The sequence below is a fragment of the Pogona vitticeps genome, chromosome 3 (assembly GCF_051106095.1).
Source record: "Pogona vitticeps strain Pit_001003342236 chromosome 3, PviZW2.1, whole genome shotgun sequence".
Taxonomy (NCBI): Eukaryota; Metazoa; Chordata; class Lepidosauria; order Squamata; family Agamidae; genus Pogona; species Pogona vitticeps.
Genome location: NC_135785.1, coordinates 104,260,508 through 104,404,686, shown reverse-complemented (window position 1 = coordinate 104,404,686; position 144,179 = coordinate 104,260,508). Strand labels below are relative to the sequence as shown.

General features: G+C 41.5%; 1 protein-coding gene and 2 long non-coding RNA genes across 7 annotated transcripts; 2 read left to right on the top strand and 1 right to left on the bottom strand.

Annotated features, from left to right (window-relative positions):
- Positions 1-27,731: 27,731 nt before the first annotated feature.
- On the bottom strand, positions 27,732-96,818 carry LOC140705877 (uncharacterized). Its single transcript, XR_012085456.2, has 4 exons — positions 96,570-96,818; positions 88,349-88,380; positions 28,859-28,879; positions 27,732-28,695 (listed from the first exon to the last, which is right to left on the bottom strand). It is a non-coding gene; the product is annotated as an uncharacterized LOC140705877 (long non-coding RNA).
- Positions 87,930-116,196, top strand: GHITM (growth hormone inducible transmembrane protein). Of its 5 annotated transcripts, none has more exons than XM_072995069.2 (9): positions 87,930-96,959; positions 99,738-99,898; positions 103,970-104,069; positions 106,044-106,155; positions 109,794-109,935; positions 110,491-110,599; positions 111,622-111,810; positions 112,518-112,695; positions 115,025-116,196. In XM_072995069.2, the coding sequence occupies exons 2-9, from the start codon at positions 99,767-99,769 to the stop codon at positions 115,110-115,112; spliced, it is 1,050 nt and encodes a 349-aa protein (XP_072851170.2). In that variant the 5' UTR covers positions 87,930-96,959; positions 99,738-99,766; the 3' UTR covers positions 115,113-116,196. The 5 variants fall into 5 exon arrangements, with proteins under 5 accessions (XP_072851170.2, XP_072851168.2, XP_072851171.2 ...); XM_072995067.2 differs by having other exon boundaries at positions 99,734-99,898; XM_072995070.2 differs by having other exon boundaries at positions 96,952-97,002; positions 99,734-99,898.
- Positions 116,197-122,711: 6,515 nt separating this feature from the next.
- On the top strand, positions 122,712-130,849 carry LOC110080719 (uncharacterized). The gene is made up of 3 exons (XR_002300838.3): positions 122,712-122,801; positions 127,950-128,006; positions 130,744-130,849. It is a non-coding gene; the product is annotated as an uncharacterized LOC110080719 (long non-coding RNA).
- The last annotated feature ends 13,330 nt before the right edge of the window (positions 130,850-144,179 follow it).

Here is a 144,179-nt window from a genome sequence, read left to right as displayed (position 1 = left end):
AATCTTAAGCCACCTTATAATTGTGTGCCATCAAGTCAATTCCTACTTATGGTGACCCTTTTCAGGGTTTTCTAGGTAGAGCGTACTCAGAAGTGGTTTACCATTCCTTTCTTCTAGGACCTGTGCAGCTTGCCCAAGGCCACACAGGCTGGCTCTTCTCCAGGAGCCACAGTGGAGAATCTAACTCCTAACCAGATATCTAAACTACCAAACTATCTGGCCCAACTTGGCCCAGTCTTGCCTACTCCAATTTGACCTTCTAGCCAAGCCCTGTGTTTGCTTTCTTAAGATCTTCTACAAAAAGCTGTAAGTAAAATTATATAGAGCAGACCCACTGAAGCGGTGAGAAATTTGTAGTAAAGACAGTCATCTGCACGGGACTTGGCTGTAGATACTGGATTTAAACAAAAGTGAGCACTTGGAAAAAAATGTGGACCCATTATAATGGATCACAAGCCTTATTCAACTGTCTTATCTAAAGCTGTGAAAATATTCCTTTCTCTTTGGGAATTAAAATGCCAGCAACAACATTGATCTTCACTTCACCCTAGCCACTGGTATTATTTCAATTCAAAAGTAGTCACCAACAGCAAATCCCCCCACATACACACACACATACACCAATACACAATACAATAATCTCAGGAAACTCTGGGTGATAATTTGAAGAGCTGTTCCTATCATCCTAAAAAGAAACCTCAGCTCGCCACACCTAACGAGGAGGAAAAGATTAACAGCAGACTGCAATGCGTCTGACATGTCTTTAGCTGTGTGTTTCCTCATCTGTTTGTTCCAGATAACACCTTCAGCCTTTAGGTCAATAATCATAGCAGGGAGAGCGCTAAACAGGATAGTAAATGGCCTTATGTTTTCTTTTTTACACTTCAAAATTTATCTCGCTCAACAGCAGGACAAATGCAGAAATTTTGCCAAGTGGCTACACTGCTCCTCCATGTTGTTTTGTACCCCCTCTTGCTTTTGCTTGGTTTCACTGAGAACATTACTAACCGTGGGGGATGGGGAATCTTACTGCTATTTCCAACAGGCCACACCTTCTCTCTCAGGATTCAGAGGGGGGGAGGGGTTTCTTCTATGTGTTGGATGTATACAACCAGCAGTCTGTAATATAATTTGCTTAAGAGTTTTCTAAAATAAAGAGCTGTGTAGAAATTATGTAAAATAAGTGAGTAAATAAATAAATAAATAAATATGTGCTATTATTTACTATCTGTACACTTGAACGAGAAAGGAGGAAGACTGTAGTACTGTATAACATTTGTTTCTGTGTTTAGCAATAGAGTATGAAATGCTAGGATTGGCTACCCAAGTATAAATACCAGGAGCCTCAGGTGTAAAGACAGAAGTCTGGTCTTCCACCCTTACTTGGTCAACACTGCAGTATCAACCACAGCTGCACAACCAGTACTAGCAATTGTCTGCAGGAACTGTGGATTGCTTATGACTAGAGATGGGGGTATTCATATTCATATACAAATACAAACACCCCCTGCACAGGTAGACATAATGAGGGTCTGGCCACCTGTGGCTGGACTGTCCACTCAACTGTCTGCTGCTGCCGCTGGCTCTGAGCTCCCTTCCAGTCACTCCGGAGCTCGCGGTCAACTAGCCACTCCTGGCAGAAGGAGGGAAGACGAGCCTCCCTGCCAGGCTGACGAGTGGTTAGTCGACCACAAGCTCCAGAGCAATTGGAAGGGAAAGTGGAGCCAGTGGCAGCAATGGACGGGTGGATGTTCCGGCCCCAGGAGGCCAGACCCTCATTATGTCCACCTGTGTGGACATAATGTCCACCTATGAATGCAAATACCCCCCCGTCTCTACTCACGACTACACAGCTGGAGGTACAGTGGGGAACTAACTCCCAATGTTTGGCTATTCAACTTGTCCTAATTTCCCATGCAAGCAGACTGATGCTCAAGGTGTTAAAGCAAATGCTTTTACCCTAAATGTAGTGAGAAATGCCTGATGTTCAAGACGAATTCTGAAAAGGAAGAGGCACTCAAGATTATATTGCAAATGCCTGCTGGCTATTAGAGCACACTAAAGAATTTCCAAAGAAGATCAATCTACTTTATTTGTTGTTTGTTCTTGTTTAGTTGATAAGTTGCCTCTCACTCTTCATGACTCCATGGACCAGAGCACGCCAGGCCCTCCTATCTTCCACTGCCTCCAGGAGTTTGGTCAAATTCATGCTGGGAGCTTCGATGACACTGTCCAAACATCTTGTCCTCTGTCGTTCCCTTTTCCTCTTGCCTTCAAACTTTCCCAACATCAAGGTCTTTTCCAGGGAGTCTTCTCTTCCCATGAGAAGGCCAAAGTATTGGAGCCTCAGTTTCAGGATCTGTCCTTCCAGTGAACACTCAGGGTTGATTTCCTTTAGAATGGATAGGTTTGTTCTCTTTGCAGTCCAGGAGATTCTCAAGAGTCTCCTCCAGCACCACAATTCAAACCCATCAATTCTTCGGCAGTCAGCCTTGTTTATGGTCCAGCTCTCACTTCCATACATCGCTACAGGAAAAACCATAGCTTTGACCATGCAGACCTTTGTCAGCAAGGTGATGTCTCTGCTTTTTAAGATGCTGTCTAGGTTTGTCATCACTTTCCTCCCAAGAAGCAGGTGTCTTTTAATTTCATGGCTGCTGTCACCATCTGCAATGATCGTGGTGCCCAAGAAGGTAAAATCTGTCACTGGCTCCATATCTTTCCGTTCTATTTGCCAGGAGGTGATGGGACCAGTGGCCATGATCTTAGTTTTTTTGATGTTGAGCTTCAGACCATTTTTTGCACTCTCCTCTTTCACCCTCATTAAGAGGTTCTTTAATTCCTCCTCACTTTCTGCCATTAAAGTAGTATCATCTGCATATCTGAGGTTGTTGGTATTTCTTCTCACAATCTTAATTCCGGTTTGGGATTCATCAATCTACTTTATAGATTACAGCAACGCCTTTTACTGTGTAGATCATGATAAACTATGGGTTGTTCTGAAAGAAATGGTGTGCCTCAGCACTTTGTCCTAATGAATATGCTGTGTTGTGGATAAGAAGCTCCTGTTAGGATAGGAGAGCCAGAATACTTTCCTTTAGACAAAGATGTCAGACAAAGGTGCATTTTATCCCCTTATCTGTTCAATAATTATACCAGTAGCCAGCAGATATTTGTGAAATAATTTTGAGTGCCTCTTCCTTTTCAGAATCCATCCAGACTAGATCCAAATAAAGGAGGAATGAAAATTGGTAGAAGAAACATCAATAAGTTAAGATATTCAGATGATGCCATCTTATTAGCAGAAAGACTTGAAAAGGCAGCAGTGAAGGAATTAGAAAAGATTATCAAGTATAACGATGTTTCACTGGATACAGAGAACAAGATCATCCACACTCTTATATTTCTGATTACCATGTATGGGTGTTAAAGCTAAACAGTGAAAACAGGAAAAATAATGATTTGTTTGAAATGTGCTGGAGGAGAGTTTTGTAGATACCCTGGACTGCCAGAAAGACAAGCAAGTGCGTCCTAGACCAAACCAAGCCTTCACTATCTCTGGACGCAGAAACACTGAAACTGAAGCTGCCCTACTTTGGGCACATCATGGGGAAGGCAGGATTCTCCAAGAAAGACAATAATGCTGGGAAAGGCTGAAAGCATCAGGAAAAGAGGAAAACGAAATAAAAGATAGATTGATTCCCTAAAGGAAGCCACAGGCTTGAGTTTGCAAGAACTGAGCAGGGCTATTGAGGACAGTACATTTTGGAGATCACTCATTCATAGGGTCTCCATAAGTCAGAGGCGACTTAATGGCACATAACAAGAACAGATTTGCATTCGGGATGCAATCCTGCAGGTAGTGTAGCCGCATGATATTTATTTTATTTTTTTTTATTTTTATTTATTTGATTTATATCCCGCTCATCTGGTAAATCTATACCACTCTGAGCGGCTAACAAGAACATATATACAATTATAATAAAATAAATTAAAAATCAATTAACAGAAAATGACAAAAATCATAGATAATTGCAAATAATAAATAGATAAAGGAGAGAAAAATAAATTAAGTTAGATTAGGTGCTGGCAGGAGGGAAGGCCTTGACATACAGCCATGTTTTCAGTTGAGTTTTGAATGTACCCAGCGTAGGGGCCGCGCGAATCTCAGGAGGGAGATTGTTCCAAAGGCGAGGAGCCACCGCCGAGAAGGCCCGGTTTCGTGTCTTCTCCCTCCGGGCCTCCCTCGGCGTCAGGCTCCTCAGCCTCACCTCCTGGGTCGCGCGGGTGGTCCGGGTAGAGCTTGGTGGGTGAAGGCGTTCCGCCAAGTATCGAGGTCCCAAACCGTTTAGGGCCTTATAAGTGAGCATTAAAACTTTGAAGTCAATACGGAAACGAATGGGCAGCCAATGCAGTCTAGCCAGGGTAGGAGAAATGTGATGGAATTTTCTCCCTCCGGTAAGGAGTCTGGCTGCTGCATTCTGCACCATCTGGAGTTTCCGTATCAGCCTCAAAGGTAGCCCCACGTAGAGCGCGTTGCAGTGATCTAATCTTGAGATTACGAGCGCGTGTACTAAGGTGGTGAGCGCCCCCGAGTCAAGATAGGGCCGCAGCCGGGCAATCCGCCAAAGGTGGAAAAAGGCGGAGCGGACAACCGACGCCACCTGTGTTTCCATGTTGAGCGTCGGGTCCAAATGTATGCCCAAGCTGCGGACCCCACTCACCGGAGCCAGGGTGGCCCCCCCAAACGAGAGAGAGCCAACCAAGCCACCAACCACGGGGGGGCCCACCCTCAGGACTTCCGTCTTGTCCGGGTTCAGCCGCAGGCCATTTTCCTGCATCCATTCCAGTACAGTCCCCAGGCAGCGCTGAAGGGACAGGACGGCATCACCTGCTGTTGGTAAAAAGGAGATGTAGAGCTGGGTGTCATCAGCATACTGATGACACAGCGCTCCACACCCCCTGATGACCCCCGCTAGTGGCCTCATATAGATGTTAAATAGCATTGGGGAGATAATCGACCCCTGTGGAACCCCACAGTTGGAGTTCCACGGGGCCGAGACACTCTCCCCAAGCTGAACTCTCTGGGGACGGTCCTCCAAGAAGGAACGGAGCCAGGCTAACGCCAGGCCACCGATTCCCAACTCGGAGAGCCTCCCCAGGAGGATACCGTGGTCGACGGTATCAAAGGCCGCCGAAATATCGAGGAGGACCAGCAGAGACGTTTTGCCCCTGTCGGCCTCCCTCAGAAGGTCATCATACAGGGCGACCAATGCCGTCTCTGTCCCGTGGCGCGGCCTGAAGCCCGACTGGAATGGATCCAGGGCATCTGTTTCATCCAGGAGTGCCTGAAGCTGGTCTGCCACCACCCTCTCCACCACTTTGCTCATGAAAGAAATATTGGCGACGGGCCTGTAATTGCCAATTTCGTCCGCCGCCAAACTAGATTTCTTTCGTATGGGCCTAATGAGTGTCTCCTTGAGGGCAGATGGGAATCTGCCCTCAAGGAAAGACCCATTTATTATTGCTGTGGCCCATTCAGTTGTTTTCGGCCTGGCTGCTTTGATTAGCCAGGCCGGGCAAGGGTCCAAGGAGGAGGTGGTGGCCCGACAGCGGTCAAGCACCCTGGCCACAGAATCAGGCGTTACTGGCTGGAAAGAGTCGAAAATAACCGGGCAAGACGGAGCGCTGGACATCTCAGCTCGATTCACTGCATTTAAAAAAGGAGAGAGCTCCCGGCGGATGGCCTCCACTTTAGATTTAAAAAATGCCGCAAATTGGTCAGGTGAAAAACTAGGGGGAGGCCCATCACCCGGACCAACTCCGGATAGGTCGCGCACTATACGGAAAAGCTCCGCCTGCTGGTTGGACGCTTCGCTTATCCGGTTAGCGAAGAATGATCTACATGCAGCCTTCACCTTATTCAGGTAAAGGTTAGTTGCGACCTTGACAGCTATCCAGTTGTTGTCCGTCGGGTTCTTCCTCCATCTACGCTCTAGCCTTCTCCTAATTCGCTTCATCGCCCGGAGCTCCAGGTTGAACCAGGGCGCCGGACGAGTTCTGCGCCGGAGAGGGCGTTTGGGCGCGATCGTGTCGACTGCCCGGGTGGCAGCGGTGGACCAGCTGTCCACCAGGACGTCAACAGGAGCGCTAGCCAGGTCAGCCGGAATCCCTCTCATGGCCTCCTGGAAACCGATCGGATCCAGTAGCCTTCGAGGGCGGACCATTTAGATTTCTGTAGCAAAAATATTTGGCTTCATCCAGGTTACAGAGCTGTTAGCACTACTCCTACCTTGGTGTGTTCTGCTCCTTCCCTACCTAGTCTCACTAGTCTTTTTGTATCTCTATCCTGTTCCAATTTTGCATGTTTTAATAACTCTTTTATTTCAAGTTGCCCAAATGCTGTCTCTCTTCTCTTCTTTCCTCCCCATTGTTTTTCTTTCCGTCCCTCCACCCAGTGCTCGTTCAGCCTTTCCATCTCCTAGGACTCTTTCCCATTCTTACCAGACTTTTAAAAGCATGCTACCAGTCATGGTTTACTTCACTTACTAGTTAGAGATGCTTGAAAGTGGTAGCATGTTCATTTCTTGAAAAACAGTGAGCCAGAATAGGGACTGCATATTTTGTGTCCTATGTCAGCTTCTTTTTTTCTGAATGGAAACTGGAAACCTGGGCCACAGTGATGCAAATCATGGCTAGAATCAACATAAAATTCAGCCAAATGAAATTACTATTTTTCACTCTTTTTACAAACATAGCCCCCAAACTTTTTGCCACTTCATGCGAATCAATATGGTACTGTGGGCTGCAGAGTTATTTTAATTAATAAAAAGTATGTACAGTATTCCAATTAAAAAATAAAACTGCCTCAAAGCATTCTCTTGGTATCTGTGCAGTGCTTAGTTTTGCAGAGTTGGAGATATGGTGAAGAGAGAGATACACAACTGTAGGAATATATGTATATGCACACACATAATATAGGTTTATAGCCTAATACTTAGTACATATCTGGGGAACCTGTGGCTCTCTGGGTGATAATGCACTAGTATAGTGGTTCTCAACCTTGGGTCAAACAGTGTTCTTGGACTGCAATTCCAAGAAGCCTTCACCAACAGCTGGGCTGGCCAGGATTTCTGAGAGTTGCAGTTCAAGAACATCTGGGCGACCCAAGGTTGGGAATTACTGAACAAGTTCTTCCACCACCCCTCACCGTCCGACATGCTGCTTAAGGATAGTGGAAGCTGGAGTTCAACATTTGGAAGCCCATAAATTTTCCAGCCCTCTCTTGGTATGTGAGCATGTTTTTTTAGTACAGGTGGCTTGGAAATGCCAACAATAAGTACATAATAAATAGGATGGATGCACACAGAAGGGGCAAAGGCAACAGGCAAAAATGAGAGATGACAAAAGTGCAGGCAGAAAGTCCAGTCATCACAGGTATGGTTGCATGGTTTCAGAAGGACATGAACTGAAGTTGCGTAAGAATGGCTGAATGCATGGCTCCCATTTTAAACGCGATTCTATAACTGTGACGATGAATGAGAAATAAAGACAAAGAGCAGTTATTTAGTTTCTAAATCCTTCGACATGGCTGTACATTCTGGAGGCAGATGCGTACTAAAGCCCATAGAACAGAAAGTGGGAAGGCATCCATTCACAAATTGTTCTCTCTGTGGTCTCCAAATTACTATATGTACTATTGGACACATTGTCACTAGGCCAGCCTGTTTAAAAAGGAAGAGCTCCTGCTGATTTTCCCCTTCAAGCAGATCTGTTTTTCTCATTCCCATGGTCTGCGGTAAGCCAGCAGTTTACTGTTTGTCACACCATCTCCATTTTCTCCCTAGCTGTTTAATGGACATGCTCAGAGCCATAGCCGAAGAGTGGCTCATTATTCTACTCAAGAGAAAAAGAGAGAGGAGGCATAGGAGAGAGAGGGAGAGCCAAGAAAACATCCATTTGAGAGTACATCCATAAATGAGGTTATCCTGCCAACTGGAGTCTACATCCCCTGAATCAATCACCACAGGGGGGAAATGCAGACTGAAAAGCAGGACAGGGTAGAGAGCTAGGAGAATATTTTAAATGCCATTTTGTGGCAGAAATGAATTTAATTGTCCTGCCATGTTGAATGCATTGATAGCTGCAAGATGCAAGCCCCGGGCATTATTCCCTGAGAGATGAGTAGAAAGTCAAAAGGAGTCAAGATAGCTTGTTTTAAAGGCAAGTGCTGCTTACTGTTGCATCAGCCATGACAGTGGGACTCTTAGAGATTAAAAAAACAAAGTGGATTGATTCAAAAAGAGAAGAGCAGGATGCCTGGGAGGTTTAGCAAAGCTGTGATTCAGATAAGGATCAGTCCGTTAGGATGCTGAAGATACCATGCCCTGTTGGTTTGTGCAATCTAGGCTGCAATCCTCTCGCCACTCAGCTGGAAGTAAGCCCCACTGAATTGAATGAAAGTTACCTCTGAGTAGCCATGCATAGGACTGCTTTGTAAGAGAACAAGTGGCCATTGAAAGTAAGGCGGTGTGGACGGTTAAACATCTTGCAACAGAGACTTGGATCACTATAGTTTAATATGTGTACATTGTTGGCAGTTATATAACAAGTGCAATGTTTAGCTGTACAATTTGGAATGTGAAACAACTGTCCTACACCGTCACATTGTTGGTCCATCTGGCTGAACTGCTTTTACACTGATAGGTACTGTCTCTTTGTAATTTCAGACTGATAAGTTTCCCAGTTCTACCTGGAGATGCAAAGGACTGGGATATTTTGCATGCACGTTACATATTATACAAGTGAATTACAGGCTGGGGCATGGTGTGGTGCAGATTGGGATTGGACCAGATTGAACCAAAAAAGGGACGGGCATTCAGAGGGTTAAAAAAAGTATTTTTTTAAGATAAGTGAGGAAAGGGAAACAGACAGAAACAATACCATATTAGGCAGACACTGATCCATTTTTGCTAAGTACAGTATAATCAATAAATAGTCTTGTTAGTAAAGTGGATGTTGTTAGCGGTTTAATCACTGGCGCATGGTAAGTAGTGGAGTCCCCAATTAATGGAGGATTCAAACAAACATTTTAAAGCGATAATCACTTGGATTTTGAGGCACAATTCCTGATAGGGCACCATCTGCTGGACTGTTTGGTGGTTTAAGCTTCTGGCTCTCAGTTTCACCATCCTGGCCAGCGGTACTCACTAGATAACTCAGTGGTTTAAGCTACTGGCTCTGGACCTGAGAGTTGAGGGTTCATTTCTCTAGGGTTTTGGAATCTTTATAGTTAGCACGTATAGTGCTTACCATCTGAGTGGAAGGATAGATATCCTCTTTATTGGGGATACCTGGTTACAATGGCTTCAAGGAAGGGGGATGGCACTAGCAACAGCCCGTTACCTTGATGATTTTCTTTTTTGTGGAAGAGGGAATTCTGGAAGTTGTAGAATAATGTTAGAGGAATTCCACTCATTGGCAAGTGAATTTGCCACTCACAGAGGAGAAAACAGAGGGACTGGCCATGTCCCTAACTTTTCTCGGGATTGAGCTAGATACAATGCAACAAACTTTGAAGCTGCCCCATATTAAATTGGTGGACCTTAGAGCTAGAATGAGTGATTTGCTAAGTAAAAAAAGTGGTTCTTAAGGAATCACAAGAGATAGTGGGACATTTATATTTCACATGTAGAGTAGTGGTGCTGTGCCATGTCTTTTTACGGCGCCTCTGCTCCACTATGAGAGGTCTTAAGCGACCAATGCACAGGACCAAAGTGACAAAAGGTATGAGAGAAGATCTGCTCATTTGGAAACAATTTCTTGAGGAGTTCAATGGGGTCTCCTTTTGGAGATCGGAAATCAGTTTGAGAGCGGATTTTCAAGTGAATTTGGATGTAGCCGGGTTCTTGGGATTCGGAATTTATTTCTGTGGCAGATGATGTGCCTGCACATGGCCAGAGGAATGGCATAATGAGGGCATTACAAGGGATTTAACATTTTTAGATTTTTTTTCCTGATAGTAGGGGCTCTTTGGATCTGGGCCGAAGAATGGTCCAACGCTGTGGTTCGTTTTTGGTGTGACAATCAAGCGGTTGTCTACATCATAAACAACCTATTATCACACTCAGATAGGGGCGTGGAGTTAGTTAGAGCCTTTACTTTACGGGCATTGCAATTTAATGTGTTCGTGCATGCCCAGCACATCCCTGGTCTTGATAACAGGATAGCTGACGCTCTTTCACACCAACAGATCGAACGGTTCAGGGAGCTAGCCCCAGGAGCCAGGGAGCTGCCAGAAGTTCTTCCAGCAGAGGTCTGGTATATTGGCGTGAAGAAACATCGAGAGCAATAGGTCTGGCAATGGCTCCAAGGACAAGAAAGGGTTACTTAGCTGCAAGTTTTGAGTTCCAGGAGTTTAGGAAGACTGTGGGACTGGAACAGGTTTGGCCGGCTCCGGTAGAACAACTACAACAATTTATAATATTCCACATAGGGGTTGGCGCCAGGCACCATACAGGGTAAACTTTTGGCGCTGGCCTTTTATGCAAAGATTGGATATAGCACAGATCAAATTAAGCAGTTAGGGTGATGGTCTTCATCTAGTTATCAAAGGTAAATCAGAACCCTACCTAATGTGTAGGCAGGGGTGTTTATGTCATTTCACATGCTATTGGGCAGAATGTTATGCTGCCATGTACCCGTGGGGGACTGATTTGGGGCTTGGTGCCCAGGCATATATTACCTGGAGGGGCATGTGTGGCATGCAGTGGGTCCAGTTTGGACGGATGACAGCATTTGACCAGTCCCCACCAGATGTTTTGGTAATTCATTTGGGAGGCAATGATTTGCCTAGAGCATCCGGTAAGGCATTGATCCTGGACATTCTGAGAGACTAAGTGGTCGAATTCCAGGTACCCTGCAATGCGGATCGTGTGGTCCACGATCATTTCGCGGTTAGCTTGGCGAGGCACCCGGAGTATTGTTGATGTTAACAAGGCCCGGCGGGGCATTAACAGAGAAGTGTGTAGAGGTGTTTGCGTTGGCGGCCTCGAATTGGTGATTTGTCACCATAGGATCCAATTGAACAATGCTGAATTGTTTCAAAGTGATGGTGTCCACCTGTCTGATCCAGGCTTGGACATATTTTTGGAAGATATCAAAGGGGGCCTGCTTGTCGAGCTCGGAAGGCTCTGTGGCGGGCATGGGACATAGCTAGGCTAGTCCCTATGCTGTGGCAGGTAGTGCAGAAACACAGGCATTTTCAGTGTGTCCCAGTTGTAATATCAGATAAGCCAACAGTGTATCCGACCTCCCAGCTCTGCGAATCATGCAATTACAGGGCTGGTGCAGGGAAGATGCTCTGGGCCACTTCCGGAACAACAGTGATCCAATAAAGATTTCTTGAGATCTGGGGGTGTTTATTAGCAGCTGGCTGGGTTACTGCTATCTTTTAGACTGCTTGAACCTGGGGCCAGGGACTCGCCCATTTACTGATCAAGGGGTATTTGAATACCCCTACCTTTTCACCTGTTTCCGCACTACAGCAGACCCCCTACTTTTCCCAATTGAGGGCAAATACAATTTTGATGTTAATTCAATAAAGTGTGGCCCGCATTTAATCCAATATTACTGTCTCGCGTCTTTATTCCGAGACTGGGTGGCCAAGCAAAATAGGTACATCCCTCAACTGATAGCTTCTTTGTAGAAAGAACACCCCCTGGATGCAAAAGAATTCTAGCAAACCCTGTTCTCTGCCATCCTATCTCTCTCTTTGTAGGGAATGTTTTCAACACAGGCCACCCAGAATACAGTATGTTTTTAAACATGACCACCAACATGCTGTCCTGCGGGCCACCAAAAAAGGAGGACCAAAAAAAGACCTTGATTTCGACAGAATTTAATTTAGGCCTACATTTGCATTATTTGAAATGTCTTACATAATTTGAACAGAGCTACACAAACCATATCACATGAATCTCTGACCTGGTGAACTGTCTACCTGATGTGTCTGCTTCCAGATTCCTAGTATAGATGGACAGCTTCCAGACCACTGGATTCTCTCTTATGGATGTTTAAATCAGATGTGAGCTAGAAGAAGACATCTCAGAAAGGAGGATTGTCCTCTGGCAGCTCTTCAGATGGAGACCATTCTCCCCCAAAGAGGACACATCGCAATTCCAGGCTGAAGAGATGCAGCATATTCTACCACTCTTTCATTTAGCCACATGTGTACATCCCAACCTGACTTGTCATATTATCCTGCATTTCTTTCCTCCTCTCCATTTTAAGTGGGAACCTTGTATTCACAGGGTTCAAGATGACTTTCTACCTGAAACAACCAATTATACATTTGTACAAGAAAAATACCAATGAAGAGGAATATATGTCATTGAGGCGGTAATGTTTTTGTAGTATTTAATCTAAAGTTCCAGAAACGTGCTCATTATAATAGCACATTGGCTGTCACAATCCTGTCATATTTATGTAAACATGTCACTTATAATACGTAAATAAATAAACGAAATCTGTAAATGGGTGATTTTCCTGTCAATTTGAATATGTATGCCAATTTCTAAAAAGAGATATTCTAAATCAGGCATGAATTCTAAACCATCATCAGCCTGGAATGGTATATCTCCTGGATGAGATCCACCTGGAGAGGGCAGAAGCAGTACAAATTATTTTTACAATACCTGTACAGAATGGTAAGTTTCCTACATAGGATTCACTAGACCTGTTCAGAATTCGGCAGTTTCCTGCACTGAACAAGGTGCCAAAATGATTAATTCTCACTAGTGCACAATACATATATTTTTGATCAAAGTATTTTATGATCTCTCCCTCACTTTTAATTAGTTTTCTTCTGGCTGTCCTTGTTAGGGATATAAAAAACGCTTGCTGAATTCCTTATTCTAGTTAATTTTGGCAGTCTTGACTCCATGGAAACCATCGACAAAGAATTTGGTAGGCCAGTGAGATTCCTTGTCTCCAGAAGAGCATGAGACAACGTGTTTCTTCCTTTCATTAAAATTTCTGTAAGAGCATGCGGTAATCACTGAAGGACTGGCTGATTGTTAAGAAAGATACAAGCAATCCATCCAATGCTTAAACTGAGAAATGTCTGCCAGTTTGCTTTGCTTTGTTATTCCATTTTGCTATTTGGCACACACAAAAACACACAGCCTTTCAAAAAACATTCTCACTCAACAGGGGTGGAGGCCTTCGATACAATCTGTCTCCTATTTATCATGCTGCCCTTTCATCCGTCCCTAGAAAGATCAGGACCACACCCACCAGAAAGACCACTGTTAACGACTGTGGACATGATAATGGGTGGAGAAAGACCGCAGAAGTGGGATTTTCACTCTCTCTCACACACACAAACACCCTGTCCTTTGTCCATCTAAAGGGCCTATTCAGACCAGGGGAAAGTGAAACCAATGTAGAGGAAATATCAGTGGTCTTCTACTCTTCTCAGACTGAAGAAGCTACTTAGATGAGTAGCAAAACGTTTCAACCTAATAAGAAAGAAGTCCAGTTGCCATGATTCAACTTCCAGATCCTTTCAAATGCAAGGAACACTTCAAGACTATAATGAAATCTCTATCAGTCTTTAAAAGTGAGGGAAATAATCATGTAATTTTTTGTCCTTGCCTCCTAGGATATAACAAGCAGGATCTACTCAATTGGTACTTGCACAATACATGGATCCTCTGGTGTTGTATTTTGTTTTCATTTTGTAATTTTTGTTTCTAATTTTTTAAAATGTTCTCCTCTTGTCAGGTGCCCTGAATGCAAAAATGCAGAATCATAATATGATACTTATGTATTAGTTTATTTAAAATTATCATGCCTCTAAGTATGTGTATTCAAGCCTTTCAGATTTGTGGCTTTTGTTTTTAGATGACTTAATTCCATCTTAGCAAAACTTGGCTAAGCCTTGTAACTGCTGACAGTGCATCTCTTTTAACCAGGAATATCTTTTCTATACTGAAGTACAGGATTGATTTCCGCCACTTGACTTTCGGGATAGCTATGGAACATTCACCCTGTACTTCTAACATATCAAATCCAGTTCAATCTTACTTGGGTGAAGATATCTGAGGCAGGGCTGGCCGTGGCCATTGTTTACTATCCACTTGAACAATATATTTCTTTTTAATTTCTGTACACATGCAATTGGCTTATCCAACATACTTTTTAAAGAAAAAGGCACTCCTACAGTTGTAAACCGTGGCTTGCTTTGTCCCCAGGAGTAGACAGAAAACAGCCAAAATGGAACGTATCCATGTTATGAGACAAGAATTTTTAAAATCAGATTTTTTGCAGATTGGCAAAACTGATTTCTTCACATTTCTGTAAAACAAACAAAGCTTAATAAAATATCCTACAAAATATTAATGTTGTTGAACATTCTAACATTGCAGTCTTGGGCACTGATGGTAAGATCCCTCTTATATTACTTAGCAAAGAAAATATTTTCTTTTCTTTTGCATTAAGTATATTTGATCTTTTGTGCCATTAGTTTTCCTGTCTTAAAAACAAAAATTACAGATGGGGTATTATTGTGAGTACGCAAAAGAAAAAGATTAATAGCTACTCTTTAGAAAGATAATTAACCTCTAACTGTCACTGCCAGGCAGCTATCATAGCAGGCTTTCTCTATTTTAGTCTTCTTAGCCTCTCCTCTTGTTGATTCTAGAGAAACATTAAATGTTTGCTGGATTGCTTAAAAAAACTAGAAAGAAGCAACATTATAACATACATTGTGATTAAAATTCTGATTGATAGAAAATAAATTGCTTGAGCTGATGTAAGAAGAAATTCTTCTGAGTGGGACTGGCATTTCTTGTGCTTGCTTAGGGCTTGACTGCCAATTTACATCAGTTCCATCCCAACTTTTTTTAACATTGATGTGAATTCACATGGTATATACGGTACACACATTCACTTTGCTTAAATTACTTCCATGTTTTTCTAGTAATTAAAACCAGTTTGGGAAGCTACACTATAATCGACTCATTTTCTCTTCTGTTTGAACAGCACTCTTAGTTAAATTTTCCTTGGCTTTCAGGCATCCTAGGAAATGCCTGCATTTCTCTCTTTTTTAAAAAATCAAGTGGTGTATCACTACAAGTGATGCAGTGCTAAAGTTATATATATATAAATTTATAAAGAATTGATGTAAGAACTGAAGTATTTTTAAATATCCATGCTGGCCAGTTCCAAAAAACTTTAAAAATGCTGACATTACTTACGCATCATATAACTGGGAATTTATGAACTGATTTAAATATAGCCAAGACCTATTCAACTGTGGTTCTTACTGCCAGTACAACTGAGCCCTTAGTTGCATGCTGGCTAAGATGTGTGTGAGGGTTATCCAATCTTCCACTGTACAATCACCTCCCCAGTAATTTGCAGGGGCCCCCCATTCCCCACACTTCGCTTAAAACCCAGAAAAAAAATACCGTGATGTAGCATTTCCTGTGGGACTTCTTCAGATTAAAAGATGTGGGCAATTAGGGAAGCTACATAGGAATGAAGAGAGGCGTAGCTTGGGGGGGGGAGCCTATAAACACAACCTCAGCTAATTCACAATAATGAGGTCACCACCAAGAGAAAATTTAAATGAGAGAGTGGAGAAGGTGGGGGAAATAGTTCAAGGATTTCCTCCATGGGGAATGAAACTACCACAGTACTAGATGATAGATATTAGCATATTACTAATTAGAGGGGAGGAGCGTTTTTAGAAGACATTTGTAATGACCAAAGATCTGGAGATATACATGATTATATCTGCATTTTAAAGATTTGGCTGAAATTCTATTGCTTAGTGTAGTAAATCACATTACAGTAGACCCATTGAATCAATGTGGATTGAGGAAGTCAACTCCTCCATAAATGTCATGAGTTCCAATGGGATTTCTCTAGTTGGGACTTGATTTGGCATAGTAACTCACAAGAGCAGGCCCATGTGAACCAATAGAACTTACAGGAGAGCTGATTCAACAAATCTCCATTGATTCAATGAGTTTACTCTAGTGAAACTTGCTATGCTAAACAGACCTTTGTCATTACTGATGTATGTAGCCACATAGCTCCTTAACAAGTTGTAAAGAAAATTTTTCCACACTTTTCTGTTTGATCAAAATTAATCAAGGGTAGTGTGGGTGACTATATTAAGGAAGGGCCACAGTTCACACCTAGTTCATGTACACATTTTATATGTAAAAAGTTCTAAGTTCAGTCCTTGGCATCTTAATTAGGGTGGTGTGAAATCCTGGAGAACAGTGACCAGTCAGTGTCAACACTGTCTATCTGTAAGAACCAATAGTAGCTTCCTATAATCCTGATGAAAATGACTAACAGTATTATTCTAGTTTGCTTTCATTAGATTTCAGCTGAAGCACTGTTCTCGCTTCTGGCCACCATAGTTTCAGAAGGAAAGTGACATACATACATACATACATACATACATACATACATACATACATACATACATACATACATACATACATACATACATACATACATACATACATACATACATACATACATACATACATACATACATAACAAGTATCCAGAGCAGGTCACCACAAATAACAAAGAGTCTGGAAACTGAATCCAATGAGGATTGATTGAGAGATCTGGATATGCTTCGCATGGTGAAGAGAATACAGTATTTAAATGATTGTCATACAGAAGATTAAGCTGGCTGGATAGCTCAATGGTGTAGATATTTGGCTGCACAGCCTGAAATTTAAAATTCAGTTCCCCACTGTGCCTCCTGTGAATACAGCCAGTGTGGTCTTGGACAAGCTACACAGTCCCAGGAGGAAAAATGAAGCCTAGATGATTATACAGTATAAGTAGAGAAAAATTACTTAAGCAGGGGGAAATGGAAAATATTTTGAAAACAACAGAAACAAAAACTCAGTATAAGAAATAATAATTTGAAAATAAATTAAAGAGATGGAAAAATAAACCACTACATGAACAACACCTGAGAAGTATTGATGGAAAGCATGATAACAATTTAACATGGGCATGGCTAAAACTGGGGGCCATTAAGAAACTGGAGGCTTGATTTTTGCTGCACAAGAATAAGCACTCCAAACCAACATGATTAAAGCTAAGATCCAAGGAATTAGTGCTAACAAGAAATGTTGACTTCGCCAAGAAAAAGATGAAACTGTGTCACACCTCTTCTGCGAATGTACAAAGATTGCACAAACTGATTACAAAATTATACATGATACATTTGGAAAATTAGTGCACTGGTGCAAGAAATATAACTTGCCAGCCTCCAAAAACTCATGGGAACATCAGGTAGAGAAGGTGTGACAAAATGATGAAGTCAAGATCTAGTGGGATTTCCAGATCCAGACTGAAGACACTTTGAAAATAACACACCAGACATCATAGTAGTAGAATGAAAAAATGTCTGAATTATTGATATTGCAGTTCCAGGAGATGCCAGAGTTGGAGATAAAGAATTGGGGGGAAAAATCACCAAACATACCTCTGTGGCCTCCATTTTCATCGGAGCTTTGGGAATAATATTGAGAAATTTCACACAGTATTATAAGGAGTTGCAACTTCCAGAAATAACATAATGAGATCTTTAAAAAAAACCCAGCAATATTAGCAACGGCGTATATACTACATCAGTATTTAACAGATACTGTACTTAGGTTTTGGGTTAAAACTTTTATCTGTTATGTAATTCCAGTCAATGTTTTTAAATTTTTGATTGACTGTACCTGGTAATTTTGAACAACAACAAGAATAAATATTTGTGGGCAATCAAGTCAATTCTGACTTATGGTGATTCTTTTCAGAGTTTTTTAGGTAGTGAATACTCAGAATTAGAGATGGGGATATTTGGATTTGTAAATGAATATGAATATCCCCATCCCAGCTGCAAGTATTGTAGGCTCAGCCATTGGAACCAATCTGTCCACTCATGCACTGCCTCGCCACCAGCACTGTTCCCGCCAATTGCAGCAGTTGCTCTGTCATCTCCCTGCTCAGCTGGCCACTCTAGGCAGGGGGCGAGAGGACAAGTCTCCCTGCATGGCTGCTGAGTGGTTAGCCATGCAGGGAGATGGCAGAGCTACTGCCACAATTGGTGGGAAGGGCAGGATGCTGGTGGCATGGCAGCGCATGAGTGGACAGACTAGTTCTGAGGGCCGGACCAACATTAGTGCAGCTGGGATGGGGCATTTGTATTCCTTTACGAATAGAAACATCCCCATCTCTACTCAGAATTGGTTTACCATTTCCTTCTTCTTGGGGCGCCCTGGGACTGTGCCGCTTGCCCTGGGCCACACAGGCTGGCTCTACTCACAGGAGATAAAGTGGGGAATTGAACTCTCAGCCTCTATCTAGGGGGAACAAAAGTTTTGAGAGACCCCAGAGGATGCTATCTATATCACAGCAGCAGCAAAATGTGTTGCGACAAGCTATAATTAAAGGTAAAGGTTCCCCTTGACATTTTCAGTCCAGTCGTGTCCGACTCTAGGGGGCGGTGCTCATCCCGTTTTTCAAGCCGTAGAGCCAGCGCTTGTCTGAAGACAGTTTCCATTGTCACGTGGCCAGAGTGACTAGGGAACGCTGTTTTACCTTTCCACTGAGGTGGTACCTATTTATCTACTCGCATTTGCATGCTTCCGAACTGCTAGGTTGGCGAGGAGATGGGACAAAGCGACGGGAGCTCACTCCGTCATTTGGATTCGATCTTGCAGCTGCTGGTCTTCTGACCCTGCAGCACAGGCTTCTGCGGTTTATCCCACAGTGCCACCACGTCAAATCTCATGAAAGGAAGGAGTTCTGATTCAAACTCTGTCCGGGCCATTGAGGCACCCGGTCATTAGGCAGCCATCTTCCAGGAAACTAGCATTTTTTTCAAGTTACAGCCAGCCAGGATTATGAACAGTGACAGTAACATTTCTGAAATGAAGTTGAAAGCCACATACCTGCCTTTGTTGGAGGGTGCAGCTTTTGGAGACAAAAAGGACACATACAGTTCTCAGATCTTTGCCTCCAGAGAAATGTGGTTTTTATCTTATGCCACCATACAATAGTTGCTGTCACAGAAGGTGAAGCAATTTACAGATGCTGTGTTGCTTGAACAACTTATCAAAGCTTGCTTAAAAGAAGCAAACAGAAAAGAAGCATTTGCTCTCTAACCCCACGAATAACAGTGGGCTCATTACATTGTTATGATTACTGTTAATTGGGATTTTTTTTAAGGTGTATTGACATTACAGTGTACAGTTGACAGGGATGGCATGCACACACTCTCTCCCTAGATGTCGAGCTGGATAAACGCATTGGCAAAGCAGATACCATATTCTCTAGACTCACAAAGAGAGTATGGCTTAATAAGAAGCTGACGGCATATACCAAGATCTAGGTCTATAGAGCCTGTGTCCTGAGCACACTCCTGTACTGCAGCGAGTCCTGGACCCTTTGTGCACGGCAGGAGAGGAAACTGAACACATTCCATATGCCTTGTCTCCGACACATTTTTGTTATCAGCTGGCAGGACAAAGTTCCAAATAGAGTAGTCCTAGAACAAGCTGGAATTTTTAGCATGTATACATTACTGAAACAGCAACGTCTATGTTGGGTCGGACATGTTGTGATAATGGCTGACGTTCGGATTTGAACAGATCTCCTGTATGGAGAATTAGTGCAGGGAAATCACCCCAGAGGGAGGCCACAGCTGTGATACAAGGACATCTGCAAGCGGGATCTGAAAGCCTTAGGAATGGACAACAGATGGGAAACACTGACATCCAAGCATTTAGCCTGGAGGCAGGCGGTGCAGCATGGCCTCTCCCAATTTGAAGAGACCCTTGTCCAGCAGGCCAAGGCAAAGAGGCAGTCCCAAAACCAGCAAAATCAGGGAGCTGTACAGGGGACAGATTGTATTTGTTTTCAGTGTGGAAGGGATTGTCACTCTCGAATTGGCCTTCTCAGCCACACTAGATGCTGTTCGAAGCGCTTCAGAGCACGTTACCAGAGTCTCTCGAGACTGAAGGATGCCTACATGCACACAGACAGATTTTATACACTGCTGCTTTATGCAGATGTTTTTTTTAAAAAAATTAACACAGCAGATACAAAATTTGTCTAGACCTCATCTCCAGTCCCTGGAAATGAATCCCTGATTGGAATGCCTTCTAGTGCCTGAGGCTAGAGCTGCCACAAAAAAAACCTCATCAGAAATTTGATCAAGGTGGCTTTTCACAGATCTAGCAACTAATGTTCCTCTCTTTGTGATCTTTCCTCAGTGTGTACTTCATGGGGCTATCTTTGAAAATGGAGGTTTGGCAGGCAGCGAAAAGCCCGTTAATTGGCCAGCCTTAGTAGTGCCTGTAAAATCCAGAATGGTTTCCAGTTGGCAGATGTGTCAAACAAGGGTGTTTTATATATACCAACCTTTCATTCAAATCTTTATTACATAATCAACAGATAATCACAAATTTTTAAAAGACTAGAGCAACAGTACTATCATGCCATAGGTATCAGTAAAAATACAATGAATTAAAATAATGCTAATATTAATACTTTAAAATGGGGCTGTGAATCTGATTATTATTTATTTAAACAATGTTAGCTAAAACCTCCTAAAATTCAATGATAAAACTTAAATATAACATTTAAATTATGTTCCATAATTGGCTTGATTACTACCTAGTTTAGCCGGCTGGATCTCTCAGAGAGTTGAACAATTTAAACATATATATGGACTAGAATTTCTAGATCCCAGAAAGTATTTGATAAGAGATGGGGCTTGTCCAGAACAGTCAGTTGGCATCACTTCATCCTTAAAAACAGCTGGAACGAAAAGTCATTGCAACATTGACAAATACTGTGTTACACCTGCCAAAATGTGTGTGTGTGTGTGTGTGTGTGTGTGTGTGTGTGTGTGTGTGTGTGTGTGTGTGTGTGTGTGTGTGTGTGTGTGTGTGTGTGTGTGTGTGTGTGTGATATGTTGGAAATCGGGGGTGGGTGGGGGATGAGGATTTTCAAATATAGTGCCCAAAACAACGCTGACTAAAAAGAATTGAAGGCGTTACAGCATAAGTGCAGCCTCATTAAATGAATTGCTCCGGAAGGTTGATGACAGTATTGTCTATGTATCAGCAGAGAAGAGGGAGGGCTTGTTCTAAATTTATTGACACTTACTAGTGTTCAAAAACAAAATACAGCCAGCAGTCAGGTAGTGCCTCAGTAGTTGTTTTTGTGTGATACGACCATTGTGCCATATCTTTTATATTGCACAAGATTTTACTCAAAGTTATGGGACATTATTCTTATTAATCACAGATGAATTTCTATAAAGAATGATGCATTTATTACCACTTGCAAATAGGAATTGATGGGAAATTAAACCTGCACATTAGCCTATTAACTAAATGAACGTGTTGGCATTGGGCCTAATGACCTGCTTCATCACAAATGTAGGCTTTTTAGTTAATAATGTGTAGTATGAACAATCCTAAAGCATATGGAAATGACTGGTGCAATTTAGAGAGGACCAGGCTGCCCACAGATTGATGCCAACTGTCAATCTGGAATGTGATGGAATTCTTGCTCTGGATGTGAAAATCTCTCAAATTTGTTGTATTTCTCCAAATCACACATGCATTTTCTAGTAGCCTTGTTTCATGTTAGGTTGCAAAAGTTCATTGTTGCACATTCTTCTGACATGCAGATTTATTTGCCCATTTTACCAGCCATCAAAGTCTGTATATGCATTTTACCTAAATAATGCATTTCTCCCATCGACTAAATTGTGTTTATATATACCCCCTCACACACATTATGCACATTTTAGCTGTTTCCATTTTAAAATGGACATTGTTTTGTGTGTACTTTTGTTTCTCCACAGTAACATTTGAAACATCAAATTAAGGGTTTCTTCTTCTCAAAGCAAGGCGTGAAAACGTGGCATCATGAAGACTCTTCAACAGAGATGGGCACAAACTGCTGGTTCAGCAGTTCAGGCCAGTTCATTTACCACTCCAAGAGATCTTCCATGGTTTGGCACCCTGCCCCCTCCAGTGGGCACCCACTCAGAGGCATTGCTCGGAGGAGGCAGGGCAAGGAAACTGGGATGCTGCCTCCAAGTGGGCACTGCCAGAGGGGGTGGAATGCTGAACTGCAGAACAGCTGTTGGAACAGTAAACAAAGATAAACTGATGAATCAGCTGGTTGTTGTGGGTTTTTAGGGCTCTTTGGCCGTGTTCTGTTCTTTCTAATGTTTCGCCAGTCTCTGTGGCCGGCATCTTCAGAGGACAGCACTCTGTGCTCTGGTGCAGTTTGTTTGGGAGTTGAGTATTTATGGCTGTGAAATCAGCTTTTGTCCTTTTCAGGAGATGGGTGATTATGGTGATCAGTGTGTTTTTGTTGTGGGTGCATTGTTGTGATAAGGAGAAGAGACTGGAACCACAAAACGAAGTACCCACACCAGAATCAAAGAACATGAGAGATACTGCAGATAAAACAACCAGAAAAATCAGCAGTAGCTGAACATGCCCTGAAACAAGCTGGGCATAAAATTCTATTTCAAAATACTGAAATAATGGAAAACACCAGCAATCATTCCGTTAGACTGCACAGGGAAGCCACTGAAATCCACAAACATCAGCAGAACTTCAACAAAAAGGAAGAAAGTTTGAAACTCAACAAAACTTGGCTCCCAGAACTGAAAAATACAGCGTGCAAAAGGTCAATGAACTCTACCCAGCCACAAGGACTGGTGATCACTACACATAAAAGACCAGCTAATGACACCCATCAATCAGAGTGACAGATAATCTCTCCTCCTTATCACAACAATACACCAACAACAAAAACACATTGTTCACCATAATCACCCATCTCCTGAAAAGGACACAGGCATAAATACTCAACTCCCAAACAAACTGCACCAGAGCACAGAGTGCTGTCCTCTGAAGATGCCGGCCACGGAGACTGGCGAAACGTTAGGAAGAACAACCTTCAGAACACGGCCAAAGAGCCCGAAAAAACCCACAACAGCCATTAGATCCCAGCTGTGAAAGCCTTCGCGAATACATTGATGAATCAGCTGTTCATGCCCTTCTCTATTCATGAATCTAATAAGAGAGAGAGAGAAAAAGTTCCTAATTGCTACACCTTATTTTTGCCACCATGTGGATTCTTTCCTATCTGCCAAAGTTACATAGTTTCCCTCATTTTGCCAGTTACTAGTTGAGACTGAAGGGTCTAGATGATTTGTTAGGCCCCTAATGGCAGGTCTGTTAGTTTGTTGTGGATTTCAGAATGTGGTTGTACCTTTTCTCACTTTCTGTCTGTCTTTGTGACTTGAGTCCCTTGGCATATTAAACATCACATTTCACAGAATACCTACTAGAAAGAATGCCCCTGAAGGGGGTGTGTGTGTGTGTGTGTGTGTGTGTGTGTGTGTGTGTGTGTGTGTGTGTGTGTGTGTAGTGATCTTGCCATGTGCAAGAGGAAAGGAGACCCCTGCTTATAAATAGCCTTCTTGTCTAAAGGTGAGTATAGTGCGAAAGGGTTTAGTAGCTACCCAGTGTAGCTGGCTGATGTCTAACGGCTTATGCTGTCATGTCATGGTATTCAGGTCTTTGTGATTTGATCCGACTTCATCTGCACTTTTGAATTTAATACAGAACAAGAAAGTACAATTAAGCAGTTGGGAAACAGCTGGGGCTTTCTTTTCATTAGTATTTTATCACTGCCAGAAGGCCAGGACACTTATGTTTATGCAATTCATGACCCATCATGGGTACAAAAGAACATCTAGCAAATGCGATAACACTGTCGAAGTAGCCCACTTCTAGTCAAAAACTGTCTAACGGTCTTAACAATTCAATTTGTTTGTAATTTTGCTTTTATTGCATATGTGTACATAATTTTAAACTGTGCAATGCTCTGATATGAATAAAGAAAGATTGCCAGAATCAATGTATGAAATATTTATTTTGTGGACTACAGTTCCTAGAATCCTCTGCTCCTTGATCCAGATTTACAATAGAAGTACTAATATTAGATTACGCATCCTTCAGTCTCGAGAGACTATGGTAACATGCTCTGAATAGAGGACTTGGAATAGTGTCTACAATTCGAGAGTGACAATCCCTTCCACACTGAAGACAAATACAATCTGTCCCCTGTCCAGCTCCCTGATTTTGCTGGTTTCGGGACTGCCTCTTTGCCTCGGCCTGCTGGACAAGTGTCTCTTCAAAATAGGAGAGACCATGCCTCAAAGCTGAACACTCAGATGTCAAGGTTTCCCATCTGTTGAGGTCCATTCCTAAGGCCTTCAGATCCCACTGTATCACAGCTGTGGTCTCCCTCTGGGGCGATTTCCCTGAACTAATTCTTTTGGAATCCGACTGTCAGCCATTCTCATGACATGCCCGAGCCAACGTAGACGGCGCTGTTTCAATATTGTATACATGCTAAAAATTCCAGCTTGTTCTAGGACTACTCTATTTGGAATGTTGTCCTGCCAGGTGATACCAAAAATGCATCAAAGACAATGCATATGGAACGTGTTCAGCTTCCTCTCCTGCCGGGCACAAAGGGTCCAGGACTCACTGCAGTACAGGAGTGTGCTCAGGACACAGGCTCTATAGACCTGGATCTTGGTATATGCCATCAGCTTCTTATTAAGCCATACTCTCTTTATGAGTCTAGAGAACACAGTAGCTGCTTTTCCAATGTGCTTATCCAGCTCAACATCTAGGGAGAGAGTGTCAGAGATTGTTGAGCCAAGGTACACAAATTCATGAACAACCTCCAATTCTTGTGTGGAGATGGTAATATAGAGAGGTGAGTCCAAACCCTGGCCCATGACTTGTGTTTTCTTCAAGCTGATTGTTAATCCAAAATCTTGGCAGGTCTTGCTAAAACTATTCATGAGGTGTTGGAGCTATTCAATAGAATGGGCAACAACAGCTGCATCATTGACGAAGAGGAAGTCCTGCACGCATTTCAGCTGGATTTTGGTCCTTGCTCTGTATCTAGAGAGATTAAAGAGCTTTTCACCTGATCTAGTCCAGAGATAGAACCTTCTGTTGCAGTTCCAAAAGCGTGCTTCAGCATGACAGCAAAAAAGATCCCAAACGGTCCGTGCGAGAACACAGCCCTGTTTTGCTCTGCTTCGGATGTCAAAGGGATCTGATGTTGAGCCATCAAAAACTGCAGTGCCCTTCATTTTCTCATGAAAGGACCTGATGCAGTTAAGGAGTCGAGGTGGACATCTAATCTTGGTAAGTATTTTTAAAAGGCCCTCCTTTTTAAAAGAAACAGTAGTGCTGCTTGTGACAACCCCAGACCTACTGGGATATGCCACAGTTTCACTAAGCTGCCACCAACCATTCCCTGTAAGGAGTCACACAGACCAGGAATGGATTTTTAACAAACAAAGGAATAAGGTTTATTTAAATAACACACAGGGAAAATAAAATGATCAAGTGAATAAGATACAGTAACGTGGCTTAGTCTCAATCATACATACACCAGTTTGGTTCACACAGAACACATTTAAATAAAGCACAGACCCTGAACCTATCAGTTCTGGCTACCCATAAAGACACCTGAACCTATCAGGTTGGTACTGACTGACACACAGTAGTACCCTGTCTGACACACAGACTCCCACACCAGCTTCTTCTTCCCAGCTTCTCCTTCAGCTCTCCTAACTTCTCCACACAGGCTTCACATATATATACAGTACAGCCCCTCCTCCTGATGTCCCGCCTTCCACTCCCCATAGGATGGAACTTTCCCTCCAAACCCATGACAGACAGGTAACATCAGTGCTGTATGTAACACTGCTTTCCTATAAGAGAAGGATGGGGGTTTCCATAAGAGAAATGGGATTTCTTTTGCAGCAATATGTGTTCAATAGGTTTATGTATCCCCTACTGATGCAATTGACACCTGGAACCTTAAGAATGATACTCCAGTCTTCCAGGTATTAATTTATGGAGAAGAATGATCAATGCAGTGGGTAGTCTGAAGAAACTGCTAGAGGGCAAGTCTACCATGACTACACAGTCTTTCTTCCAGTTGAGATGCTGATCTGGATTCTCTGCAGCCATAATAGCAAAGGCAATCACATATACTGTACTTGTGTGCAACAAAGTCATCACAGCCCTTATCAATGACTGCAGTACAGAAGCTAAATTCCCAGCTACAGCATGCTTTCAGTTTAGATTAATGGAAAATCCAAACTTGTTTTAGATGTAGCAATAAAGGAAAGGCAAGTGATAAAAGGGAAGAGAAGGGGAGCATTTCTGCATGCTGTCCCTTATCATCCTGCTGCAAAATAGCAAAGAGACAGATCCCTCTAATAAACTGAATTTAGATGAAAGCGACACAATCTGATCTTCTCCAAATGCTGGTAAAATTATAAAGAAACTTAAGATTAACAGTAAGAGGACAGATTTTATCTACTAAAAATAGAAGAAGAGGAGGAGGAGGAAGAAGTCATCCTGTTTGAGATTGTCTAATAAAATATAACCATCTATCTCCTGTTTTAAAGGGGATGTATGTGCATTGCACATTCCTCATATAAACTGCCTCATGGATTCTCGTAGCTGATGTTTTTGCCAAGAAGGGAAATGGAGCAGATGTCTTTTGCCCATAGGACTGACTGTCTTTTGTGACATCTGATGATTTTTTGGTTGCTAGAGTGACACACAAGCTATGTATATAATTATTCTGTGAAGAATTCCTGCACAGCTGGGGTATTTAAATAATTTACAATTATGCAGCCATATGAGCTATGGACACAGAGTAGCATGTATCCTTCCCATAAAAGGAGCACAGTGCCAGGAGGGAGCTGGTTGTGGGCGAGAGCTGTTCTCAGACAAAGAGGCGCATGCATTTCCAGGTACACCTTCAGGATACCTCTCTCTTTTTCTGATTTTACGGGAGCTCAGTGGCAGTTCCTGAAAAAGTAAAGACTTGAGCTCAAACAAATTTGCGATCAGGAATTTTCATCAAAATCCCCCTATAAAATCTTTGGTTACAAATATTCTGTACTATAATTTTGTAAAGAGGAAGAGTCAGAAGATAGGACCCTGGTAGGCAGGAAGTCACACCTCTCCCCAGAAACTCACCTCACCCAAAACTGTGGAATGGGAGAAACCATTAATAATGTGGGAGAAGAATTTAAATGGGAGGGAAGAGAGAATGACTGAAGAAGAGGCAGTAGGGCAACCTACTGGAAAGGGAAGTAAAAGCAGCTAAATAAGGAAGAAAAGGTGAGAAGGGAGGAGGAGGGAGAGACTTGGGAGGATGCTGAGGAGGAATTGAAAGTAGAGGAAAAGAAGGTGGAGGTAAAGCTGGTAGAAGAGTGGGAGTACATAGTTAGCAAGACTCCTGGACAGGGGAACCAGTGGACTTTAAGCTCCCCAACCCTCTGAGGCAGAAAGAATACATTCGTCCCAACTATCATGAAAGCCATCATATTGGGAGAAAAGGAACAATATGAGAAAAGATGTCAGGCATTAGACAGAAAAATAGAACTACCAGTTATTCCCTTTCAAAAGACCCAAGAAGGTCAGAATTAAAACTCTTATCCAAAGGACTAAAATTCTGGCCTACACGTAAAGAACATGATATAGTATAAATGAAGATTGACATTAAAGATTTTTGAACAAAAATGTATATTAGCAGAGTGTTTCCACAATGAGTCAAAGGACAAAATGGATATTTACAACACAGATCCTTTGCTATAGTTTCTGTCACCAAAGACTGGGAAACCTTAAAAATAAATCTAGTCTTGGAAAACTTTTTTCTTATCAGTTAACAGAATCATTAACAACCAGATACTATTACCTACATTTAACAACCTTCCAAAGGAAGAAAGAATGGCTTTTAAAACTCTCTAGAGGCAAATAGATATTGTTATAAAATCTGCTGATAAAACAGGTGTTGTTGTAATACTAAACACTGCACATTATATAGCAGAAAGTTGAAGACAACTGAAGGATCAAACATAAAAGAACCTCTTAAAAACCTTACAAGCAGGGAAATTCTAAACAGCAGTACAGCTGATCTCCTTGTAAATCCAGCTCTTACTGCAGAAAGCTGTTCTACGTTGCCAGAAATCCACAAAGTTAACAATCTGAGACATCCTATTTCTGCTAACACTGCTGGTAGAAAGGATCTCTCTAAATATTGACTTAAATTTACAGAGTATGGTTTTTTAAAAAAAAAACACCTCCCATCAGTATCACAGACACCAATGATTTCTCACTCAGAATTGCATCTTTGAATGAAAAGCATCAATTTGATAATGATACCATACTTGTTAAGCTAGATGTCACATCTCTTTATACCAACATATCACATAATGATGGGATTCAAGCTTTGAATGATTTCCTTAACACCGGGAATCCCAAAGATCCTCCCATTCCAGTAATTATCAGCTTGGCAACAGTAGTCCTCACTTGTAATATTTTTACATTTAAAGAAGAACACGATTTACAACTGCATGGTACAGCAGTGGGCAACCGCATGGCTCTTTCACATGTAGATCTGTTTGTGGGGAAATCAAAAGAAAACATTTTGAAAGTGGCCAGTGACAAACCTCTCACATGGTGGTACTGCATTGATGATACCTTTATGGTCTGGATGAAAGGTGAGGAATGCCTAGGGAAACCGAAATCATGTATCAATTCTGTTCATCCAATAATCAAATTTACATCTAGTAGCGCCTTTGAAAATCCATCTATCTCTTTCTTTGATACCCTATTTATTATTAAAATCCACAAAACTGTCACTTTATAACAAGCCCACTGATGCCCAAACATACCTTGACTGGATGTTTTGCCACCTGAAACATGAAAAGAGAAACATTACATACAGCTTGGCTCTTAGAATCAGAATACATTAACTCATGAAACACCTGCCTTACAGAGGATATCCTCCAATTACAGTATCATTGATTCTATCATATAGAAAGCTACTTCATATTCAAGGAAACATCTTTCCCATTAGAATTCTAAATCTAGGATTGAACAACACATTCCTTTTCTGGTAGATTTCCATCTCGCATCTCCCAATTATGGCAAAGCAATTACAGAAAGCTTTCCGCTGTTAGCAAAGTTGAAGCATCTTGCAAAAGCCATCAGCGAGGCCCCCCTGTGATAACTTTGTGCCAGCTACCAAATTTACAGAGATTGCTCACAGGAGTCAGCAATCCTGGATCACACCCTTGTAATTCCAAATGCTGTATAACCTGTGTGTTTCTCAGGGAGAAATTCACTTTTACCAGCATTATAACTAACAATACCTACAATATTTTTTTTGTAGGTCCAGCTGTGTAATTTATCTTATTTGGCACAGACAACCTTTGTATTTTACTTAGAATATAACTGGCAATTGTTTGCCCTCCAGATGTTTTTGGTCTACAAGTTCCCATCAGTCGTAGCCAGCATAGCCAATGATGAGGGTTGTGGGAATTTCAGTCCAAGAACAGCTGGAGGGCCACAGTTTCCCACCCCTGCCTGTGACTTAATATCGTTCACTTCAGTCTTGAGCCACAGCCACCACAAGTTCAAAATGGGCCAATTGTAGGCATCACCATGCTCTCTTTTCTATCTCTGTGGGGTGAAGTTGCCATTAGTGCCACCTTGCTGCTCAGTTCAAACTGAAATTTATGACATTTCCTATGTTCAATGCCTGCTGTGGTGTGACAGCAGGATGGTAGCTATCATGTTTATGAATGTAAAAATACTATGCATTAGGAATAGATTCCACCTTAGCTTCATCATGAGTAAGTGTGCACAATGAATCCCTTCAAAGAAATGAAGTGACTCATTATGTTTCAGATCTTCAAATACAACTTCCCTTTCTCTTCTTCTCCCACACCTGTCCTCTGCTATCTTCCTCGGACTAAACTGCATACATGTGTTTATCCAAATAAAGTGACATCAACTGAGAGGAAAGAAGGAAGGAATATACTCCACTTATGCTATGCCCCCTTTTGACTAAGGTCCTGTTCCTTGTTCCAAACCCTGCCTCCTGATGCATCACCCTCAATGTTTGTCCACCTCTCAAAAGTAGTCCACCAAAATTCTATTGCTACAACAGGGTAATCAGGTACATATCAGATTTTCTTCTTCTACAGAAGTATCTAAACTCATAATCAATGCTAGATTGGGCACACCAAAGAGCCTGTAGGGAAGAAAATGCTTATACAATGAATTGCTCCTGCACGACCAAGGACATATAATATTCTGAGTTCTTTTCCATGAAAGAAAAATGCACAGTCTCCAAAACAACAGAACTGAAAATCCTCTACAGCTCACCGAACATAGAAAGACAAATCATCCTATTCTCCACACACACACACAAAGGTAAAATTGTCCTTTAGAGTCACAACCACCCATGATACATCAGTGCTACACTTTAGATAGGGAAGTTGGTGTGCACCTTGCTTACTGCATGATTTAGCTCAAACACATGTTCCCAAGAGTTTACATCAGAAAGGTAACAGTTGCTGATATGGAGAACCCTCAAGTCAAACTAATTTTTGGCAGCCTTGACACTGGTGCTATAAATCATCCTTCATGCGCTACTGAAGTGTGTGGGATGGAAAAGAAAAAGGAAGTATCCTTGTGTCTCTATACCTGTGTGACACAATGTACTGTTCAGAAATGGGAAGAGTCAACAACATGGGGCTTCCATGTCCTTTTCTATTGGAGGTTTGCCCAGTGTGTGGCCAGCTAAACTATATCCAGTTTGCCAGCCACAGACAATGTATGGTCAGAAGGTCACTCCAGTAAGCATTAAAAGTAACAAGGTAGACCAAAAGCAACATGCCAAATTTCAAAGTACTGCTGATGAACTTTCTAGCAAATTCATTCGATTCCTCCTCTTTGCTTCACCCTATTCCTGCAACAGTCAAACAACATTCCATTTATTGTATTCGCAAAGGCTTTTCACGGCCGGGAAATTTATATTTATTATTGTATTATGTGTTTGTAAGCCGCCTAGAGTGGTCGCAAGACCAGATAGGCAGAATATAAATAGAATAAAATAAATAAATACATACATAAAAATACAATCTAATGGTTGTTGTGGGTCTTTCAGGCTCTTTAGCCGTGTTCTGAAGGTTGTTCTTCCTAACGTTTTGCCAGTCTCTGTGGCCGGGATCTTCAGAGGACAGGAGTAGCCTTCGTGAATACATTGAACTCTTCCCCTCCACTTTTCCTTCCTCTCCATATCTTTTCTCATCCCTTTCAATATTCCCCACTTCCTCTCTGTCACTTACATGATGTCACAAGGTTGCCAGGCAACCCCTGCAGAGGTGGCATGTGTCATTGTTCCCTCTTCCACTCATTGCTTCAGGGAGAGGTCTGGCACCTGGTGCAGCTCCAGTAGGAAGGTTAGTGCTCATCCCACCTGTCTCTAAAAGCCAGGTAAGGCCAGGAGGCAGGGTGGAAGCCCTTAACAGTTCCCTGGTTAAGTACCATTTCAACCTCTGAAGATGCCGGCCACAGAGACTGGCAAAACGTTAGGAAGAACAACCTTCAGAACACGTCCAAAGAGCCCGAAAAACCCACAACAACCATTCCATTTATTGTTCTTTATTTCTTGTTTAAGGAGCCATTCCACACACACTCCTCTCACACACTATATCCTGACAACAGCCTTGTGAAGCAGCTCAGGGTGAAAGTGTGTCTGTGCCATCCAAAGTTATAATGTGAGTGTGCAATCACAAAGGGGAAAGATTGCGTTTTGGAGTGGTCTGGTATGATCTGTTTCTTGGCGATCATATAAATATAATTAGAAGTGGGCTTCAGCCCAGCCCCAACCCATGCTCAATCTAGGTCTTTTCAGTCTAGACTACTACTTTTGAAGCTGGGCTGGAGTGATTCCTCAACAGATGGAAGCGTCACTTTAAGGAAAATATCTCCCTGCAAAGTGACCCTTTCCAGGGCAATTGAGGGCATGTCTTTCCTGTCACCTGATTGCACCTTGCATGGGGATTTGAACCCAGGTATAGAGCCCTAGTTCAACACCATTGCACCACACTGCCTCTCTGGCAACTGAACATGCTGATTTTTCTTTGAGATATTTCCAGGAAGTTCCTTCCACTTAGGTCTTCACCCAACCACTGTAGTTCTCCAAACCTTAAGGTTCTCCCAAAGCTGTGGAAATATTCTTCTTGTGTATGAGTGTAGGGTATTTTCTATTTTTTTAAATTTTTTGCTGCTAAAGGATGGCATCCCTGGCCTGAAAATCAGAAATATTTGAGAGAGTGGGAGGCTTAGGTTCCCCACGGGTACTGAAGGGCTAAGTTTGGGACTGTGGAGGGCTGCATATGACTCATAGGGTGGACTTTGCTCACCTATGGCTTATCATTCATTCACCTCCAACCTTGGAGTGTCTAATGTCTTACACTGAAGAAGGTGGTACCCCTAAAGAGGCAATTATTCAGCAAGATTTCATCATAATGGGGAAAATATTTGTTCCTCCATATACTTTTAGACTACACCACCCATCAGCCCTAGTCAGCATAGCCAATGGGCGTAGGATAATGCATGCTGAAGTATGTACAAGAACACCTGGAGGAACACACATTGACTATCCATGTTCTGAGATACAGTGATAGGCCTACTTGATTAAGAACTAATATATTATCAACCCTTACATGGCTGCACACTGTGGCTAGCTTATAAAATAAACACATTTTCAATCAGCAAAGGTGGCCCTTTTCTTTTCCTCTGTTTTCCAGCATACAAATTCCAGCAGAATGGAAGTAAACTCCGAACGGTCTGTCGGTCCATCAGTCAAACCAAAAAAATACACATACGATAAGCATAACGGTTTGGGGAAAGTGAAAGTCACTAGATAAGGAAGTGTGTGTGTGTGTGTGTGTGTGTGTGTGTGTGTGTTTGTGAGTGTGATTTGAAGGAGACCACAGGAGATCACCTGTCTCACTGGGGCAGATGGGTGGGTGGAAGCTCTGAAGCTGCAGAAATTTTAAAAGGAACCAAAGTAGCAAGTAGCGGGGGTGGGTGGGACTCTTCTAGGCGTGCGCTTCTATGAGAGGGGAACAGATGTGTCAGAATGAGGACGAGCAGTAAAACTGCATTTTGAGAAGAGGATTTAAAATAATTTCAGTGGGGAGTAGTTCTGCAAAGAGAGGAGGAAAGGGCTGTGGTCGAGAACTCAATGCTGCCACCCAGAGCATCTCCTTGGCTAATATATGTGACAGCTTGCTTGCGGGTGGGCGGGAGAGTCAGGCAGGATTAAAGGAGGTGATCTTTCTGCATATAAAGTAGCCCAAGACAGCATGATGGATCACTGCTGAACGCATTTCAGCCCATGCATAATTGCTTTCTGATGTTATGCGCTGGAGCCTGAGCACCAACTCTCCGCCTCAACTATATTACTTAACTCATAAAAGCCACAATGCATGCTTTGCTTGTGTATATCTCATTCATTCCTAGGTTGGAAAAGGGCGACTGGTTTTACAAACAATAGTGCTAACAGCAATAGGTCGGGGGGGGGGGGAGAAAGAGGCATCATGCTCAATAATATATCGGAGCACCCCAAGGTTTAGCAGGGAAGGTGATACTTGGCTGCCTGCAAGATCCAGGAAATGGTTGCTTATTTGCATTAAGGCCATTTTCTACTGAACTCTGTGGCATTTAGTTCATTAGCTTCATGGCTTGTGCTGCACTGACTCATATTTAAAAACAAGAGGCACACTGCAGCATGTCTAACAAAGCTATTCATTTCTTTCAGTTTTCAAGCTGAATGGATAATTCAATACTGAATCCCCTGAATTTGTGTTAACCTGGGGGGGGGGAATCCATTAATTATGGCAAACACCCCCAAGCTGGAGCCCTTTAGATGTATTGCACTACAGCTCCCATCATCCCCAGCCAGCACATGCCTTTTAGCTTAGAAAGAAGATATCCATAGAGAAACACATTAGAACTTTGGATAATAATAATAATAATAATAATAATAATAATAATAATAATAATAATAATAATAATAATAATAATAATAATAATAATAATAATAATAATAATAATAATAATGATAATAATGATAACAACAACAACAACAACAACAACAACAACAACTATTATTATTATCATCATCATCATCATCATCATCATCATCATCATTATTATTATTATTATTATTATTATTATTATTATTATTATTATTATTATTATTATTATTATTATTATTATTATTATTATTATTATTATTATTATTATTTATTGTCATTGTAAGTATATATGCAGTATACCCATACAATGAAATTCACAGACACTCAGACACCAGAAACATGCACACACATAAAATTCCCCAAACACTCCCCACCCACTAAAAAATCCCCCAACACTCCCCACCCACTAAAAGTCCCCACTAAAAATACAAACATCTACACCGCAGGCCAAGTAACACAGTCCAACTAACTATTCACTACTGGTGGTCTTTAAGCTCATTATTAAGTGCAATTATAGCTCTGGGATAAAAACTATTCAGAAAACGTGTGGTCCGAGTCTTAATTGTTCTATATCTTCTGTTGGCAACAGTTCAAAAAAGTTATAATTATGAATGGTACAGATGTACTAGGTTAACAGGAGTTTAGTCTCTGTGTCTCGCAATACTGGAGCTCAGGATCACCCAGTGACTTTGAAGGGTAGATGTTTGAGGACAGATATGAGAAAGTGCTTCTCCACCCAATGGGTAACGAACATAACAAATTTTATAGTTTTTAAAATATTTTAAATACATTGCTCTTCTTCTTTGAAGTAATGCAATGCATGTTCACTGCTCTAATACACACTTTAAAAAAATTAGTTCTAACTTTAATTTGCTAATATCCTAAAGTGGCTGTCTTCATAAGCCACAATATTGGCAAACTGACAACGGGTTTCTGCTGACCAAATAGAGTCACCTGAGGTCCTTGTACCATTTGGATGCAAGGACTGCACCAAATGGCATACCAGACCTTCTACCAATCCTATTTAGCCTAATACAGCCCCGTCCTTTCAAACTTGTAAACAAATCCTCCACCACTGTTAATTGCTCACACATTTGACTATATTTAGTCTCATGGTTATTTCCCCCATCTTGAATAGGAAGGTATTTGTGAATGTTGATGATTTTTTTTTTTGCAAAATATCAAAATGAAGTTCCCAGTGATTTTGATGTCCCAGGCACAGATCCTGTGATGTTATGTGGTTTGTGACCAATTCAATTTTGAAGACTATCAACTGTGATAGTTCAGAGGGACCCCAGCCCTAGGTCAAACCCCAGAACAAAATCGACCAAAGGAATGGGCCAATAACATGAATCATATTGGAGAAAGCCTTGCTTTGTCGAGGTGTTGGAAAAAGACCAAAACCATCAGTGACACACAAGATGCTTTGACAGGGCAAAATTATTTATGTGTCTTATGGAGCAATGTACACATACAGAGAGAGAGAGAGAGAGAGAGAGAGAGAGAGAGTCAAATAGAAATTTAAAGACCGTAGCATGGAAATTTGCAACAGTGATTACCAAAGTCGATTCACTTACCTATTTAAGCTTCTGGGCTAATTTTTTTACAATACAATTTACTGGGGAATGAATGGCTGCTTCCCACTTCTAAGTGCATCACAAAAACCCTGAAAAGGATGAAATTTACCTGTGTCATCTGTGAATGCATTGATATTCCTTCCTATTAAACTGTCCATTTTCTATTCTTTTTGCCATCTATATTATCAGCTCTGTCGCAGAAGACCGCACATAATTGTGTTTTGTATCAAATCGTGTGTGTGTGTGTGTGTGTGTGTGTGTGTGTGTGTGTGTGTGTGTGTGTGTGTGTGTGTGTTTTTCAGGAAGAGATGGTTCAAAGAAGGGGAAAAATATTTCCTTCTCCTAAGAGTGTCGTTGAGACTAATCTTACAATCTTTAAGATTGATCATAAGTAAATGTTCAATCTGGACAATTCAGAGAACCTTGGGATACTTTGATTTTTCAATAATGAGCTTATGCTCCTTGTTTAAATGTGTGTGTGTGTGTGTGTGTGTGTGTGTGTGTGATTTCATGATTTAAAGGATATACATATGTATCAATAGAAAGCCAAACAAATAGATGGACTTTCCTTTCTCCATGCTCCCAAAAGTAATTTACTTTACTAAGCATCTGGGCTAGGAGTGCATTGGCTCTGCTGAATGGAAAATCCATCATAGCTGGTAACATGGGATCATGCCCCCCGCACAAGCATTGACATTGCATAAGAAACAGTTTGCATTGAAAAACCTTGGCTTAAGATTGGTACAATGAGAAGTCGGACACCTCCATAGAGAAGATTTCATCAATGTCAAAACCGCTGTCCTTTGTGTGAATAGTTTGACCAAATAGGATCCCAAGTCTTGTGTTTTATTTTTGACTTTAAAAGTGTCTGCCTGTATATGTGTGCTTGTGCGTGTGTACTGATATTTAACCCTCTAGCTGTTGATCAACAACTACTTTCCCTTGTCGCTCAGAATCAGTGAACCAGCCAGGCCTGATTGGAATTGGAGACCAAGGACATTTATGGAGCTATAGAATCCCCAGCCATGATTTTCAGGGCGCATTTTATCTGAGGCCTCTGTTTCAGTTGTATTTATTATTTATTGTATCTCTCTCTCTCTCTCTCTCTCTCTCTCTCTCTCTGTGTGTGTGTGTGTGTGTGTGTGTGTGTGTGTGTGTGTGTGTGTGTGAGTGAGTGAGTGAGTGAGTGAGTGAGTGAGTGAATGAGTGAGTATGTTTATACAAAGAGAGAGACTGAGATGCAAACAGGATCTGTTCCTATTCATTTGCTTTGACCTTAATCCAACTGGATTGGAAGTTTCACTACTCAGGGATGGTGGCCAATGAAACAGTGATCTCAAAGCATTGGAACATGGAGTGTCAATGCTCTGGTTACCTGAGCAATAGGATGCATTTCCTCTTCCTGCTCCTTTAAGAATCTGGGCAGGAGGGGAACACAATTTTATTTCAATGGTACCCGTTGCATCATTGCCATGCGGTTTGCTCGGTGGTTTTCAGCAAATCGGTCTTCATCAGTGTTACCAGGTTGACAGGCAGACCAGCAAATATTTTTGCAATCCCAAGGCCACCCTGAACAATAAAAAATGAAACCAAAAAAACCTCTGCAATTTGGATTGATATTTAATAGGATGGAAAATATGGAGGGGCAGGGTTTAATTAGGCAGTATTGTGTCTGGGTGCCAGCCTATTTGTTCATGATGTTTAAAGAGCCTAGTTAGCAAGGCAATTGGCCAGGATATGTCAGTAATAAATAAAATGAAACAAACAGATGTCTGGAGCAGACACATTTTTTTTCAGGGTGGCTTGACTCATGTGGCTCACATACTGCAGGAAAAAAAAGAGGGGGGCGTGAGAGTAGTGGGTGGAGGGGCAGCCATCCCAGCAACCTGATTAATAAGTCCTGGATGAAATCCAGACAGTTACTAATTCCCCATGCCCTGATGTTTCACTGGCTAATTACATGTTCATCTCTGATACTTGAAGAGTGAAAGGAAATGTCTAATGTTTTTTTTAAAAAAAGAGAAACGTATTTGAAGATGTCTGAGCAACGCTGTGAGAGTTCAGCGCTGTCGTTGTTCCTCTCGTTTGACTGCAGACTGGCAACCGCCGTGTGGAGACACCACTTGCACGGCTCCTATTGAGGAAGACGAGCGCAAGGTTCAATAGCTACCCAATCAATTGTGGGTTCTATAAAAGGCAAGCTCATTTCTGAGACAACATGTGATAATAATTACGAGGGATGATCATAGAGTGAGTGCAAGAAACCTTTTTCTAGCACAGCTAGAAACGCAGGCAATTTGCATAACGGAATGCAAGCAAACAGTGTGTCAAAGGTGTCTGGAAATTCCTGGCTGACCCATCAGCAAAGGATAGGCTCTGATTCTGACCCCATCAATTCTTTTCAAAATACACAGCTGTCTATGCCAAAAAAAAAAATCCAGAAATTCCAAACTGCTGGCTGAGGATTTTAAAACCACACTGCTCCACTACAAGCCTTTTACAGATTTCATCTGTATCCATCTAAAGAAGCTAACCCAACGACAACAACGGCCATGGGACTTTGGGATTTTAATAAACGCATATAAATTTTGGAACTACCCACAAGACCTTGGTGCACAACCTGAAGAAGATGAATCGTCATTGAAAGCTAGCTGTTTGCAGTTCGTTTGGTTTTTTTAAAAAGTGGTCTAGTAAAAGTAACACCTGCATTTGTATTGTTTATGTCAAGTTGCTGCTAGGCTAATACAGTGTCACCCACTGCTACCTTACAGGGGAGAGGGAGATAACTCCTCATCTTTCCTCAAAGGGCTACAGGAGTTCCTGAGTTGTGAGCAACATAGTAATATCTTAAGAATGATAATTGTGTGTCATCAAGTCATTTCCTAATTATGGCCACCCTTTTCAGGGTTTTCCAGGAAGAGAATGCTCAGAAGTGGTTTACCATCCTTTTCATTTGCGGGTTCCCTGGGAGTGTACAGACTGCCCAAAGCTACACAGGCTGGCTTCATTCCCAGGAGGCACAGTGGAGAATCTAACTCCTAACCTCTGGCTCCGCAGCCAGATACCTAAACCACTGAGCTATCCAGCCAGCACTTGCTGTCTTATATCCACCATAAATTTACCAGGTGGCCTCATGTAAGCTACTATTAATTCAGCCCTTCCCCATGCCTGAGGTATGGATATAATCATCCTCAGCCATCTTATAGTGTAGTTATACAGATGGCTCAGAGAGTTTATGGGAAGAGGGCTTTGAACAAACGAAATGTGTTACATTGAAAACAACATATTCTTAGCAGCTACTGCAGATGTTGCCCTTCAGATATTACGTGGCTCCTTTTCCATGCGTTCGTTTCACAGGGTTGCTCTGTAGTTCTTTAAAAACTGTCATCATGTGGTTTGGCTGAAAACACAAGTCCTTAGCACCTGATCATTGTCTCTGATGCAGAAGGATCTATGGGGGGAAAACACACATATCATACAGTTTTTACTCTTTGGGGACTTATCTCTTGTCATAGGTTTCCCCGGTTGGCATTTATTTAAAAAGCCTCTTTACTACATGATCCCAGGCAGTCAGGGAAAATGAAGAGACAACACTGACATTGTGCTCAGATTGTTATATAAAAAAGTAATTGAAATCATATAAATAAATAAATAAATAAAACCACACACACACCAGTTTATGAATGTGGGATATTGTGCTTCTGTACCCATGATTCAAAATGCCAAGAAATAGCCCGATATTGCTGCACAATATTATGCCCGTGTTGCCAGCTGGAAAAACGATAGCAAGGGTAGGATCCCAGCATGCCTAGAGGAGGCAATAGTAAGACCATTGTTGAAAAAGCCCTCCTTAGATCCCACAATGCTGAACAACTAGCAGCCTGTCTCTAATATTCCATTCTTAAGCAAAGTGTTGGAGCCGTTTGTGGCTTCGCTGCTCCAGCAGTTCCTGGATGAGATCGATTATCTGGCTGGAGAAGGCCATGACAAAAGTGTATAACTGGAAAACTGGTTTGCAGATTTATGTATCTGGGGCTACACTTCCCGCAGTTCTGCCTGGGGAAATTCTTGGAGAATTGCAGTCCCAAAATACAAAAGTCTACACTTCTAGCAGTAAATATGACACACTTTGCTTGGGGCTAATAGGCAGTGAAATGGCTGAGGGTACCTGGGGGCATCTTCTATCCTCCATCACATGTTGGTTGTTCTGATTGCCACAGAAGATGCTTCTATCTGAACGTTCCTAGTGCTTTTCTGTGTGTTAAGGAGCCATCTTTCCTACAACTGGATCTTTTTTATTCTTGCAGTGGGTGCTTATGTGTTTTCCAGATTGGGTGGGTGGCAAACACAGCACACTCTGATTTGGGGAGTAGGCAGCAAGTGGGCCTACTTGAGCAAAACAGGCCACTAGCAGTGCTGAGTAACATCTTCTATCCTCCCAATACATTTTTCCCCTCTCCTTCCTCTTCCTTCTCATTCTTCTGACATTTTGACCCTTGCCAATAATAGCTCCACAGGAGAAAATTCTGGGGCTAAGACAGTGGGGCAAGGCTGGTTTGTATTTGAGCCTGTGTTCATGGAACTCTGAAGACGCCAACCCGGTCTTCTTGTTGTTACTGACTGCCAGCAGTTTGCTTTCTCGCACTGTTCCACAGAAATTGAGAGGTCTTGTGCCCTACTTACCTCCTTGTGGTCTTTGGCCCTGTCTGGCTAGAGACCAGCAGGTCAAGCATGGTTCTTTGGAGAGAGGGTGCTGTGCACAGGGAACCCTGCAGATTAGAAATCTAAAATACTACTTTCATCCTGATTTTTCTTACTGTCTACCAGCTGTTCATTTCTTTCCACTGCACTTTGGGATTATCACCTACAAAAGCCAAGAGGTTTAATCACTCCTTCTGGACTTCAGCCCTACCTTGTGTGGACTGGATGACCAAGGCAGGAAACCTTGAGGAAACTAATAATATTATTTTGTTCTTTTTGTCTGCATCTTGTTGCTGCCAGCTGTCTTATTTCCTCTAGTGGTGTACCGCACTTAAGCTCCCTTCCCCTCCCTCAGATATAACCTCCTCCCCTGAAAATGGCAATTGTTTCAAAGAAGAAACACCTGACACCAAAATGCTATCGCCTGCAGCCATCTTTCATGCAGGATTCTTTCAACAGGCACGTTGTACAAAGGCCCATCTTAGAGAAAGGAAGGAGACTTTATATCTTGGCTGGAACAGACCCGTGTGTTTGAAGGAGCCACTCCTGGGAGTGGAAAGAAGTAAGTAGAAGCATTCTCTATGCAGGATCTATGGAAGGGAAGGGGGGGGGACAAAGAATAAGAGTGAAAATGGGGATGGGGCAGTAGTTTGCCTTTCTGTGGATCCAGGGATGAGTATCAGCTGGACAGCAATACTCAGCCAATGTGGGCAATCCTACATTTGGGACAGCAGCAGGTTTTATTTCAGGGGATCCAGGACTGAATGCTAGCTGACTAATACTGACTACCTGATGCAGTGGAATCCAGCACTTTGGCATCAGCACACGTTTCCTTCTACAGGATCCAAGGATGAGTGCCAGATGATGCGGGGGTGGGCTTATGGAAGAGCAGGAGCTGGACCCAGAGCAGAATACAGGGCTTTAATGGGGGGAGAAGGGTTAAAGAAAGAAGCTAGTGGGAGCTTTGCTTATATAATGAAGATACAACACATTTGCAAAACGGATGGCATTGGGCTGCACCCTTCATCCCAACCATTGTTTTGCCCATGTTTTCCTTGATTAGGAAAAATGCAGGTACTGTACCTAGAAATAAGGTTTTTTGGGGGGGAGGTCCCTGGGGGTTCAGGGAATGAAGACAAATGGCCATCTTCAGATCAGTGTGCAGTGAATCAGTCCAATTTGCATGGCAAATATTTGTATATAGATCAGTTTGGATGGTATTTTCACGTCCTGTTACAGAGCTGTGGATCTGCATCCTTCTGCCTGCCTTTTTTGCTTCTACACTTTTTTCTTTCTAAGGATTAATTTGCTAATGCTACTATCTTTTGCCCTACTGAGCTTGTTGCACTTTATCCTTTTTTCAGGGATGATTTGGAAACGGGCCACTTCCGTCCTGAGTGCAATGGCCGCAAGGGGTCAAATGGAGAATTTTGCCACAAGGCTGCTTAAAAAACACAAAGAAAAGTAGCCTTCCCAGATGTTTTTTTCAATTCATTCCCTTGTCTTCCCCCCCCCCCTAAATTTCGAACTTTCATCGATGCCAATCTGGACCGGTGTATAAAAACATGTCTCTTTAATAATGCATCTGCAGACTGCTCTGAAAGCGATGAGCATCTTTTGGTGAGGCCCTGATCAATCAAACAGAGACCACCTCTTGGAGATTACCTCTCCTATTATTACTGGAGGGGAAATGCCATCCACAGTCCCATTAAACTTTGTAACAGTCTAGGGCAGCATTCTCCAAACTTTTCAGTATGAGGGCTACATAATATATTTTACACATTTTCGAGGGCCAAAGGAGGGAAGAGGGACCCAAGCGATCCCCCACCCTCAATGTTGTTGCAAAGATAGCAGGGCTGGCGGATGGCTTAGATCAAGCTTCGCTTCGCTTCTTATCCCCGCTCGGGCATAACCTGTTTCCCCTAAAATAAACCCTAACCTGAAAATAAGCCCTAGTACAATTTTTCAGGATGTTCGTAATATAGGCTCTACCCCTAAAATAAGCCCCAGTTAAGTGAAAGCCTGCCCTCCACTATTGTGCAGCAACCAGAAGAAGATAACATGACTGTATTTGAATAAATGTAGATTGTTGTACATGAAAAAAATAAAACATCCCCTGAAAATAAGTCCTAATGTGTTTTTGGAGCCCAAATTAGTATAAGACTCTGTCTTATTTTCAAGAGAACATGGTAGGAAGATGAGGGAAGATGATGTCTTTGTGTCTGCAAAGACAGCGGTGGTGGGGGATCGCTTGGGTCCACCTTCCCTTCACTTTCTATGCTCAGGCTAAAAAAAAAAAAAAAAGGCAGGCCAGATATGGCCCATGGGCCATAGTTTGGAGACCCCTGGTCTAGGGTCTCTCCCCCTACCCTCTTTTTCTCCCTTTGATTTTCAGAAAAATAATGTACACAATGTACAAATGACCCTCATATTAAATGTAATGGTGAAAATTTATTTTGTCTGGCACTAGAGGAAGATTTTAGAAGGATCAGCTGTTGGTGTTCTTACTGTTCTTGTTATGAAGATTTCACATTATTAGGTAGGTGAAAACCTCATGGCCAAACTCCACAATTTACAGAAAAGCAAGTTGCCAGTCTCAGGGCCTCGGATGAAGTCTCAAGGAACTGTTGTGCTTCTCTAGACCTCCAGCCAATTGCAAAGCATATGGCATCGAAAGAGGAGAAGCTTTCGTTTGGGGGTAAGAGCATCACATTTCCACTGATTTTCCGCTGATTTATGAAAGAGAGAGAGAGGATGTTGTGCCTGCACAATTCCTGAACCTTAAAAAGCAAGGAGCATGGGAAGAGAATTGAGGGGAGAACTAGTGGGTCTCTTTTGGCCCCCATGCCATTTGAGGCAAGGCAGGGAGTGGAGCACCCGGACTGTGCCTTGAGAGTCTTCTGGCTGCAAAAACCTTAGGTGCAGAAGTGCAGGGCCTATGCGGGCGGAGATGGGGCAACTGTGGGGTGGTGGTGAACTTCCTAGAAGCTGGAGCACCACTACAGGACCTAGAAACTTTCCCTGTGTGTCATGTGTGCTGTAGATAAGGCCATGTCAGGTTGAAGCCCTAGCAGAAAGGGTAGAATTGGCTTCAGCTGCTGTGAACAGGTTTGTACATGTTCCGGGTCCATTTACAGAGATTCTCCTCCTGCCTGCTTCCACAGTCAGTTCTCAGGGGAAGCAGTTTTGCTCCCTGCCCCGAAACATCCTAATGGTTTGCCTCAGGGCTTTGACCCTGGAATCTGGGGCAGTGCTAATCCCACAATCCTATCAGGACATCTCTTATGGGAAGCTTGAATACAGAGACCGTGTGGTACAGTACTCAGCCGACTGTTTCCAAGCTTTAGTGATTCAGACTCTAGTTCCAGGACGTCATGAAATTCACTGGAGGTCCCTGAGCTAGTTGTTGACTCACTCACTCCTAGCCTGCTCTACCTCATAGGCTCATTCTGGGGGTGAAAGCGGAGGAAGGAGAGCCACTTTAAGCTCATTGGAGAAAAGGTGGGATAAGAAAGAAAGAAAGAAAGAAAGAAAGAAAGAAAGAAAGAAAGAAAGAAAGAAAGAAAGAAAGAAAGAAAGAAAGAAAGAAAGAAAGAAAGAAAGAAAGAAAGAAAGAAAGAAAGAATTTACATGTCCACATACAAGGAAACTGCATAAGTATATTAGGGTTGCATGTGTGATTTCCAATCACATGGCAATGCAAGGCTTCTTCTCCTCCATAATAATTCCTGCACTCTCTCACACGTCTCATTCTGCTAGCTAGTGTTAATATCATGTCAATTCATACTTGGTGCCCATTAAGCTGTCAGGTGGCAAGTGGTTTCAAATTGTCCTGTTTACTGGTTTTGACTAGAATGGGCATGAAATGTGCTTGGATGAAGTCCATCCCTTAATTGTTATTACCATATGAAAAGTGCTTGGAGATATATAATTGGAGTGTCATATATGCTAATGAGATCATACCCCTGCCTCAGTAATCATGCTGTTATGTCACTAGTAATTTTCCTAGAGAGGAAAAGACACCTGAAATTGAGATTGTTAAAAGGGAGCTGGATTGGCTTTTTTAAACAAAATATCCAAGATCCAAGATCAAGTTATTTATTATCTAAGCTTTCAGAGTGAGGTCAGTGGATCCTTGGAATTCTTTGAAAGCTTTGGGAAACCTAGCATGTTTTATAGAATGGCAATATGTGATGGGGCCATCAGTCTGTTTGTCAGCTCTATGACACTTTTGCCTGAGTTTACCCAAAAGTTCATTCTGTCCTCTACCTGCATTCACTTGCAAAAGTATATGTGTTTTTGTTGCCTTTAATCCCCATGAAGGTGTGTATTTCAGTATGTATTTGAAGTGTATTCAAAAACATATTTTCCCTCAGAAATATGCAGTTTCAAAATATATTTCAATCTACTTTTTGTTTTATTTTAACCTGATAATAGGTTTTATTTAAGATATCTTTGAATATTTGAAGAATGAAAAAATACAGGTAAGTCCAATACTTATGGACCTTCTTTGCATCAATTTGTCTTTGTGTGCTCATCTGGTTTTCCCTTCCGAACTGCACTTAGGGGAGTGTCCAATCCTTTTCCTCACACACTGTGTGCTTCAAATTCTCATTTTAGTGGAAAGGTGGGAAAGAGCTTGGCCCACCAGGTGTTTTGGCTTACAGTTCCTTTAGTCCCCACCAACTGTAGCCAGTGTTCTGGCACTGTGGAAACTGCAGTATAAACAGTTGAAGAGCCAAACATTCCCTCATCCACCACCGATCTATGGCAATCAAAAGAAGTCACAGAAGCATACACATACACAATCACCATGGAGAAAGGTGCCCTGCTTAGAGACGATGACAATCTGAGAGACCCAACACACTCTGGTTGGCCCTACCTCTTGGGTCCAGATTCCCCACAAAGCACCACTGGGACCCTCAGAACAAAGGTAGGACAATGCAAGCTGCTAGCATGTGTCTTCCCTTCCCCAAGCTCTTCCCAGAAGAGAACTGGAACCAACATTTGAATATAGACTAGGGCTCTTCTGACGCTTTTGGAATTGATGGCCTTCACGCTACTCATAAAACTGTCAAACTGTTGCCCAGGGGCTGCTGGTACCAACCTATTATCTGGCTCAGTGTCCAACTCCATAAGCTTCTGCAGCTGGACAGTTTCACTATGATTTTGGAAACCTTTCTTCCTAGCATTCTGGACAGCTACTCAGACTAACCAGGGTGGAGAACGGAGAGACTCTGATTTACAGATATTTTGGACTACAGCACTTACATCTCCTTACCAGGGGTGCTTTGTTATGTGGGGGAATAATGCGAGTTATAAGCAAAAACATCTGGAAAGTCAAAGGTTACCCACAATGGTGCTGTTACCATGGGCTGACAAATGAGTAGAACTGGGAGAAGGATTCCTTATTTAAAGTCAGAGAAGAGAGCACCACATTTTATGGGAAGATAAAGCAGTACCAGAGTCTGTGTTTCTCAAGCACAGATTCCCTCATGGTACACCTGCAAGCTCCATCTGTCTCTGTGGGTCCTGTAAAATTCTTTAGACATAACTGGAAGTAAGCTAGAAAATGTACTTTACGAATGTTCTCCACTGCGCTCCTTTCAGCAACATAAATAACTCTGCTACCAGCAGGGAGATATGTGTCACCATAAAATGGCAGAGGCTATTGATTTGTACATTGTTGTTGTTGGAAGCATGTTTGAGTGCTCTTAAGCCCAGAAAAAAAACCTTGGTCTCTCTTTAAGAAAAAAACTATTCTTCATGAATGCTAGTCTTTAAGAAACTAAGAAATGCTACTCACATAAAATTTTGGGAGTGCTACACAAATATGTGGACAGTCGGTCGCATAACTGACCCACAATAAAGCAGAAGCAGCAGCTGAAATTAAATAATTGAACTTTGATCCAGAAAGTTGCATTTCAGACAGGAAAGCCTAGACCTAATCCTATCTAGATAGACGCATGCTCCAGGAGAGCACACAGAGAGGAGAAACAGCAGGTCTGCTCCTTAGCGAAAGATGAGGGATGGATCTGATACGAGGACTCTAAGAGTATCGGTCTAACAATACAAATGCAGGGGAAGCAATAGACCAATAAACAACCAAACAATCAGCAGGTTTTTATGGATCAAGTCCACTTCGTCGGGGTATGCACTGATGTCTTGTGGATAGTGCAGAAAAATTATGTAAATGACAGTCCCAAAAATTCATGGCAGATGGCTATGCCAGGCTTACTTCCTAGAGATCAGTTAGAAAAAAAATGCAGGCTGCACAGGAGGTGTGATTTTCAAACTACATCCCAGGTACAAGAGGAAGTAGAGGCCAGAAAGTCAAAAAGACAGACGAGCCTTCTTGCTGGATAGCTCAACGGTTTAGGTAACTGATGTGGAGCCAGAGTTTAGCCATTTAATTCCCCACCGCGTCTCCTTGATAGAGGCTGCATTTGATGATCCATAGAGTCCTTTCCAGCCCTGCAATCATAAATGATGATGACCATGGTATGTACTCCTAAATCCTCCTTCTGGGATTGAAGGGAGATTTGGGGTGATTACAACTCAATTTAGTTTGCCGACTGAATATGTAAATGCTGATGAGGTATTCTTCTGAGGAATACAGTCACTGTAGCCCAATTTGTGATAGCATTAATTAGAACCATGCTTGGTGAGTAAAGGAGAAATTCCTACAGGAGTTAGATGATGAGACTGTTCCTTTCTATTGGGGAAGGAAATGAAAGACTATTTAGGCACTTGATAAAGAAAAGCCTGATGGCAATCAGGACAACTAGTAATTTTAAAATAAAGCATTACATAGTACTTAGGATTGGGGCTATTTTATTTAGGCCTGGCCACTAGACAGCCAAAGATGGCAGAGAGGGAACAGGGAACCAATCTGTTAGCTTTTTAATTCCAACATTTTTGGTTGGAGGCAAAACTTCTGTATCGGGGATAGAAATCGGATTGGCTGGTAATTGCATGGGTGACATCAAGAATATACTCAAACCTCTGGACAACTGCATACTTCTGAATACAAGATGCTGATGACATAGAAAATGAGGAATGTTGTCACCTTCTTCCCCCACTTATAAGCTTCCCAGAGGTATATGAGTGACCCCTGGAACAGTGGAAGTGAGTAAATCTTGTAAATAAACTAGTCTCCGTATTTGTTAGATTAAACTCCCCCCTCCCACACCAGGCATGCTATAGGCTGGAGCTATGCAAGAGCGCTGTTCTCAAAAAACTTTAGTACTGTCACCTGGGGTCAATCCACAATAACATACCAGCAGACCCAGCAAGGTGATACAACCCACAACCCAACGAGAAAAAACACCAGTGCAAACAGTTTAACCGGGTTATTGAAGGATAAATTTCTTAGTGAATAATGAAAAGCCACAGCTTTGATTGGTTAAAGCAGAATAATGTTGGCACAGCGTAAGGAGTGGATCTCTGCATTGGGTGACCCACCCATCAGCCAATGTTCAGTTTCCCAGACTGACCCTGAGTAGCTAGCCTGAAGTTGGGTAAGCTTGTGGACACAGGACCACGAGGGCAGTGGTCCCCAACCTTGGGCCTCCAGATGTTCTTGGACTACAACTCCCAGAAGCCTTCACCACCATCTCTGCTGGCCAGGATTTCTAAGTCCAAGAACATCTGGAGGGCCAAGGTTGGGGACCACTGCACTAGGGGATACCTACTGGCTCCTGCTGTGAGGGACTTTGGTGTCCCTCCTGAGCCTGGCATGCCTGTCAGTCCCCTACTCCTTGATCCACAAAGGTGGGGGGAATACCCTGCCTAGGATACAGCCAAAGGCATATCTCCCTCACTGTGGATCTGCCCTCCACTGTAACCAAAAAAAGCAGTGACGGGGGGGGGGGGACACAGTACGAGAAATAGAGCATAACAACACATAAACTTGCCCTTCTTTCCCCAAAAACAATTGCAAAATGTTATTCCACATTACAGGTTTTACATAAAGAGATAGTTGAGTAAAGTCATAGAGAAGATTGCTAGAAAGGAGCTGGGGAGCTTTTTATATCTTTCCATGGAGAACCAGAGTTAAGACTTCCAATCCACTAAGGAAGGCCTCTCCCACTTTTACTGCAGTCATCCTCCAACTGGCTGTCTTTCTTGTGCTCCTCTAGGCACAGAACAATCTGGAAGTAAGACCCAAAGTTGGCAGACAGCTTTCTTCACCAAGCTGCAAACAGTAGTTCAGCTAAGGAATGACCGAGGGACCTTACCTTTTCTTTGAGGTTTTACTAGAGTAGGCTCATTCAATCAACTAGATTTCATTCGTTTAGTTGTTTAGTCATGTCCGACTCTTTTTGACCCCATGGACCAGAGCATGCCAGGCCCTCCTATCTTCCACTGCCTCCTGGAGTTGTGTCAAATTCATGTTGGTTGCTTCGATGACACTGTCCAACCATCTCATCCTCTGTTGTCCCCTTCTCCTCTTGCCTTCACACTTTCCTAACATCAAGGTCTTTTCCAAGGAGTCTTCTCTTCTCATGAGATGGCTAAAGTGTTGGAGCCTCAGCTTCAGGATCTGTCCTTCCAGTGAGCACTTAGGGTTGATTTCCTTTAGAATTGATAGGTTTGTTCTCCTTGCAGTCCAGGGGACTCTCAAGAGCCTCCTCCAGCACCACAATTCAAAAGCATCAATTCTTCGGCGGCCAGCTTTCTTTATGGTCCAGCTCTCACTTCCATACATCATGACAGGGAAAACCATAGCTGTGACTATGCAGACTTTTGTTGGCAAGGTGATGTCTCTGCTTTTTAAGATGCTGTCAAGATTTACATATGTATTAACTCAACATTCAGTAATTCATGAAATGAGCCTATGCTAGTTAAATTAGAAACTGGATTTAAGTCAATATACTTTGACAATTTGATTACTAGGCAATAGGGGGACATGGAAACAAAATTTACTTTTCTTTGAAGGCTGTTCTAAAGGAGAGCCACAACAGCAGCATGCTTTAAATGATAAAGGAAGTAATTTTCTCTAGTGAGGAAACAATGGGCCATATCCTGCTATGGACTCCTGTATAACAAGATTGTCATACAAACTGTTGCATCATCTAAATAGGTGTCCGCTTTACAACTGGTTGCACAATCCAGTTTAACAACCAGGAATGCAGCAGACATCTCATCAAACAGCACAACCGCCATTGAGATTCAGATGCATGCTAACGGCCATAGGCTTTCCCCGTCAACTGAATAATCTTAACCTTGATCCTTTCACTGCATCATGTGAAATAATGAACTGGTAGGAGCTAATATTTATGTGAATAGATATAGATGGAGAATACTAACAATTTATCAAATTAATGTTTACATAATATTTTATTAGGTGTATTTTGTAAGATCAAGATCAAGTTCATAAAATTCATTCAAATGGTGGGAGCATAATCTTTATTTTATGCTGTTTAGCAAATTTCTAATTAAAAAGCTAAGCTTGAGAGTTGATTCATTGATTATATATGTGTGGTTCTTGCATGGTAGATATGCCTAACTCAACAACACCTTCAATATAAGCCCTGAACTGGATCTGACCGAGATGATCTAACCAGTTTCTGAATCATAGTTTGTGTTTTAAACTGCACATGGGAAAGCATATTTTTCATTAAACGCCATGGACTGCAGAGCCAAATTACCGATCTGTCAAACTTCCCCACTGGACCTTAAAAGCCTTAAGATGATAACCTTGAAAATTGTTTGGGGCAGGCCTCCCTTGCAATTTCTGGTCTCGCTCCTCTCCTGTCTGATCTCTCTCCCAGGGAAGAGGCACATTTTCTGCAGTGAGAGTTATTTTCATTGAATTGCTAAAATATGGTCTCCTAAGAACACAGTGATGAATGGATCCCTTTGGGGAAACAACATGCATCATTTAGCAACCTGTTTTTACAGGTTAAATGGCATCTCCTAACCAAGCTTCTCTCATAATGCATATACAGACTGTAAAGAAATGTAAGATTTGCACAGAAAAGATGATGCCTGAAACAGTAATACTACCTCAATCCTTATTTATGTTTTGTCTACATGAGGGTGTTTCCCCCCAATGTGAATGAAAATTAGATTTGCCCTAGTAGAAGCCTTAGAGTAGCATCCTGCCTATGAATAAATATGAAGGCTTATTCCTAATGTTCAAATTATGAAGAGTCTAGATTTACTTCACACTCAGGAGATGCTCCATTCAGTTCAACAGACCATAATCTCCCATTGCAGCCTTAATGCAGCATTAAAACACACACACACCCAAATTCTCACATTCCACAGAATTAATATCTGTTACTCAGCTCATTAAGGGATGTGGTGGCGCTGTGGGCTAAACCGCAGAAGCCTGTGCTGCAGGGTCAGAAGATCAGCAGTCATAAGATCGAATCCACGCGATGGAGTGAGCTCCTGTCACTTGTCCCAGCTCCCGCCAACCTAGCGGTTCGAAAGCATGCAAATGCAAGTAGATCAATAGGGACCACCTTGGTGGGAAGGTAACAGCGTTCCGTGTCTAAGTCGCACTGGCCATGTGACCACGGAAGATTGTCTTTGGACAAAACGCTGGCTCTATGGCTTGGAAACGGGGATGAGCACCGCCCCCTAGAGTCGAACACGACTGGACAAAAATTGTCAAGGGGAACCTTTACCTTTACCTTACTCAGCTCATTGCCACTTTTAGCTAATTGCGACTGAAAAGAGGCTCAACAATCACTCCTAATGGCCAAAATCCAGTAGTAGTACAACACAGCTAGAACAGGCCCACTGAATCAATGGAATTTACAGAGGTGCTGGTTCACCAAATCCCCTCTGATTCCATGGACCTACTCTGTTTGCAACTAATTACTGGATTTAGACTACTGTATCTGTTACTATATCATCATAATTGGGATGGCAGGCAGAGATCTGGCAGCACTTTTTGGTGATTAAAGGTTACTCTCCATCCTGAGGCTTTCTCGGGGGGGGGGGAGAGCCCCAGGGAGCCCCAAAACTTAAAACAGGGGAATAAAATTACGCAAAAAGGATGTTGTTCCATGTGTACATGTTGGTACAACAGAGCAGTGGTTCCCAGCCTTGGGTCCCCAGACATTCTTGGACTGCAACTCCCAGATGCCCTTGCCAGCACAGTTAGGCTTCTGGGAGTTGCAGTCCAAGAACATCTGGAGACCCAAGGTTGGAAACCACTGTTGGAAGAATGACAACAACAAAAAAGGCCAACATGTATTTGCCATGTGCACATGTAGAGTTTTGCACCACAAATTCACTTAAGTCACAGCAGAACTATGACTTAAGAACAGAACATAAATTTGTTCCATTTGCTGCTGCTTCAAATGCAATGACTTTGGAATAGCAACATTTTGTTGTAGAGAGGGACTATATATTCTTAAACATAAAAGGAGTGAGACTCTTCCTGGTGCATATGCCTGGCCTGTTGCTTATAAACCTCGAGGAGAAGGAGTAGGAGAAAAGAGATTCCTGATTTTCCTGACATAAGCCTGGTTTGTGCCATTCCCATCACCTGCGTAGCCATTTGGGGGCACTTGAGTTCCAAGGTCCTGAGATTCATGCTTGGTAGTAGCAACTGGAAAGCCCTCTAGAGAAAAATGTGTAGCGTAGGCCCAAAGCCTTCTTCATGGATTGCTGCCTTGTCGTGGTGAAGGGGCTTGAGTAACTCAGAGAAACTATGGGCTATGCCGTGCAGGGACACCCAAGACGGACAGGACATAGTGGAGAGTTCCGACTAAACGCAATCCACCTGGAGTAGGAAATGGCAAGCCACTCCAGTATCTTTGCCAAGAACACCCCATGATCAGAAACAAAAGGCTAAAAGATATGACGCTGGAAGATGGGCCCCTCAGGTCGGAAGGCGTCCAACATGCTACTGAGGAAGAGCGGAGGACAAGTACAAGTAGCTCCAGAGCTAATGAAGTGGTTGGGCCAAAGCCGAAAGGACGCTCAGCTGTGGACGTGCCTGGAAGTGAAAGGAAAATCCAATGCTGCAAAGAAAAATACTGCATAGGAACCTGGAATGTAAGATCTATGAACATTGGGAAGCTGGAGGTGGTCAAACAGGAGATGGCAAGAATAAACATCGACATCCTGGGCATCAGTGAACTAAAATGGACAGGAATGGGCGAATTCAGCTCAGATGATTATCATATCTACTATTGTGGACAAGAATCCCGTAGAAGGAATGGAGTAGCCCTCATAGTCAACAAAAGAGTGGGAAAAGCTGTAATGGGATACAATCTCAAAAATGATAGAATGATGTCAATACGAATCCAAGGCAGACCATTCAACATCACAATAATCCAAGTTTATGCACCAACCAGCATTGCTGAGGAGACTGAAATTGAACAATTCTATGAAGATTTACAACACCTTCTAGAACTGACACCAAAGAAAGATGTTCTTCTCATTCTAGGGGACTGGAATGCTAAAGTAGGGAGCCAAGAGATAAAAGGAACAACAGGGAAGTTTGGCCTTGGAGTTCAGAACGAAGCAGGACAAAGGCTAATAGAGTTTTGTCAAGAGAATAAGCTGGTCATCACAAACACTCTTTTCCAACAACACAAGAGGCGACTCTATACATGGAAATCACCAGATGGGCAATATCGAAATCAGATTGATTATATTCTCTGCAGCCAAAGATGGAGAAGCTCTATACAGTCAGCAAAAACAAGACCTGGAGCTGACTGCGGTTCTGATCATCAGCTTCTCATAGCAAAATTCAAGCTTAGACTGAAGAGATTAGGAAAAACCACTGGGCCACTCAGGTATAATCTAAACCAAATCCCTTATGAATACACAGTGGAAGTAAAGAACAGATTTAAGGAACTAGATTTGGTGGACAGAGTGCCTGAAGAACTTTGGATAGAGGCTCGCAACATTGTCCAGGAGGCAGCAACGAAAACCATCCCAAAGAAAAGGAAATGCAAGAAAGCAAAGTGGCTGTCCAACGAGGCCTTAGAAATAGCAGAGAGGAGAAGGGAAGCAAAATGCAAGGGAGATAGGGAAAGTTACAGAAACTTGAATGCAGACTTCCAAAGAATAGCAAGGAGAGACAAGAGGGCCTTCTTAAATGAACAATGCAAAGAAATAGAGGAAGATAACAGAAAAGGAAAGACCAGAGATCTGTTCAGGAAAATTGGACATATTAGAGGAACATTTTGCGCAAAGATGAACATGATAAAAGACAAAAATGGGAGGGACCTAACAGAAGCAGAAGACGTCAAGAAGAGGTGGCAAGAATACACAGAGGAATTATATCAGAAAGATTTGGATATCCCGGACAACCCAGACAATGTAGTTGCTGACCTTGAGCCAGACATCCTGGAGAGCGAAGTCAAGTGGGCCTTAGAAAGCCTGGCTAACAACAAGGCCAGTGGAGGTGATGGCATTCCAGTTGAACTATTTAAAATCTTGAAAGATGATGCTGTTAAGGTGCTACATTCAATATGCCAGCAAGTTTGGAAAACTCAACAGTGGCCAGAGGATTGGAAAAGATCAGTCTACATCCCAATCCCAAAGAAAGGCAGTGCCAAAGAATGCTCCAACTCATTTTGCACGCTAGCAAGGTTATGCTCAAAATCCTGCAAGGTAGGCTTCAGCAGTATGTGGACCGAGAACTCCCAGAAGTACAAGCTGGATTCCGAAGAGGCAGAGGAACTCGAGACCAAATTGCTAACCTGCGCTGGATTATGGAGAAAGCCAGAGAGTTCCAGAAAAATATCTACTTCTGCTTCATTGACTATGCGAAAGCCTTTGACTGTGTGGACCACAGCAAACTATGGCAAGTTCTTAAAGAAATGGGAGTGCCTGACCACTTTATCTGTCTCCTGAGAAACCTATATGTGGGACAGGAAGCAACAGTTAGAACTGGTCATGGAACAACTGAGTGGTTCAAAATTGGGAAAGGAGTACGGCAAGGCTGTATATTGTCCCCCAGCTTATTTAACTTATATGCAGAATACATCATGCGGAAGGCTGGACTGGAAGAAACCCAAGCCGGAATTAAGATTGCCGGAAGAAATATCAACAACCTCCGATATGCAGATGATACCACTCTGATGGCAGAAAGTGAGGAGGAATTAAAGAACCTTGTAATGAGAGTGAAAGAGGAGAGTGCAAAAAACGGTCTGAAACTCAACATCAAAAAAACTAAGATCATGGCCACTGGTCCCATCACCTCCTGGGAAATAGAAGGGGAAGATATGGAGGCAGTGTCAAATTTTATCTTCCTGGGCTCCATGATCACTGCAGATGGAGACAGCAGCCCTGAAATTAAAAGGCGCCTTCTTCTTGGGAGGAAAGCGATGACAAATCTTGACAGCATCTTGAAAAGCAGAGACATCACCTTGCCAACAAAAGTCCGAATAGTCAAAGCTATGGTTTTTCCTGTCGTGATGTATGGAAGTGAGAACTGGACCATAAAGAAAGCAGACCGCCGAAGAATTGATGCCTTTGAATTGTGGTGCTGGAGGAGGCTCTTGAGAATCCCCTGGACTGCAAGGAGAACAAACCTATCAGTTCTAAAGGAAATCAACCCTGAATGCTCACTTGAAGGACAGATCCTGAAGCTGAGGCTCCAGTACTTTGGCCATCTCATGAGAAGAAAAGAGTCCTTGGAAAAAACCTTGATGTTAGGAAGGTGTGATGGCAAGAGGAGAAGGGGACGACCGAGGATGAGATGGCTGGACAGTGTCTGCGAAGAAACCAACATGAACCTGACACAACTCCGGGAGGCAGTAGAAGACAGGAGGGCCTGGCGTGCTCTGGTCCATGGGGTCACGAAGAGTCGGACACGACTAAACGACTAAACACACAGGCCCAAAGCAAAGCCACTTTCCATTGCAGAGTCTATTCACATACTGTATCTGGAAGAGATTTGAAGGTGTTCACATGAGATCTGCACAGACTTGAAGAGGAAGAGACAACAGAAATGATCCTCCAGGGTTGAAAATGTTTCCCCCCCCCAGTTATTTAATCTCAACTTTTAAGTGAGCCATGACATACCTAGAATTTTAATAAGATGTCTGATTTTTCTCTCCTGTCCCTTCCACCACCACCCCGTCTTTTCTTTAACTCAAAATCTAGTCCAACACAGAGGGGACATTTAATGAGGGTTAAGCAGGAGAAATCCTCTCTTAAGACCTTGAAATGCCTTTGGCAAGTCACTGACCATGAAGACTGATGAATAAATCATTGATCAAATCATAAGCCTTAATCAAATAATGCACTGGAAAGAGATACAGGGAATAGCACAAACCAGGTATCCAAGGGGACAGCAAACATGGGTCAGCTTCCACAGATTTTAGCAAGACAGTAAAAAAGAATTAGCTTTCTGTTGCTTAGCAGAACAAAACAGTGCTCATCCTGACAGATAGAAACTCGTGTTTTGAGCCAAGGCAATTTTCCTATAGGAATGCAAGGTATCATGAGAACTTTAACCCATCACATCAAGTCTGTTTCAGATAGGAATTTGCCTTATTTTAAAAAAAAAAAACTTTAAAAAGCTTTTTGAAATCCTTCACTGTAGAAAAATAAATATATAAAGACATAACAGTTTAGGTAAAGGTTCCCCTTGACATTTAGTCCAGTCATGTCCGACTCTAGGGCACAGTGCTCATCCCCATCTCCAAGCCATAGAGCCAGTGTTTGTCCGTAGACAGTTTCTATGGTCACATGGCCAGCGCAACTAGTCACAGAACGCCATTATCTTCCCACTGTGGTGGTACCTATTTATCGACTCACATTTACATGCTTTTGAACTGCCAGGTTGGCAGGAGCTGGGACAAAGCGACAGGAGCTCACTACTTCGCGTGAATTCGATCTTACGACTGCTGGTCTTCTGACCTTGCAGCACAGAGGCTTCTATGGTTTAACCCACAGTGCCACCACATCCCAGTTTAAACTGAGTTTAATAAATGTATACAAAAGACAACTAGCCAATATGCCATGTCACTGAAATATATAATACAAATTTTCTGGCCATAGCTTTAGAGACTCTTTACTAGTTATATTTTGCTTAACTTTAGGGGGGGGGGTAATATGGCAATTGGGAATATGCACTGCCCTCTCTGACCTGGCCTGTGCCCTTATAAAGGCCTTATAAGGGCTCACAGATTGGTGCCCAACCTGCTTTGTGCCCCTTTGAAGAAATTCTGACAATCCGTACCTAACGTTCATGTCAATATCTGTGCATTTCCAGACCTCGGCTGAATGGGGTGGCGACAGACTGATTCTTCCAAATGGGGAAACCCAAATGTCAAAGTCAGGTAAAAGCAAATTGTGCAACTGCACTAGACCCTATAGTTCCTTCCTGGTCTACTATTAAAAATAGTAAAGCAAAGCAGAGACTTAATAGCTGTGCATAACAAAGCAGATCTTCCTGAGGTGATTCTCTAGAAATCTGATTTGCTTCTTTTTTGTTTGCAGTATCAACTGTTGATGCCTTGAACTGAAATAAGGCAACCTGGTAGGTATACAGAGAAGGAAGTGGTCAGTTCTCTCAAAGCTCAGCACTAGGGATGGGCAACAACTGCTACTTTGTTGCTTCATGCTGGTCCAGCTCTTGGCCAAAGAGGTGTTCCGTGGTTCTGACATGGTTCCAAGCCCCGCCTCCTCCAACAGAGGCAGCATCCTGGCTTCCCCACCTCACTTCCTCCAGGTACTTCCTCTGAGTTGGTGCCCACCAGAGGAGGCTGGGCTTAGAATTGCCTCAGAACCCCAGGACAACCGTTGGTCCAATGGCTGAACCAATACAAACCACCGAACCAGCAGTTCATGTCCATCTCTACTCATCACCCATCTAAGCACATTTTTTTTCATCTCACTATTATATCTGTGCCTTAGTCCTCTGAAGCAGAACCTAGAAGAGCTACTTCTCTGGAGCCTTTAAAACAGTAGTTCTCTGCCTTGGGTCCCCACATGTACTTGTACTACAAAACATAGAAATCCTGGCCAACACAGATAGTGGTGAAGGCTTCTGGGAGTTTTAGTCCAAGAGCCTCTGGGGACCCAAGGTTGGGAACGACTGCTTTAAAATTTTAATTTTCAAACTCTGGTCCTAAGTCTTAATAGAGTGTCCTGCCAGATGGAGGACCTGCCAATATTAAGTTAGAAAATACTAAGAGCTGCATAAATATCGAAGAAAAAAATTATGAGGGAGAAGCTAGCTTTTTCAAAGCCACTGACAATATCTACATAAATGTATTTTAAGGGGAAACTGTCAGATTGAGATGATAGTCCACAACACCAGTCATCACACCAGTAATCTAGAAGGTGAGTCATGGCAACTGGACTTCTTTCTTATTAGGTTGAAACATTTTGATACTCATCCAAGTAGCTTCTTCAGTCTGATAGATCCCTGATATATCCTCCACATTGGTTTCACTTCCTCTTCCTCGTCTATCAGACTGAAAAAGCTACTTGGATGAGTAGTGAAACATCTCAACCTAATAAGATAGAAGTCCAGTTGCTATGACTCAGGTTCCAGATAACCTCACCTGAATGACTGAGAATCTTCACAGATATCACATCAGTAATGTTATCAGCTGGTCACTACTTACGTATGTAAAACTAGTATTGTCACAAAAAATAAAGTCAGTCAGCAGCTTGTATAAGTTCTTGCCAAGACCATCAGTTACCTGCCTCCCATCAGGTGAGCCATCAGCACCATGGTGTGTATTAGTTTTCGCTTCTAATAAAATGTGTGGACCTGATCTGCCTTAGTTCCTTTGTTTTTTACATTAAAATCTGTGTGTGTGTAATTCTGTGAGAAAATTCATGAAGCTGCTATCAAAGATCATCTGTCCTGAATAGAGATGGGGATGAACTGCCAAAATAGTGGTTTGTTATGGTTCATGGGTCATCAAGGTTGACAATCCATGAGGTTGACTCACGGATTTCCACAGGGATTTCCAAATTAATTTGTCAGTTCATTGGGGTTTTTTTCCTGGCTGTCAAAAAAAAAAGAGATGAGCCCCCCCCCCCCGACACGCACTCCCTTCCCACCCACCCCCGTTGCCTCCTTACCTTGGCAGCAACACTGGAACAGAAGCTAGGCTGCCAGAATGGAAACTGCCATCCCTGTTGGCAAGCCTACTCTCTCCGCATCTGCTGGTGCCAATCAGCTGATTGACACCCACAGAGGCAAAGAGATCAGGCTTGCCAGCTGGCACAATTCCAGCCGACCAGCCTGCTCTCTCTACATATTGGCCGGGTGGTGCCGGAGTGGAAGCTAGGCTGCTGGAATTGAAACCTCCATTCCAGTGGGTGAGCCCGTGCTCTCTGCCTCAGCTGATCGACACCCACTGAGGCAGAGATCTCAGGTTAGATAAATCAGTGATTTCTGACAAATATTCGTATTCATTTTTAAAATTTGTCCCCATGTCTAGTCCTTGAACCATTCTCTTTATCCGTCCAAAGAATTTCCTTACACTGTGAAAATTTAAGTAAAAGCAGCTCTCCATTCCCATAACATTACCAATTTTAAGCTGCAAGCTTCATTATCCATGGTTAAAGGGATTTGTCTTTTCTCGGAGGAGAACAGAGTGAAAGCAAATAAAAGCAAGGGTGTTTATTGGGCATAATGGATGCAAATGTGAGCAGTATTCCACAGGTATATAGTTGATGCTACCAAGAACTGCTGGATGGCTCAGTGATTTAGGTATTTAGCTGTGGAGCCAGAGTTTGAGAGTTCAATTCCCCACTGTGCCTCCTTGACAAGGGCTGGAGTTGATGATCCATAGGGTCCCTTCCAGCTCTGCTGTTCTAAGATAATGATAATAATGGTGGTGGTGATGATGGTGAATTTCCCATTCTTCTGAGGCTGAAAAGATCAAGATGCTTCTCCCAACTTGATGCTCTGTCATTTGGTCTCCAGTGATTGTCCTTCTAGCTAAATTGATAAGCTTATTAATATATTTTCGTTTCCCTCCTTGGCTGCAACTGTTATCACATCACTTTAGAGCGGTTTTTTAAGTAAAAGATGGCATGTTCAAATGTGCTTCTCTGTCCAAAGCAAGCGAATGCTTACAGAAATATTCCTAAAGTCTCCCCAAAGGCACCTCAACAAATACACTTTTAATGAGCTACCGTCTCTTTGTGCTCTTTCAAACTATAGCCAATCTGCAATAGAGCATAAAGACCCCTGGATCTTGTTGCTTTCGGCAAATGGTTTGCTTCCACAGCACCCTGGCTGTTCACATAATGAACAGCTGCTAACATCTTATTGCCCTAGGCAAACCATTCCAATCTTCATCCTTGAAAATAATAGCAGCAGCTTTTTGTATAGCTTCCTTAAGCAGAAGTTTCATTCAGTAATATTCCTGGCCAAAGTCAGAAGGATCTGAAAGCCTTTTGTTTCCCCTTCTGAATTATCCTGGTCGATACGGAACATCAGTCTCATCCCTTTTCTAGAATTCAGCTAGCTTGGGGTTCCTATCTCATGGACTGCTTGACTGCCATTCTCATTTGTCCAAGATCCATCCATTACAGCGTTTGGTGCAGTGTGGCATGCAGATTGTATAGTGTCAAGATTTGGGATGTGAGAGATGGTTCCAAGACAAGTCAGTCTTCCAGGTTGACAGCAAAGAGGCTCACAGAGACAGTTGGTTCCTTCACCAGACTATGTACAATAGAACTATATACATAAGTCAACAGACTCAGTAAATGCATTTGCAGCAAATAAACAGACAGCACTGTGTACAGAACTCTCCATCACTCCACACATCAACATAGTGTGTAGCACTTATATCAGTGGGCGCATCACCTGATGTCTTCTCCCAGACATTGCTTTATGTCCAATACAAGTTTCAAGTGTCACCCCATGGATTGTATCGGTTTCATGTACTGACTCTGCGGCTGCTTTAAGATGGATGCCTGTTAGCAAACTTTGGCTCATGTACTACAGAGTAAATTCTATATTGTGGGTCATAATATCCTGACATATAGTCCTCAGAGGGTCACTTGCATCCCCAGCCCCCCCCCCCCATATTATTTTTCTTACTGTTCTGTTTAAAATGACTTTTTCCCAATAACTAAAAGTTTCCTTGAACCCATAGAGGGCTGTATCATGTCTGGAAGTGAGAGGTAATGTCAAATGGTCCTATTGCTCTCTATGGCCACTAGAGGGCAGGAGTGGACTTTTTCAGTTAAAAATGTGGGGGATAAAGAGAGGCACCAGAGTGGATGTGGTCATGTGCAACCTTTGGAGCTCTGGATGTTCTCTCCCTCTGGTCTGCTATGAGGCTGGAGAAATATACAGTGGTGCCTCGCTTAGCAATGTTAATTCGTTCCCAAAAATCGCTGCTAAGCGATTTCATTGCTAAGCGAAACACGGTTTCCCACTGAAATGCATTGAAAACCAAATAATCCATTCTAATAGGAACGACTTGCTGTCCTTAAGCGAAAATCACCATAGGAAACATCGCTAAGCGAAACGCGGTTCCCCGGTTGAAATGCATTGAAACCTATTCAATGCATCTCAATGGGGGGAAAATACAACAATAAATTAAAAAAGAGTCAGAACAAAGTCAAATTTAGTTAACAAAGGGTTTATTAAGTGCACTTTATGATTTCAAACATTTTAAACAGTAAACTCTAACTTTATAAATAACAGGAAAACATTTAAAAAACAGCAAACATGAGGCTGTTTAAACCATCGTTAAGCGAAACAGGGGACCCAAAATTTAATCGCTATGCGAAGCATGGTCCCAACCATCACTAAGCGAAAATTGTCCAGAGGGACCATAGTTAAACGAAGCGCAAAAATGCTCCAGAAAAGTCGTCACTAAGCAATTTCATCGTTAAATGGAGCAATCGCTAAGCGAGGCACCACTGTACTTTCTTTATGGAAATGTGTGCATATTTTGCGGATTTTTAAAGTATGTGCATATGCTGTATGCATTTTTCCAATGTAAATGTTCTGCACATTTTCCTTTGCCTTCTATTGCTGAACTAGCCCTGGTCTTTGGGTGGTTTTTTACTTCCCCTGTGGGCTTAGCAAGGCTACGCATGCTCTTTAGACCTTGTGTTTGTTCTCTTTGGCTAGTCAGCAAAGAATGTTTCCAAAGCATATACTGCCTTATTGTTTCTTGAGAGATGCTTTGTGGGTGAGCTAATTCTAAGTGTCTAAAGTTAGGCTAATGAGACATTTGCATTATGGGTAAGAAGAGAAAATTGGAGCAATATATAATATGTTTAACAACCCCCCCCCCTTGAGCGGGTCTGTGGATTAAATGAGAATTGTTTAAGGCACAGAGTCACTTTTCTTAAGATGTTCATATATCGGTCCCTGTTTTCCTAGGGCTTCAGCAGTTTCCTGCTGTGTCTCAAAGAAAGCTCTCCCTTTACTATAGTCTCCTTTAGGTATCTCCATGGAGGCAGGGAGCCTTATGGAGATGATAAGTTTCTTTGGCGTAAGGTTTATAACGAAGGAAAATACATTCTCTGTGCATTGGACACAACAGGAGAGGAGGATACAGACTACAATAAACAAGGCTGTGAGTCCCAATGCTTCCCACAGAGCAGAGAGACCTTTCACCCGTGATGTTAGCCATTGCCACCCTATCTCTGGGTGGTGAACACTATTTTCGTCCAGGTTATTTTGTACAGCTGCTAGGTCCCCTGAAGTGTTCTGTGAGGGAACATTCAAAATACAAGTGTTTCCTAGATACTAACAAAGACCCCCCCTCCCCCGCTCTTTACCATGAGAAAAAAGATAAGAAGTTTATTTACGGTCCTTAGACTAATCACATAAGTATAAAACCTTATAAAACATTAGAATTTCTAACTTTCAGTATTCCATTAAAACATGCTGGCATACACACCACTGGAAACTGCAATCTATTTGGTATTTGACTTCCGCAATCGAAGTATTGCAACACAGAACATCGCAACCCGACAGGTGATCTGCACATCAACATCTGAAAGAAGAAACTCAAGCCTATTTCCCTCTGAACATCCTGGGAATCTATCAATTAAGGGGGTAATAATCTCTTTTCGCACTGCTTCATACAACGGGCAGGTGAAGAACATATGCTGTAAGGTCTCAATCTCCCTCAGGTGGCAGGAGCATAACCTTTCAGCAAAAGGGGTATTTTTGTACCATGAGAAAATCTACTCCAATTTTGCCACCAAAATTTTTTTCTCAGGTTCTCCAGTCTTGACGAGAGTGCCTTCAGGGCCCACATTGTGTGGTTCCCTAGGTGCTGGTGATCCATAGGGTCCCTTCCAGCTCTGCAGTTCTAAGATAATGGTGATGATGAAAATTAAACATTTCCGCATCAGTGATGACAGCAATTTACCGTAAGTGCCAAGTGTAGTACAGAAGAGTTCACATCAACCTGGGAAAAATGTCCGTGAAGTCATGCTGTTAAATAGACTCTCCATCCCATTTTTATTCAATAGGTACAAAACTGATATTTATATAAGGAAAAGCAGAAGGAATTAATTTCGTTTCCCTCCTTCCCCAGAAACATCTTTTCATGTTTGGAGGGCCATCCAACCGTGAACAGGACTGCTTTCCACCCTGTTCATTATGCTCACTCTTAAGCGAAGAAGGAAGCTTATGAGGGGACAAATGGGAGGAGAGGAAGTTTTAAAACTGCAACCCCTTTTGACAAATCCCAACAAGAACCCTCCATCAACACAAAACAGTTGATGTTTCTTTCTTTCTTTCAGTGGAGTGGTGGTGACCACAGCCCAAGCCTCTTCTTTCCCCTTTGAGTGCTCCCTTTCCTTAGCAACAATTGTGGTGTCCACCCTCGTGCCCCTTTGCTTGACCTTCAAGCCCCAGAGCACACAAAGGCAAACACTCTCTTCTTTTACACTTGCTGCCACCAGGTGATCTCTAAATCACCATTTACTTCAGAAAGATTCAGGTCCACACTTAAAGTTCTTTTAAATAAAACTTTGGTTTATTGATTACAGAGATTCATAAATATCTTCAGTAGCTAATCACACCTACATTTCCCAAACTACACACTCTATTACTCTCTCTCTCTTTTTCTCTCTACACACTGACTGAAATATTGACTCAGGCTCCGCCTCTTATAGCATCTGTCTCGGCTCCGCCTCTCAGCAATATTAATATGCATGAACTATTCCATTACATAACAGACATAAACCATAGACTAAATAAATAGAGAATGCTACAACAATCATTTGTTTCGGGGAGACAGTCTATCCAAAGGGCACCTTACAGGCCTCCTTCCCCTATTGCTGAATCATGAGCAGAATGTCGTGGGTGTTTTAAATGCAAAGCAACAGCTTGGAACAATTTAGGACAGGAAGGAGACTGCCTCGTACCAAAAGAGAACTGTAAAATTGGAAGGGGGGTATTAATGGGAGATGAGATGCAATTACTCAAACTGATCAGGGCCAAAACGCTGAATGAAAAAGGCACAATGAGATATTTAACGACAGGCCATGGACAGAATCTGAGCTTGCTATCTTAAACTGTAGACTTGCACCTTCATCAGCTCGGGATGCCCATTTATAATGATAGTCGCAGAGCGTGAGGGATATATCAAGAATGCCACCTTTTAAAGAATACTTGTAATAGCACCACTACAGATTATTTCCCTTTCACTGTGCTTAACAAATGAAAGGCTCTTAAGTGATCTTTATGATGATGAAAGCATTCATTTCATTTAGCATCTTCCATCAAAGAATCTAAAGCCACTTACAATCATCACCAGCACTGACTGCTTGCATTTTTAAAAAATGAATGCCTCCATTTATCACTAAATTGCAGTCTTGTTTCATTAAAGCATAGGACTGCAATTGGTAAAGAGATAAAGGCAATGTGAAAACTATCAAACCCAACATAAATAAATGCTCGTAGAAGAACACAGGAAGGAGAACTTTGCTGTACCAAACCAAAGTTCTATCCAGCCCAGCATTATGTTTCCACTAGGGGCTGATAAAGATGACAAAGGCAACCCATCACTAGCATCTGGCTTGGTGTCATCCAACATGTTAAATTAGAGGTGGGAAGGGAGTAGAACTTGGAAAAGTGCCCATGCTAACTCAGAGGTTCTAGGAGTTGTATCTTATCCTTTTTCAGGCCCTTTGTTGGGCATGAATGTTTTGCTCCACTATCAAACTTCAGCTCATTTCCTTTTTGAAGGCCTTAATGCTTCTGTTAACTAGCGAAACCCAACCTTAATCTCTTGGGGGGGGGTGTTTGTAGCAATGTACACAGACTACCCCCCAAAACACAGCAGTATCTCAAATACAGAACAATGTGCTTGCCATCTTCAATCTGTAGTTCTTAGGTGCCTCTTAAAAATTGTAACCTTTCTCTCCTTTTTTTCCTCCCTTAATCCTCCTCTTGTGTTCGACCTCAGTCCCCTTCTTGCACAAGTGCTGCTACCACCCTCTTCTTGCTTCCTTGAGCCCTGCCAATGTCTAGTCATTTTCCAAAATCATCTTACGTAGTGCTACCGCTGAGGACAGGGATTGCTATGCTACCCAAATCTCCAGGGATTGCTATGCTACCCAAATATCTAGGTGGGCTGGCAAATGTCAAGGTGAGCAGAGCTGGTGAGGAAAATGTTTCCTTTCCATATATCAAATGGCTATAAAGTAGGCAATGGCTTCTCCCATTCTCAGCTCCGTTCAGAGTTCATTGGCTCAACACACAGGTATTTGTTTATCTATTGTAGTTTTGCAGCCGCATCATACAAAAAAGCCAAAATTGAGAGGAAGGGAACCAGGAAAAAAAACAGGTAATGCATGTCTTTGGAGACACAAAGGGAGTAGAAAACCAGTGTCACAACTCCTTGTGAGCATTCTTGTAGCAGAAACAGCTGTATTATGTCCTTTCTTTGTGACATCATATGAACTTTCCTTGAGATATCATAAGGGTCAGCTCTTGTGACACCATACATCTCCACTTTTGCTGGCCTGGCAATCCTAACCATCACTTCATTTTTGTGCTGGTGAATTATATGTTCTGCGAATGTTTTTCTTTTCCTAAATACTGTATGTTAAACCTGTGTCCCATCAGCTTAGCTGGATGGCCCCAAGTTCACATGGGGTGTGGGTGGGGCAATAAGGGAAAAGCTTCCTATCCACAGTCTGTGTGAGACAGAAGGCCACAAGAAGAGAGGAGACTTGACGAATCAGACCAATGGCTAACCTACCCTGTTTCCCTGAAAATAAGACGTAACCTAAAAATAAGCCCTAGTATGTTTTTTCAGGATGCTCATAATATAAGCCCAACCCCAAAAATAAGCCCTAGTTAAGGGAAAGCCTGCCCTCCACTACTGTGCAGCAACCAGAAGAACATGACATGACTATATTTGAATAAACGTAGATTGTACATGAAAAAACAAAACAAAACATCCCCTGAAAATAAGCCCTAATGTGTTTTTTGGAGCAAAAATTAATATAAGACCCTGTCTTATTTTGAGGGAAACACAGTAGTCCAGCATCATGTTTCTTCCTCCCATCGTTTCAATAAATAGTGCTTTTACTCTTTCACCTGAGTCTCATCCTTCATTCATTGACTGCAGCATAAAAAGTGTCTTACATGGCCAAGTGTAAAGACGAGTTAAATATCTGGCTACAAACCACTGAGTGGTGTTTATGTTCTTGTATGATGAACCAGCCCTTCATTATTACTTCTCCCCACTTAGTTACCAGAACCTTTGTCACCACTGCAATAGAAATTATTTAAAAGAACACTTTTCTGCTTCCACTGTAAATGAATACTACCCACAACTGCTGCTAAAACATTAAATGCTCTTTAACAAATGCACCGCATTGTGCACATTTACATTGTACTAGCAATAAATAAACTCAAAGAAATTACAAGTGGTGCCTCACTTAACGAGGATAATCCGTTCCAGCGAAATCGCTGTAGAGCAAAATCCTTGTTAAGTGAAATAAAAAATCCCATTGAAACACATTGAAAACCCATTCAATGCGTTCCAATGGGCTGAATAACTCACAGTCCAGCGAAGATCCTCCATAGGGGCGGCCATTTTCAGTGCCTGTAAAGTGAGGAATTCGTCCAAAAACACAGCGGGGAGCCATTTTACACAGCGGGCGGCCATTTTGAAGCCACCAATCAGCTGTTTTAAAAACGTCATCTAGCAAAGAATTGGTTCCCAAAGCAGGGAACCGTTCGTCAAGAAGCGAATTTTGCCTATTAAAACATCATTTTACTATTGCAAAACAGTCATTGTATAGCTGTTTCATCGTTTAATGAGGTAATCATTAAGCGAGGCACCACTGTATAAGTATTTTTCATCACCTAGCAGTTGTACTCCAGAAGCTACTCTATGCAAATAAAAACATTTAAAATAAAACCATATGGTCTCAAAACCAACTGCACTTACAACTAGATCACTATATGACCATATTGTTTGTTGCTCAGTCTTGGTTTGCAGTCAAAATCGGTTATTTCTTTGAGGAGTGAATACTAACAATAATAAAAAGAAGAATGGAGATTTATTTCCCTTCCAGCAGTGTGCCCTTTTATTTGAACATAACAAATGAAGAGTACATGTAAAGTAAAACACACAAACAATACATACATACAATTGAAGCATGAATTTCCACACAGACATACATGGGTCCAATATAGGCCATATCAAATCTATGTAGGCAAAATGATGCAAGTGTATGCTTCTATGCTTCTAAATTAGAATTGGTTTGTCCACTCCTTAAGGTGAATTAAATATAAGCTATCATTAGAATAAATAATCTCTTAACCAATGAAGGCATCTGATTGCCACTGAAGGACCTATTCTCAAACTCCCATCATTTGGAAATTAGTTCACTTTGTTTCAGGATTGGTTTTTGAGACCTAAGCTCATCTTCCTTTGCAAATGTGATTGCTGATTTACGAAGGTCTACCTGAAGCACACTTTGGGAGCACTAATATGCTTTCAGCAATCGTACTATTAGGGTATCTGTAACAGGGAGTTTAGCCCCTTATCTAACCTTCAGGGTATATTCAGCTTGCACCAACGTAGATTACTGTCAAAAAATATTTAAGTAGTGTGGGATATGGAACATGAGCAGTAAAGTTCAAGAGGGGAGCCCATCTTCTTTTTTCCTTTCCCCATCTTAGACTTTGTGATTAATTTGGATTTTACGTCACTTTATTTTTATGTTATATGCGAACCACGCAGAGTAGACATGTTCTAGACGGGTGGTAGATAGATAGATAGATAGATAGATAGATAGATAGATAGATAGATAGATAGATAGATAGATAGATAGATAGATAGATAGATAGATAGATAGATAGATAGATAGATAGATAGATAGATAGATAGATAGATAGATAGATAGATAGATAGATAGATAGATAGATAGATAGACAGACAGACAGACAGACAGACAGACAGACAGACAGACAGACAGATGATAGATAGATAGATAGATAGATAGATAGATAGATAGATAGATAGATAGATAGATAGATAGATAGATAGATAGATAGATAGATAGATAGATAGATAGATAGATAGATAGATAGATAGATAGATAGATAGATAATCCACTTACTATACTCCTTGCAAGAAAGTGCTAGCTAATCTGCTTATACCTACCAGTAATCTATACTACTACAGTTACACAGCTCTGTTTGGTCAACAGACTTCAGTTCCAGCTATTATGCCCAATGATTATGGGAGTTCTAGTGCAGAACCTGTCAGGTGAAAGGATCCTCAATTGAATTTTAACTCCATGGATCCACGTCATGTAAAATAAACACAATGGCTGTCCACAGTTTGGAAGAAGGAGAGCAGAACAGAATATCATTTGCAGCAATGCATGCGTGCACACAAACAGATGTTGAAAAAATAGAAATGTCAGTCAACTTTACTTAGGCTAGTGCAAACCCCTGTGATGGTATGGCAGACGATGGATGTTATTATTAATGTGGTGTCAGAATAAAATGGTGGGCTAACATCAGTAATCTCTGCTGACAAGCCTTTGCATGAAATAGGAAAATAAATTATGTTGGAGGCTCCCTCATAAATGCAATGAGCAGTAAAGTTCAAGAGGGGAGCCCATCCTGTTGAAATGTTGATCTCAAATTTACTTGGAAATTAGATATTCTGAAATCATAATAAAAATTCAAATTCGATAGCGTGCCGAGGTGTTGCCAAATCTTTTAGCTTCACGTGTCAAGAGTGTAAAAAACACTGCAGAAATATCTCTTGCTGCCTTGTGCTTCTTCTGAACCAAAGCAGAAATTGAAATTACTGATACAACTTCCATTATTGATGCTGGTGCTGGGATTACTAGACTAGGAATGGGTAAGCTTCAGTGTCCATGAGCCAGTTCAGTAGGCCCAGGACCCTCTGGGTGTTGTTACAGCTCCTCCATGAGAACCTGGAAGTGGAGGGAGGAAGAATATTTCCAGAGATTTTTATTTTCTATTAGAAGAGGAGGAAGAGAGAAGAGAAGCACTGGTCTGGGAGTTTTTGTTGGAGTTTTTACAACCTCACATGTTGCTTGTGGTTTGAGTGACTGCGAGGGACTTTTCTGGGCTGGGGTGAGTGTCAACCTTCCCCGCACTAACCAATTGTTCCCTCCCATCTCTGAATTCAAAGAGAAGCCCATATCTCTGCTGAGTGTTTCTTTCCCTCTCTTTCATCTGTTAGAACCAGAGTTTGTTTATGTTGATCTGTTTACAGCTGTAAGTAATGAAATGGTTTTATTCTTTCCAGTGCCAGTTAATGAGAAAGGGGTGGACTATCTGGGAAACTTGAAGCTAATCACCTCTGTGAATCTCTGTACTTCTACTGCATAGCCACAGGGATTTTACCAGAAGTTCAAAATTGCAAGTTTTCAGAAGAACAGTTCTCATTTTTTTTAACAAAATGGAATAGGGTGTGTCACAGAAGGGGGCAAGGCCCAAGGTGCTGTTGGGGAGGGACTCGGGGCAAAAGTCTGGGTCCCTACTCTGCAGGATGAGTAAGAAGGGCTACAAATGTGACAAAGCTGGCTTCCAGATTACAGAATCAATAAAGTAATACCCTTTACCATCCAATGAGGTCATAGGGAGCTATACTGGCTGAGTGATTCTTGGAGATGTAGTCTAAAACAGGTGACATTTCCAAACTCTGGCAGAGGGTATGGGTGGGTGGGTGCAGGAAACAATTCAAAGTCTCAGATTCCCTAACAGCACCACTGACCGCACCAATGGGACAAAACAAAAGTGTACTAAGACAAAACTGCCATTACTTCTTGAACTTTTAATCTTGGGTCTAATTTCAAATGCAGCTATCTTAAAAGAACTATGGGGGGGAGGGGACAATTCATGTGTCTCTGTGTGTGTGGCAGAGGGAAGAGAGAGAAAGAAAGAGAGGAAGCATTATAAAAATGGCTTCATCGGTGCAGAAATAGCTACCATGCATCTGATCAAAAGGTTTATGGAGCAACTTTGCTCACTGCACAGGGCACAGACATCTCTTTCCCAAATGTAAATAACTGCTGTTATTTTTAAAGTACTAGTACTTGAAAGTTGCACACAACTCCCACTGAAAAACAAACTGCAAAGTGTTAGTAAAAGCTTTTATGTCTATTTCATGAAGTCTACACAGAAGTCTCCTGTGGGCGATTCCCCCACACAGTTTTATGGGATTGCTGTTCTTATTTCTTCTGTGTGGATCTTATTTGAACTTTCGGTTGTGTTTATTCTTATTGCTGAAGGAAGTAATTTGCGAGAGATATTGCTTTGTTTTTTCAAGCTGCGTTGCTTTCTTTTTTCCCCTTGCGGTCTGTAATGATAGAATGCCCTATGTGTGTGTGTGGTGGTGGGGGAGCTTGTTTTTATAACCAGTGATGGAAATAATTGTCTATATTTGCTGGTCTTTCATGTCATTCTGCTTACCCACTTTTCCTCATCTCTCCTATTAAGAACATAAGAAGAGCCCTGCTGGATCAAGCCAAGAGCCCATCGAGTCCAGCTTCCTGTATCTCACAGCTTCCTGTATCTCACTAGATACCTGTCTCCTGATACCCCTGCCCTGCACCTGGCATTCTGAGGTACCTTCTTTTTCAGCCTGGAGATTATACGTCCCTATCGGCATCTACGTTGGCTTGGGCATGTCGTGAGACTGGCTGATGGTCAGATTCCAAAGGATCTCCTGTATGGAGAATTAGTGCAGGGAACTCGCCCCAGAGGGAGACCACAGCTGCGATACAAGGACATCAGTATGCAGGATCTGAAGGCCTTAGGAATGGACCTCAACAGATGGGAAACCCTGACATCTGAGCGTTCAGCCTGGAGGCAGGGGTTGCATCTCCCAATTTGAAGAGACCCTTATCCAGCAGGCCGAGGCAAAGAGGAAGTCACAAAAGCAGCAAAATCAGGGAGTTGGACAGGGGACAGATTGGATTTGTCCTCAGTGTGGAAGGGATTGTCACGCTGGAATCGGCCTCCTCAGCCACACTAGACACTGTTCCAAGTCCTCCATACAGAACACATTACCATAGTCTTTTGAGACTGAAGGATGCCTAACTAACAACCTGCGATGGACTTTTCCTCCAGGAATATGTCCAAACTCCTTTTAAAGGCATCTAGGCCAGATGCCATCACCACATCCTATGGCAAGGAGTTCTACAGGCTAACAACGTGCTGGGTAAAGAAATATTTTCTTTTGTCTATTCTCCCTCTCCCAACACTCAATTTGAGTAAATGTCCCCTGATTCTGGTATTGCATGAGAGGGAAAGCAGCTTCATTCTTTCCACTTTATGTTGAGATTTTGATGTAAATGTATTAAATATTAATGTTGCATTTGATGTTGTTGTTTACTTGTTTAGTCGTGTCCGACTTTTCATGACCCCGTGGACCAGAGCACACTAGGCCCTCCTGTCTTCCACTGCCTCCCCAAGTTGGGTCAAATTCATGTTGGTAGCTGTGGTGACACTGTCCAACCATCTCATCCTCTGTCGTCCCCTTCTCCTCTTGCCTTCACTCTTTCCCAAAATCAGCGTCTTTACCAGGGAGTCTTCTCTTCTCATGAGATGGCCAAAGTATTGGCGCCTCAGCTTCAGGATCTGTCCTTCCAGTGAGCACTCAGGGTTGATTTCCTTCAAAATTGATAGGTTTGTTCTCCTTGCAGTCCAGGGGACTCTCAAGAGTCTCCTCCAGCACCACAATTCAAAAGCGTCAATTCTTCGGCAGTCAGCCTTCTTTATGGTCCAGCTCTCACTTCTGTACATCACTATAGGAAAACCCATAGCTTTGGACTATTCGGACTTTTGTTGGCAAGGTGATATCTCTGGTTTTAAGATGCTGTCTAGGTTTGTCATCACTTTCCTCCCAAGAAGCAGGCGTCTTTTAATTTCGGGGCTGCTGTCACCATCTGCAGTGATCATGGAGCCCAAGAAAATAAAATCTGTCACTACCTTCATATCTTCCCCTTCTATTTGCCAGGCGGTGATGGGACCAGTGGCCATGATCTTAATTTTTTTATGTTGAGCTTCAGACAATTTTTTGCACTCTCTTCTTTCACCCTCATTACAAGGTTCCTTAATTCCTCCTCACTTTCTGCCATCAGAGTGGTATCATCTGCATATCTGAGGTTGTTGATATTTCTTCTGGCAATCTTAATTCCGGTTTGGGATTCCTCCAGTCCAGCCTTTCACATGATGTATTCTGCATATAAGTTAAATAAGCATGGAGATAATATACAGCCTTGTCGTACTCCTTTCCCAATTTTGAACCAATCAGTGTTTCCATATCCAGTTCTAACTGTTGCTTCCTGTCCCACATAAGGGTTTCTCAGGAGATAGCTAATGTGATCAGGCACTCCCATTTCTTTAAGGACTTGCCATAGTTTGGTGTGGTCCACAAGCTTTTGTATAGTCAATGAAGCAGAAGTAGATGTTTTTCTGGAACTCTCTGGCTTTCTCCATAATCCAGTGCATGTTAGCAATTTGGTCTCTAGTTCCTCTGCCCCTTCGAAATCCAGCTTGTACTTCTGGGAGTTCTCAGTCCACATACTGCTGAAGCCTACCTTGGAGGATTTTGAGCATAACCTTGCTAGCATGTGAAATGAGTGCAATTGTACGGTAGTTGGAGCATTCTTTGGCATTGGGATGTAGACTGATCTTTACCAGCCCTCTGACCACTGTTGAGTTTTCCAAACTTGCTGGCATATTGAATGTAGCACCTTAACAGCGTCATCTTTTAAGATTTTAAATAGTTCAGCTGGAATGCCATCACCTCCACTGGCCTTGTTGTTAGACAAGCTTTCTAAGGCCCACTTGACTTCACTCTCCAGGATGTCTGGCTCAAGGTCAGCAACCACACTATCTGGGTTGTCCATTATATCCAAATCTTTCTGGTATAATTCCTCTATGTATTCTTGCCACCTCTTCTTGATGTCTTCTGCTTCTGTGAGGTCTCTCCCTTTTTTGTCCTTTATCATGTTCACCTTTGCACAAAATGTTCCTTTAATATCTCCAGTTTTCCTGAACAGATCTTTGGTTTTTCCTAGTTGTATAGTTAAATGTAAAATGACTGAGGGCTGATTTTACCTGAGTGGTGTACAGATTGTATTCAGGTGTGGTATCAAGGATTAAGACTTAATGTTGTACAGCTGTGTACATGTTGAAACTTTGTGTAACAGAAAATGAAGTAATGTATTTTCCGATTGGTCACATGTCATATGTAAAATGAACGTTTTTATCTGCTGTTAAGTCAGATCACTTTTTCCTATGCTGTGTGTTGATTCATGTCATATTATGCTGCCAGATGAATGTCTATTCTCTATGTATATATGTAAGTAGACTAAGTTGTTGGTTTTACTCTCCCAGTGTCATAGTGTCATAAGTATCTCTGCTAACCAATATCTCCTTACTCTGCTGATGTTATGAAAACACATGTTATAATCCAAATTCTCAAAACTTTAGCCATCCCCTGCATAATTTTATATGTCTCAGTCATGTCCCCCCTGAGGCATCTTTTCTCTAGACTAAAAAGCCCCAAATGCTGTAGTCTTTCCTCATAAATGAAGTGCCCCAGCCCAGTCATCATTTTAGTCGCTCTCTTCTGCATCTTTTCCAGTTCCACTATGTCTTTTTTGGGGGTGCAGCGACCAGAACTGTATGCAATACTCCAGCTGCAGCCCTACCAACATTTTATACAATGGCATTACAATGTTGGCTATTTTATTTTCAACCCCCTTTTTAATAATACCTACCATGGAATTGGCCTTCTTTGCTGCCACCGCACACTGGGTTGACACTTTCATAGAGTTGTCCACCAACACAATAAGATCTCTTTCCTGATCATACATTTTCTTACATTGAAACACATTTGCCATTTTGCCACCCAGTCTCCAAGTTTGGAGAGATTCTTCTGGATCACTTCACAATCCCTTCTGGTCTTCACCACCTGGAAAAGTTTCGTGTCATCTGCAGTAAGTGCAGTAAGATAAAATTCAATTTTTTTAAAAAAAAACCTCCAGTTTGTGAATGTGTGATATTTTGCTTCTGCATCCATAATTCAAAATTCCAGGGAGTGGCCCAATATTGCTGCAAAATATTGTGCTCATATTGCCAGCAGTAAAAAAGGCCAACCTTTACATAGCAAAGAGCAGCCTGAATGTTGACAACACCAATGGCAGCAGTCATGATGGTCTACAACAGTATACCCTCTTGTGCTCAATGCCATTCACAACATGACACCAAGCAAGGGAAAATCCAAGAAGCTGATTCCTTCATTTAATCACTTCTTACCAAACACAAAGCAATTGTCATGGGGGGGGGGAGCAGTAGGAAGAGATGAGGATCTAACATGAACCAGATTGTCTCAGTAAAGGAACCACAGATGTTAGTTTGTAAGACCTGAGCAGAATGTACTGGAAAAGACAATACTGCTTGGAACAGGGGGCAGTAAGACGAGAGAACAGCCTAACATGAGATGCTGGCAGCGTGTAAAATCTTAGCAGAGCTGTTAATGATAGAATATTTTGGAAGTCATTAACTCATATAGTCACCACATACCAGAAGTGATTTGATGACACATACTGTAACTTCTTTGGAGTTGTTGTTGTTGTCGTCATCATCATCATCATCATCAAACAACTGTATAGCAATATGACAGGTGGAATAGCAATAAGACAGGTAGACTATGACAGGATATTCGTATAGGCACCAAATCTCTACTAACATCCAGTTAGGCACAAAACAAAATACAGTAATTTCACACCTTAAGTGAGTGAGCTTCTCAATATTTCTTCACTATTTTTTTATAATGCATTTTAAAAAATATTTTTTCAACCAAACACAGAATCCCTTTGTAACCAAAAAGATCGTTCTACAATTGCAGAAACAGAAATCTGATATTATATGCAGGGAATGTGGAGAAAGATTATACAACAAATTTATCACAAAACACCTGCATGGGTGTCACCTATAGAGGCCTTTACACAACCTAATCTCATGACAAAAGCAAAACTTTTAAGATACCAAGATTTATTTAAAAAGGATGGTGAACTAAGGTCTAAAGAAGAGCTAGAGACACAGAATATCTATATAGACTGGTGGTCCAGAGCACAGCTGGAATCTAGATATACAAAAGACAAAATAGAAGGTTTCTACTCAGAACAAACGATGTTTGATAAGCTTTTATTAGGTTCAAAAGATAAATTTGTTAAGAAAATGTATAACTATCTGTTAGAAATTAAAATGCAAGATGAAATGGTTAAAGAATGTATGATTAAGTGGGCACAAAACATAGGGCATAATATTGATATTGATCAACGGTTGAAAATATGGCAAAATAATATAAAGCTCACAAGATCGGTTAATTTTAAGAAGAATATATATAAGATGTTTTATAGGTGGCATATGACTCCAGAAAAACTGTTGAAGATGTATACAGATGTATCAAATGTGTGTTGGAAATGTGAAGCACAAGTGGGAAGTTATTATCACATTTGGTGTTCATGTAGAGTAGTGAAACAGTATTGGAAAAGAGTACATGCTGTGCTGCAACAAATATTGCTTTGTAAGGTGCCATTAACCCCAGAACTGTTTTTATTGAGTATGATACCTGATAACATAGATAAGACAAAGGAATATATAGTTATATACATAGTTACTGCAGCCAGAATTCTCTATGCCAAAAATTGGAAAAGTCCGACGGTACCGAAACAAGAAGACCTTATAGAGAAGATACGGGAAACAGCGGAAATGGACATTTTATCAGAAGTGATGAAGGACTGTCCTTTACAAAAGGCAACAGAAAGATGGGACTTATTCTACAAATAGACTGAATCAACAGGCAGTGTATGAAGAGCATATATTGAAACGAGAACTTAAACCTGGAAGGCAGAAAATAGTAAAAAGAATAATTTAAAATTTTGATATGGCAATAGGTATAGAATGGACATTAGTATGTTATTGTTTCTCCTCTTCCCTATTAACCTCAATTCTCCTTCTCCCTTTTGTCATCCCCTTGTTAAAAATAAAATAAAAATTAAAAAAAGATAAGCAAGATTTGCCGTTTCAATGTATTTGATCTGTTTTTAAAAGAGGGCAGGTTTATGTTTGCCTATTTTACAGGGGGATGGTAAAATAGTTTTACTTTTTAAAAACTGTAACTTGAAAATCCTCTGTCCAATCTTCCCCAAATTTGGCACAGAGCAAGAGCTGACCATCTGCTACATCTGTGACAAATTTAGTGCTGATCAAAAGTCCAGTTTCAAAATCATATTTTTTTGGTTGGGCTACCCCTATTTTTATAATTGCCTTCTAGAATGTCGATTTGCTCTGCTGCATAATAACACCAATGCACTACCATGCAGCAATAATCAGGAGACTACTAGAATCACCCACCACATGTCAGTTAAAATGAAATTTCATGGGTAATTTAAAATGTTTGGTAAAACGGCCAGGGAATATGCAGGAGAATGTGGAAATAAATATGGCAATAAACAGGCCATGCAATGTCAGTTTGTGATCAGAAGGAAGTTTCACCCCACCGACAATAGGTTGTTATCAAGATTTTTGTCTGAAACAAAATTGTGGTGACAATGGGTCTGTCTGGGCATTCACTTCACAGTCTTATTATTATGTACACAGAGAGAGCAGGAGCATGTTCACCACTGTTTCACCAGCCATCATATACTATAAAGCATATGCTTCACCTCTACTATATGTTCACATTGGAGGGACACATTTTTAGCAGGGTGTCTGTCACGATTCCATGTGACTCTTGGTTGTTTCACCAAACAAAGAGCTCACGCTGCGTGCCCCTCAGCTGCCACTAGTTGACTACATCAACATTACCTATTATTAATGATAGATGTCCAAGCCATATGTCATTTTAAAAGAACCAAATATAAATTGTTTATTGATACAGGTGCTGACAGAACAAGCAATGTTGTTAACTCTTAAACATTCTCCTTTATCCACTCTCAACCATTATTCCCCCCACCCAAACTCCAAAACTCACCCTCAGTCTCAACTCTTTCACTAACACTCTATCTCTCCATCTCAAAACCCTATCTAAACTCCTCCTCCTGCTGCTGAGTCTCTTATATCTCGTGACTCCATACCTCTAGCATTCCCATTGGTCTATGCAAATAGCCTATGAATATTCATGACCTAAGCAGACGCCACTGTGTCCTTACATATGTCCTTACATATGCAGGTGTCAAGATCAAATGTGTGACTGAAAAGTGCCAAAATGTCATATCAGAAAGTATAAAACCCAGCAAGAATGACAGTCTAAGCAAGGAGTAGAGGAAAACACCTATAGAGGAGAGAAAACGCTGCTGGGTGTGTGTATAAGAATTTTTATAAGAATATGGAAATTGTGCATGATGTGATTATGTAATTGCTTATGCTTTAGAAATTAAGATACTAAAATAGGTGTGATTTAATTGAGATATTTTAAAGCATAGTTATTATAACTTGTGATATTTTGTTAATTGCTTAATTCTTCATTTTGAAAGTCCTTATTACGTTTTCATAGTTACATCTTTTTTAATATTCAATAGAAACAATATCACATATATATTACTTGTATATGCTTGTACAATAAAAAGAAAATTAAAAAGGGGAAATTCTTCTGGGTATTCGTACTTTTCATGGGATAAGGAACTTAAAGGATATTTAGAAAGAAAGAGTTAATTTTACAAACTGCAAAGCATATTTATCAGTTTCAACCTGAAATACACCTTAACAAGGAAAAATGTCAGCTGTGACAAACTACCGAAGAGGATTACTAAGTTTTATAATGCTCTGAGGACACTACCGTGGGAGCCATACTGTCAGGGGTGATATATAAAATGCAGAACGCTCCCTATCGTGTGTCCAGGTCAGGGCTGCAAGGGGTGATGGCAGTAAGTCTGGCCTTGGTTTTCAACAAGATTTGAATGCCTGAATAGGGCTAATGTAACAAGGAGTTCAAGCAGAGGTGGCTTTCCACACACGGTTGAATTGCAATTTCTGTTGTTGGTTACGCTGGCTAGGTATGATTGCGGAGATGCCATCCAAACAGGCCTACAAGGCCAGAAATTCTGCACCTTTGATTTAAAGAAATCTGATTAGATAGAACCTGAAGAAAAAAAATCATCTCTAAATAGCAAAAAAGAAAGAAAATAATGTATCGGACAACAAGAAGAATTTTGATCAGTTTCATGGAATATAGCAAGTATTATTCATTTCTTACAGGCTGTATCAGTGGTTCCCCACCTTGGGTAATCCAGGTGTTCTTGGACTGTAACTCCAGAAACCCCATTCAGCACAGCTAGTAGTAAAGACCTCCAGGAACTGCAATCCAAGGACACCTGGGTTACTTAAGGTAGGGAACCACTAGTCTATATGTTTTAGATTTGCATTGATATTTTAATCTGAAATTTATTAAGCTCAAGTAAGAGACCTGCAAAATTCTGCCAACCTCTTGATATGGTAGTATACACTGACGTTTCCATTTTGTTTGGATTTTTCCCCAAAACATTTTAAATTCTGTGACATGGGTGAAATACAGGTGAAGGCATCAGATATTAGTGACTGGCAGCAGCAACCTTTTAACAAACCTACCTTTTCCATAATACGATGTGTAAACTGGCTTGCTTTGTAAAAATGTTAGCGATCCACCTCTGTTAATGATATGCACTGCAAATCTTTGTACTTCAAAGCACAAATAAATTGTCTTCCTAATAACAGTTTGAATTACTCCATGAAGTGTTTATTGCTTTTGCTAAATAGATACTAGGCGTACTAAAATATTTTTAAATATTCCACACCAGAGCTATCCTTTGAGGGGTTTCCTGTTGTTTTCCTTGTGCATTAAATACTCTCTTCGTGTGATTGTTCCAAGGAGAATGAGTTGAAGAAAAGTGTGCATGCATTTGCATGTATTAATAGACTAATAAACTCCCAAGAAGAAAATTTCCCTTCATCCGGGTGGAAACCAATCACTTTAAATCAAAGCTTAATGAATTTAAAAGATTATTTTCCTTTTCTGGGAAGTTGCGGGAGAAGAGCACCTTAGGAGCTCAAGGTAATTAAAAAGTACAAATAGTAATTTCAAATATGAGCTCCAGAGCATATTTTAAACTACAGAAGGTATCCACTCATCTAGGGAGTGACTATTGGCTGTGTTTAGGGAAAATGAAAAGCAATTATGTATATGTTATAAAACCTCTACTAAATTTTACAAGGCAAAGTGTGAGTACCTTTGAGTACCGAAATTGCTGAAACCTCTCATCACTTCATTTGAACAGGATTCTTATCACCTGAAGAATCCTTGATAACAAGGTGCTCAAAGGGCCAGAATTCCAGCCTCCTAGGCAGACCTGATATAATGGCCCTATGATGCGGTAGAGTGAGGTGGCAGCTCCAGTGGAAAGCCACTGCTTCCCCCACCCCCAAGGAAGATCCTATCACTGCTGTCTTTCCACCCTTTCCAACCCCACCTGCTGCATGGTCTTTTCCACTTCCCTCCCTTCATTCTTTGCTTTGCCGTGGCAGCAGGTCCTCATTACTGCTACAACTTGTTCACACACCCCTTTTCTTTGTCCCATCTTGTTCCTACAGAAAGTTGCACCAGAGTCAATGGGACATGACAAAGGAAGAGGAGTGAGGAGGAAGGGCTCCCCATGGCACAGGAGTAGCCTCAAAGGTGGTTGGCAACAGTGACACTTCTGTTCCCACCTCAGGCAGCAAGATGAGCTCTGATCATTGCTGGTCCTGGCAGTTTGACACTCAACAACAACAAAAAAAAAACACTATGCATTCTCATTTCTCTTGATTTCTCACAAGTTGCTTAAATATTTCAGAATTTTTGGATGAAAGTCCATATCAAGATTTTTTTAAAGTGCCTGGGAAGATGTGCTAATTCCATCTGTCCAAAGTCATGTACAGTATGTTTCTTTCCTCTGCAAAGTGGTTATCTGGGTTTTCAGTATATGTCAGATCTAGAGATGGGGGTATTCATATATTAATACAAATACCCCCCCACAGATGGAAATAATGAGGGTCTGGCCACTCACCATTCCGCCGCTGATGCCAGTTTGACGGAGCCTTCCTACAGTGCCATTGTCCACAATAGACTAGCCACTCCTGGCAGGAGGCGGGATGACAAGACTGTCTGCCAGGTCGTAGAGTGGCTAATCCATTGCGGACAATGGTGTGATAGGAAAGCTCGGTCAAGCTGGCGTCAGCGGCAGAATGGTGAGTGGACAGACCCTTGTTATTTCCACCTCTGGGAGAACATTTGTATTTGTATATAATATAATATTTGTAATATTAATACTCCCATCTCTAGTCAGATTAAACTAGAGAAAACTAGTCTATTGGCCAGTGCTAATGCCATCTCTAGCATATCTGCTCTCGGCTCCATAACAGACTCATGATTTTGTTTTTAAATGTTTGTGAGTCTTGGGGCAAAGGAGTGAAGGTTTATACAGTGGTGCCTCGCAAGACGAGCACCCCATTTAACAACGAAATCGCATTACGACTAAGCTTTTGTGATCGCAAAAGCAATCGCAAAACAATGTTTCCTATGGGGGAATTTCACTTTGCGATGATCGGTTCCCTACTTCGGGAACCAATTCTCGCAAAATGATGATTTTCTGCCAGCTGATCAATGGTTTCAAAATGGCTGCCGGGTTAAAAAAATGGCTCTCCTCTCTTTTCTCGGAAGGATTCCTCACTGCACAGGCAGCGAAAATGGCCATGTTATGGAGGATCTTCACTGGACAGTGAGTTTCAAGCCCATAGGAATGCATTAATAGGGTTTTAATGTGTTTCTATGGGTTTTTTTAAATTACGCTTTATGATGTTTTCGTTCTGCAGCGATTTCGCTGGAACAAATTAACATCGTAATGTGAGGCACCACTGTATATATTATAGTCAGGAAGAGTCATTTTCACATTTGTCAACAACTATATATATATATATATATATATATATATATATATATATATATATATATAAACACACACACACACACACACACACACACACACACACACACACACAGAGTGGTGCCTCGCGTAGCAACGTTAATCGGTGCAGCAGAAATCGCTGCAAAGCGATTTCCTCGCTATGCGATTTTAAAAAGCCCATAGGAATGCATTGAAACCCCTTCAATGTGTTCCTATGGGCTTAAAACTGACCTTTAAGTGAAGATCCTCCATACAGCAGCCATTTTCACTGACCGGTAAGTGAGGAATCCATCCCTAAACACAGCGGGCGGCCCTTTTTTTTACCCGGTGGCCATTTTGGAACCACCGATCAGCTGGGGGAAAGAATCGCTTTGCGATAATCGGTAAGCGAACAGGGTACCGATCATTGCAAAGCGATTTTTCCCCATTTAAAATATCGCAATGCGATCAAAAAAGCGATCACAAAAAGTTTGTCAGTATGCGATTTCGTCGCATATATATATATGCTTATAGTCAGGAAGAGTCATTTTTCACATTTGTCAACAACTCAAAGACTAGACTCCCAAGAGTCTAGTCTCAATGGGCAATTTGGCACGTTTGGTATTTTTTAAAAAAAATTAAAGAAGTTTTAAAAATTACTTTAGAAGTTGCTATAATGAGGTTTTGTCCATTGAAAATGGAGTTAGTTACAAAAAACCACATGACTTTTTAAACAAAAAGATTCTCTTGTGCCTTTGATCAGCTTTTTCTCCTAAGTTGATCAGTTGCTTATCTTTAACATACCGCAAAAAACCTCTTTAGTATTTATGAAGATTAACAAGTTTAAAATAAAAACAATCATAACATCACTATTTCATTTTACAGTATTTTTAAATAAAGTTGGTTCGGCTCCCGAACACAGTTCAAATTTTTCATGTGGCCCCCTATAGAAATTAATTGCCCATCCCTGCTCTACACCAATTGAGCAAAGACTTATAACTGGTAACTGGAGATGGAAAGGGAGGGGAAAGGAGCTTGGAAACCAAAACATGCACATCAAAACAAAAGCCAGTCCACTTGGTAGAAATTAGCCTGTGTAGAGGGACAGTTTAGATCTTTTTTAAGGAGGGATAGGTATCTTCTTCAGCTGAAGAAGATCAGGCTTTCTTTTACCAGTTGATCAGTGGTCCCCTGGTCATAGCATCACCTTCCCCCCCCCCCAGCTCAGCTTAAGGACATCCACCTGAATGCCAAAAACTAGAGGCCACTTCTTGTTTCATTCTCTGCAGAGAGGAGAGTCAGAAACAAGAGATGGGCAAAATCTGTCATTTTGAAGGGGACTTCCTTGTCATTTCTGAAGAGAGTGTAGGAGCAAAAGCATGACAACAGAATGTGCTGATGAGCCAATCACAAGGGAGCAGACCTCATCATCTGGTAGCTGGTGGCAGTTGCCTCAGACAGCGTTTGAGGCAGCAGGAAAGTATTAGCAGAGACCGAGTATGGTATACACCCTGCTCTGCACTCCCTAACCCAGCCTACTGCCTTCAGGTGAAGTGGAGGATATACTCCCATTTTCCATCTCATTTTTCACCTCAGGTAGCCTTGCACCAAGCACTGTGCACTGAACAACATTCCACATTCACTTCTCACTATGGACCTCTAATTGCTAACCAGATAATCAGAAAGATCAGTGTTATCAAGTGGCTGAAACACCCATCTTCCAAGGCTCAGAGTATCATAGGACTTGTTATGCACTGGCCTTACGTCACACACTTCCTATATTGCCACAGGCCATCCTGCAACCATAGGTATTATTAGTAATGAGTCTATAGGACATGTCCTTTCACTTGGTGTGCCAAGTCCTTGGGCCACCACCAATACTGCTGAAAACCACTTCAAGATACAGTATGTGCCCATATAAGAAAGATTTTCGGAGGACATTTGAGGCAGAGTCCATTTTCCTGCTTAAAAGAATCTCAGATTTTTAAAGTAAAAAAAAGAGTTGCCTGTGTTGAAAAAGACAGTACTATAATGAATGGGTCGATAGTCTATTCACTCAGTATTTTAACTATAGATAAGAGAGGAAAAGCCTTTACGTCACTATAGAACCTAGCAAGCTCAGTGGGAGAAAGAGAAGGGAATGCTTTCTGTTTGAGGCAAAGACTGCAAGGAGATGCTGTTAGGCATACACCACCTCTACCAAGGACAGAACAAATCTGTGTCTTTTCAACTAAGCAGTTATGGTTCTTTGGTGTCAGCTGATGCTCAGTGTTTCAGGAAGTTGCAGTAAATTGTCTCATTGAACACATCTGAGTAAAGCTGTCTGCCATATTGAAAAGGAGGAACTGCCTCAGACTTCAGTTGCTGGAATGCCAGAAGTACTTCAACTATTTTCCTCTGGACAGAGCTCTGTGTAAAATGCAGTCTGTCCTATGTCCCCTAACTTAGCCTCCTCACTTGGATGGGATGGAGGATGCTATATCATCACTCACATTAGAACTATGGTTCACCTGACCAGCAGAAACGAAGGGGGGGCAGAGAGATTTGTGGAGCCTTTTCCACAGGCACCAAGATACTCCACCATTCTGTCTGGTTCCTTTCAGGGGTGGTTGGTAAAGGTGGCTGGTAGTATCTGCTGGCAGTCTCCAGCTCCTCCTGAAGTCACCACTGCCTCTTTCTGGGACTTGTGATGCCAAGAGGTTGGAGCTGAGGCAGCTGGACCTGTCAGCTTCCTGTATCATGAAGAGGATGCTGATTGAGGAGGGGACTCCAGTAGGACAAATACAGGAGCACCAACACCTTTCATTGGGGTTTTCTTCTCCACAGTTTGGCCTATATCAGGCAAATGTCTTCAGTGTCTCATGTCCTTGAGCTATTCTCCAAAGAGAACAGCAGCCCAAATTCCTGCCTGGCTTTCCTATCAATTGAAGTTCTATCCCTATATGTTGGAAATCAAATCTCATACCATGAAATTGGAATTAAAAAAAAAGTTTAAGTAGATAAAAATAATTATTTGTTTTCTAAATCTTACCCGCTTGGAATTTCTTCATGCACCCCTGTATGAAAATCAGTGCTCTAAAACACATTAACATTTTGCATCACTGTTCACAAACCAGGAGATAGGCATTGCAGCAACTGTTCTCTCAGATGAAAGTCTGCAAATTCATCAAACATAAGCCTATTATCTTTCCCTCCTCTGTCAGTACCTCTCCATGCTAGCAAAGCAGCTCAAGTGCTGATGACAGAGTGATTCGCAAATACACAGCACTTTATCATATACAATTATTTATTGACATGTATTTCATTCTTTTAGAAACTTTCTTCCTGGCTGTTGGTAGCCTGTCGGAATCCTCTCGTCCAACCAATTTAAGGGCATGGTCCCACTACCAGAATAAACCAGCAGACGGATCAGGGTTTTTGTTTTTGTTTTCGCTTTGGATTTGGACTAAAGTCACATTGTCCCAGCTTTTTCGGAAAGCCAGGTGCTTTTATTTTTAAAAAAATTCCTGCTATCTGGTAGCAGATTTTTCCCCCCCCAAAAAAGCGGATAGGGCATTTACATATGCAGAATCTCTTCCAATGAATCAATTCCACATCCACCCCAAAATAAACAGACATCTGGCAGTGGAGCAGACAACCCTGCTTCTCTGGCACAGTGTTCCATGCATGCATGTACACACTAAAACTTAAACGGGAGGGGGGGGGGTTAGGAGAATCCAGCAGAGAAGCAGTTTTTATTGTCAGTGGAACTGAATCCTTTGTTTCACCACTGCTACAAGTTCTCCTTCTTCATGGATTGCTGCCTTGTCGTGGCGAAGGGGCTTGAGTAACTCAGAGAAACTATGGGCTATGCCGTGCAGGGACACCCAAGACGGACAGGACATAGTGGAGAGTTCCGACTAAACGCAATCCACCTGGAGTAGGAAATGGCAAGCCACTCCAGTATCTTTGCCAAGAACGCCCCATGATCAGAAACAAAAGGCTAAAAGATATGACGCTGGAAGATGGGCCCCTCAGGTCGGAAGGCGTCCAACATGCTACTGAGGAAGAGCGGAGGACAAGTACAAGTAGCTCCAGAGCTAATGAAGTGGTTGGGCCAAAGCCGAAAGGACGCTCAGCTGTGGACGTGCCTGGAAGTGAAAGGAAAATCCAATGCTGCAAAGAAAAATACTGCATAGGAACCTGGAATGTAAGATCTATGAACATTGGGAAGCTGGAGGTGGTCAAACAGGAGATGGCAAGAATAAACATCGACATCCTGGGCATCAGTGAACTAAAATGGACAGGAATGGGCGAATTCAGCTCAGATGATTATCATATCTACTATTGTGGACAAGAATCCCGTAGAAGGAATGGAGTAGCCGTCATAGTCAACAAAAGAGTGGGAAAAGCTGTAATGGGATACAATCTCAAAAATGATAGAATGATGTCAATACGAATCCAAGGCAGACCATTCAACATCACAATAATCCAAGTTTATGCACCAACCAGCATTGCTGAGGAGACTGAAATTGAACAGTTCTATGAAGATTTACAACACCTTCTAGAACTGACACCAAAGAAAGATGTTCTTCTCATTCTAGGGGACTGGAATGCTAAAGTAGGGAGCCAAGAGATAAAAGGAACAACAGGGAAGTTTGGCCTTGGAGTTCAGAACGAAGCAGGACAAAGGCTAATAGAGTTTTGTCAAGAGAATAAGCTGGTCATCACAAACACTCTTTTCCAACAACACAAGAGGCGACTCTATACATGGAAATCACCAGATGGGCAATATCGAAATCAGATTGATTATATTCTCTGCAGCCAAAGATGGAGAAGCTCTATACAGTCAGCAAAAACAAGACCTGGAGCTGACTGCGGTTCTGACCATCAGCTTCTCATAGCAAAATTCAAGCTTAGACTGAAGAGATTAGGAAAAACCACTGGGCCACTCAGGTATAATCTAAACCAAATCCCTTATGAATACACAGTGGAAGTAAAGAACAGATTTAAGGAACTAGATTTGGTGGACAGAGTGCCTGAAGAACTTTGGATAGAGGCTCGTAACATTGTCCAGGAGGCAGCAACGAAAACCATCCCAAAGAAAAGGAAATGCAAGAAAGCAAAGTGGCTGTCCAACGAGGCCTTAGAAATAGCAGAGAGGAGAAGGGAAGCAAAATGCAAGGGAGATAGGGAAAGTTACAGAAACTTGAATTCAGACTTCCAAAGAATAGCAAGGAGAGACAAGAGGGCCTTCTTAAATGAACAATGCAAAGAAATAGAGGAAGATAACAGAAAAGGAAAGACCAGAGATCTGTTCAGGAAAATTGGACATATTAGAGGAACATTTTGCGCAAAGATGAACATGATAAAAGACAAAAATGGGAGGGACCTAACAGAAGCAGAAGACGTCAAGAAGAGGTGGCAAGAATACACGGAGGAATTATATCAGAAAGATGTGGATATCCCGGACAACCCAGACAATGTAGTTGCTGACCTTGAGCCAGACATCCTGGAGAGTGAAGTCAAGTGGGCCTTAGAAAGCCTGGCTAACAACAAGGCCAGTGGAGGTGATGGCATTCCAGTTGAACTATTTAAAATCTTGAAAGATGATGCTGTTAAGGTGCTACATTCAATATGCCAGCAAGTTTGGAAAACTCAACAGTGGCCAGAGGATTGGAAAAGATCAGTCTACATCCCAATCCCAAAGAAAGGCAGTGCCAAAGAATGCTCCAACTACCGTACAATTGCACTCATTTCGCACGCTAGCAAGGTTATGCTCAAAATCCTCCAAGGTAGGCTTCAGCAGTATGTGGACCGAGAACTCCCAGAAGTACAAGCTGGCTTCCGAAGAGGCAGAGGAACTCGAGACCAAATTGCTAACTTGCGCTGGATTATGGAGAAAGCCAGAGAGTTCCAGAAAAATATCTACTTCTGCTTCATTGACTATGCGAAAGCCTTTGACTGTGTGGACCACAGCAAACTATGGCAAGTTCTTAAAGAAATGGGAGTGCCTGACCACTTTATCTGTCTCCTGAGAAACCTATATGTGGGACAGGAAGCAACAGTTAGAACTGGTCATGGAACAACTGAGTGGTTCAAAATTGGGAAAGGAGTACGGCAAGGCTGTATATTGTCCCCCAGCTTATTTAACTTATATGCAGAATACATCATGCGGAAGGCTGGACTGGAAGAAACCCAAGCCGGAATTAAGATTGCCGGAAGAAATATCAACAACCTCCGATATGCAGATGATACCACTCTGATGGCAGAAAGTGAGGAGGAATTAAAGAACCTTGTAATGAGAGTGAAAGAGGAGAGTGCAAAAAACGGTCTGAAACTCAACATCAAAAAAACTAAGATCATGGCCACTGGTCCCATCACCTCCTGGGAAATAGAAGGGGAAGATATGGAGGCAGTGTCAAATTTTATCTTCCTGGGCTCCATGATCACTGCAGATGGAGACAGCAGCCCTGAAATTAAAAGGCGCCTTCTTCTTGGGAGGAAAGCGATGACAAATCTGGACAGCATCTTGAAAAGCAGAGACATCACCTTGCCAACAAAAGTCCGAATAGTCAAAGCTATGGTTTTTCCTGTCGTGATGTATGGAAGTGAGAGCTGGACCATAAAGAAAGCAGACCGCCGAAGAATTGATGCCTTTGAATTGTGGTGCTGGAGGAGGCTCTTGAGAATCCCCTGGACTGCAAGGAGAACAAACCTATCAGTTCTAAAGGAAATCAACCCTGAGTGCTCACTGGAGGGACAGATCCTGAAGCTGAGGCTCCAGTACTTTGGCCATCTAATGAGAAGAAAAGACTCCCTGGAAAAGACCCTGATGTTGGGAAAGTGTGATGGCAAGAGGAGAAGGGGACGACCGAGGATGAGATGGCTGGACAGTGTCTGCGAAGCAACCAACATGAACCTGACACAACTCCGGGAGGCAGTAGAAGACAGGAGGGCCTGGCGTGCTCTGGTCCATGGGGTCACGAAGAGTCGGACACGACTAAACGACTAAACAAACAAACAAACAAGTTCTGGTACTTTTAGACCATTCATCACCCCATCCTTTTAGAATTCTCTGTAGAAGAATACCCTGTTTCCATGAAAATAAGACCTACCTCAAAAATAAGCCCTAGTTAAGTGAAACCCCGCCCTCCACCATTGTGCCACATTGTGCAGCAACCAGAAGAAGATGACTTGACTGTAAAATAAAACACCCCCTGAAAATAAGCCCTAATGCGTGTTTGGAGCAAAAATTAATATAAGAACCTGTCTTATTTTTGGGGAAACACAGTAGTATGGCAGCAACAAAACCAAAATCTAGACAACATCTGAGGGAAATAGTCTCAGGGAAATAAATAACAAAACAAACGGCAACACGTTTTTATTTTATTTATTTTTTCATTATAATTGCTGAAGTTTCCCCCTCCCTCCAGTCACATTATTTTGTCTTGCTTTTGGCCTGTTTGAGTGACTGTATCAGTCTTTTAGGTCTGTTGTGCATATCCAAATGACATTCCTCATGATGCACAAAGTAGAATATGGTATGGGAGTGAACCCTATACCTTTTGTCTGCCTTTCGCTCACGTTGGTAAAGATAACAAACACAATGCACTTTGTAAAATGTATTTTTTTTAAAAAAAAATCCTCCTTGTTTAGTTTTATAGCGGCAGTGCTAAAGTGATACAACACTAATTCAAAGGCTTACCATGTCTTGACAGTCCATTGCTATTTCACGTGCTAAACATAAAAAAAAAGAACAGATTTAAATGCAGGGGAAAGGGATGGGTAAGCCGGTGGTGATAATTGCAAAAACAAGGTAAAGGAGAAGGGAGAATGTGGGATATGTGGACACTTGGAACACATCTTCCAGAATAATTAAACATTTATGTGTGAATTGTAGTAGAGATTTAAATGCCAGGATGCAGCACAGAGAAATTTGCCTCAGCCTAGGAGAAATGTCTGTGTGGTCACACCCTTACGTCTCCCCCACTTCTTAATTCTAAGTGAGCAGAGATAGCTCTCTCTCCTTCCTCTGCTCTCTCAGCCTTGCCCATCCCCCTAAACAAGACAGTAAAATATCTTTAAATGTAGTTAAATGCTGCAGCCGACTGGCAGCCACAAGAGTTGCAAACAAATCCGTAATTGCATTAACAAATCGGCTGATAATGAATTTTGAAGTTTAAGCTCATAACTCTGCTGTGCTAGTTGGTTTCTCCTTTAGAAAAAAAAAGAGCGACAGCTTTATCAATTGTTCACATGGCCTGTGTTCATCAGCAGAAAATAAATGAGTCTGCATGTAGCACAGTTCCTCCTCAGAGTAAGCTGGCTTGCAGAAGTTTTTAAAATTAGATCTGAAGCGTGAAGTGAGGGAGGGGGAAGCGAATTCTGCAGCTCTGCTGTCTTTTTAGCATTCCAGATGCCTTCGCTGGCATATTGCACAAGACATGGGGATTTATCTGTTGCTGCTACGTATATTATCAGAGCCCACTGAATAAGAAATTCTGTTCCTATTTTAGGCTAGATAATAAATAATGTGATGTAGGGATTTGAGGAGACAATAGCAGTATCTATTGCCATCACTGCATCTCACAAATGGGAAAGGATAGGAGTTTTCTACTTAAAGAGCTCAAGCCTTTCAAAATTGCTCCTTTCCCTTCCTCTCATGGCAGAAAAATTTTAACGCAGCCACTCACATAGCCGCAGCCGATCAGATTAGTATTGGCTGCTCTGATTGGTAGCCCCCACCCCAAATTTCTGCCATCTCTTTTTGGAGTGCCCTGAATCACATTTCCAACCTCCAGAATGTGGTGCTCACCTTCAGAGAGATCTGGGCACCCTTTGTCACTGAGGGAGAGGAAAAAGGGGAAATAATTCTTGGCCTCATTTTCCTGAGTGTAAATGGTTTGCCTTCATGATCAGTTTTATCAACAGTGTGCTCTATGAAGTAAAACATACATACTGTACTAAGGACAACTTCATCGGTCAGAATCCCGGTCAAGCCAGACTACTCAAGTAATTGACATAGTATGTGTGCTTCTGCTTTCTGGCACCTGTGTAAGGAAGCATCTAGGGCCATTCCTATGCAAGCAAAAGCTTGCTCTTCAAAATGGCGATCCCTGCTTGTAGCAGAGTAACACTTGCTGCATTATGGAGCGGATGTTCCCTTATGCTTGCCTGGTGCCAAACAGTAGCCTGGGCCATATAATGTGCCAGAGAACACCTACCAGATTTTTTCCTAGAGTAGACACCAATTCTCAGAAATGTGTAAAGCAAGCATTGTTACATTTTAAAGTTAGAATATTTTAAGCTGGAAGACAGGAGGGCCTGGCTTGCTCTGGTTCATGGGGTCACGAAGAGTTGGACACGACTTAACGACCAAATAACAACATTTCTTATCCATCACCACCCCCACCCAAAGTCTCCTAAGCTTCCTTTGGTCCTATGGAATCCTTCAGGGGCCACAGAATGAGAGGAAGTCTCAAATGTCTGAAGACCACTGCTGCCAGTCCCAGCAGCTGCACCAGGTCCTGAAGCAGTCGGATGACAGGATCAGTCGCAGCCATATTGTAGTAATGAAGCATTTCCCGCCCCTGTCCCCAGAGGTTCCTAGACTCCCTTAGGATCCCATTGTTCCGGGAATAGGCTTTGGGAACAGTGGAAATCTTCTGAAAACTAGTCAGCTGGTACACTGGACCCTCTACTTACGGAATTAAACCCGTACTGGAGCGGTGGCTGCAGGTCAAAAAGTCTGTAGGTCGAGGCTCCATTGACGTACAATGCATTGAAAACCGATTAATCCGTAACCAGCCATTTTTGTTCTATTTTGGTTTTTTCTGGTCTGTAGGTTAATTCTCTGGCTGCAAGCCGAACCTAAATTTTGCGGCCAGATAAGTCTGTAACTCGAAAAGTCTGTAAGTCGAGCCATCGGTAAGTCGAGGGTCCACTGTATGGTGATCTTTCCATGGAGAAGTCTTCTTGTTTCCAGGCTGTGAAGGAACTACATGAAGCCTGCAGATGCAAACTTTCTTACATTCATGTGTATCCCAAACTCTGAATAGAAATTGAAGGGTCTTGACAGTGGGAACCAGAAGTTCTCTCCGAACCCAGGACCCGTAGGTCCTCTGGGCTGCCCTACCTGTGGGCTCCATCCCCTTGAAAATCTCTCAATTTTATTTCAAATCCATTTGAGCTAGCCTTTCTCATGAAGAATTGAGCCTTTTGGCAGACAGAGATCTCCAAATGCTATCAAATCGAAATACATTATGTGGAGCTATTATTTCCTTCTTGCCTTGATATATTTTCAGTGGTAAGAAAGAAGAAATGGGAAAAGCAGGGAGAGTTGCAAATAGGAGAAGAAAATGTCTGGAGGACACAAAATAAAATTCTGTGAATGAGGTAAGGCAATTGTGCAATGAAAGTGTCACTTGGAAATAGCTCCAATCTTCACTTATTCTCTATCTAACCACCTTCATTTTTTATCCTTCTCATTATCTGGCTTTTGATGAAAGACACAATATTCATAACTATGACCAGAAATGTATTCATTACAAAATCTGTAGAAGAAGGGGATGTCATGAATCACCGTATCATAGCCTGATTCCTAATGAAAAGACATGTAAAAAGCAGAATTTTCCATACCTAATTGTTTTACACACACACACACACACAACACACACAACACACACACACACACACACACACACACATGGCAAGCACTGATTTATTTTGGAGATATATGTCCTTCCTTTAAATCCAGTAATTCTTGGGACTCCTTACTAACCACTCCTAATAATAATGAAAATCTCAAACTAAGACAACATACCAATCGTTTAATGTTCTAAATTATGCTTCCCTATGGTTCATCAATTCTAGAGTTATCAGATGTGTTCTTTTTCAGGTAAGAGACACGAAGGAAGCAAATTTCCTGCAACTGCTCTTTCCTTGATCAAGAGATGATGTCAGATTGGTTCTCTCTTTGCAATGATGTTCTTCCTGAGAGATGCATGGTGCAACCTCCCAGTGGTCTTGACAGAAGTTAGAGTATATTTCTGCTCTGCTCTGCAAAACAGAGAGCACCACAACTGACACAGCTCATGACTACTTACTAGTACTCTAAATATACTAGTTCTGTAACCAATAGTACTGTAAGGAACACTCCTATCAAGTAAATATGAAGGGCCTTTATACTTTTGAAATTTGGAGGAACGATTTCTGTGGCACAGAATGCTGTTTCCAAATGCAACATCTAGAGAATTAAGCCAGAAATGTTCATAATAATCAGTAAATAGTGTCAGCATGGATGGTAGTCATCAAATCTCAAGCTTAACCTAGCCACAACGGCCATGAGACTTTGGGATTTTAATAAAAAGCATATAATTTTGAAACCACCCAGAACTCAGTGTCCAGCCTGAAGAAGATGAATTGTCATTGAAAGCTAGCTGTGTGGTTGGTTGGTTTTGGATTGTTTGTTGGTTTTTACTTCTTTAGTGGCCTCAGCTGTTCCCGCATTTGTATTGTTTTGGGGACTACACAGCCTTCTCCTGATTTTCCTTCAAATCTCAAAGCAGTGGTGACATGAGGGCCAAATAAATTAGAACCTTAGTTCAAGTCACAATACATTCATAATTTGTAGAGATTCTTAAACATAAAGGGTGAACTATTTATTGATTTAAAGTATTTTTAACCCACCTTTCTCCTTAAAAAGGACTCAAGGTGACTTATTTCAACTAAAAGATTGTACCCCACTTGGCAGCCAGTCACTCAGGGAAAGCCTGTTTAAAGAGAAGGCTCTTTGTCTGCTTGTAGAAGAACAGTACAAAGCTTAGTTTCCAATGGGAGGGAGTTCCAGATTCTGGGAGCAGCAACAGAGAAGGCCCTGTCCTGTATCTCATGAATTATGAATATAATAAGTTGGCAAATTACTACTGTAATGATATATAAGAATCTTTTGATTTTTTGTGGCAGTGCAAGAGTAAATCAAAAATTGATATCATTAACAGCCCTGCTCAGGTCTTGAAAACTCAAGAATATGGCTTTGTTTATTGACTCAATCTATTAGATCTTTCTCTTTTCCTGGCATTATTGCTTTTCCAGTGAATTATCTTCTCATAATGTGACTGAAGTATGATAGCCTCTGTATAGTCATTGTTCCTACTAGAGCAGTGGGTGCTGTGACCAAGGAGATCATGAAGTGTTTTGGGGGCTCATGGGTCACCTTCTATGAGTTGTAGCTCTTTTTAAACAATTTCTTCTTTGACCTTGAGTGTGATATTAAAGTTAGTGTGCATGTGTATGTATAAGAAACAGGCCCTTTGGAGAAGAAAAAAGTCACTATTTTCTGAGAACGAATGCATTTCCCCCATTAAAATGCCTTTTTATGCAAACATGGGAGGGGTCGCATGTTACTTGGCAATTGTAAAAGGGGCACACAACTCAAAAAAAGGTTGGGAACTCTAGAGTGTTGAGACTTTTTTTTTTTTTTGGCACTTATTTCCTGCCAGATTTCTTTAGCTTTCACTTCCATATGTAAGAATTAAGAATACCATAATATCAATAATCTTTGCCTTACTCTCCAGTGATACATCCTGTAGCGAAATGCCAAAAGGTGATGTCATTCCTGCCTGTCCATCACAGAAGCTCAAGGGGAGGAGCCAAGGACAGGCAGGAGGGGCGGAGCTAGAGAGACAGTTAGGGAGTTAGACAGACAGTTAGACAGTTCGAGATGTGGAATAAAAGTTAGGGTTTTAGCAGTAAGAAGAAGAGAGTTAGGGATTTGAGCTGCGAGTGTAAGGCGAGGGATTGGGATAAACAATATTGAACAAGCAGGAATGAAGTTACAAGTACCATAAGAGAGATATTGATTAAAAGTACATAGTAGTTTGAAATAAAAGTGATTGCATACATAATCAAATCCATGTTAAGACCTGATACAGTTCCTACTTGATTTCCCTTTATGATTTATTTGTCAATAAAAGAATCTTTGTTAAATCAACCTCTGTCCTAAGTTCAATAACCCTTAGTGTTGGCAGCACACAAGTATAACATAATTGGTATTAGGAAAATACCTGGTGGCAGCGTGAAAGCAAAGGACATGATCTCTTGTGAGGGCCAAAATAAACAGAGGCAACAAGGTAGATCGCCACACATCCTTACACTAAGATCTTATCTAGTTCCTTCATAGCTGCCCTTCGAAGTCTCAGTCTTTTTCTGATTTCTTGGCTGCAATCTCCATTTGGATTGATGACTTAACCAAGGTAAAGAAAATATTTAACAATTGTTATTACTTCATTTTCACCACTGAAGCTATGCAATTCTTCTGCAGTCATAAAATCACAGAATTATGGCACTGGAAGGGGTCTATCAGGGCCATCGAGTCCAAGCCCCTACTCAATGCAAGATGATTCTTCTTTTCAAATAAACTCACTGAAACACCACTTTTGCGCTTTATTTCATCCTCATCAGTAATTGTTTGTTGTGGTCCACACAGTCAAAGGCTTTTGCGTAGTCAATGAAGCAGAAGTAAATGTTTTTCTGGAACTATCTGGCTTTCTCTATAATCCAGCGCATGTTAACAATTTGGTCTCTAGTTCCTCTTGTACTTTTGGGATTTTTTGGTCCACATACTGCTGAAGCCTACCTTGTAGGGTTTTGAGCATAACCTTGCTAGCATGTGAAATGAGTGCAATTGTACAGTAGTTGGAGCATTCTTTGGTATTGCCCTTCTTTGGGATTGGGATGTAGACTGATCTTTTCCAATCCTCTGGCCACTGCTGTGTTTTCCAAACTTGCTGGCATATTGAGAGTAGCACCTTAACAGTGTCATCGTTTTAAGATTTTAAATAGTTCCACTGGAATGCCATCGCCTCCACTGGCCTTGTTGTTGGCCATGCTTTCTAAGGCCCAGTTGACTTCACTCTCCAGGATGTCTGACTCAAGGTCAGCAGCCACACTATCTGGGTTGTCTGGGACATCCAGATCTTTCTGGTATAATTCCTCTATGTATTCTTGCCACCTCTTCTTGATGTCTTCTGCTTCTGTTAGTTCCCTACCCTTTTTGTCCTTTATTATGTCCATCTTTGCACAAAGTGTTCCGCTCTACGTGGGGCTTCCTTTGAAGCTGACGCAGAAACTTCAGGTGGTGCAGAATGCAGCGGCCAGACTCCTTACTGGAGTGAGAAAATTCGAACATATCTCTACTACTCTGGCCATGCTGCACTGGATGCCCATTCGTTTCCGCGTTGACTTCAAAGTGTTAATGCTTACATATAAGACCCTAAACGGTTTAGGACCTCGATACCTGGCGGAACACCTGCTCCCACCTAGATCTACTCGGATGACCTGCACGAGCCAGGAGGTGAGGCTGAGGAGCCTAACACCGAGGGAGGCCCAGAAGGAAAGGACACAAAATCGGGCCTTCTCGGCGGTGGCTCCTCGCCTCTGGAATAACCTTCCTCCGGTGATTCATGTGGCCCCTACTCTGGGCATTTTCAAGAGTCAATTAAAAACATGGTTATACGTTCAGGCCTTCCCTCCTGTCAATATTTAACTCTTTTTTCCCTTCTGTATTTGATTTATTAGTGTATGTGTTTAGACTGTTTGTAATATTCTTATGTTGTATGGTATACATTTCTGTTGGAAGCCGCCCAGAGTGGTCGACCAGACCAGATGGGTGGGATATAAATCAAATAAATAAATAAATAAATAAATAAAATATCTCAAATTTTCTTGAACAGATCTCTGGTTTTTCCCTTTCTATTACAGTGGTACCTTGCAAGACAAATGCCTCGGGGAATGAAAAACTTGCAAGATGAAAGCATCTTGAGAGTTTTTGGTGCCCCGCAGGACAAAGATATTTTCGTCTTGCGATGTACGTTTTCTCATAGGAATACATTGAATTTTAATTAATGCATTCCTATGGGCCAAAAAACTATGAAAAAGTCACTTACCAGGTAGGGAGCTGTTCAAGGAAAAGTCCCTTCCAAATTTCTGGGTTCACCTACAAGCAGATATTTCTGGAACTATCGTAGAGGGATATGAAAGTATTGATGCCTTTTGTAATTACATGCTTGAGAGAAAAATTGTTCTCTGCTCTTGTTTATCTTAAAAATAAGTACAGAAACCATTCAAAAAATGTAGTCAGAAATCAAAATACAAGTTTTAGCTATTAAGCCTGATATAACAGGGCTTGTAAGTGAAATACAGCACCAGCCTTCTCATTAATTATAATTATTTGATTTTCTTCTTTCCTTTATTGTTTCCCTACTTTTAATTGTTGTTGTAATTATGCTGTTTTATGTTATTGAATTTTATTTCTGTTGTTGGCCGCCTAGAGTAGTCCACCGCGACTAGATAGGCAGGATATAAATTAAATAAATAATAATTATTATTATTATTTTAATATAATGTTCCCATTTTCCCCCATCCAGTTTATGTTTAATGAGGTACAATCTGGAACAAATTACTGTATATTCATGTCGTTTTCTAGCTTTCACTTTCACATGTTTTGTATAGGTGTATAGTAATGATTTTATGTGCTTGTAATTTGTTTCTCCAGCAAGAATTAAAGTCTGTTATAAATTTATATGGAATCATTCCAATAAAATATTACAATAGGTGTGTGCATTAACAGATTAACTCATTTCTCTCTAAATATGAAGACCTTTCATGAGAAATATTAAATAAATATTTGATGCATTCTAGGGTTTTAAATCTTGAGTTACGTAAGTCTTGGTAGTCTGCCACGATGAAAGATGTTTAAAGAGGGTACAGACTTAAGAAAATATTAAGAACCGGTGACCTAAACCATTGAGCTATTGTTAGCTGTTTTCCCTTTTCTTTCTCTTCGGCGATCTCTTGCTAGGTTCAATTTGCACAAATTTGCCCAGCGACAAGTACAAAACGGGATTTAGTGCGAAGTGAAAACTCACAGGTTCGGTCTGTAAGGACAACGACTTATCGGGCACACCCCTCTCCAAGTGAAACGACGCTCCGCTGACCTCATCAAATATGGCCGACCATAGCTTCCAATTGCCTTTACCTAAGATGGATGCTCCCGTGTCTCCTCTCCGGGACCTCTCGAAGCTTCGGCAACCTGCTCGCAATTGGCGACGGCCATTTAGCGAAAAGGGAAATTCCAGTGCCCTTAAGAAAGATGGCCGCGGGAACGCTGGCTCGCCCACTCTTCAGGGAGCCGCAGTACCACGTGAGCACTAGCCAAACCAATAGGAACGCGGCGGTGTAGAAATTATTGTCCTCCCAAAGAGCTTTGCGTCAGTCTGTGTCTACAACGCAAGCGGCGCCGGGTCGGACGTTGAGAGGTGAGAAGGGTCGTCGTTGTCGTTGTAGTTGTCGGGGACGGAGGTGGGGGTGGCGGCTGGGTCTGTGGGGCCCTTGGGGGGGGGAAATGGGGCGCTCCTTTCTACCTTAATGGCCGTGGCCGCCTTGCGTTCCTTCCAATTAGAGAGACTGCATTTTGAGGGGTAATTGCGTAGACCCATCTTGCCTTACAAAATGAGGGGGTGTCACAGGTCTCTCGTAACTTTTGGGAAGGGGGGGAAACCTGAAGGGCGGCTGCTTAAGGTATTTTGGGTCGGGGCGATTCTTGCTAGGTAAAAGCTCCCAATTAGGTTGCTTTTTATTTTACTTTCAAAACACCGACCTCGTACTTGTTTGGGGCGATGTTGTTTACCTTTCGCTGGAGAAGCCTGAAAGCCTTCATATCGTGTCGTGGTAGCGGCGGCAGCAATAACGTTTTTAGCAAATATATGGTTTGTGTGTTCCCTGACCGTGTTATGGTAGCCATCTCCCCGTGGCTGCACCCTGCACTGCAGGTCCTCCTCTTGCGTTGAGGAAAGTATCTTCTAGAGAAGATCAGTGGTTCCCAGCCCTGGGTCACTCAGGTGTTCTTGGACTGCAACTCCCAGCAACCCCATTCAGCCCAGCCGGCGGTGAAGGCTTCTGGGAATTGCGGTCCAAGAACACCTGGGTCATCCAACACTGTTATAGATCTTTATCACAGAGAGGTTCTTTTAAATTTAAGACCACACTAGATGGTCTCCTAAGGTCCTCTCACTCCTACGGTTTTAATTCTAACTGTTTAGCCTAAAAACACAAGTGAAGTGCAGAGACTGGAAATGATTTTGAAAACTGAAAACAGTAAACTTAGATTGAATATTAAGTTGTTAATTGCTTAGGATTGCTTAAAGGGTTGGCATACTTCAGAACTGGCACTGAACAACTACAAAAATAGGTAGTACATTTATTACAAAGGTAGCTTATGCCATCAGTGTCATGTAGTATTTAAGAAGAATGAACATTTGTGTAAGTGTGGTGCTATAGTGAAATGCATGCATCTTTTTGATTATGTGTATTCAGAAATGAATTTTAAAATAGTATATTCATATTAGTCATTACAATCATTGCAGTGATCATTACAGTCATGGTACTTTAATTCTAACCTCAATATTTGGCAGATCGCCTCCTCCCACCCAGATCTACCCGAGTCACCCGACATAGCCAGCAGGGGCGGCTGAGGGGACTGACGCCGAGGGAGGCCCGGAAGGAGAAAACAAGAAACCGGGCCTTCTCGGCAGTTGCCCCTCGGCTGTGGAACACACTTCCCACTGAAATTCGGCTGGCACCCTCGCTGGGTGTGTTCAAAAACCAACTAAAAACATGGTTATTCAGACAGGCCTTCCCCCCAGTCACCTAAGTTCCTTCCCCCTTTTTTCTGGTTCTTAATGTTGCCATCTTGGATAATATTAATTATAATAATTATAATAATTGCATTATGTTAGTTATTCTTCTATATTGTTTTAATGTGTTTTAATTTTTGTAAGCCGCCCCGAGTAGACCTTGTCTAGAGGGGCGGGGTAGAAATTGAATAAATAAATAAATAAATAAATAAAATATCAGCTTATAATAGTTTATTTCTTATATAAAAGTTACATAGTAGGTTTTAGTGCACATGGTTTTTTTTCCTCCCACACTATGGCATAAAACTATGACTCAGCGGGTAGTTGCTTTGAAAAACTGCTGACTCATAATGGAACCTTGTCTTACGAAATATTACTTGTCTCTTGGCTCATCTCTATGGTTGCTGGCTCTCTCCTGTTTTTAAAACTTTGGAAAAGTAAATACGGCCTTGGTCATATTCACAGAGATCCAGTACTGTAGTAAGTCACAACTAGAGTAGGCCCATTGAATCAGTGGAGCTTATGAAGGAGTTGACTCAGATTTTCAGTGGGCCTACTCTTGTTTGACTTACTACTGGATTTCTCTGCAGACTTCCATCTTACAGAGCAATCGCTTTGGAGTATAGCACATCTTTTAACTTTGTACGCAAGGGAAATTAAAATGTGTTTCTGTCTCGTTAAGTCTTCGGTTTTTGCCATGCATTTTGTTTGTACATGTTAACAGGTGGCAGAAGAATTTTTAAATCATTTTTAAATGCTTGCCTGCCCAGAAGACAGATGTTTAATCACCTGATTGTGCTATCTTCATTTTAAAAAATAGCTGTGTGATCCATGTGCAGAGTGCTAAATCATGGTTGGATAAAAAACTTTGTTAAATGAATAAAGTGTTATGAAAGGCAAGCTTTCAAATCTTGTAGGACTCTTCATCAAGCTCTAGTTCTTAGTTGGACAGATTGTTTTGCAGGACTTGAAAGCTAAGCTCCTGCATTTTACTTTTTCAATAAAGGTATTATTCAAATCTGATTCTGGATTTATTAAATACACTATTCTCTGTATATTTTTTATGGAGGAGGGGCTGGAGATCAATGTTAGAGCACATGCACTGCATGTAAAAACATCTTCTTGATTTAAATACTGAATCCCCAGCATCTCTTGGTATGAGAGTGCGCAATAGAGGTGTTGTAAGAGACATGTACTGGAGAAATTTGAGAGCTACCGCCATCCAGAGTAGATCTTACTGGTCTAAGCAAATAGATGATCTGATGCACTGTGGCTTCATATATTCAACTGCTTTCATATGACAATGTCAGCATGGAGTCTCCATACTACTCTTTTTCTTTTGCAACTCTGTACTATGGTTGTTCTGGAGTAACCACCTTGCTTTCATATTGTTCCAGGTAGAATTTGCCATTGACTTGACTGCCGCAAGCATGTTGGCAGCAAGGGTGGTATGCCTTCGGGCTCGCCCATGCAGAGCCCTCCGCTCTGCTCTCACACAGGCATCGCCTGTTTTGAGAAATTCCACCCTGAAAACAGAACAGTGGCTTTTGCAGCCATATAAGGTGAGTGTCTTTTGAAGGCTAGTACATGTTTTGAGATCCATGTAACCAGGACTTGAAAAAGTAAAAAATTTCACCAGTCAGCATGACCAGACTATAGCCTTGCAATTTATTGGGATTGGGAATCACTTATTTATACCCTCAAACTTGGGTTGCTTTATTACCTGTGTGCCTCTGGGGTCATGAAGCTTGTATTTTGAATGCCTTTCTTTTAAATGTCTGCAGCAAAAATAAAACTGAAAGCAAAAACGTCCGGCCTCTTAAGGAGCCACGGTTCCCTCCCACCCCAGGATGTGTCCTTGTTTGATTGAAATAATAATAACAACAACAACAATAATAATAATTGTTGTTGTTGTTGTTGTTGTTATTAATTTATTTATTTACAGTATTTTTTTAGCTGCACCATTACCAGTGGCTTCTGGGAGTGTGCAACAATATTAAAACTTAAAGCATTAAAAAGACAATATAAAATATCCTATATTAAAACAATTCTTAAAAAATACAGTAATATTAATAAGTCCTGCTTGCTACCCATGTGGCCAGTTAGAGAATACTGTTTAATTAAAATGCTGGCTAAACAGAAAGGTCTTACAGTTCAATGCATTCCAATGGGGGGAAAAATTTAACCAAAAATTAACGAAGACTCAGAACAAAACCAAATTAAGTTAGCAAAGGTTTTACAAGGTGCACTAACGATTCCAAGCATTTTAAACAGTTTTTGAACATTTTAAGACACTTTAAAAATAGCGAAAATGGACTTGTCAGAACCATTGAAATGCATTGAAACCTATTCAATGCATTCCAATGGGGGAACCGCGTTTCGCTTAGTGATGTTTCCTATGGCGATTTTCGCTAAAGGACGGTAATCCGTTCCCATTGGAATGGATTATCCGGTTTTCAATGCATTCCTATGGGAAATGATGTTTCACTTAGCGATGTTTTCCCATAGCGATGGTTTTTTTGGAACCAATTAACATTGCTAAGCGAGGCACCACTGTGTATGTCAAAGTAAGCACTTTGAATTGGGCCCGAGCAGCAACCAGCAACCAGTGTAAATTTTTCAAAACCAGTGTGATATGAGTCTGTGCGGCGGCACCACTTACCAGCCGCACAGCCCAGTTCTGAGCCAGGTGCAGTCGCCGGACCATCTTCAAAGGCTGCCCCACGTATAGCGCATTGCAGTAATCCAGTCTGGTTGTTACCAGTGCATGAGTGACTGTGGCCAGGCCTTGCTCATCCAGGTAAGGGCAAAGTTGATATATTCTCCACAGCTGTAAGAAGGCACCCGTGGACACCGAGTCCACATGGGCTTCCAAGGTCAGACCGGGGTCAAGGAGCACCCCCAAGCTGCGGACCCTGTCCTTTAGGGGGAGTGTAATCCCATCTAAGGCAGGGAAATGGCCCTTTAACCTACCTGGCGGGGCACCTATCAGCAGCACTTCTGACTTGTTTGGATTGAGCCTCAGTTTATTGACCCTCATCCAGACCATTATCAAGTCCAGGCACGAGTTCAGAATGGTGACTGCCACACCTGGTTTGGTAGAAAATGAGAGGTAGAACTGGGTGTCATCAGCATATTGCTGACTCCTCTGCCCAAACCTTCTAACGACCTCCCCCAGCGGTTTCAAATTGGGAGCAGGGAATTGCCATATTTCCCAGCATGGAACTACTCTACATTCTCCTGCAGAGTTATATCTCTGTGTGCCGCTTGAACTCTCTTCTTGAGAGAAGAGGACAGTTTCCTTTTGCAACGGGAGGGGGGAAGGGAGGACTGCAGTGTTAGAAAGAGAGAGAGAGAATCAGAAGGGAAGGAGGGAGGGAGTTGTGACTCGTACAGCAGCATTTTTCACTCGTCACAGATGAGTGGATGAGTGCATTTTTCAAGCCCTGCATGTAACTTAGAGCAGTTAACTGCCAGCTATGTGTCTTGATTGGGCCATCTATCTGAGATATAGCAGAGCAGTCCCTTTGTATGCAGTCAGACCTAATCAGTGTTTTTTTGTGGACATGACCTGGTTCAAGTGTAACAGCCAGCAGTGACATTCTGTTTAAACAATCTTGTCCAGTACTCAGGTTCGCATGCTTCCTCTTCTCTCTTTGAACTTTAAGCAAACCACAGTTCTGGCAAGTTCAGACATCATAGTAAAACTATGATTAGTCCCAAAGTTTTAGGCCCTCGTGTATGAAAAAATGAGGCTGAAACAAATGTGTTCACAGACTTGGAAACCAGAAAGCAGGCCCTGCTAGATCACATAATATACCTGGTTGTCTGCAATTGTGTTTCAGTAGTGACCAGCCATGTACTTTTGAGCATTTGCTGTTATTTTTGGCCCAGAATAGAAATAGGATTTTTTTTATTTGTCTCCCACATGTGTCTGGCCACTTTGGACCCACTTCTCAGAACTGGCCAGTCCACATACCACTCATGGCGTGACACATGCAGCCATAGTTGATCACTGCACCACTTGTGGAAGTAGCCGAGCCAGTGTTTCCCTGCATTGCTGACCATTCAGCAGCTGAGCAGGGAGATTCGTCATTCCACCTCCTTGCTGGAGTGGTCAGCAGTGCAGGGAGGTGGGGAAGCGCCAGCCAGACTACTTCCACAATTGGTGTGGCATGAACAATGCTGGCCTTCGCACCAAGCCATGAGCAGTAAGTGGACTAGACAGTTCTGGGGAGTGGGTCCAAAATGCCTGGCCACCTGTGGTGAAGGTATTTGTATTCATCTCTGGGAAACGAATACAAATATCCCATCTCTAGTCCAGAACACTGTTGTGCCCTGTTTGGTATGGTTAGCAACTTGTCCTACCCTGTTTGCCTTCCATACATGTATAATGATGTGGGAGCTGTAGTCCCATTGAGTATTATTTGGGAGTAAATAGCGCGATCTTGTAGGTGAGCCCAATACTATCTTTCTTCCACCCTACTATCCAAGAGATGGGTTAGTGAGAAAGATATGCAAGAAAGTCTGCCCCCATGTTTGCATTGTTTTTACACTCAGGTCTTGAGAGTCAAGCTATCTAAAAGAACTCATCCCCCTCTATGAGCCTACCCAGGCATTAAGATAATCAGTGAAGGGCCTTCTCTATCACTGCTTCCAGACTCTGAAACACTTCCTTCTTCCTCCCAGGAGGCTAGGCTGGCCCCATCTTAGCTATCCTTTCCCAAGCAGGCAAATGCTATTTTTTTCAGGAAAGCTTTTCCTTAGTGTTTGGTGGAGGGAGAGCACCATGCCCTTTAATTTTTGGCCCCGTTGGGCAGGGCTCAGCCTCTCGCGTGGCTTCGCCACTGCTTGCGCACATGACTCAGCCCTCTGCACCCTGGGTTTGTCACAACCCCAAACTTAACGTGATAGCTGCACGGAGGAGGAAGACAGCTGTGCAGAGGGAAGCGGAGGCATATACACATGCCCAGCTTAGCAGGAACCTTGCCTGAGAGGAGTTTTTTAAATGGATTGTCGTTCCCTGTTGCTTTTAAATGTGTTTTTAGTATTTATTTTATTTATTGTTTTTAATATAATACCTGCTTAATTGTTAAAATATTTGTATACTTACTGTTCTTAGCATTTAAATATTGTCTTTTAAATGATCTGAACTCCCTTGATTCTTTTTAAGGGAAAAGGTGGGGTAAAAATACATACATAAGGGGAAAGCCATCTTAAAATGTTATTGTGAATACGTTTAAAGTGCTCCCTATTCACTTTCTTTGTCTCTGAATCAACTTAGTAGGATAACCATGCATATTGCTTAGGTTTATAAAGTTGCTTGGTTAGTACCACAGTCCTAAATAATGTTTGTGTAATGCTAATGTAACTCCATTTAATCACTTAGTTTCTTAATACCTCTTGCTATTGGTCAAGTTAAATGTCCATCTGTGTCCATGTTCTGTGTGGCACAGACATAGAAAATTTCTTATTCTAGCTGTTTGTCTACGTGGTTTGGTTCCTGTCTAAAATCATCATATCCATATACACAAATCCTATTTGAAACTGGCAGTAGCTACACTTCTTAGCTTTCACTGTATTTAAAAGGAGTTTTGATTTCATTGTTCTTTCTTTGATTTTTGGTGTAATAGGGATATGCCACCAGAGCTAGGATAGGTATACGTCGAGGGAAGACTGGTCAGGAACTTAAGGAAGCAGCTTTTGGACCAGCAATGGAAACAGCATTTAAAGGTATGTACAGTAAGTATAGCTCAGTGGCTGAGATACCTGACTGTGAAGCTAGAGGTTAGGAGTTCAGTTTCCCACGGTGCCTCCAGCCATCCAACCTGTGTGGCCCTGGACAAGCTTCACAGTCCCAGCGCTGCCCCCCCCCCAAAGAATGGAATGGTGAACTACTTCTGAATATTTTCTACCTGGGGAACCCTGAAAAAATTACCATAAGTCAGCACATGATTATAGATACGGCTGTGGTTTATAGATTTTTTATATATTTCAAATGTCCTAAGTGATTAGCTGTATTTTTATTTTGGAAATGTTAACCTGTGGGCATGCAATAGTTGAAACAGTTGATTATAAATTGTTTTTTTAATGGTGTGTAAAGATGCTATTTCTAAGAGGTGATGTAAAAATAATTTAATTACATTCATTTATTTTTAAATTGGTTTTAACATACTATCTAAGCTTAATACAGTGTCTCTGCACTGTTCCGCTGCAAATGTTTATGATTCAATTTCACATCTAACTGAAGCTTTTTAAGCCTAACAGTTTTCTGTAAAGTAGTTGCATAAGCATTATGGGGCTCTGTATTTTAATCTCTCTCTGTGCTTGTGACTCTCCCCTCCCCAATCATAATGATCTTTCTCTTGGGCCACTGAAGGATTGATCCCAAAAATTAATTTTTGCTGTTTGGGACTGGAAGGATAGGGAAAGAGGTGTCAGTGTTCCTTGCATGGTACAAAAAAATGGCTGATATGTTCTAGACAGCACAGTGCAGCTTTCCTCAATCTAGAGCCTTCCAGATCTTTTGGACTAGAGTGCTACTGAATCCAACCCACATGACCAGTTGGCCGAGGTTCACAAGGTTTTGGGAACAACTCTGAGGGTTCAAATTTTACCTCCTCTGGTTTCAACAGAGACACTGGGGACACTTGCTTTGGAAAATCATAACTATGTTTTATTAGAACATGCAACAGCAAGTCCATATGCTCAAACTCAACTTCTGCATTGTCTCCCATCGCCAACGGGTTCCACGAGGGCATCCAAACGTCTTTATTAAAGGGGTTACTGTGTGAGTCATTCCAAGGTCCCTTCGCAAACAGATTACAGCTTTCCATCTCAGCAGCCTCTGCCTCAGGGTTTAATAGCGGGGTGGTGTCTTCATCTTGCCCCTCCAACTCATAAGGGTCTTCCTCTCCTCGAAGAGAGGCCCATGGTCCATCAGGTATCCCCTCATCTGGGCTTCCTCCAGACACCATAACTGATGTTCCTTTTCCTCCCTTTCTACCACCTCCTTCCCTAAGCCGCCTGCACCACTCTCTGGCTTCCGACTCACCCCAGTAGGAAGGGCGCTGTGGCAGCCCCCTTCTCCATCTGTAATCAACTTCTTTCTAGGGATCTGCACCTTCTCTCATTTTCCGGTCCATGGGTCCTCTACCCATATCATTTCCCAACCCCCCCTCCTCCGGTATTACGTCCACCTCCCCTTTTATAACTCCCATTCCGCCTCTACAACAGACCTCCCTCCTCTTCCTGCCAAGTCACTCCTGGTCTGACTGGCCACTGTCATCTTTGACAGTTCCCGCTCTAATTTCCAGGTATCAGCTCCCCGCTGTATAGTCTCCACAGGTGGTGTAGGCGGGTCTGTCTGCTCCTCTTGTTCCTTTTTGAAGGAGGATGACACTCCGGCGAGAGCTTCTACCCTCTCACCTTGCGTCTCACAACAACACAGCTGGGAACAAAGTTCTGGTCTAGATGGGCATTCTAAAAACTATTCAGTGAGCATGTAGTTTTTTCTGTTTCACAACATCTCTACACTTAAATGTCAATTGTCTCTAATTGCAGATTGTGTAAATCAGAAAACATGATCATTCAGCTATTTGTCTGTGTTTTATAAGTGGCCACGCAATGAAAAATTTATGAACTTTCGCTGGCATGTTCCTTAACTGATGATGGAAATATACTTGAACTATTTTTGTTGTTTTCCAGTGGATCAGATGGGAAGATGGGTCGTTGCTGGCGGTGCTGTCGTAGGGCTTGGTGCCCTTTGTTACTATGGATTGGGAATGTCTAATGAGGTTGGAGCCATTGAAAAAGCCGTGTAAGTAAAATACCTAAAGTTCTTTGAAGTTTTTCAATCTAAAAACAAAGTAGTGAAAATGTATTTCAGTAAAAACCTGATTATAGCTACGGCTGTTGTTTTTGAAAAACACACTTGAAAAGTAATTGTGTCTCATGAGATGAGCTTCTGCTTTATGGAACCTGGAACTAGACAGGGTTTTCGTCCTTTAAAAATGATATAGCTAAATTGGCAATTGGTTGGGAGGGAACACATTAGATGAAAGCCTGTTGTTTAGCATAGTTTATCACACTAGCATAGTATATCCACTGGCTCAGTGAATTAGTGATTTGGTGGGTCAGTTCTGAAAATTCTGTTGATTCAAATAAGTCTACTCTAATTGCAACTTACTTCACTATACTAAACTAAGTTGCAGTTAGAGTAGGCCCATTTGAATCGATGGAACTTAGAGAGGACTTGACTCATTAAATCCTCATTGATTTATCATACCTACAATGGAGGAGTTCCTGAAGAAGCTGTTGGACATTACAGAACTAGATGCACTTTCAGAAGCACTATGAGAACAACCAAGGGACTATGCAAAACAAAGTTGGAACTTAATATATGTTTGGGCCCAGGGACAGACCAAAGGATAGGGCAAAATGATTGATGTGTTTTTTCTTCCTTCAATGCTCTCTGGAAACTTGGGAAATTTGGGATTCAATGAGATCTGAATCTCTGTCCTCAAAGGGGGAGGGGGGATTTTTTCCTTTTTTTCTCATTTCTTTCTTTTTTTCTATTTTATCTTATATTGCACATTTGTTTGTAGCTGATAGATTTATATGTTCAAATTAAATAAAAATGATATTGGGAAAAATCCTCATTGATTTGTTTATTCGGCTATTGTAAGGAGCAGGACTTTGTGGATTTAGGTGTCCCTGAGTTTGAAAGGAAATTGGAAATATTAGAAATTCAGAGAAGAGTAATTATCCTCGGTTTACTGTCAATAGAGTGCTGTTACCACAGAAGAAAATGTGGTCAGTAATAGCCCAGTGGCTTGGGTCTCTGGCTGCAGAGCTAGAAGTTGGGAGTTCAGTTCTCCACTGTGCCTCCTGGATGGGCTGAACCTGATGATCCTTGATGGGCTGGACTTGATGATGGGTCCCTTGCAGCCCTGAGGTTCTAAGATTATTCTTATAAAATTTACATCATTTAAATCTCAGTTGACAAAGGGATGTGGTAACTTGCTGCAGTAGTAAGTTGCAGCTAGAGTAAGCCCATTGAACTAATGCCATGTTCAGAGGAGTTGACTCACCAAATCCCTAGTGAGTCAAATGGACCTACTCCAGTTGTGAGTTACTCCTGGATTTCAGCCAGTGAGGGGAAATTAAAACTTGTATCAATTCAGAATAAGGGCATGGTGCTGTTTAAGGATGGGGCTTCCATATTTTAACAGAAAAAAATGAAAGAGGCTTTTTTGTTTTTATTTTTTATTAATTTCTGAAATAGAACCTCTAAAATACAAATGGTTTGTATTAATAAAAGAGAGGAACACGAAAATTTCATGTTAACTCATGTTTTCCTCTTTCATGTAAACTTTCCTTTACCCTTTCTATGTCAAATCTTTCACCTTTTAACCATTTTTTCATCCTTTGTGTGTCAAGGTGGTTGGTCTTTTTCATCCAGTAGCTTCATGAGGGCTCTACTGAAGATGTGGTATGACCAACAGGATGTCAGAAGCCAATCAGAATGTCTGATAGAAAGGGAATGTTGAATTTGTAGAAGGACTTGGAACCCAGTGAAGAGTAGATTTGTTTATTTGTTTTGCTTCACAGTGTTTTCTTGCCATTTTTCTTGATTTGGGAGGATTCCCCCCTTCTTTGGATTATTTTTGCTGATGCCAAGCAGTTTGTCTGTGCCATTGTACCTGCATTGGGATTGTGGCTTTTTACCACTGATTTATTTGAGGGGGGAGGGCTTTGATGTTTGTCTGGAGGTGGGGGGGTGGCTATTTCCTTTATTGGATTATTTTTGCTGCTGCCTGTTTGACACAAAAAATTGAAGACAAGACAATACTTAAGTGGTGTAGGGGGAAAATATTCCCTTATTCTGTTAGACTTTTTTTTCCAATATATTACCATGTGTGCTCTTTGATGACTTTTCTTTCTCAGGTACTCTTATCTGCTTTTAGAGTAGATTGATTCTTTGTTGCCATGCCTCTCTGCTTTTTTTGGAGTAGTATTTAAGTGTTCTTTAGAGCAGTGTTCCTCAACCTTGGGCCTCCAGATGTTCTTGAACAACTCCCAGAAGCCTTCACGACCACCTTTGCTGGCCAGGATTTCTGGGAGTTGAAGTCCAAGAACATCTGGAGGCCCAAGGTTGGAGAACACTGCTTTAGAGCTCTTGAAGTGTCAAGAAACACAAATGGGAAATCCTAAATGAAATAAAATTAAAGAGGTTTTCCTTTCGTTTAAATTGAAAGGATTGGTGCTTGAAAAATACAAAAACAAAAGAGGCATCTCTTGAGAGAAAGGAAAGGAAACAAACAGGAAAATGTTTGCCCTGCACATCCCTGGTCCTGTTTCCCCAACTCTTTTGATTCCTGTGTCAATAATTATAATTAGAGAAAATATTAGGGGGGGCTTTCATTTTAACACTAGCATAGCATTCATCATAATATTAACATAACATTAACATAGACAACAAAATTGTCGCGTCCTCCCAGTGTCCCTTGTTTGTTCTCCCCAAACACAGGTCCACCCTCTGGATGCGTTTCCTCTTTTTACACTGCCACCAGTGGATCTAGTCCACACTATACCAAATATATCTCAGACACCTGCTGCCAATACAGCAGGTTTATTAATCTTTTAGTGGGTATGTAAATCACAGATGTAAATCACAGTTGTTGAGGATCATTCATTAAATTGGATTGATTACACGTTTGCTTGTATGTGTTTTATTCACAGTAACCACTTTAGCAATATTCTTTAATCATCTATGCTCTATTCCTTTTAACTCTTTCCTATTCTCTATAACACTCCAACTCTCCAATCTCTGTCTTAACTCTCTCAATTCAACATCCTAACTCTCTCACTTCCATTCCTTATATACCTCCTTCTCTTTGTCTCTGTCTAACTGTCACTCTAACTCTGCCCCTCCTGTCCTATCATAGGCTTCTGCAATTGAGCTCCATATGATGGACAGGAATAACGTGGGCATTCTGCCCACGTTATTATTATTAATTATTAAGCAACCTGCCATTAGAAAAAGATGTGGTTGCAGGGAGATGAGTTAGTGACTAAAGTCCAGTTCATTAGAGCTGGTTTAGTTTAATAAGCATGCTTGTAGTATAGACCCATTCCAATAGTGTGATCTATATTAATCATGTGTAACTTTTTGCACTCACCCCCCCCCCAAACTAGATCTGTTCTTAGTATGGCTAAATTTTAATCCAGTCTGTGAAATTTGATCATTTTGTAAGTACCAGAGTATTTGTAAATAATACCTGCTGTGTTGGAGGACCAGCATAATTCTTAAGCCTTGTATTACAGCCGTGTTTCATTTAAAAACAAACAAACTGATTTTTAGTCTTCAGAGCAGTTTTGGTTCCATTGATCTGAATGGGCTATTTTCTGTTTTTGTTCCATAAAATGTTTATAACATTTTCTATTTGATTCCAGTATTTGGCCACAGTATGTGAAAGACAGAATTCGTTCCACCTATCTGTACTTTGGGGGAAGTGTTGGTTTGACTGCCTTGTCTGCGGTACTTGTCAGTAGATCTCCTGCCCTGATGAGTATGATGACAAGAGGTTCCTGGCTGGTGAGATCTGTTTTTAGTGTTATCTATCTAAAGTATTTGATAATGTCAACCTCTCATTGATTGGGTAAAAAAATTTGTAGCCTCCAATAGCTTCTTAAATTGCAGTGGATGAACAGGCAGTATTTTGTAGATCAATTGTGGTGCCACAGTGGGTACATTAGAGTTTTATTTTATTTTACTTCCTTTCTCTCTTTCTTTTCATTTGTGTGGTGCCTTTCTCCCAACTATGGGATGAAAAGCAGCTTCCAAATGGTCAAAAAACAAAACTACAGTAAAATACAACAGTAAAAAAAAGAAGTAAAGATATGCCAGTATTAAAATAATTACTTAAAACTGCTAAAAGCACATTAAGAAGCATAGCTTGGAAACCAAAAAAGCAGAGATGTAAGATCCTCCTAATAAAAATACATGTAATCACAAACTCTTATTTGCTACAGTCCTGCAAAACCTGTCTCAATATTGCAATAACCAAGGTCATCCTGAAACAACTATAAAGTGTGTAATACAGTAAAACAGTTGTAAAAATGATTTGCAAATAATAATAATCTTTTACAGGCAATAGGAGCAACCTTTGCAGCAATGATTGGAGCTGGAATGTTGGTTAGATCAATAGATTATGAACAAAGTCCTGTCCCTAAACATCTGGCTTGGATGCTACATGCAGGTAGGGAGCTCATAATATGCTGGAACTTTCTTAAAAGGCATGAAATATAATTAATATTGAGAATTAGCCTGAACAGGTCACCTGCTATAGTTCTTTATCCAAAGATAGAGTTTCGGCTTGCGGTGATAACTCACTTGGCAAACCTCAGCTGATAGTGACAATTAATTGTGTGATTGTGAGCACTACACAGCAGTGCCGTGTCTTATTGTTAGATCCCTCACTTCTCTAGGGAACAAAACAGCTTGAAGGGGGTTTACAGTATTCCAGGACAGCGGCTGTCCTGAGGGAGGAGGTACCATTCTTCCTCATTAAGCAAAACATAGTATGACTGAATGACCTCTAGCAATGGATTCTCATAAGATCTAAGGAGGTGATTACTCCTGCACTGCTCCATTGCCTTAACCTGATTTAGGTACAAGCTGCTATTTTTTGTTGGCTGTAGAACAGTGTTACCCAGTCTTGAGTAACCTAGGTGTTCTTGGACTGCAATTCCCAGAAACCCTGGCCAGCATTGCTGATGTTGAAGGCTTCTGAGAATTGCAGTCCGAGAACACGTGGGGTACCAGAGGTTGGGGACCAGTGCTGTAGAAGGACATAGATGTCTTTTCCTGCTCCATAGAATGTTGAGTAGTGTTATTTGATTTTAGGTGTAAAAGGATTTCTGCCTGTTTTGCTATGAAATGCCTGTTGTGTGGGCAGAAAGTAGAATACTTTTAAATACAGTACTTCCTCCTTCTCTCCTATGGCTCCTATGGCTTCCAAGCAGTGAAGCAGATTACTTGTAAGTTGTTCAAGTCATGGAACAGGAAAAGGAAGTTTTTAATTACTGAAATCTCTCCTTGCTGGCAATATCCTCACCTTCTATAGATATAACACAGGCAACTGAATTTTGGCCACTGTTTAATGTATCCCTTATCACCCTTAGTCCCCTGATAAAATCCCCCAAAATGTTCAATGGATGTAATGTGCCTTGTATGCAGTTGGGCCTTTGAATTTACAGGAACATCTCTTTCCTCACTTAGGTGTTATGGGTGCTGTGGTGGCTCCTCTGACTCTTCTGGGTGGCCCCTTGCTCATTCGAGCTGCTTGGTATACAGCAGGTATTGTAGGTGGGCTCTCGACTGTGGCCATGTGTGCACCAAGTGAGAAGTTTCTGAACATGGGAGCACCTCTGGGAATTGGATTTGGCTTTGTGCTTGCATCCTCCATTGGTAAGAAAAGTTCTGTTAAGAATATGATTTAAATATACAGAATGAAGGTTCCCTCTAAGCTGTGTGTGTGCGCGACTCCATCTCCCTCCATGCAGCTCTCTTCCTCCTCTGCGCAGTGACTGCGTTCAACCCCTTTTGTTTCGGTCACAACGGAACCAACCCTGTACGCAAGGAGCGGAGTTGTGTGTACACACACAGGTGTGCAATTGTGTGTGAGAGGCAAGAGCCTCGCCCAACGGGGCTGAAAATTAGAGGGTACATTGTACAGAATCAAAATTTCTTAGTCATGTTGAAATTATAGATCAGGTTTTAAATATCTGTGCTCTTTTAAAAGCTGCTTATAAATGCTGTTACATATTGTGATTTGTTCATCTGTAGCCTTCCTGTTAAGCTGTATTTGCTTGCCACCATCTTAGAAGTCTTTAAAACCAGAGCTCAGGCTTGGTGTGCAATTCTCATGCCTACTCTGCCCTGATGAACTGACAAAAAAGAGATACTTTACTTCTAGAGTAAATCAAAAAGAAAAAATCCTAGAAGTAGTCTGTGATATTCAGGGTTACGCATGCACCTGGAAAACATGGTTGATAGCAGTATCTTGTTCAGACATCGTGCATTCTGTTGTAGGGGGAGGATTTTGCAGGACTGTGCAAGTATGCGTTCACAAAATGCAGAGTTTCTTCCTCATGCCGTGTGTACATATCTTCCAGGATCAATGTTCTTGCCACCCACATCTGCATTGGGTGCTGGCCTCTATTCCGTTGCTGTGTATGGTGGATTAGTACTTTTTAGTTTGTTCCTGCTTTATGATACTCAGAAGGTTATAAAACGTGCAGAGACTCAACCACTGTATGGTTTGGGAATACAGAAGTATGATCCCATCAACTCGTAAGTGTTCTCTCTTGCTTAACATTAGTTTGATATGATTAGTTTAGTAAACCTCAGGCCAGTGGGATGTAAGAAGTCAATTTTATTGAGTCTGTACTTTACTATACTAGTCCATTTCCATTACAAGTGCTGATTTTGTTCTATAAAGCCCTAAGTGATTTGGGTCCAGGCTGTCTGAAAGACTGTTGTTCCCATATGAGCCTGCCTAGATTTTAAGATTTTCAGAGGATACCTTTTTCTTCGTCCCACCACCCTCCCAGTTAAGCCTGGTGAGGATGTGAGAGAGGACATTTCTAAGGTTGCTTTCAGACTCTAAAACCCCCTTCCAGGGGAGGTAAGGCTGGCCTCTTCCCTGCTGTCTGTCTACTAACAGCAAAGGTCTTTCTGTTTGAGCTTGTTTTGGGCAAGCAAGTGGCTACCAGTGGAGGATATTGTCTTTTTAAAGCCTCACTTAATGTTTTTTAAATTTTCTTAATATTTTTACTCATTGGTTACCTTAAATATTAATTTTTAAATTGTTTTTAATATTGTGATTTATAGCATTTTTAGCTTCATTTATCGTTTAAATATTTATAAGTCACATTGAGTCCCTTTATTGGAAGACAGGTAGGATAAAACAAAGTCAATGAATATGCCATCTTAGAGGCATGTTGGAAATGTTTACATAGTATTCAAAGACTGTGTTCAGAGATTCCAGAGAAGTCTATGGGGTATTAATCCTATGCACATGATGTGTGTTGTTTGTGTTTAAAATGCACTTATAAAATAAGATTCTAATACCATACAATTACGATGTTGCTAATTACTCCTCTTTCTGCAACAGCCTTTTGCCTTAAATGAAATGAAGTGCTGGAGAATTGAACTTTTTTTAAAGCACTGGTCACTGTTACTGGAAAAGGGAGGCTGAGAAGCCCCTTACATACCTACAGCCCTTTAAGTCTGCCTTTTGCAGTATAATTGGCCAAGCTACTAGGACCCTGAAAAGACCCTGCTACTTTTACCAAGGAGTAGGTTGAAAGGAGTCTATGTCGGAGCATTGTGACATATTGGCCAGTGGTGGGTTCAAGGGAAGTTAAATGTTCTGAAGTGCAAACATCCCAATGCGTCGTGTTGCCTTCATTATCATTCCTTATCTAACAATCTATGGTGTTGCACTTGAGGCCATACCTCATGTCTTTGCTCCCTTCTCAGTATTTATAACCAGATCAATCTTCCTTCCCCAACCAGATTCCATACTGAGATTTTTCAGTATGTTGCAAGACTACCTTTCTAGAATTCTCCAAACACTGGCCCTACTGTTGATGCAGTTAGAGGATCATAGGATTCCCACTTCTCCATTACGTTATGTTGCTTCCATAATCATGTCCTCTTAAAGTTAGCATGGGACTAAGAATAATGTGTGAGGAAGGAACAGCTGTTTGTGTCCTTAGCAGTTCTGTGCAAATGTGGCTGGTCATGTTTTCCCAGATTGGCTCATGAGCCACACAGTGAGACCAGCTCCTTGATAACTTAGCATTTACAGATGATGGGTATTATGTCAGCAATGTGATTTACTCTGCATTTCTTGTGGAATTGTGGCCTTCCACAAACAACTCATTGCTATCTTTCTTGACATCTGCCTCCAAGACTGAGAGACTGGGTTGAATAAGAATAGTTTCCAGATAGCCAAATAAGGAAATTTTATAGAAGTCTGTGGTTCTTAATGACACAAGATAATAAAAGTATATGTGGGCAGTTTATGTACTCAGCATTCATTTAGGTCAGTACCTTTTATGAACTTATTTGCAAGTCCATTGCAGAAAAGGACAGTGAGTTGTTTAGTCATAATAGTGTAAACTAATATTTTCCCACTTAAAAGCATTATCCATATTTATTTATTTATTTATTTATTTATTTATTTATTTATTTATTTATTTATTTATTTATTTATTTATTTATTTGGCTTTTATACCGCCCATCTAGATGCATCTATTCTGGGCGGCTTACAGTCCAAAAAAGGCAATGAAGTTAAAATCATCAATAAAAAGACTAAAACAAATCAACATAATCCAAGATGGAAAAAACAGGAGAAGGAATTAAGTAATGGCAGGATGGAAGGCCTGCCTGAAGAGCCAGGTCTTCAGTTTACTCTTAAAAACTTCCAGTGAGGAAGCGAGGCAGGTCTCAGGGGGGGAAGATGTTCCAAAGGTGAGGGGTCACCGCTGAGAAGGCCCGGTTTCTAGTTTTTTCCTTCCGGGTCTCTCTCAGAGTTACCAGCTTAAATGCAGAATCATAGTAAAAGTTAATTTTGCTATTTGATGAGTTAATGGCTGTTTTCTTTTTGTTTCAGGTGCATGGGTATTTACATGGATACTCTCAACATCTTCATCAGAGTGGCTACCATGCTTGCAACTGGTGGTGGAGGCAGAAGGAAATAGATGGCAGCTTCCTTAGCAGGCTGTATCAGCAGATCATCAGACACTTTGGCTTGTCTGCTTAGTGCATAATATTAAATAAAACCACTGTTGTGTACAAGCAGCTGATGTAGAAGTCAAATACTCTGACCATTTCAACAGGATCTTTATTTTCAGTATAATGTTGACTTGGTGTTCTGTGTAATTAAAAAAAACAGTCGAGTGGAAACAAAATTGCTAGGTACCATTCAACACTTCTCCCTATTTTTTGAAATGGAAAAGAAATTCATTTCAATATGTATATTTATAGCAGGTGTAAAGTTTCTTTCCTTCTCAAAAAAGAAAAGAAAAAGAAAGGACATGGCTCTTTTATGACATGCTGCAGTTTTGCTTTATATATAGAACCAGCATGATTGTGCACAATGCTTAAGCCAATGTGAATTTTAGGAGATGACTATACAAAATGTGGGCATCTAATTGCACTAAAGTACACAACATATTGATAACACCTAAATATAGCCCCAGTGCCTTGATTGGTCACGAAGAGAAATGAAGAATGGGACCTCCCAAACAATGGCTGTTAATCTACATCGCCCCCTCTCGGCCACATTTCAGCAGAAGACCGAGGAATTATCTAGGTAGTTACCCAACAGTTGTGATTGTAAAGCCTAGGTAAATTGATAGGGGAGAGGACTATTTGAATAGCGTGCAAAAGAAAAGAAATCAATGTGGGAACTTCAGATCTCTGATTTTCCTTGAGCTACATTGGGATACAATCTTCTTTTTGAAACGTAATTTCCTGTCTGTTACCAATTTAATACTGCTGCATTCAAGTGGCAGTTTCTTTAGATCTTACTGGGGAAAAAATAAATCACCCTCACTTCCAAATATTAAGTTAATTTGCCTTTCCCTTGAATTTTACAAGGACACTTGTGGAATGGTAATGGTACGTAATATTTTAATAACCTGGAGAAATGAGTTTATGTAAATTCATCAGGTAAAATAAATGTTACTTTGCACTTGAATGCTGTGGTATTCATCTGTCTTTCTTCCATCATACCATTCTGTTTGTGTCAGTTTCTGAAACAATAAAAGTTGAAGCCCACCATTTAATTGGTCTTGTTTTCTCTGAAATGCCAAAGAGGTAGTTGATCTTTTAATAAATATTTCATTACGGCTGAAGTCATTTTTAGTTTTATAGTTAGGTCTTAGATATTAAATATTTCATGGTTTTAACACGCACTATATGCATTCTGCTTAGTAACACATTTTCTCCAAATCTAGCCATTCATTAAATTAGATATTTGTCCCAAATATCATCCCTGTGGTCTTGCAAAAGAACCATTTACTTGTTTTGCTCTGTCATTTCCTACTATCTCTGTTGAAGATTTGGCAAAGTTGTAATTATTCCCAATTAATAGTTGGGCCTGCATTCTTTTCTAGTGGCCAGTAATTCTACACATAGTTTTGAGAAATCCTGTTCCCAAAATGTGATTTTTTTTTTCTCACTGGATTCTGTATGCCAGCAGTCCCCAGCGTTTTTGGGGCCATAAACCAGCTGCGGGGGAGCGAGCGCCATGTGCGGGGGCGCCACCTCTGCATGAGCATGGTGGGTGTGTTGTGCACGTGCGTGAGCATGACAAGTGGCCCCATGGGTGCGATGCCCACCCCGCAAGCACAACACACCTACCATGTGTGCAGGGGGATGGAGATCTGTATCCATGGCCCAGTTCCAGCAAGCCCACAGACTGGCGGCTGACAACCCCTGCTATATCCTGTCGTCTATGAATTGCTCTCAAATAGCCCTTATACAGAAGCTTTACATATCTCTTACAAATTTGCCTAGGATGAAATGCAGAAATTCATTGTCATGGATTGCTCAAGAGTTAATACAGTGTATACAGTACTTCAAAATACAATAAAGACGAAAGAAAAATGACTTCTGTTTTTCTCTTCTGCCATTCCTTTGTACTGTTTAGACCTTTTAGAAATGTAGAATGGTTCCAGAGAACAGCATGTGCTGAGTCAGAAAGTGACTTTCCCTCCCCTTTTAGGGATTCTTTTAGCAAACGATCTGAGGACTCCAATGAAAGGCAACAGCTGGTGCAGGAAACCAAGGGGTCCTCCACAGTGAGCAGTTGCTTTCTTGCAATTTCCCCTTCAATTACAATGTTTGTGTAATGGAGTAAGAAGGGGGGCTGTATTATGCTGACCTTTCATTCACCACTCGTTTAAGGTCATCATGGCAGTTGTCACTATGTTTGCTGTTCATCCTTTGTCACAGTGACTGGAAAAGGAAGATGCCAAAATTACAGTGGTACCTCGACTTACGAACGTAATCCATATTGGAATAGTGTTTGCAAGTCAAAAAGTTCGTAAGTCGAAGCACCATTTCCCATAGGAATGCATTGAAAACCAATTAATCTACTCCAGCCGAAGGGAAAAAAAATACAAAAAAATGAAAATGAACAGAGCAAGTCCCATGCTGGGACTGCAAAAAAAAACATCAAAAAACAAAACAACACAGAAACAACCCCCACCAGCCCAAACCTACCCTCCAAAACCCACCCAGATCAACTTTTTTTAAAGGAAAAAGCACCTTACCTCCACTGCCACGCCTTCAGCGGCGGTCACTCATGAGTAGACCCGTACCACGGATGGGCAGAGAGCACACCGGCTTCCGCCTCCTGCTCAGCAGAAGTAAAAGAGTTCCCTGACTCCCTGCTCTAACCATTGGGACGAAAGAGCTACAAAGTAGCAGCCTCTGCCACCAATGGTTTGAATTTCCTGCCCTTTTCCCCTGCCTTTTTTCATTCATTGGTCGAAGCTCCATTCGCAAGTCGATGCTGATTTTTGCGGACGGAGCTGTTTGTAACTCGAAAAGTTCATAACTAGGGACATTTGTAAGCCGAGGTTCCACTGTATGGGAAGGAATGAGAGTTTAACAACTGCCATCCTGGAAGGGACATCTGTTAGAACCATCTGGGCCTTCTAACACTACAATGACTCCTAGGCTGTCTCCCATCCAGCTGTGAACCTAGATGTCTTCTAGAGCAGGGGTCCCCAACTCCTGGTCCATGGCATGGTGTCGGTCTGTGGGCTTCGCAGGACCGGGCCATAGAGACAGATCTCCCACCCACTCCACACGCCTGCATGGTGGATGTGATGCGTGTGCATGCCCCACTCACCCACAAGTATGCGACGCCCACCCCATAAGCACAGGGTACCCCCACCCACCCCTGCGCAGGACCCCGCCCTCAACTGGTCCATGGTTCCGAAAAGGTTGGGGACCACTAATCTAGAGTCCACTTATTATATGAACAAACCTTTGTTTGTATTTCTGTATTTCTAACATCAATGATAGCTTTCTGTATTTTATGCCTGGATCTCTGGCCAAAATGTAACAAAAATGAAAATACTGTTCTCGATCATCTGATTAACTCAAGTTTCTCCCTAAAAATAACTTGTTTAATCTTCCAGAGTCCAGCACTCTATTGTGTTATTAAAGTCTGGAAGAATTTGCATGGTTTTATTTTAAAAGTGTATGACTTGTGTGGCAAATTAATATTATTTTTAAATTGTTGGGTTTTTTTGGCCTGGACCTCTGGCCAAAATGTAACAAAGGACTGTACAGCAGATATTTCCTGAGGGAAATATCTGCTGTAGTTCAGGAGATGCATTAGTGCTCTCTTGCACAGAATTCTAAATATTCTGCCAAATAGCAAATTGACAGCATTTTACAGGATGCAGCCATGGCAGTTAAAATAGAGCTGAAGTGCTGTGACTCGTGTAGAAAAGAGACACCCATAGACTCTGGTAAAGGTGGCGTGTGTGAGAGTGAGTGAGTGAACGAAGCACTGAGGAAACAGGAGGATTATTGATGAACGACAACATCATATGGACACCCAGCATTTCAAACTAAAGGCTTAGTGTGGAAGCAGCCTATGTCGGAAATGGCATTTCCATTTGTCCTATCATACTTTGTTCATGTACACAGTGCCACTAGTGTGCATCAGGGTGGGGCTGTGAAGTTTCTCAGATCGTTTAGTGAACGACTTGCATCAGCCCCATCTTGCGTAGCATGTGGAATGAACTATAATCTACAAACATTTGAAGGGCTAAAAAATTTCCCCACCCTCAATAGACAGGTTATCTTACCATAAGATAAGGGCTCCGTTCCATATCTCTGGTGGCTTAGAGTCTGTCATAAAGACTCAAGGTGATTTTCCTTCTTTATCTCTAGTGGCCCTATCACTACTATTGGATCTCTTGTGTTGAATTGTGTTGTAAGACTCTGAAACTCTACTTACTTAGTCTCAGCCTCTGGAAGCTATAGACCTTACGATGGATAGGCTCTAAATTTTTGGACTAAAGAAAGATGTGATATGGTCAGACCTTATGACATCTTGAGCAAAATCCTGTTGGTGTAGTTACGACAGCATAACCTGGAACTGGGTGCCAGAAATGAAACTAATTGAAAGATTTTTATCCCGTTTTCATGTTTCAAGGCTCCTTTGGGCATCCTTTTCGCTGGGGAAGCCTTTGGGAACCTTGACACAGTGGGGGTGGAAGCTTTTAATAGCCATAATTCTCCATAATGGCAAAAGAAAGCCCTAGGGAGCCTTGATCCTGAAGAGAGGATAGGAAGCTTTCAATTTGTTCAAATTTCCAACACCCAGATCTGGTTTACAGCAGTGTAACTAGGTCAACAGGATTTTGCCCCTTTTGTCAAGTCAACAATGCATTATCGTGCATGGTGTTAACAACCCGTGTATAATGGTGTTGGTTGATTGTAATAAGATAAGGGCTCTGTTCCAAAATATGTGAATGGTAATCATAAACTCCCAATACTATAACGTATTGCATTTTTTAAAATTTAGTATTAATAATGCATTTGGTTGGGAATAGATTTTTGCACTCATGTTGCCTATTCATGTGAGACCTGAGCCTGTATATGTCCATGCATGCATCCTAAATTAGGTTTATTTATTATTTCACTTAAATTCTTACACTTTTTAAAATTCAGTAACTGCAGTAACATTGTGCAGTGTGCAGCTGCAATGCACAAGGAGCATATGTGTGTTTGAGGGGTGGAGAACCATAGGTTAGTGTAAAGGGCTTGCAAATTTACGTAATAGCTGTAGATCTTGGTTGACCAAAGGGGTTTTCTTGGGCGGAGGGGTGGCTAGCATTTGTCACATGGCTACCCAAGAACCAGTCTGGTCACCCAGTTTTTCTCTTAAATTGGGATAGTGCTGTAACATCACCAGCCCCTGTCCTGAATCTCAGCCTTTCAGGTGTTTGACAGCTACCAGAACCACAGACAAAACTGTATTTTTCATGAACTGCCCTAGAAAATCTGCAGCTCCCCAAATGTGAGTAACACTGGGTGTAGTGCTGCTATTTGGAACAGTATTGTCCTCCTTAATTTAGGTGCATGTCCAAGACTTAAGTATTTTTGCAAGTCTGTTTAGCCTTAATAATCATGTACAGTGGTGCCTCGCATGATAATGTTAATTAGTTCCGAAAAAATCGCTGTCGAGCGAAAATGTCATGCAATTTTAAAAAGCGCATAGAAACGCATTAAAACCCAATTAATGCGTTCCTAGGGGCTTAAAACTCACTGTCCAGCGAAGATTCTCCATAGCGCAGCCATTTTCACTGCCTGTGCAGCGAGGAATCCATGCCAGAAAAGAGCGGGCGGCCATGTTTTTCACCCGGTGGCCATTTTGAAAACGCCAATCAGCTGGACGAAAATCATCGCTTTGCGACAATCGGTTAACAAAACAGGGAACTGATCGTCGCAAAGCGAAATTCCCTCATAGGGAACATCATTTTGCGATCGCTTTTGCAATCGCAAAATCTTCGTCGTGATGCAATTTCCTCCTCAAACAGAGTGCTCGTAATGTGCAGCACCACTGTACTGTCAGGTCAATTCTGACTTTTGGAGACCATTTCCAGGGTTTTCTAGGAAGAGAAAAGACAGAAGTGGACACCCTGTGACTGTGCAGCTTGCCCAAGGCCACACAGGCTGGCTCTTCTCTTAGGAAGCACAGGAATCGAAGTCTGTGCAGCCAGATACCCAAACCACTGAGCTATTCAGTCAGCTTTGTTTAATCTTACTATCTTTTTGATAGATAACATCTATGTTGCATCTTTGTATTACACATAGTTTTATTAAGTACGCTTGAGCACTGATGTATGCTACTTTGGAATCTTCAGTTCTAAGTGGCTGATAAATATTCGTAAATCATTCAATTAGTAAACAACTGCTGCCTTTGAACCTTTGCAATCGGCCATGGGGGGGCAGCTCATGTGTTTTACAGCCCAGCAGCATCTAGGAATGGTACTGGTCCCCCAGCCCTTGTTTACAGTATTGTAAGATTGCATTTCCCTACAGTGACTCTGATCTCTGCCTAAATTCCCAGCAAAGAGCTTCAAGATAAATAAGACATTGTGACACTGTAAGAATGTGGTACCTTACAGGTGTCAGTTCATTATTCACAGACCTATGTTATTTGTGTCATATACTAAATAGAAAACAATATGATAACTGTAATACTAAATACATGGTTTGTGCAGACTGAGTGCTTGTTGAGCTTGGATCCTGTTCCACACTTGCATTTGTATTTGTATATTGAATACCAATCTATCAGTATATTGAACACTGATTAAACACTAATACCTTCAAATATGGAATGGGTGACAGGTTTACTTCAGGTATTTAGCCTACCTGCACGTGGGCCTACATATAGGAACCTTGCACAAAAGCAAGCTAGTCAGTCTACTTAGTCTCAGCCAAAGCACCTTGTTTGCATCAACAGTGGGTGATGTTCTCTGAACCATTTAAACATTTCCATGCTGGAGCAACTGGGTCTGGCAACAGATATAAGAGATAGGTTGGGACTGGAAGAGGGAAGTTCTTAACAAATGTCTCACATCAGAGGTTTCTCACCTCTGGGATTATACAGATGAGTTTGCTTTGGTGACTGGTGTCCAACCTCAGGACAGGATGCCTTTGAATTCTGAATACACAGACATGGTAAAACTGCCTCAGTTCACTTCCCTGCAACATTAAAATGCTTTCAGGTCTAATCATGGGCTGTCTCTATAATCTGTTTCTGGCCTGGGAGCCTAGGTTTTCTTACCACTCCTTCCTTCCCATGAGGTAAAGGTAAAGGTTCCCCTTGACATTTTTAGTCCAGTTGTGTCCGACTCCAGCGGGCGGCGCTCATCCCGCTTTTCAAGCCATAGAGCCAGAGCCTGTCCAAAGACAGTTTCCGTTGTCACGTGGCCACCATGACTAGGGAATGGCGTTTTACACCTTCTCATGAGAGGTGGGTCTAATTAGACAAAGCACTGTGGACTAGTCAAAAAACTCCCAACAGAGGTTGTAAACTCTTATCTTCCTATATTGTGCCACTAACAGTTCAATGAACCCATTTTTGCCTCATGCCCTCCTGTGAATGAGGGTGCGGCTGTTGGTTCTCTGCTTATCTGCAGTACAAAAGCCAAGGCTCCTCCCATCTACAATCTGTGTTTGGCACCGTGTGTATATAAATAAGGACGGTACTGTGGGTAAACGGCAGGTGCAGCACAAGCTTCTTTCAGAGACAGTTTGCAGCCCGGTTAGAACCATGAGGTTTTTGAAACTCCTTAGCTTGGTCTTCATCCTGATTCTCTGCTTTGAGACCTTTACAACTGAAAGTGCAGGTAAGCTCTCATTTCCCTGAAGGCAAGGCTTGCTTCTTTGTAAGAACTGGCTTAATGCATCAGGGACAATGGTTGGTGTAATCCTGAATTGAGTTTCCAGCAGTGGACAGACAACTGGGAAGCTCAACTATATGGGCTGCCATTACAGCAAAAGGATAGCATTTAAAGTTTTGGGATGGGAAGAACTTAGTGGGAGTTAGATTCAGAGGACTGAAATACCCAAGATCTTAAATATTATTTATAGTTGTTAAAAAGATTTAAAAGATAAGTTGATTCACATTTGCTATTTTATAGGTATGCTCTGGTTGTATCAAACTGTTTATTATAGAATTGTTGTATCAATTGTTTATCTGATATATTGCAAGACACTTTTGAACACCATTGTGGGGAAAAATAATAGAAAAGGGAAGGAACAAAAGGGAACAGAAAAGAAAGCATTGTATTTTAAGAGCATTTATTGTGGATTTTTTTTGTATACCTCATAATTACCAGCAATACTTGTGCTTCTCAGAAGTTCACTTAATATCTGAAACATAAGGATAACTATGCCACCACCCCCACTACCCCTGTATTACTGCTCATTTTGTCAAACAGGAGTAGGTACAAATTTATCAATGAATATGTTAAAAAACCTGTGCACTCCACCCTTCTTTTTATAACTACCTCTATGGACATAATTAGCATTGCCACCACAGATCCAAGTTACAATACAACCTTAAGACCAGAGTACAGTGGGGTCTCTACTTAAGAACTTAATCCGTATTGGAAGGTGGTTCTCAAGTTGAAACGTTCTTATGTTGAATCTGCATTTCCCATAGGAATGCATTGAAAACCATTTAATCCGTATCTGCTCTTTTCCGTCCATAGAAACTACAGTGGAGCCTCTACTTAAGAACTTAATCTGTTTTGGAATGGTGTTCTTAAGTTGAAACGTTCTTAAGTTGAAGCAAAATTTCCCATAGGAATGGACTGAAAACCAATTAATCCGTTCTGGCTGTTTTTTTGTTACGTAGAGGTGCGTTCGTACATTGAAGCATTAGTTCCCATAGGAACTAATGCAAAGCTGGTTAATACGTACTCTACCACTAGGGGGAGAATTTTTTTTAACCTAAGATGACCTAAAGTTAAAAAAAGAGCAGGAAAGGTTTTTTTTTCCTGTTCTTATCTTGGATTTCTGTTCTCAAGTAGAAGCAAAATTTAGCAAATGGAGCTGTTCTTAAGTTGGATTGTTCTTAAGTAGGGACGTTCTTAAGTAGAGACCCCACTGTAATAAAAACATAATTATTTAGGCATAAACATGTTTAGGATAATACAGTTGGTGAAAATGTTGTTGCCTTTTTATGAGATCTTATAGCAGAAAAAAGAACTTACCCGTATTTTTCGCTCCATAAGACGCACCTTTCCATAAGACGCACCAATTTTTTAGGAGAAGAAAACAGGAAAATATAATCTGTTTTCTTCCCTCCATAAGACGCACAGACTTTCCACCCCCGTTTTGTGGGGAAAAAGTGTGTCTTATGGTGCGAAAAATACGGTAGCTATCTATTGTGTGATTGATTGGGTTATACCTGCCAACAAATACCATGTGAACGGCCTTCCAGGCTATTTCGTTAAAATAGGATTGAGAAGACTGTTACACTTTTCTCTGAAGAGGCAACAATTTAAAAAAGACATGGGCCAACAACTTAACGTCTTTATCACCACATGGGCACAGTTGATCTTTATATGAAATGTTGTCACAGTGCCCTTCCAATACTGCAAGAGAGTTAACGGTAACCCTGGAGGGGAAGTGTGCCAATATTTTGGAGGAATAACATTATCCATTAATTGGATAATCCATTATCCAATAATAACATTATTGTGAATTTCTTTGTATGGGTATACTGTGTATATACTTACAATGACAATAAATTATTATTATCCAGATACCAAGCATGCTTGGAAAACTCAAGTGTGGCGTTCGCTCTTCGTGCCCCTGCCTGACTCCCCAAACACAGAGCACATGAAGGCAAACTCATACTCCTTTTCACCCACTGCCATCAGTTGATCACTAAATCAACATTAATTATGGAAGGATGAAGGTGAAGGTCCAAACTTCACTGTCTTTTAAATAAAACTTGTTTATTGATTATAGATGTTTAATTATTAATCATAGGTAACTTCTACAGGTTTATTTATCATCAATCTCAACCTTCTATTGGTTATATCAGTTCCTATTCACTCTTCACTCTAATCACACCTCAGATCTCCCAAATACCACACTCTATCTCTCCACTCTCTGACTCCCTGACTGACTGACTCTCTCTGACTCTGACTCTTTATTACCTATCTCTTGGCTCCGCCCCTTAGCAACATTAGCCTGCAACATGAATATGCATGACTACTTCATAATAAGGGTGAATGCTACATCAAGTTTAAGCCAAAGTGCATTGGAGAGAGAAAAATCTGCAGGTGTTTGATGGGAGATAGTGACAATCCAAGTCCTTGATTCATTATTCTGGGATGAATATTACAATACAATTGTCCTGTATTTGAAGAAAATCCATAGAGAGACCTACGTAGATGCAATCTAGCAATAAATTTCTTTAACCGTGAACTAGACAAAGCATCTTTGTGAAGGAAAAAAAAGGTTACCTATAGATGAATCCCACTGGATTCATAGTATGCTGTAGTGGATAGAGTGATGAACTTGGACTCTGGAGAACAGGGTTCAAATCCCTTCTCAGCTATGGGAACTCACTGGGAGAGTGGAACTGAAAAATATCTAACTTATCTTGAAAGCCCTATTAGTCAACTCCAAATTTATGACACAGAACACATAGATGGGTCAGTGCAGGCAACATATAGCCAGTATAAAAAAAGCAAGAGATCAAGATCTACACTCTGTAGATGCAAGGTCAGCCTCTGGCTTTAGGTCCACCACTGAAACACAATTAGACCTTTTAAAAAATTATAATAATAAGTGCAGCAAATTTGAAACAATACTTTCAGCAATTGAATTAAAACCTTACAGTAACTCCATATTGCAACACCAAATAGTAGTTGGGGTAGAATTTTGACTGTAGCTACTTGTAGGGCAGCAGGGATGAATTGTGCCCCTTGTATATGGCTGGTCCAAGAAAGAGTAGAGGAAAAAAAATAATACCCAAGTGTCTAAACTTATTAACCTGCTCAATATTCCGCCAATCTATTATCCACTTTACCTCAGTGTGTCTGGTGGAAAAACATGTTCTTGGTTTTCCTAAAAATTATTATTAACAAACTATCTTTACAGTAGACAATAAAAATACAGAAAAGTTATCAAAGACCTATTTTAGTGAGCAACATGGGAGCATTGTCACCTGCGTATAGCAATTATGAAACCTTGAACTCTGACAGTTTGGGTGCATGAAAATCAAATGCTAAGCACCTCTTGAATCATTTCATTAGGAACTACTGCGGGCTAAACCGCAGAAGCCTTTGTGTGCTGCAGGGTCAGAAGACCAGCAGTCGTAAGATCGAATCCACGTGATGGAGTGAGCTCCCGTCACTTTGTCCCAGCTCCTCGCCAACCTAGCAGTTCGAAGGCATGCAAATGTGAGTAGATAAGTAGGGACCACCTTGGTGGGAAGGTAAAACGGCGTTCCCTAGTCACGCTGGCCATGTGACAACAGAAACTGTCTTTGGACAAGCGCTGGCTTGTAAACGGGCTTGAAAACGGGATAAGCACCACCCCCTAGAGTCGGACATGACTGGACTGAAAATGTCAAGGGGAACCCTTACCTTTACCTTTGCATCATGTTGGTTCTAGTATATAGCCCTGATGGATTCCGTAGGAGCAAAAATAGGATTGGTCAAGTTACCATCCATGCCACAACTTATTCCAACTGCAGTACAGTACGTTGACAAAAGCACCTAATAAAACAGTCTTCTATAACTTGAAGAAATATATTGTTTATTCCATAATTTTTCAGTTGGTGTTGAACTGAAAGCTGATTTCAAGCCTATGAAGTTACAGACAATCCATTCTCACTGGGGCTCATATATTTGTCTGCTAGATGACTGAGCAGTAATCAGTAACCAAGGGCTGAATGGTCCTTCCTGAAGGTTGCTTGTTCATTTCCCAAAATACTGTCTTCTTCAGTCCAGGTGTCAAGACTGGTATTTAAATAACTGTCATATAATTTCTCCACTACTAACAATAAACTGGTAGGTCTCTATTTGAAGATTCCTCTCTGCCACTTTTAAAAAGACCAGGATCCCTATAGTCTCCAGCCATATTAGGGGAAGCTGGTCAGTGTTGCTGATAATGTGTAAACCACAAGGTTTTCTTTCTTGTACTGGTTATATGCATTTCTCAGCTTTTGCTTTTAGGTACATACATAACATTCCTTATCAACCCACTCGGGAACATTCTTCCTGAAAGCACTTCTTGAAGGTGGTTGTTTGGTGCTTAGGACAGACTTTAAGACTGAAATCAATGAAAATATTAAAAACTGAGCACCTTACCTTTCTTTTTTTTAAACTAGCTATAGGGTCTCTATAGACCTGATGACAAATAAGAGATAACTAAGAAAGCAAAATACATAGCCTGTGTATTTTCCTATTTTATGTATCAAATTCAGGTGGGCCTCCTACCAGGAATCTTCAAAATATGACTCTCTGCCTGGAATTTAACTGCATTTTGTCAATGTCTATTTGTTCATAGTGAGATTTCCACAAGCAGGGTCTAAAAACTTTTATGGCAGGATATTCTCATTTAATCTTAGCACTCCTATTCAGGGCACCACATATGCAGACAGTTACACCATGCCTGTTTCAAGAAGATTCCATTTCAGAATCCTTAATCTAACATTCTACCATCTCTGGCTATTAAAATGCCGCTGCCCCCAGCTATTAGGGAGGGTGCCCCTTAGATTCTTATAAATAGAGAAAGATACCAGTGTTTGGAGAGAGAGAGAGAGAGAGAGAGATCCAAACATTTGTCCTCAGTTTGAGTAAGGTTATGCTCTGTTGCTGTTCACTTACTTATTGTTTTTCTTCTTATCCGTAGTAGTTTAATCCATCTTGTTTTTTGTGATTAGCCTCCTCCTTGTTCCTAGGATGCCTTAAGGGGTAAAAAAAATCCTATTATATATTTTGACAACTTTTTTTATTATTATTTCTTAGGTCCAAAACGTCGAAGAATCTGTTGCTACAAAATGAACCTCTCCAGGGTACAAAGAAGTATGTCTGTCTACAATTTTGATAATGATAATTCAATGGTGATCACTGCAGATGGGTGATAGCCTTAATGTAAATTGCATCAAATGCTTGTGGACAGAAGCAAAAATTAAAAACCTGAGGCTCTTTCTGAAGTAGTTTTGTGCCACTGATTAACACCTTGGATTTGAAAAAAAATTGTTACACACACATCAATGCCCCTACCAGTTTGCTGTTTTCTAGTCCAGACAACCTAACAACTTTACTATGAATGACACAGATATCCCTCTTACCCCCCCCCCACAAGTATTAGCCAGAATCCTTCTTGTTCCATGGAGCACTGAGCACAAAATTATGTAAGCAAGCCTATTTGTATTGCAGGACATTTGTCAAACTTCCCCAGCTGTCTCTGGCCAGGAAAGCAGTTGCATGTCTGCTCATATGCTTGGTTGTGTGATAGATAACAAGTAACAAGGGAGAAACCACTGTGCCATTGTCTTTTGCATGTGATTTTCCCTAGTGGCTGAAATCCTGTTGCTTAGTGGAATGTGACAACTAGAGTAGGCCCACTGAATCCATGGAACCTATGGAGAAGTTGACTCACCAGATCCCCACTTATCACATTAAGCAACATGATTTCAGCCAGTAAGATTTTGATTATTGCATATCTGACATTATATATATACTGTATATACATTCTCCGACACTTCCCAGAAGACCACTATCTTGCATCAGATTGCATTAAGGGGCACATCTACATGGGGGAAATTGGAGTGATCTGGTTTGCACTTAAAAGGTATTTATTTTTAATGTGATCTATTTTATCCCTCACTTGAGCGATTCTTTGGTTCACACTGATCAACTGTGGGAAGTTTTAGTCTAAAGTTCCATCTTGTGGCTATTAAGGGATACATCACTGGTGTTTAGCATAATCAAGCTATTGTAGTATAAAGATGCTTTGTTCTATGATTCTCTCTCTGCGCATGTGTGGAATGTGTAGAAAAGATAAGTTTCTCTTTGGCTAAATCTTCTCTTTATGTAAATGATGGTACTTAATAAAAAAAGACATGCCTCTGGAGAAGAAGGTAGACATTTTAGAGACATTTTGGAGACATTTTACAGGCAGACATCTTCTTCACCGGTGACATGCATCATAACTAAAGACTGTAGTCTGTCTTCATTTATCAGAGATCTCTCCCTGGTTTTCATGCAACTGCTACTTGGACTGGCTTCCAAGCAGGGTTCCCTGGGGATTTCCCCACAATCAACATTTCTTCTCTCATGAGAAGAGTCCAGACAGGTCTTTAGATCACCCCAATTTGTCCCCCTTTGGATTAACAGCACTCCCCTTTCTGTCCCCTGCCCTGTCTTTCCCCATGGCCATTACTCAATGGGCTGCAATGACTTTCCTTTTTTGTTGTTGTTGTTAAATAAAGTAAATATGCATGGCAAAATAGCAATGCATATACTTTGCATGGTAATATAATACCACTAATGGACCTCATTGATCTAGAATAGCTCTACATCAATAGGAAAATATATTTAAAAATTAAAAACAATAGAGTAGATGAAAATAGAGGATGAGGGTTCTCTCCCATTCCTTTCAGTGCCATAACCCACCAAATATGTTACAGAGTTGTCACCTCAGATAACATTGCCCACATTTCTATTCTTGTGTGGACTATCCATCCACACAGGTTGCATAACATGCTAATTAGGAGCTCTCCAAATCATGCCCCACAAAAAAACACAAATTGTAGCTCTACCACTGTGCCAAAAGGACTGGTACACCTCTAAAAAGGGGGCAGGATGGATCACTCTCAATCAAAACACATGCAAATACCATAAACCAGGCAGCACCAAAAGCATTTCAAATAGCAAGCTCTTCTACCAGTGTATATGTGCCCAAAGATAACTTTCCAGCATTGCATCATTTACTGCACAAGGCAAATCAAGTCAGAATTTATACTTCCATTCTCATTTTTCTTCCAAGATGGTCAGATCAGCTCTACAGTTATGGGAAGGAGAGTGTGGACAGCTTCAGCAGGCCTGGAGAGCAACTTTCCTCAACTATTGTGGGCTGCATGTACCTCCCCGCTGTTGCTGCATCAAATTTCAGTGGCAAGGCTAAAAGAGCCATTGAACAAGAAAACGTCTTTTTAATGGGAAGTTTCCCAGTTTGAAAAATATCATGGCAAACAAGCATTAAAACATTGGCTTATCTTAAAGGCTCCCCACCCCCCACATTTAGCAATAATGGTCGTGAGGTATTGAGAAGGCTCTACGAACGTTCAGGCAGTGGGAGAGGAAGAGACTGATATGGCTTCCCAGGGAACTGTGTAGGCAAGCATCTGAACCGAGATTTTCTAGGTGGAATTCCAACATGACAGCTACTGCACCACACTGTTCATACCTGTGTTGACATTTCTCTGTATCTTGGTGCAGTTCTATGGAAAAAATGGTACCAGCATCATCTTGTATTTTTTAAAACGGATTCATAGGAAATGCTGGGCAACAGGCAGAGAGGAGGGAGAGAAGACCAAGGAGAGAGAGAGAGAAAGAGAACATTGATGAGAAAAACTGCAGGCTTTGAAAATCAAATTTCAAATAGATATACTGAGGGAGACTAAACTTTTTTTGGCTTTGCTAAGCCCACATTTTCTCTCTGGCAGCACTCCTCAAAATGGTTCCTTTATGAAGATTTTACATATGGTAATTTTTCAGTTAAATTGTCTCACTTCTTCCTTATTCTGGATTACAGGGACTGCCAGACATTCCAAGAAGCTTTTCTGTAGACCTTGCAACAGAAACGAGATGCCAAGGAATAAATATCATCCTGGACCATTACCTCAAGTCTGAAGAAAAGATGTATAGACTTGGATCTCCTTACAGAGTTTGGAATCCACCCCTTCCCACCCTGCTTCTTACAGTTTTCCTCCAGACACATCTATTCAATTGTTGAATATTCATAAATTGTACTGACATTTGAGCTTTCTAAGAAGGTTCCAAACACCCCATTGGTTGTTCACCAGCATTCATTTTCTGAATATATCTGTTGTATATGTTGACACACATCTATCCCCATGTGCAGTTCAGCTACGTTCTGCACTGCACAACCTAGCTTTTCAGAATAAAGCAGCAGAGGAAAGTCCTTCTTTAAAAGGAATGAATGTTGCAACATGTTCCAGGGATGTATACTGAAGCAGTAGGAGGAGGATACTCTTGAGTCGCGGACTCCTGCAGCCACACTCCAACAGAGGCAGATAGTCTCCTGAAAACAAGATTGACACTCTCAGCTGGAATGTCTTAAGGTGAGAGCGCACAACTTTGATGGGCTTGAGGTTCAATGTTAACCTCTTCACCTGGGCTGGGACCCACAGTTAGCCGCTCCTTCTACAAAATGTTGAGAAGAAATGTTCCTCTCCCCTGCCCAACCAAACCAAAAGGCACTGGGAGTTCACTTCCCATTTTTTTACTCCCTCCCCTTCCTTTTGTTCTTGTTGTTGTGGGCTCGCTTTTGTTTTCTGAATGGAAAAATAACATTTTAATGTCGCAAGGCCTTCAAGAAAAGCAGCTGCTCCGGGAGCCTTTCAGGCAGGTGATCTTCCTTGTTCGAATATTTCTCCCCTTGGTAGCAGTGACAGAGGTGAGAATCAGGGCCCCAGGACTGGCAAAAAACAGACAGGGGCTTAATATAGAAATTTAGAATCTAGGCTAAGGGTCCCGGCCCTAGGCACAGCTGATTAGCACTTCCTGCTTGGATAGTGAGCAAATGGAGTTTTTCTCCATAGCCTAGTAGTGTTTTCTCCTACCTTGGAGAGCAGACTAGCTGCTATGGTCCGCTTTCCACCTACACTCCAAACCCGTTAAATTCCTCCTCAGACAGCTTGCAAACCCTTTCAGAATTATTATCATTATTTTAATAATTCTGTTCTACCACTCCTTGAAAGAGCTCAGGAAGTTAGAATGATATAGAAGGAGATTACCCCATTTTTTTGGTTACCCACAACTTTCAGAGGTAAGTTAGATAAACTAGTAACATGAGTTTTCTGACAAATATGGTTTTGGATCCGAACCCAGAGCTCCCTGCTTCTTCTCCAATGCTCATCATGACACCACTTTGGTGTTCCTTTGGGCCTATGTTAGACTTATGTCCAAGTCAAGCTGTTTAGTGTCAAGGAATGTGAGATGGAAATGTATGGAGCTTAACAATAAATAGTGTTCAAGGGGCTTTGAATTCCCTACCCTCCTGCTCTGTGTTTGACTTCATAGGTGCATAGGAAGCTGTCTTATATTGAGTCACAGCATTGGTCCAGCTAGCCCAGTATTTTCAATTCTGGTTTGCAACTGCTTTCTGGAGTTTCAAGCAGGATTCTCTTCCAAGTCTCCCACCCAAGTACTAAGCAGGCATGGCTGTGCTCAGCTTCCAAAATCGGACAAGGTCCAAAATTTTCTCATAAATCCCCAGTTGCTGAAGCACTTTTAGACAAAATGACACCTGACCAGCAGAGGGCATTTGTCCAGGCAGTTCGTTGTCCTTAATAGAGAGCTACTAATCTAGCGGGTGCAGAGATGTCATTCTTTTTTATCCTGGACTTTCAAAGCTTCTTTCAAGCCAATGGACTGTGCCTCATATAAACTAAAGTTCCTGTTTTCACTACATGTTCACCCTCTGGACATATCTGGGAGGGATTCTGCCTTTTATTCAGTTTCTCTGCTCCCCACTGGGTTCAAAAGGGGGATTACAACTAATAAACCATATTGTCCATTCTATATTGGGGCTGAGAACATGTTTCTCTTTGTCATTCCACCAAAACAAACAGATTGGTGACAATGAAGTAAAACAGAAATACTATCTGGGATTCCTGGCAATTCGGTTCTGAGACATAACCTTAATCCTGAGAATGAATGTAATAAAAATTGCCACACAGTCTAAAATCAGTTACTGAGCCATGCATTCTGCTGACAGATACCAGTGCTCAGGACACATTTATCCATTACTTTCTGGGGAGGGGAAGGCTAGATAATATTGCAACACCACACATGGGTCAGAATATGGTTGTGATGAATAGCTGCGAAGAAGGGTATAAAGACAATTCACTGAGCTCTGGGGCCCTTACTTGCATCTCTTTTTTACAGCTAGACTGTTCCATGGCATGTTGCTGCATGAGGCGAGAATAACTGTTTTCCACATACGAAAGTTAATCAGTTATAATTACTTTTATTTTATTATATCACTGCTAGCTTCCCTTAGTCCTGTTTATAGGCAAAAAGTGTGATACAGATCTTGAAATACTGAATAATCTGAACACATGAAAAATGACATGGAGTCAAAAGGGGCGGCCCCTTGATGTCTGCCTGGGTTGTGTGTGTGTTTTAAGCATTACCTTTAATTAATTTAAATGTACCTCTGTGTTAGAATCATGCAGTACCATTTTCAATCACTAAGTGGCAGCCTTCCCTCAATCATTATGTGGCAGCATTCCTTCAGCAAAATATGGACTTGCAACTGGTAAAGTTTCCTTTTTGGGGAGAATGGTCTGAAGAGCAGATAAGGCTGCTGTACCTAATGGGCATGTAGAGGAAAGACCTTCCCTCAAAATACCATAGAACTACACTTGCAATGGCCATTCTTAGGGGTCCTAGTGAGAATGGCCTCAGAAGAATGGGACAGAATATGCTCTAAGAGTTGCAGGATTTTGCTTGAAATTTTTGATGTATCAACATTTTCTCTAACTTGTAAAAATGAATACTACCAATAGTTTGTAAATGATCAAGTAACACCAGATAACAACAACCAACACCATAAGACTCTAGTCTTGTGGACCTTGATTTGGGGTAAGTACCAGAGAAGATTCCAGGTTTTATTGCTGATTTAATGTGCACTGAGGATGGTTTGTACCCTCCTCCTATTCTCATCTCACAAGGAAATTGATCCTTTTACAACTTACTGCTGAACTATCTGCTTAGGGAAGTAATGTCCCAAACTTTATTTTTTGAACACAATGAGTCTTGTAATGCCTCAAATTGTGATCCCAAGTTTCATTTGAAATAAGCTTTTGTAGACTGCATTCTTCATTCAGGCATTCTGAAAAAGTGGGTTGCAGCAGGGGAGAAAGCACAATGCCAAAGACTGTTGCTTGCAATAGACTATTATAGTTGCCCCTTCATGGAATTCTCCTCCTCCTTCTCCTGATTTGTTTAATAAGTGAGCCACAGAGTTTTGTGATAACGCTCATTTGTTTCCCTAGGTGTTTCAACATTTTTGCACAGTCTAAGCTTCACATGGGTTGCACCTGCTCTTGAACTTGGCATGGCAGCTGCCACTTAACCACTTACAGTTAAAACCTCAGTTACTGAGTCATGTTGCAAATTTGGTGCTTCCATACGCATCTGAGATAACATTTCCATCCTGTCGTTATTTTCGGAGGGGAGGGGGAGGGGGCCGTGCGGTGGTGGAGATTTAGTGTTCACGGTTTCTGTTTGACTCCTCCTCTGGCTGGAAGTGGATAAGGGCATGGATTTGCTGTGTGATAATCCTCTCGTAAGCATAATGCCATCTGTCCACATTTTCAACGTGTAAATGAAGAAATCAGGTCACCTGTGGTGGGACAAACAGGCAGATCACATGAATGCTTAGCTGTTTTGATATCTTTGCTTGGAATAGTGCAATTCAGAACCATGTGTGTGCCCATGCACAAGTGTGTACCTAGCTATACATATGTGTATACACTTATTATCTCTGAGGAAATAATTTGATGAAAATACCAAGAAGTAACACCTGCTGCTAGTGAATGATTGCCTTGAAAGACTTTCAGAGGACATCTCTATAATTTCCGAGAATCTTGCACATTTCTGTTACCTTCTCTTCCCTGTCTCCACTGTCTAGCAGTTTAAGGCAGGTAATAGAAATTCAACATTACTGGGGTTTTTAAAAGAATAATGTTCAGTTAAACGATTGATTATGATGCAGTAATCATGGAGTCCCTAATTCAGACTGGAATAGAGCCTAAGCAGAAGAATCATGGAAAAATTGCGTTGAAAGGGGCCTATAAGTCCATTGAGTCCGGCCCCTTGCTCAATGCTGGGATCCAAAGCAAAGCAGATCTGAAAGAACGGTTGTCCAATTTTCTCTTCAATGCCTCAAGTGTTGGAGCACTCACTACCTCCTGAGGTAATTGGTTTCATTGTTGTACTGCTCTAACAGGTTGTTTTTCCTAATATTCAGCCTCAATCTGATTTCCTGTAACGTGAGCCCATTATTACATTTCCTGTACTATGGGATGATCGAAAACAGATCCTGCCATCCTCTTTATTACCTTTCAAGTATTTGAAAAGTTCTCTTATATCTCCCCTTAGTCTTCTTTTCTCAAGGCTAAACATGCCCAATTCTTTCAGTTTTTCCTGACAGGGCTTGGTTTCCAGTCCCCTGGTCATCCTGGTTATCCTCCTCTGAACTTGCTCCAGTTAGTTCACACCCTTCCTAAAGAGTGGTATCCAGAACTGGACACAGTACTCTAGATGAGGCCTAACCAGTGCTGAATAGAGAGGAACGAGTAGCTCACAGAATTTGGAGACTATACTTCTCTTAATGCACCTAAGATTACATTTGCCTTTTTTTTCCGCATCCACATTGAACTGTTGGTTCATATTCAGCTTTTGATCTACAAATCCAAGCTTCTTCTCACTTGTAATATTACTGAGCCAAGTATCCTCCATCTTGTAACTATGCATTTGATCTTCCTTTCCAAGTGTAGAACTTTGCACTTATCCCTCATAGATTTCATTCTGTTCTTTTCAGCCCAGTGCTTGAACTTATCAAGATCTTTATGAATTTTGTTCTTGGCTTCAAAGGTATTAACTATTCCACCCAATGTTGTATCATCTGCAGATTTGATAACTATTCCCTGCATTCCCTCATTCAAGTCATTAATATAAATCTTGAGAAGCACCTTGTCCAGGACTGAGCCTTGGGATACCCCATTTGTTACCTTTTCCTAGTATGACAGATAGTCATTGATAAGGACTCTCTGAGTACAATTCTGTGACCACCTCTGGATACCTGACACTTGTTCTAAGACGCCCACACCTAGCTAGCACACTAATCAGAATATCATGGGGCACTTTGTCAAAGGCTTTGCTAAAGTCAAGATATATTACATCTACAGCATTCCCACCATCTACCAGGGAGGTTACAAAAAAAGAGATAAGATTATTGTGGCAGAATTCAAAGAGAATAGTGAAATGGCAATATTCAGTGCATCACCTGAATCTTATCACCTGTATACTTGCATTCACATAAACACACACACAGGGCTTGATATTAACATTCAAGTTGCATGATGATTGCACCTGATACTGTGCAGCAGAACAAATCAACATTCCAGAAGGCAATTCTAAAAATGGGGACAGTCCAAACAAAAAAATACAATTTGAAATTGGGCTTCATATTGACACTAAATTCAACATAGTTGTAGCAGACCATCTGCTCTTGCTCTGTGCCGCACTGGACAAAGAATTTTTCATTTATTGTTTTTTTCAAAGTAGAATTGCCCCCACTTAGAAAAAAGCAACACCAAGCTGCCTCAGATTTAAAACAGCTCACATAAATTGAAAGGTCCAATCATGCTTATCTTGAAAGAACTGCTTTTCCCACCCAATTTTCCTTGTTTGGAAAAAATATCAGGCTACAGGTGATGAAAAAACTGGACTATTTAAAAGGCCTTTCAAATGGGAGAAACAACAATTTCTTTATAACACTGAGCATCCATGGTACAAGCTTGCCAGGAAGAAGCACGGCTTCAGCAAATGCTAGGACTGGAGAAGGGGTAGGGGTAAGTGTGGGAGCTGCAGGATGACCACATATGGTAACTGCTCAAATGAAGAGGAAACAGGAGGATCAAAAATTAGTTTCCTTTTAAAAAAAGAAAATAATGGCATGCCAGTCCTCCAGAAAGGGGAACATTTTGCTGTGTATCTTCAGAGAATTAGCATGCAGTTTTGTAAGGTATGTTCAGAGTATTTCTTCATATATTACAAAACAATACAGCATAAAGTCGTCCTGTTCCATTTTGTTATAGTTCAAAGTGCTTTCAGGAAACATTCTCTCAGGATGTCTGAGACCAAAGAAGTCTTCTGACATATATCGTTTCCCCAAAAATAAGACCTAACCTGAAAATAAGCACTGGTATGATTTTTCAGGATGCTCATAATATAAGCCCTACCCCCAAAATAAACCCCAGTTAAGTGAAACCCCGCCCTCCACTATTGTGCAGCAGCCAGAATAAGATGACATGACTGTATTTGAATAAATGTCGATTGTTGTACATGAAAAAAAAATCCCCTGAAAATAAGCCCTGATGTGTTTTTTGAAGGAAAAATTAATATAAGACACTGTCTTATTTTTGGGGAAACATGGTATTTTTAAGGGGAAATGGACTCCCAATCTGTAACAGTCTGAACTTTTGAACCTGGCACTTAGCTATTATTGGAGAACTTTCTAATTCTTTCCTGGACAAAAGGACTGTTTGATATTCATACTTGAAATGGCCTTCTGAGTCTGGTTGTAGGGATACTCACATTGATATTAAAAAAAATAGAGAATAAATATTCAGAAGCTTACTTGTTTAAGCCAGGAAATTACTGTTTTTTGCTTTGTGACTGGTGATAGTGTTAATAAGCAAGAAGGCAAGGAAATGATTGCCATTTATTTCTTCTGTGTTGCACATCTGCACCCTTGATAATTAAAAAAAATATGTATGTTGGTAATTTAGTTCTTCAAAAAATCTTCAGTAAGCGGGACATGTGACCTTTGAGATTATGGTTGACTGCAACTCCCATCACTCCTAACTAAAATAGCCCAACACAATGGATGATGGAAGATGAAGCGTAGCCAGCATCTGGAGGTCCACATGTTCAGTACTCTGCTAATCATGTCTAATCAGAAGATGAGCTTGGAAAAAGTTACTTTTTTGAATGATGACTTCAGGATAAATAATATATTCCACTGACTGGGGGTGGTTTTAAGAGTGGTTGTTCAACTACTGTATAATTTTTCCAAGCTCTGCTCAGAAGTAAGCCCGCCAACTTCCCTAATGCTTAGACCTCAGAAAGGGAGAATGAGATTGTTGCAGCCAAAGTACTGGACAGAGTCTTTCTAAATGTCCTCATATTGTCACTCCAGAGCTATGAGGTCTAGTATTTTGCTATGTTTTATACATTAAACTGAAGGAATGGGATTCCTTTGCCTTTCCCAAGGATATTTTAAATCCACGTTCTGGAGCTCCTGTTGCTACTGCAGTGACATAGGCTGCTTGTCCCAAAGCTTCCACATTAAATATTGAATCTATTATGTAGGATGCCCATGTGTCCTATTTTACAAAATACAGTCCTCTGTTTAAATTCCCTTTATTTGAATACCCTTGGGTCACTCAATTAAAATCTGGTTTAAAGAATCATGAGAAGGAACAGCAAAGACTTGAAATTGCTCAAGAGTACCTGAGCAGCAGAGTGATCAGGCATACATCTCATCTAGTGACAGTCTAGCTCACTGGGAGCAATTACTGAATTTATTTAATTCGTAGCAATTATTTCTGAATTTTACACCTATGCACATAAATTACCACGTACTTTTTTTTTTTGCTGGTTACTGCCCTCTTTTGTCCTCTTCTGCTCTGATACATTTCCTCATTTTAGGTGACACATAAGCTGACATCAACTGTGTGTCTGCTGAATGGCTTCTTGGTTATATTCCTTTTGTTATAGGAATATATAGACAACTGCATGTTTAATGCCTTTTTATGGCTAACACAGTGAGTAAATTAGGCTTGCATTGACCCCTTTATACTCAGTTTCCTCAGTCATGGGCCTCACAAAAGTGGCCATCCATCACCTACTGGCAGAACCCAAATGTCCATTCATTTTGTGGTAGCCAGAGCATGGAGACCCACACCATGTAATCCTGAGCCCCAGACATTAGAATCCAAGACCCAAGAGGATCACTGGACCTGATGAGCATTTGCTTATCCTTTACAGAATGACATATGAGGATCTAATGGAAAACTGAAAGGCAAAAGAAAATACAATAAGACGAATTACATGCAGGAAAGCATTTAGGGAGTGAGAAAGTCAGGGGCATACACAGTTTCCACTTATATGTCCGGACTTTCCTCTCCTTAAATCTGAATAACATTTCCTTGCTTGTATAGCACCATTTGATCTACATGTTGCAAAACAATATGCCCCTCCCTCAAGTGCTTATGGCGTAAAGGTCAAAGTATACCTTAAACAGAGTTGTATGTAATGTGGACTTCAGTCTTCATAAATACATAGCTAAGATATTTGAGTGCAGTGGTACTGCTAGGTAATTTCCAACTGAACGGTCTTATCCGGAACTTGTTTATAAGTTAATGCTGACCCCAGAGAAAGTGGTTTAAAAGCTACTCATAATGATGGACCCTTTTGCATCTGTGAAAGGAAAAACCATGTTGCATTCCCAGATTATGGTCAAATAAAGAATGTCACCAGGTCTTGGCATAAACAGTTTTATTTCCTCCAGAAACTGCGGCATTGATTATGGGCCTTTTCCATTTGTCAGGCTCAGTCTGGGCTAGCTCGAGTTCCATGGCAAATATTTATTTTGCAATTACTGCCAGTTGGCTCAGGAGAGCATATTCTTGATTGGACATGTTTTTGCTGATCGTAGTTATATTGGGAGCTAATTGGAATTGCATGCCCAGCGTTCTTATTTGTTATGGCTTTTTTATTTGTTTTTCTCATGGTTGCATAAATGTGAATACTCAACAGTTTTTATTGTTAGGTAGTAGCTAGCACTCCTATTTGCTTTCCCTTTTTTAACACCTTGGCTTACGCTGCTAAAAGAGAGGAACTGAAAAGCCAGTGAAAGTAGCCAACTTTGATAGAGCACACCTTAGAAATAGGACACAAGGGTATGTGCTGAGGACAAGGCATTCTGCTTGGCAAATCCCCAAATTCAACCCTCTTTCCCTCTACCAGCTTCTGTAATCAAGAAAATATTCTGCAAAGAAAGTGTGATTTTAGGTTTTGTTTTAATTTGTAAAGCTTTGTAACAGATGTGCAATATAGAAAGGCAGTGTGCGCAGTGTGGAATTTTTGTTGGGTGTTTTCTTTTCATATAAGAAAGAAGATGAAGACCATTTTGAAGCCACAAGGCAGAATGTCCCCAGTTATGTGGGAAACTGTGCAGGGGCATAGATGCTGTGTGTATGATCTTTGTCACTCAGTAAATCCCATTTGTGATATTAGTGGACAGAATCCCATTGACAGGAAGATCATGTAAGTCTCGTTGGCAACTTGCCACTCATTAACGAGGTGCTGGTTGTGTTCCTGGGTGCACACCCAATTGTGTGCACAATCAGGAATGCACCCAGCACCTTGTTAATGACTGACAGCTTGGTGCCAAGACTTAACTAATTTCTCTCACTGGATATGCTCCTAGGGGATGCAATCAGCACCTTGTTAATGAGTGACAATTTTCTGTCTAGACTTATGTGATTTTCCTTAAGGAAGGGTGAACTGGCAGTAGGAGTCTGGCAACTATTTTAAATGTGTGAAGGAATCAGGTGCATACCCCATCTCTGTCCTCTCAGTTCCTGACCCTGTGTTGCCAGGAACGGGCTACATCCACATTCAGTTGCACACAACTACAGAGCTCCACACAAGCTTCTAACAAAGGATGGCTTCTGATTCTGGAGCTCTGTAGCTACTTCCATTTGAGTAGGGTTATAGCTCATTTTCAGGCCTGCTCCAACAATTTGAGGAAGTTGGTGGAGAGGGCTTGGCACATGAATAGTCTCTTCTCACAGTCTTGTACAGGGGGAACAAAAATCTTCTAGACATCTTGCAAAAAGGTGAGGTGACATACTTGACAAAAGAAAATAACAAAAGTGAGAATGGTTGTTGTAGGTTTTTTTGGCTGTTTGGCCGTGTTCTGAAGGTTTTCTTCCTAACATTTTGCCAGTCTCTGTGGCCGGCATCTTCAGAGGACATGGTGTAGTGTGTGGGATATTTGAGTATTTGTAGCTGTGGAATCAGGTTTTTTGTCCTTCTCAAGAGATTGGGTGATTATGGTGATCAGGGTGTATTTTGTTATGTGTATATTGTTATGATAAGGGGGGAAAGATGATTTGTCAATATGTCAACAAAGCCTGGCTCCCAACACTGAAAAATACAGACTGCAAAAGGTCAACAAACTCTGCCCTGCCACAAGGATCGATGATTACTGCACACACAAAAACTAGCTAACAACACCCATCAATCACAGTGGCAGATCATCTCCCCTTCCCTTATCACGACAATACACCCATAACAAAAAACATCCTGATTACCATAATCACCCAATCTCCTGAAAAGGACAAAAAACTGATACCACAGCTACAAATACTCAACTATCCCACACACAGAGTTCTAATTCCTGACGTCTGAAGATGCAAGCCACAGAGACTTAGGAAGAAAAGCCTTCAGAACACAGCTAAACAGCCTGAAAAATCTACAATAACCATCAGATCCCAGCCATGCAAACCTCTGAGAATTCAAAAATGAGAATCATTTTTTTACCCAAATTAAGCAAAATCACATGAAAAATGCTGTAATGCAAATATTGTTTTTATCACAAATTGAACAAAATGATGGTGTCTGCTGCTTTGTTCTGGGACTTTTAAGAATTAGAAGCTTTGGAGCATTTTTTAAAATCTTTTTAAACTATTAGCCAGGCATCCTGTATTTGCTGTGTGCGTACACACACTTTGCTCCTTGAAGTAAAAGAACACACACTTTGCACAGGGGTATTTTGTACAAATTACAGACAATCAAGACAAGGAATCTTGCTAGAGGTAAAAAATAATAATCTTCATCAGGATGTCTAGAGGTGTTTGTTTAAACCAGGGACAAACTTCTGTGTAATCAAGCCCTAAAACTGTTTTTAAGGGCACTGTCTATGTATCTAAACTATGCCTCTAAATTTCAGGTTTTATACAATACAAATTAGTAAACCTAAACTTTTAATATTGAAGAAGTAGAAAATCAAGGTGTCCTAGGAAAAGTCTAAATTGCCATTAAATGGTAGGTGGGTGTTCTTTCTGCCTTATTTTTTTAGCACACTGAGTGTGAAGGAGGATTTTTTTCCAGCACTGTGAGAGTGGCATTTGCTTGTGCTTTTGGTTTTCTGTCAATAATTCTCAGTCCTATTTAAATCTACCGTGGTGTTAACAAGTGATATTTTGTCAAATACAGTTTGCATTCAAGTATGAAGGTGAAATTTGAGTTATTATGCTTCCTTCCTTTGTTTTTAACACCTCTCAGTGCAGGTGTGACACAGAGAGAGCAGGTTAGAAAGAAAAATAAGCACCAACATTTTGTGGGCTTTGGGTGCCAGTGAGATACAGGACATTGTTTCTCTTAAGCAAACAACAGTGTTGCAAAGTAGACCATATTCAGATGATCCGCCCTGCACTGAAATGGAAGCTGGGGTAATTCTCTTCCTTAATGTGAGTAATAATCTTTCACCAAGCCCTGTGCTACATAACTGCTTAAAGGGCAGGCTGGAGTGGGATACACACAACCTGCCATCACAGCAGAAGATCTTATCCATGTATGGTCTTATTCTGTGAATCTACATTTTCTCGACTGCACCCCATCAGAAAGAAAATAAAGAGGGTATGATATGGCTGTGTGTAGCAACAGTAGTGCAGCCAGGTAGTAACCTAGAACCTTAGATTTCAACATGCTACTTCTGTTTATTTTAATTTTGGTGCTGGAGGGGACTCTTGAGAGTCCCCTGTACTGCAAAGAGAACAAACCTATCCATTCTGAAGGAAATCAACCCTGAGTGCTCACTGGAACGACAGATCCTGAAGCTGAGGCTCCAATACTTTGGCCATCTCATGAGAAGAGAAGACTCCCTGGAAAAGACCCTGATGTTGGGAAAGTGTAAAGGCAAGAGGAGAAGGGGACGACAGAGGACGAGATGGCAGGATAGTGTCATGAGTGCGACCAGCATGAATTTGACCCAACTCCAGGAGGCAGTGGAAGACAGGAGGGCCTGGCATGCTCTGGTCCATGGGGTCATGAAGAGTCGGACATCACTTAACGACTAAACAACAACTTCTGTTTAGGCAAGGAGATAATTTTAAAGGAAGAACATTTAAGCAGACACTTTGTATGCATCTGTAACATTGCAGTTTCCAAGTCAGTTGCTTTTCACTCTGAGATTTCAGGGCCAAAATGGGAGACCAGAAGGGGCGGGTCCTTGTGATGTCATAGAGGTTAGGCAGGCAAGAGTTGGGACAGAAAAAAGAACAACAGAAACAAGCCCTTGTGCCAGCTGGGAATGAGTGGAGAAGGTTACTCAGGCTTTAAAACAGGGTTGAGCAAAATGCAGCTTAGGAGTTGATTATGCCCCAAATACTGCTTTTGCAGCTCCCGTCTCCCAGGACTATCCATAAAAAAAAATAATAAAAAAAAGATTTTGTTTTTTTAAATCCCAGCCAAAAAAATTACAAATTGCTGCTTTTGGGAGTTTCCAAGAGCAATACGTTACCTTTTAAATAGCTTGAAACACACACACACCCAGTACTGTTTTAGTCCCCAAATGTCAGTTGTTCAAAACTAGAAGTAAATGTTTGACGGCAACTTGGGTGTGGGTGTTTGTTTGCTTGCTTGTTGTGGTTTGAACATGGTATCACTCCCAGAGGATCCCTGCTATCCTTTTCCATACCATCAAGTCACTTCCGATGTATGGCAACCCTATGAATTAGTGGTCTCAAAAAGGCCTTGTTGTTTCCAGCCCTTGTAAACTCAAGATCGTCGCTTCCTTGATTAAGTCGTTCCAGCTTATGTTCCATCCTTTTTCCTGCTGCCTTACACGTTTCTTGGTATTATTTTCTTTTCCTACAAGTCCTATTTTCATATGAAGCACCCAGAAGACCCTGGGGCAGAAAACTGGTTCCTGAAAATTACCCACCATTGCATTAAAGACACCTCAAAGATTTTTTAAAAATGCCAACTTCTTCCTCTAGTGCCATTTAGCTTGAGATCTGTCTTTCCATCTGAAGATCAGAGGAAACATAGCTGATTCCTGAAACAACAGCTGACACCCTGTCACATGGTAATTCTGGTAGTACCAGAGTTCAGGAAACATTGCATCATATAGACTTGCAA

Coding starts and splice junctions, on each gene's coding strand:
- GHITM (XM_072995069.2), top strand. CDS start 99,767: ATGTTGGCAGCAAGGGTGGTATGCCTTCGGGCTCGCCCATGCAGAGCC. Junction 106,156..109,793: donor GGAGCCATTGAAAAAGCCGT/GTAAGTAAAATA, acceptor ATTTGATTCCAG/TATTTGGCCACAGTATGTGA. Junction 112,696..115,024: donor AAGTATGATCCCATCAACTC/GTAAGTGTTCTC, acceptor TTTTTGTTTCAG/GTGCATGGGTATTTACATGG.